This window comes from Thamnophis elegans, chromosome 8 (genome assembly GCF_009769535.1).
Source record: "Thamnophis elegans isolate rThaEle1 chromosome 8, rThaEle1.pri, whole genome shotgun sequence".
Classification (NCBI taxonomy): domain Eukaryota; kingdom Metazoa; phylum Chordata; class Lepidosauria; order Squamata; family Colubridae; genus Thamnophis; species Thamnophis elegans.
This window is the reverse complement of record NC_045548.1, coordinates 13518532-13640533: the sequence shown is the minus strand read 5'-3', so window position 1 is coordinate 13640533 and position 122002 is coordinate 13518532. Positions and strand designations below refer to the sequence as shown.

The following is a 122002-nucleotide window of genomic DNA, read 5'->3' as shown; positions in this document are numbered from 1 at the left end:
TCTGGTAGTATTAAAATTTTCTAACCGCCCACCAGTTCCACAGTAATGGTGATTTATAAAGTAGGGAAGCAACTTTACTTTATAAAATTGATAAAGCAGAGTTACAGCAAACCCCTACCGCCCACCATGAAAGCTGGAACGCCCACTAGTGGGCGGTAGCGACCAGGTTGACTACCACTGCTCTAGACTGACCATAATGGAACCTGCCCATCATGGTGGCATGGCATGACAGCCATTGAGTGTTTCACTTCATGAACTCAATTCCTGCTCTCCCCAATGCAATCATTAAATGAATGTGCAGGGCTTTAAGAGGAGCATGGGGTGCCTCAGGAATCTGGAAAGCACTTGGTGGCCTAACGTAGACCCAAGGCCACCTGCCACAGGCCTCCCAGGCATCCCCCATCCCTGAGGCACTTGGTGCTCTGCTCCCTTCGCCTCAATATTCCCATAGCCCATTACATGCTTCCAAGCTGGCTTATTCAGCCACGCAAGGGAACCTAACACTGGTCAGCAAAGGTGACTTGCACACCAGACTCTGGCAGACATGGGCATTTTACAACCCATCTGCCCCACTTTGGGGAAAAGGTGCCAATGTGGCGGTGGTGTTGGGGCAGTGGCAGGGTCGTGGTGGTGAGGGTTGCAGCAACACCCCTCCTCAAGAGTCCATTTCTCATGTTCTTTGGGAAAATTAATTGCCCACGTTCTTGCTCTAGGCTGAGGCCTACTTCCCATCCAGCCACCCAAGGGCCTGCCCCTTGGAATATTCTGCAGGCATTGGCCTGCTTCCAAGTGGCTATTCAGCTATGCAGAGGAGCCTGAAGATGGTCTGTAGAAGTGATAGGGCAATTGCAGCCTGTAAGCCAAGGCCTACTTCCCATTTGGCCACCCAAGGGACTTGCAGGACTCGGCCTGCTCCTCTTCCAGCTCCAGTGCTCAGCAAGCACCCAAATTACCTATCAGTTTTTGCAGAAGAGCCCAGCTGATGTGAGGCCCTCTGACAAAGGCTGCCTGCCTCACGGCGGTTCCACCACAAATCCGCGAAGCCCTTATCCGCGGAGACATAAGGGCGAAGACTAATTCGCGCCGTTCAAAGCGCTAAGGAAAAACGCGACCCTACCGCGATGACATAATCGCGGAGGGCAAATCCGCGCATTCCCAAGCACTCAGTACCCTAAACCTAACCCTAAACCTAACCCTAAACCTAACCCTAAAACAAACCCCTAAACCTAATCCTAACCCTTACCTTAATGGAAATCGGCTTTCTGCCGCGGCGCCGTTTTAAAGCGCCCTTCTGTTGCCGCGCTGTTGTCGCGGCGGTGATGACGTCGCGGCTTTAGCGACGCGCTTATGTCTCCGCGGATAAGGGCTTCGCGGTTTTGTCGTGCCACGCCTCACGGCAACCTTCTGCAAGCAAGTAAAACTTCTCTCATGAGCTCCACAAGCTTCAGAAACAAATGAAGCTTCCTTAAAAAGGGGGAGCTTTCTCCTAAAACAGTACTAGTAACTTTATTTTTGGTAATTATGACAGGAATATAAAATTGAATAAAATAAGCTTTTTACCTTTCAGAATCCAATAACTGAAGAGATAGCAATAAAACAGTATCTTTACAAAATACTTAATTTAAACAATACAACATGAAATTAACATTATGGTGTATTATTTTCAAAAGAGAATTTGTTATCAGAGATAACACTATTTTTACATAAATATATCTCACTCTTTAGAAATAATTCAGATAACACTTTTGCCTTCTATGAACTCTACCTATGAAGAATATGTGTGAAACTATTATTAGGGTAGACACGGTTTTCTTACATTGGCAAAAGTATCATAATTTTATCAGAATTCCCACAGAAAGCATTAGTTAGAGGAAAAAAGGGGATGGCTTTAACATGTACACGATTTAAATTTTCTATTGTGGTATTCAAAACTCTTCTCTCCATAACTGAAGATTTTTAACTTCGTATTTTCGGGATATAACACAGTCAAATGGTAGAGGCTGCTACATTTTTTTTTTGAAAAAGTAAATCCAGGATGAAAGTCTCGAGTTCAAGTTATCCTGGAGTATTCATGTCATTGGCTGGTCATTGTACTTCTGCTTGACTCAAAGGATTCGGTTTTGAAAACATTCTTAAACTCTACTTTTCCATTGGCTGACTGTGTTTTTTTCAATAAACCCGGCATCTGAAGAAAGAAAAGATAACAGAATGAAGATTGTGAAAACTGGTGGGGAAATTAGTGGTGTGCTTAAGTAAGCAAAAGGAAGGTTGCTTGCACTAGTTAACTTGCACAGCCACACTTACTCTTTCAACCTCATATGTAGAATAGACTGATTCATTATGTATACCAGGCAGAGGTGGGTTCCTACCAGTTCGCACCTATTCGGTAGAACCGGTTCGTCAACTCTACCGAACTGGTTAGAAGAGGTTCCACCAGTGGACCCGGAAAGCAGGCCACACCTACAGAAGAGGTTCCAAAAATTTTTGAAACCCACCACTGATACCAGGGGTGTCCAACCTTGGCAAGAATATAGAACAACACATTTGGAAGGGACCTTGGAGGTCTTCTAATCCAATCCCCTGCTTAGGCAGGAAACCCTACACCACGTCAGACAAATGGTTATCCAACATCTTCTTAAAAACTTCCAGCTTTTACAACTTCTGGAGGCAAGTTGTCCCTCTGATTAATTGTTCTAACTGTCAGGAAATTTCTCCTTAGTTCTAAGTTGCTTCTCTCCTTGATTAGTTTCTATCCATTACTCTTGTCCTACCCTCAGGTGCTTAGGAGAATAGCTTGACTCCCTCTTCTTTGTGACAGCCCCTGAGATATTGGGAAACTGCTATCATGTCATCCCTAGTCCCTCTTTTCATTAAATTAGACATACCCAGTTCCTGCAACTGATCTTTATGTGTTTTAGCCTCCAAGTCCCCTTATCAGTGTTGCTCTTTTTGTGGCAATTTTAAGACTTAATGGATTTCAACTCCCAGAATTTTCCATTCTGGGAGTTGAAGTCCAGAGATCTTAAAGTTGTCAAGGTGGACACTCCTGATCTATACTGTACTTCTGCTTATGAACATTGGCAGCATATAACTATTTTATTAAAATATGTCAAGCATTAAATATAGTATCCTTGGAAAGAGTGAAGTCCTATCCAATTAAGGTGCAAAGGGAAAATCTGGCTTGTTCCTTAGTCAACAACTAGGTTCCCCTCGCATATATGTGCTAGTCGTTCCTGATTCTAGGGAGTGGTGCTCATCTCCGTTTCAAAGCCAAAGAGCCAGTGCTATCCGAAGATGTCTCCATGGTCATATGGCCAGCATGACTAAACGCCGAAGGTGCATGGAATGCTGTTCCCTTCCCACCAAAGGTGGTCCCTATTTTTCTACTTGCATTTTTTACATGCTTTCGCACTGCTAGGTTGGCAGAAGCTGGGACAAGTAATGGGAGCTCACTCTGATACGCGACACTAGGGATTCGAACCGCCAACTTTTCCGATCAACAAGTTCAGCGTCTTAGCCACTGAGCCACCACATCCCTTTGCAGTCAACAACTATGTATACCTAAAATATGCTCTCAGAATCAAATGGAGGTTTGTCAATTGTGTGCATCTCTGCTAAGCTGTGTATAACCATTGTTAAGCAAAATAAGCTCTTAAAGGACTATATCTGACTCTTTAAAATTGGAGCCGCTCTTCAAAAGTCTGCCAGAAAGCATATGTTTATTCTGGCTGTTATTAAGAATTCTGCCTGAAATTGGGATGCGTTGTCTCATGAGAGTATATGGTGCTGTAATCGCAGCTGGAAGACACAATTAAGGTAGACACAGTAGGAAAGCCATACTGTAAAGAATACTCATATACAAAATAATTTTAAATCATCAATATGTTTGCAAGCATTACCAAGAACAAAAAGCTAAGCAATAGAAATAAGGATCTGAATAAAGCTTATAGATTACATCATTTGGACTAAATACAGAGGAGAGAACTAGACATAAACAATAATTCATTCTTCTGTTTGTTTTATTGATATCCCATCTTTTATTCAGTAACTCAGATAGTGTATTCCCTCCTCTCATTCCCCCTCCCCCCCATAACAACCCTGTGAGACAGGTGAAGCTGTGGCAGAGAGTGACCAGGCCAAAATCACCCAAAGGGCTTTCATGCTAAGGGTGGATTTGAATCTGGGTCTCCTTGGTACTAGTCCAAAATCTTAGCCATTACAGAACATTGGATCTCATGTACTTAAAAATCAAATACTCCAGCAAGATACATGGCAAAGTAAGCCTCTACATAGGGCAGCCCTTGAAGAGCATTCGGAGACTTCAGCTTATCCAGAATGCAGCCGCGCGAGCGATCGTGGGTGCACCTCGGTTCACCCACGTTACACCTATCCTCCGCGAGCTGCACTGGCTGCCTATTGGTCTTCGGATACGCTTCAAGGCGCTAGTCGTCACTTATAAAGCCCTTCATGGTATTGGACCTGGGTACTTGAGAGACCGCCTGCTGCCAATTACCTCCAATAGACCGATTAGATCCCACAGATTAGGCCTCCTCCAAATTCCATCCACTGGCCAATGCCGACTGGCGACCACCTGGAGGAGGGCCTTCTCTGTGGCTGCTCCGGCCCTCTGGAACGAGCTCCCCGTGGAGATTTGAACCCTCACCACCCTCCAGGCCTTCCGCAAAGCCCTTAAAACCTGGCTATTCCGACAGGCCTGGGGCTAAAGAGCTTTTGCCCCCTCCCTCGAATGGTATGGTTGTTGTGTGCTTTTAAATTGTGTATTGTTTTGTTCGTCTTTTTTATTCTCTATTTGTACCCCTTCCCTTGACTTGGATTGTGAGCCGCCCTGAGTCCCCTTCGGGGAAAAGGGCGGCATATAAATGAAATAAATTCAATTCAATTCCATACAACAGATACAGAAAAATGGTTCTCTTTCCAGGTCAACACAAAAAAACCAGATCACGGCTGTCCTCTGAAATCCCAGAATGCAGAACAAGGAATAACACCCTGAAGTTACAGGAAGACAAGAATCTGATCAAATATTAGAAAAATATTATACGATACTCATGATTCAAGCTGAGTTTTGTTGATGGTTTTATTCCCGATATACCTGCATATGAGAATTAAGCTAAAATGTTGGGGAGAAATGAGGTAGCTTAATGTCGTAATAGTGAAAGCATACTTACTGGTGGAAGCATTGATGGTTCTAGATGCCTCCCAAGAAATGTCAGCAGGCGCCGCCAAATTAAGCCACTGCCTAGGAACATAATTCCTGTCACCAGCCAGAACATTCCATGGTTCTAATATGGTAAGAGTACACAATGAATGATTCCCACCTCAAACCCTTCGTTAGTTTTTAAATCTTACTGCATTTTTTAAAATGACTCTTAACTGAGGATATCAGATTTATTTATCCAGGAATAGCATTTAATACATCAGTCCCATGGGAATGACATGGAAAGTGAAGAGATCCCCGGCATATACACTGGATCCTTTCCTTCCCATTGGAGTTCATTAAACAAAGACAATGGCTTTAAGCTTCTTCTCCCCCCGCTCCATTTACTCCATTGCAGAAACTTTTTCTGCCCTTTAAAGAGGGCTGGCTAAAGAAGAAAGCTTTTATTCAGATATGGTTATGATCATTAGTGCAGCTTTCACCAAGTTGAATTGCCAGACTTTTGATGTAACCTGACCAGTGGTGGGTTTCAATTTATTTTACTACCGGTTTGCTCGTGCGCGCTGGCGTACTCACGTGACGCTTCTGCGTCCGGGCGAGCTGGCAGAGCCTCCCGCCACCATCACTACCTGTTCGCCCAATCCGGGGCGATCCAGCAGAAACCCACCTCTGAGTCTGACATGAAACCAAGTTCGGCTGCTATTCAACCCATAAAAACCCCTAAATAGCTTGAGCATAAATAGTCCGAAACAATGCTCTCATGATATTTATTAAACAACAAATATTCTATTGTCAAGTTCTAATAGCCAGTTAATGCAACAATGCAATTAAAAGCAGCCTTTGTGGTTTTACTGGAATATTTTACAAACGTATCTAGAAATGTTGTTTTCAGTATTGTTCCTCACCTCTTCAAATGATGATTCCAAATTCATACCAAATGCTACTCCTATCAATCCGAAAAGCGAGATTGAAAAAGTACCCATGGTCAGCTGCAAGTTCAACCTCATCATAACATTACGGTGGCTTAAAAAGATAAAATATAACTCTGTTAAATTGAAGGATTAAATTGACCGTTAACATTTGCTGCAGAGATGTAAACAACTTTAGTGATGCTCTTTTGTACTTGCTTCTAGGAGTAACAGCTCAGTTTACAACTGGTTTTTTTCCTTCAAATATACCACTAGCTACTACCAGTTACACAGTTTAGCTCAACCTATGGTACCGTCCATTTAATTCTGCTGTTGCTGTAGAACAGAGTTTTTCAGGCTTAGCACCTTTAAGACTTCAACTCCCAGAAGTCATCAGTCCACATATCTTAAAACTACCAAGTTTGAAAAACACTATCCAAGAAGGCCTTTTTGGCAACCCTGCATTCTGCTGTCCCTGTTATCTTCAGCTGACCTTCTTCCCACTGCTGAAGAGGTGAGCCTACCAAAGAAGCTGCTGTTCCTCCCCGAGACCTCACAGAGGGCAATAAAGGTTCAGCAGCTTCCACAGCAGGCACACCTCCTCTGTGGCAGGAGAAATTTAAATTAAATTGTAAATTTAATGAATTTATATGCCGCCCAATCCCGAAGGACTCCGGGTGGCTTACAAAATACAAGACTAAAAAGATAAAAAGTTAAAAAAGGAAAGAGAAAAACAGATTAAAAAGCAACACATCATACACTCAATCTAGGTGGGGCTGGACCTCATTTATGAGGTCAACAGTCCCAGGCCTGCCGGAATAGCCAGGTTTTTGTGGCCTTTCGGAAGGCTGAGAGAGTGGGAAGGGTCCGGGAAAGAAGATGGAGAAGTTCTGCTCTGTGTTTGTGTGTCAGAGGTGGCCAGAGTGCACTGAATTAATGGAACGGCTGTGCAACCTGTTTAAGATATGTGTGAAGACCTGATTAACACAAGCTTCATTTGTGGAAATTTGGGTGCTGACTTTTTAAAACATGTACAAAAATGGCAGATGGGTACAATGCTAATGGCAAACTGACATACATGCTCGTTAACTTGCCTACGATGTTTTCTACGTTTCAAAGGTTTATGTAGCCAGAAAAGCTTACAGTTAGGTTGATTTCATTATTGACAGAAATCTACTAGTCCATCTTTAGAACCATTAGCTTAATTCAAAAAAACAATTCATCAAAACCAAAAGCAGGCTTTGTCAAGTTAAGCACTGATAATGGAATGTTCATAGCAATATAATTTATTAAAATAATGAAATAATTTATAGGAACACAAAACAAATTTATTCATTTCATTCTGAGAAAAAGCTTTATAAACAAAACCCTTTTTAATCTAAATGTCAATTTTAAAACATGTTAAATTTTAACAATATGTTCCACACAGCTAACCTGTCTAAGTTGATAAAGATGATACTTTCAGAATCATCAATCAGTATTTTAAGTTCCCGGGTTTCATTCATTAGATCTTCTGCCTGCCTGTAGTAATTTTCCAACAGGAGTTCCATCTCCTCCACATGGTCAATTCCAGAAAGACTTGCCTCACTGTGAACAATAAACATAAGACACATTGCAAACAGAAGCTATAGTGATAGTATATGGCAATAAAACAGTAAATGAAAATTCACTTTTTATCCAGTTCTTTCTAGCAGTATTAAAAATCTGAAGATCACTATCACTTGAATGACATCTACTATGAATGTAGTGTTCAGAGTATATAGCAATTAAGAAGAATCTTTAGACTTATATTGGATCAGCAACACTGTCATCTCATGTCATGCATATCCCAATTGGGGCTTTCATTTACGGCAGAAAAAATGTTTTTCTATCCAGATGATGAAACACTATGTACTTATTGTACAGATATCTAGAACTTATGATTAACTCCTGATTAACTTGTTTACCGAACAGATCATATTCTGTTCTTATTCTGTGGATTTTATATTTCAAAATATTTTTAAAGTGAGATCTTCAAACTAGAATGGCCTTATTAATAATTCATGTGGAATACAAGCTTGTAACCAAACTTACCTTGGGCCTTTTTAATGATTATAAATTACCCTTACCCAGAAAACAAAGAAGATAAATGGATAAACATATATTTAATAAGAAGCATAATGGTACAATAATGTGGTAAATGTTGTGGATATGCAGTACTATATTGAATAAATTTAATGTCCTGTGTAGTGGTGATAAGGTAGCTACAATGAGGCAAAACAATACTTTGACCTTGAGAAAATCCTGTTATGTACAAGTGATTATTTCACATTATACAGCTCAAATAAAAGAGGGTATTAAGAGAAAGATGAAAATGACTTTGTGGAGAAGAATGTATGAAATGAATATAACTTCATAGTTTAAACACTTTTTGCTAGTATTTGTTGTGTTAATTCCATTTATATGTTTTAAACAAATTGATAAGTTAATGATATTTTTTAATGGATGGTAAAACACCCAAGATTTTTCTGTAAAATTATAGTTTTTATATGAGAATGATGGTTTTAATGGCTATGGAAGCATTATGTTTCGTTACAATGACTCATATCCTTATCAACCCAATTTAAGACTACTACATCATATTCTGCATGGGATTGCCTTTGAAGATTGTTTGAAGTCTGCAGCTGATCCAGATCACAACAATTCATGTGCTCACTGATATTCTGAGGACCCAGATTGTTGGGGGCAATATGCTGACTCTCTGTAAACCGCTTAGAGAGGCCTGAAAGGCCTATGAAGCGGTATATAAGTCTACTGCTATATTCATTGGTGGGAGCTCATTACACCAGTACTGTGGGCTCTGAACTGGTTTCTAACCGGCTTCCTGGTGCAGTGTTTAAAGTCCTGGAATTAATCTTTAAGCCCTAGAAGTTTTCTCCATTGCAAGTTATCTGCTGGATCTCATTTTTTTCCAATGGAATTGGCCTGGCCATTTTGATTTCAGTGGAAGAATTTATTAGCAGTGATCTTACTTTAGCAAACTGAGGGAGCCAAAACTCAACAGAACTGCTTTTCTAGTCCTGTGTGAATTATCTGAACGGTATTCAGGATTCTGCTTTTTATTTATATTCCATTTGTACTCAAGAAAATCAGTTAAATATGCAAATAATGCAATCAACCCTAATTTTGACTGAAATACAGCATGTGACAGAATTCTATTGTTAAGTGGATAATCAAACAGATTTTGAAAAGAGCCCAATGAAATGCATTTGTCAGCCTTTCTATTTTACAGAAACTACGTATTTTTTAAGGTCACAAGTCATTAACTAGTAGCAAAGTAATTGTCAGGCAATGGTCAAATGGTTTCTGATAAAATAGCATTTGATGTGCAGTGGAAAATTAAGACATTTGGAAACCTGACCAGTTTAAAAAAATAAGGAACTTATGCTTCCTCCATCTCAAAATCTTTGAAGTGAAACACTCTTTTACAACTTATACTTACAATACTTCTGGATCTGTCCATTTAGTCAAACACAGTTCTTCCATGACTTCTTTGTCATCTAGGATTTCCAATATCGTCTCTTTGAAAACTTTAAGGTCAGTTTCTAATTCAGACAAACTGAAAAATAAAAGCATACAAAACTTATCACAAAACATACCATGTTTCTCCAATTAACCCAATATTTCTTTGAAGATCTGTTTGTACACATGAGCTTACTGTTAAGACTTCTTTCTGGGTCAAGTCAAAATCCAAAGTGCAAGTCATTCTTGAAATCTCTTCACAGCTGAGCAATAATGTGGATCGTTTATGCTTAAAGGAATGCTCACTATTCATAAATATTTACAGCAGCTTCGTGTTATATGAAGCCACTGAAATAAGAATATGTCATCTGGTTTAACAAATACAAAAATATCTTTCATTTAATATGTAATGAAGTTGCTACCCAAAAGACCATCTTTGCCTTCACAGGTCAGCTGGGACTTGTAAGAATCTGGTTACCACTCTAATGTAGCAGAAAAGATTAAGCGATAATAGCTATACAACTATTAGATTAATATTTTTATATTACATTAATGCAGCATTTTAAAATTGCTCTATTTAAGATGACTATTATCTGATTTTCTGCTATTGTTAATTTTTAGTTTTCAGAGGCAGCAAAACATTTCTCTTTGTCATGCTAATAGATTTGTAATATAAAAATTAAAGCAGAAATTTAAGTAGTTTATTTTTATATCAGGCTCAAACAATTCATCTGTTTCAGTAATAATTTATATTGTCTTATTTCCACAACCATGTGATGTTAAACTGTTAAATCAAAAAAGATATTAACTGCATCAAGTACAACTGAACAAATCAATTCGGCATTCAAGATAACAATCTACAGTGCTTTTACCCCCTGCCTAATATTTGATTTAAGCAATTTGTTGTAATAAGTAGTGTAACTGTTATATAATTCAAGAAAATGGCTTACTGGAACTTACATGAACAAGGTAATTGAACAGAGTGAAGATAGACTTGCTTACCTCTTTCCATTTTGCAGTAAGATGTGGACTTTACTCCTATCCAGGGACAAAAGCTTAGGATCCACTAAAGCATTCAGAGTTTCAAGAATCTGAGGCTGCAGATGGCTAAGTTTGCCACTCAGGTAGCTGATCTAGATAACAACATGATCCTTCATAAGAATTAAAATAATTCTTTTAGAATGCCTTCTAAAAAGTCATTTTGTCCAGCAAAACAGACATATAATCTCGAACTTATAGCAAAGTTGGTAATGCAGGCTGAAATATATGCAGAACACCCTTCCACTGGAAATAAACCTATACCAACCTTATCATTATATGGTGATGGATGGTGAGTCTTTTATTATTTCTCATTGCTACTGATTTAAATAGGGAATTTAATATTATTATGATATTATATTGGATATGTATGCAATAACTGCGGTATGTGTGTGTGAATAAATGTATATTTGTGTATATATATTTCAAAGTAAATATTTGCATTCAAAACTGCTTCTGATACCTGCCAGTTATTACACTGCATAAAATAAGCGATTAAAAATAAAATAAAACCCAGAGTATCTTCACTTGTGGTCAGGTCAGCCCTTTTCACTTTCCTTGCAGGGATCTCAATTTCCCTTGATTATCTTTTTTTTTTTTGCTTTACATTACCATATTTTTCAGAGTATAAGATGCACCTTTTTTTTCCTCAAAAAAGAGGCTGAAAATCTGGGTGCGTTTTATACATCAAATACAGCATTTTTTTGCCTCCTGAAGCCCCGCCTCCTTCACCAAAATGACCATGCATACCCTTATGGAGGCTTTCAGAAAGCTCCTGGGGGCTGGGGAGGGTAGAAATGAGCATCAAATGGGCTGTTTGTTGCCCCCCCCCCGCCGCCAGCCGCACTGTATAAGCCGCCATAAGGCTTTGCATGCAATTTTTTGGACAAAAAGCGGGCCCATTTTTGCGAAAATGGCCTTTAAAAAAAATGGACCCGTTTTGGGGAGGTTTGCAGAGTGCAAAAAGTCCCCACCCTTTTGGAAAGCACTTTAAATGATTGATGAGAATTACATTGATCAAGTGCTGTGCCAGCAGAAACAAAGTCTTAGGTGCTGCAGATTGTCAGCGATTTCCTTCTCCAGCACATGGATAAATAGACCTGGAAACATCTACCTACCTACCGTCTCTCCCTACCTACTGTATTTCCTCTCTCTCTCTCCATCTACCTACTTACCTACCTACTCTCTCTCTTTCCCTACCTATCTACTGTATTTCTCTCCCTCTCTCTCTCTATCCCTCCACCTACCAATCTCCCTCCCTCCCTCCCTCCTGTATTTCTCTCTCCCCCACTCTCTTTATCTACCTACCTACCTAACTACTCTCTCTCTCTTTCTCCCTATCTACCTCCTGTATTTATCTCTCTTTCCCTCTCTATCCCTCTACCTACTTACTTTTTAAAAAAAATTGTCTCTTCAAAACCTTGGTGCGTCTTATACTCTGGTGCGTCTTATGCTCTGAAAAATACGGTAATTACAGAAGTTGGCAGGAAACTAGCTTGGAAAAACATTTTTTAAGTACAGAATAAATTAATAAGGATGGCCATTTAAAGTAACCTAAAGGAAATGACTGCCTTTTAGTCATCTCATACAAGTAGTCCTCAAGTTATAACTATTCATTTAGTGACCATTTGAAGTTGTAAGTGTTGAAAAAATTGACTTATGACTGTTTTTCACATTTACGACCATTGCAGCATCCCTGTGGTCACGAATTCAAAATTTGGATGCTTGGCAACTGACTCATATTTATGATGGTTGTCTTGGGGTTATGTGATCACCTTTTATAACTTTCTGAGAAGCAAAATCAATGGGGAAGCCAGATTTATTTAACAACCAACTTAACAACTGCACTTAACAACTATCTTGCTTAGCAATTGAAACTGGGTTCAACTGTGGTCGTAAGTCGAGGAATATCTATGTTTATCTATCTCCTTCAACAAATGATTATAATGTTGTCGACCCAATGTACTCCCTATATGTTGGACTTAAAATTCTCAGATCTCTTGGGAATTTGGAGTTCACCATGTCTAGAGGGTTCCAGTTGGGAAAGATCCAGTGGTGGGATTCAAATAATTTACCAACCAGTTCTCTGCCCTAATGACCAGCTGGGTAGGCGGGGCTCGGTGGGCATGTGATCATGTGGGCGTGGCCAAGTCAATGTCATTCAGGTCAATGGGCACTTTGCCTTAGCTGTTACAATGTAATAAGGGTTAACCAGAAAGGCAGTTTCTGTAAGCAAGGGAATAAAGACTAGGCTGGAAACAACACCAGAATGTTTCCTTCCTGCCTTCCTTACAGGATTAGCCCTGTAAAGTGGAAAAAAACAAAATGAGTTTTCTTCCAACAACCGGTTCTCCGAACTGCTTAGAAAGTTACCAACCGGTTCTCCCGAATAGGTGCAAACTGGCTGAATCCCACCACTGGAAAGATCACAACAATTACTCTCCACACAGCATGAGTATGCTTACCCAATATTGCAGCATTGCTTCTATAGCTCTGAATTCAAAAGGCAAAGAATATGTAACTAGTTGACCTTCCCCAGCTAGCTGAGATGCCAGGTCTTGGAACAGCCACTTTTCCAGATTTGTATTGCGATAGTCTAGGATTAGAAGATACTCTGGTGTTATCACAGCCTTCAAAAACTAAAAGAAGCAGAGAAGAAAATTAGCCAACACTTAATACTTGTTATGCTTTCTTCAGTTGTTACACTAATACCGTCTAACTACATCCCCAAACAGACCTTCCTAACATATCCTTTGGGTCGTTAGTTATAAGATGAAAAATACTTTTTAAAAAATCAATTAGGATTTCTTGACTATGTGCGATTTCTCAAACTCGCGGATTTCAAGGGGATTCCACCAAAGCAAATAGGTGTAAAATTCTGGGCTGTTTCATTGGTGGTGCATTATATGACTTGTGTTTTTTCTTTATTGCCACAGTCCTGAACTTCAAACTATTTTTATTTTTTTGCCTCTACTTTTTGTGAGTTTTGCTCGTTCAATCTTAGTTGCTCTTTTTTATTGTACTGATTCCATCTCTCCCCCCCCCCCCCGAGTTTTCCTATCACATGCAATGTGCATGCAACACCGCCCCGCAGTTTTGGGCCTGGAAGGTTTCCTGCACCAACCTGGACACCAAAACACAAGGGTCTAAAATGCAATGCGACTGCCCCTCCACGTGTCCTCCCCCCCCCCCCGGCGCATGAGCAGCAGAGACCCGAAGACCAGCTGGCTGGCGGGAGGGCACGGTGTGCCTGCAGAGAGGGCTCTGTGTACAACGTGTGGTCCACATACTATAGGTTCATCATCCTGGTCCTATCATATACTCTCTGAAGTAGATTAGGCGATAAAAGACTTCTCAAAATTTTCTACCAGGCTCCTTGATAAAATAAAAATACGAGGCTACGTCTTTTTGATACAATCTGGAGCTTTTGTATCGGCTCATCTCTATTGTGCTCTTTCTCTCCCATTTCCATCATGTTTTGCCATTTTAAGTGGTACAATTCAACTTTAAGAAGTTTCACCTCACCTCATCTCCCATGCCAATCTTTTCTGAAACTCTGATACTGCACAAACCAAAAGGCAGAAACTCCTTTTACTGATTATATGCAAGGTCTTTTGGAAAACTTTGGGGAGAAGGAGGAGGTGAACGATATTTTACTTATCAGAAAATAAAGGAAAATAAATATTACTTCAATTTGCCTTGTGTAAAAATTTCAGAAGTTTTCTAAATAGCTAAAAGCTGTTTTCATATATTTTTCTTACCTCCATTCTCATAATGATTTTGTTGTTCCTGGGTGTTATATTTACTTGATGTTGAAACCGTAGATCTCGTGCTTGAAGACTTAGTTCTTGAAACAATTCTGTTTTCTTTCTTTCTGCCCCAAAAAGAAAGTATGGAAATATGAAATGAAAACGTAGACCACTTGAGGCAAGCAAATTATTTCTCAAAGTTATCACTTCAACAAATACAATAATTATCTGAAGTTTAACAGAAAGTATTAACAATTGATAATAAACTGCCCAAAACTATTAATGTTGCAATTATCTATTTAAAAATTCTAACATGACTGTAAAATATTATTCTTGAATTCGTAAATAAAAGAATTCTACATACCATAGGAGGTAACATTGCCTTCTTTATCAAATTTCATCTAAAAAGAAGGAAACAGAAAAATTTTAAACAACAGCACTTTCTGAAATTAAATAAGATTTGTCCTATTTAATATGGGTAGTATTTCCACTATTCATAAGTATCACGTATAATTAAGATAGATTTCTACTGAATTTTATATATTTAAAAATAGGGCAATATTTGTAAAATGAATAAATAAAATGAATTTTACAATTCACATAATGAAGAGTGCTTTGAAAAACACTGTTTTCTGCTATGGGTTAGAATGGTAGATGTGGACATTATTTTATAAACTAAGACGTTCAAACAGAAACTAGCATAATGGTTAACAGTATGAGAATAAGTCAATTGTGTGAAAGTTTTATCGCAGTTTAATTCTAAAATGATGAGACCTCAAAATGTCTCTGGAAGGATTGGACTTCAGCTCCCATAATCCTAGAGATTACCTAGAATGTCATGACTAGGAAAAAAAAGTGTGTTTAGATCTGTCTCTCAATTCATTTATTGACAATTGATTCAAACATACTTTCTCCTATCTGGCCCAATGCCAGATGAATTATTTTTAGCTCTTCCAATTTTTACAATATTTTATTTCTTATTTCTTTTCTACCCTGCCTGCAACCCGTGGCACGACAAAACCGCGCTCGTCAAAATAGCGGTGATAAAACCACGTCGCTAAAGCCGCGATGTCATCACCGCGTGTCATCACCGCCGCGACAACAGCACGGCGACAGAAGGGCGCTTTAAAACAGCGCGGAGGCAGAAAGCCGATTTAAATTAAGGTAAGGGTTAGGATTAGGTTTAGGGGTTTGCTTTAGGGTTTGCTTTAGGGTTAGGTTTAGGCTTCGGAAGGCGCGGATTTGCCCTCCGCGGTTATGTCATCGCGGTAGGGTCGTGTTTTTCTTAGCGCTTCGGACGGCACGGATTTGCCTCCGCACTTATGTCGGCACGGATAAGGGCTTCGCCGTTTTTTGGTGGAACCCCTGCAACCCAATGTTGTAAATGAACCCTGCATTTCATCTGTCACTTTCCATCTCTATTCTTGCAGTCGATTCCCCCCACCCCTTCTGTGTAGCATGAGTCATCCTTCATCTATGCTTTCTACATCATAGCCTTGCAGAGGAATACTTACCACTGAAAACACTGGTGCCACACTAGCTAAAGTAGCTTGAGTCACCTCTGTGTTGTAGTGCTGAGAAAGAGCATCTAAAGTGAATAGAGAGAAGCAGAGGAGAAACGCTATTAATATAGAACAGTTAATGTGAAGAATCAGCAGGAAAGTTGTTCAGTAATAAATACTATCCACCTTGAGAAAAGATGTTATAGAATAAAAGGTAATCCCCCCCCCCAGCTCAATTCCTGGTTACATTACAGACACAAAGCATAGTTTTATTGGCAACAAGATAGAAGTGATGGGCATGGTCTTATAATTTCAAATTCTAAGTTTAGGCTACATCCCTGAATAGCTCCCATCCAAGCACTAACCAGGCCCACCCTACATAGCTCCTAAACCCAGGCAAGATTGGCCAGGTTATGTCACAGAATACAGATAATATATTTTTGGCACAATCAGCAATTGTATAATATTAGCACCCTTAGCTTACAAATCTGTTACTGATCAAAACTTTTAACAGATCTTGATGACAAATTAGATTAGGGTGCTCTCAGAAAGTAAAAGAGTTTGGTGATTTGTAATGAATTACTCAAGGAGACAGCAGAGAGCAAGAAATAATTGTGTGTGGAAAGGTCTCCTTCTCTTCAAGGTATGTATCTTCAAAATTGCCCTCGAACTATCCGGTGATTGAGGCAAGGTAAGAAAATGAGCTCCTTATATTACAGCGAATTTGTAATGCTTTAAGCCAAAGGAATGATTTGAGAAATCATCATAATTTATACACAGACACATAATTTCTACTGAACATGGATGATAAGCCTTTCTGCATTAAAAGCCGAAGAGCTCACTCATCTTTAACTTGGCATTAAAATGAACTGGCATGAGGTCCCTGGTCAATCCGAATCTTGACTCTACTGTCCTGTTCTAATTGCTGTAAAGCCTTACTTCCCTCCAAGGTAATGTTCTGATAAACTCTAGATTTTACATATCTTAGTTTTTCCTAAGATAATGCCAAAACATGGTATTTGGGTGGGGGACATTATTTTAAGTCCATGACACAAGCTTGTTTCGTTCTTTGGTTGGCAATGAGATGATGGAGACAGAGCCCCTTCCTTCCCAAAAGACATGCTTCTGCTGGGCCTAGCTACAATTGGGGCAAAGCCCTTTTTGATTTGCATTTTCTGTACGTGTGTAATTTTGATGATAAAGCATGCTGAAAAAAGGTGAATAATGCAGTACTCAGCCTGTGATGGCAACTTTAATTCAAAATTTCATCTCAGAAAGGGGGGGAGAGAAATGGTATTTTGCCTGCCACTCTTTATCCTGATCTTGATCATTTGTTTTAAGGTCAAAATAGAGCCTCCACTTGGTTGCATGTAAACTTCTGGACTTAACTGGAATTCTTGAAAGTTAAGAAGTAAAGAAACAGTGGGAGTTATATAATATCCCACTGTTTTTGTACAGCTAATTTGATCTGGTAGGATTGGGGCACTCCACATTCCATTGATTAAACAATGCCATCTGTCTAGACGCTGGAAACATTTCTGTAGTAGCACTTGCCCTCTGGAATGAAGTTCCACCCGAAATGGCTCTCTACTAATCTTTCAAAGACCACCAAAGACCTGGCTCTTTGCCCAGGTCTTTGGCTATGCTGACTAATGTCTCTGTCATCTTTTTTTTTGTGTGCCTCTTGATTTGTTTTCTTTGTCATTGTTCTTTTCCTTTGTGTTGTTTTTGTGTGTTGCTCTTTGTTCTTAAATGTTTTTAACTGTAAACTATCTAGAATTGCTGGAAAGTGGGTGGCATATAAATATTATTATTATTAAATAAATATTATTATTACAGCAATAATTATATGCTAAAGGTTTCAACCTGACTTTTAATTAACACTAGAACAGTACATGACTCTCTGAGCTTAGCTGTTTGCAAATGATTCATTACCCAACATTACAGATCCCATCACCTGTACATTACCAAGCTCAGAGAGCAGAAATGGAGACCACAGTTCATGCCTGAGTAAGATGCTTTTTCAGGAGGCGATTGAGGTCTGAAGTGCAAAAACATCTTTGAGACAACCACAACCTGTATGACTGAGAATCTTCATAGATCCCAAGTGACATCTAATCTCTTCTATTGGAACATTTAACTATTTACTTTGAACAGTGGTAGTCAACCTGGTCCCTACCGCCCACTACTGGGCGTTCCAGCTTTCATGGTGGGCGGTAGGGGTTTGCTGTAACTCTGCTTTATAAATTTTATAAAGTTACTTCCCTACTTTATAAATCACCATTACTGTGGAACTGGTGGGCGGTTAGAAAATTTTACTACTAACAGAGATACAAAAGTGGGCGGTAGGTATAAAAAGGTTGACTACCCCTGACTTTGAATGTTGTTGGTAACCATCCGTTCTTGCTTAATTTATTTGGTTTTGTAAAGCAATTGGTCGTATTTTTATTACAGGAGTATCATAAATTCCTAAAATTTGCACAATTTGTTCTGAATGCTCAAAATATGAGTGCTACTAATAGTAAATTATGATTACAATATATCTCTTGGAAAATATTTAGGCAGGATGAGAAAGGCATTCCAAAGAAGTACTTTTATGCAATGCATACAAGACACAAAAAATCTGAAACTTCTCAGTTTGAAACAGTCGGACACACATACAACATGCATTTTCTTGTTAAATTCTGAGTAGAGCAGCAGCATTAGGTAGAAATTATCTTGTTGGTTCTTCTGTATCCAGGCTGTTATGAACTCTGCAATGGAAAAACACATGTTTCTCTATCTTCCATGCTTCCTGCAGGGCCAATAACAACGTTGGGGAAAAAAGGCACTGGACATATCTTGAAAATGATGCATACTCAATGGAATGTCCTTAGGTAGTTAAAAAAAAAAGGAAGAGCCTGCACTATGAGACCTGATGGCCACTTCATATGTCAAGGTAAAACAAGCTGTTTGGGTGCTTTCTGCTCTGTTCATTAATGAAGTTCATCCAGATACTAGCCGCAGACGTAGTTGGGATTAGCTTCACCATATCAGCCAACATTTTGCAACCAGTAGAATGTTTATCATTAAATTACAAATTAAGCCAAATACGGGTAGTCCTTGACTTTTGACCACAATTGAGCCCAACATTTCTGTTCTTAAATGAATTTTGCCCCATTAAACAGTTCACTAAAGGAACTGTTGTACACTTTCAACATACTTATCTTAACAATGGCTGAAACCCCATCACTTAAGTTTCATTCATCACATTATGCCACACACCATCACTCAAGGATTGGAAGGGCTGGATTCAAACCCCATTGATCCAAACTCCAAACAAATCTGAAAGGACTGGAAAATCCATTCAGCTGCTCAAAATACAGGGAGTGTTTGACTTACAATAGTTCATTTAGTAACCATTCAAAGTTATAACGGAACTGAAAAAAGTGACTTATGATCATTTTTTCAGTTACACTCTTTGTAGCAGCCCCATGATTACATGGTCAAAATTCAGATGCTTGACAACTGGTTCACATTTATGATTGTTGCTATGTCCCAAGGTTTGCAACCTTTTGACAAGCGAAGTCAATGGGGAAGCCAGATTCACTTAACAACCGGTTTACTAACTTAGCGACTTCAGTGATTCACTTAACAACTTAGGCAAGAAAGGTTGTAAAATGGAGCAAAACTCACTGAACAAATGTCCCACTGAACAACAGAAATGTAGGGCTTAGTTGGGTTTGTAAGTTGAAGACTACCTGTACAATACTCAGTATTGAGTATTAACCTGAGTACAGGTTAAGTTTAGGTCAGTTGGTCTGTGTGGAAAAGTCCAACGCCTCAAGATGCAAAATTGTAGACCTTTTCCTGGGAACTTCGTAGCACTTTGCGGATCTCCGACCAGGATGCCCAATGGTTCAATTATTATTCATACCCGGGTGCAGAGATTTCTGCTGGAGTTCACAGGACATGGGCAGCAACCCTCTGTGCCTCTTCTCCAGAGAATAAACCCGTGTGATTTATTTCCCACAAAGGCAGTGCAGACGCCTGCGGACACGACTTACATGCGCAAAGTAAGGTCTCTCCGCCACTTCTGCGCCACCGGCATTTTTCGGATCCGCACCCCAGCGGCGCCCCACTTGGAAAGCGCCACGGACTCCCTCCCAGGAGCGGACCGCAGCGGCGACTGCAGCTGCAGCAAAGCCGCCTGCCAAAGAAACAGTGCACGCCAGGCCGCAGCCGCTGCCTCAAAAGCCGGACGCACTCCATGTCGGCCACTGCTCCGAGGGCTTTGCGCCTTCAAAACGCGCAGCTTCCGCTAACCGACCGACGTCGAAGGGGTGGAGTTGCAGCCGAGTTCGCTCCGGAGGAGGAGCCCGTTCGCTTCGACTTGCGGCGGCGGCGGAGCGGCGGGAGTGGGAAGTGGGGGCGTGCGAATTAGGAGCATACCGGGAATACCGCAAACGCAAGATAAACGCAGTGCTTTGTGCATGTAATAAAAGTTGAGGCAGGGCCCGATGTTGGATATTGAATACATTGAGGCCTTAAGGCTAAGCGGAATTTCATGGGGGGGGGGGGGGCGGCGTTCAAAATAAACGAAAGAAAAACAAAAGTTTTTTTTCCCCCACGTGGACTTGGCGATTGCTAATTATTAACCTACCCAAACAGGGTATCTTTCGAAATTTCTTTTTGCACTGGAAATAAGAGATACCTGAGAATGCATAATGAAATCTTAACAAGAAAAGAGAGAGTCAAACTATTCTCCAAAGCACCTGAGGGCAGGACAAGAAGCAATGGATGGAGGCTAATCAAGGAGAAAAGCAACCTAGAACTAAGGAGAAATTTCCTGAAGTTAGAACAAATAATCAGAAGTTGTGAAGGCTCCAACACGGGAAGTTTTTAAGAAGGTGTTGGATAACCATTTGTCTGAAGTGGGGTAGGGTTTCCTGCCTAAGTAGTGGGTTGGATTAGAACAGTGGTTCCCAAACTTGGCAACTTTAAGACTTGTGGACTTCAACTCCCAGAGTTCTCCAGCTAGAAGAGAGAATTCTGGGAGTTGAAGTCCACAAGTCTTAAAAGTTGCCAAGTTTGGGAACCACTGGATTAGAAGACCTCCAAGGTCCCTTCCAACTCTGTTATTCTATTCTATTCAAATTTCAAAGATGCTCATTTCCAAATCGTAAAGAGTCACACAACACTAAGTTGGAAAAGAAAACCGGTCTGCTGTGTCGTTTGCATGCCATGTATATCTTACTTTTTTGTAATATTTGGAAAACGAAGTCGATAACTTAAAAGAGATGAAGAAATTTATAATGTTCTACAATAATACTCAGTGTAGAACTCTTGTACACATATTTAGTATAGTAAGCTTTTGTGACACTGTGGTTCAGTGAAGTTTCAGCTTTAGAGGTTCCTGTTCCCTTGAGCAGTGCATTACCATTAGACTCAAAAAAGCCAACATTGTTCCTATATTTGGGAAAGCCAATTAATGATAACTCAATAGAGCTCCTGACAGCACGAGTATTTAATTATTTGGATAATTTTGTGACTGGAATGGGGTGCATGTTTCTAGGACCATGAGGTCAAGTTATTGGTATAGTAATAAATTCATGAGCAATGCAATGCGCTCTTCATTTTTTCCACTTTTATTTCTTATTCTTTCTATTTTATGTGTGTGTTTGAATAGATGTAAGATGAAAGCACAAGTGTGTTCTAGGTGAACAATCTGCTTAGATCTCAAAAACCTTGTAAATTATTTTGTGTAAAAGAACTGTCATTTTGTGTGCCTGCAGCAGGTGGCAGTATGTTAAATAAATTTTTTGATGTTAGATGTCAGGATATGATTCTCCCCCCCAAAAAAAGGATGTGAATAGTCTCTGGACATTGATATGGGCAGAATATAAATTTAATAAATACGTAAAAAAACTATTGCATGGAAAAGAAAGCAGCAATGTTTCTGTATTATCCTGAGTCTGTAAATCATTCCAGCCTATTACTGTTGAGCGCATTCTCAATTACTATTGAGGACTCAATAGAGTTGCACAAATTAAATATTTTCACCATCTATTTTTTTCTTGCCAGAACATATCTAAAAAAAGAATTAGATTAATACCAGACTATTAAAAGAGCATAGTTTCATTTAATTTCTTTGTACTCAGAGATCATTTAAAATAATCATGTGATATGAATACTTTCCTGTGATTTGATATAGGTTTATTGGACATGTTTTACTGGTCACCCTCTATATCACTTTTAGGAAGTAGACAAATTACTTTTTAACACACATAAAATTTAGTTTCAACAACAATCCTACATTCTTTCATAAACAACATTGTGCATTGGTACACTGTATGTTTGGTGTTCTTGTTTCACCCACTGTCCCACAGATGAATAAAAAAGGAGTAGGAAACCATTTTGGAGCCACTCCTGCCCCTCATTTCTTTGTCCACTGGCTGGGATTTAAACCTGTGTTAGGTTACTGTGGGAAGTTATCATCCAGCCCTCTCCCAGAAAAATGAAATATCCTAGGAAATATTGAAAAGGCAGAATATTTCTCTGGATGTGAAAAGAAAGAAACATGCTTTAAAAGGCAGAATAGTTGCCTGTAGCTTCCTGCCCATCCACACTTTGTCCGTTGAGAAGGCCAGGCTAGCCCACTTTACATAATAAAGACTTCTCCATTGCAGCTGTAGGGGGAAGGGATATTACTCAACTCTCCACATGGCATCTGAGAACTCATCTATGGATTCAAAACAGCCTAGAGAGTAGCCCCCTGCATGGCACCATGGGAGTCTGACAACCAATCAGAATACATTTCTTACACAGGAACAGGAAACAGAGAGGTGGGACTAAACGGTATAAAAAGCCTAGCAAGCCCCTTCCTCAGCCTTCTCTTCTTCTCCACCTACACTGAAGCATGTGACCACCTTTTCTGGTCAGGGCTCAAGCCACGTGGTCCTGTCCAACAATAAACCATCTTTCCAAGCAGCCTCCATGTCTCCAGTGTCGTCTTCCCCACTTGGAGCTGAACCCAGAAGGACATTTCTTTCAACATTACAATAATTCTATATTATTCGAGGAAGAATAGTTATTTCTTTTCGTAGTCTAAGATACTGGTTTTGTGATCTGGGATATTTTTCAAAATATTGATCTTCTTAAATATACCCTTAGAAAAGTGAAAATATTTAAAAATAAAACAGCACAATTATTTTGCTAAAGCTTGCTTTTTGAAGCTGTTTCTTAGGGAGCACTGGGGCAACTACTTGCAAAGTCGACAACAAACATATTCAGAACAAGTTTGCAGCATAGCAGTTTAAACATTACTTCTCAACCTACAAGTCACTGAGAAGCTACTGTTAGTGGCACTACATTCTGAAGTAATAATATTCAAATGAAACTTACCGTGGCTGTACATAGGTATACCTATCAATGCAATATATTCATAGCAATGATATGTGGTTTGTGTTTATGTACCGATATCTGTGTAAAATCTCGAAATGGTTGCATTTGTCAGGCAAAATTGATTTTACTCTAGGTAACTTAAAATTGATTTGGTTTTAATAGATTAACTATTCTTAACCATTTATTGCCTTCCAGGTTTTACATTATAAGCTATTTTCAAACTTGAGGTAAAGATCATGAAGGACTATAATTGACATAACCTTTATATATTTAAGAAATGTATATAAACATTATAACATTTATATAAATGGAAAGTGGCTTTATTTATACAACTATAAGGGAATAACAACTGTATGGAAACTGTATGAAAGTGTATGAAAACAACTCGTTTTCAACTGTATTAGGTACTACTGGTATTTTATATATACAATTACAAAGCTAAAACTGAAAACTGATTAGCGCTATCAAAACCAAATAACTTTTTTCCCTATGTGGCAAAACTTTTCCTCCACACAGCTTATAGGTTGATTGGAAATGAAGCATGGATCAAACTGGGCCATGTTCCTTAGCAGTATTTTTATGCATATTAATCATGGAATAATGTGAACAGATGGTATCTTTGTCTAATACTTCCCAGAGCTAGCTCAGAGCCATTGAGTTCCACAGCACAAATCTTTAAACGTTGCTGTTTGTCCCACTGACTAAAAAAACCCCAATAAATCATATAAAATTAAAAAGCACACACGTAAGGAATTTGTAGATGAAATGATAATGCTCCAGCTTCATATGTATTAATTTAGGACTAAATTGAAAAAAAAAACAACTAGTGTTAACCAATAACTGCAGTACATCAAAAGCTGCTTTACACAAAATTACTTTTTTGGTAATGGTTAACTATCTTCTTTGTAGCTCACAGCAGGGGAGAGTTTATTTTCTTTCCTGAATGCTGAGATAAAAAGAAAGGAAAAATTCCTGAGTGCTTTTATTATCACCTGCTTTGAAATCAGGACTGTTTTTTTTTTTTTAAAAAAGATAGGTATGCAACCAAAGTTTTCAGACTTTATAAAAACCTATCAGGCAGCAAGCTTCTCCTGAGTTGAGCTCATATCTTGTGGCTTAATCAACATCCAAACTGGGGGATTTCTTTGGGCAACAAAACGGAATTGGCTTGCCAGTTTTCTTGAGGATGTGTTTTAAACTTCCCAATCTAACCTAGAACCCTGGTGGGCCATGGTGGTCTTCCGTCATCATAGTACCCAGGCCTGATGTTTCTTAGCTTTAGAGCCCAGATCATCTCGGCTGATTTGATATTAATTTTGAAACTTGGTTAATGATGTATTTCTTGAAAACCAACTTAAGAGTATGAGAAAGGTCCATTGAAGTCAAAATCTTAAGTTCATTTTGAACTGTCCATTATATTGCAATCTTTATTCATCTTTCCTTTCAGGAGGAAGAATGTTCATTTATAATATTGAGCGTTTGAATGCATAAAGCAATGTTTTTTTTAAAGCATGAATAATCCAAAATATTTTTTCTTTTAATTTTAGTAGCATAGTGTAATAGTTAGTGTTGCTAAGTGTGGAGTTACAATATGAAGATTTATGAAATATACATAAGCTGCAAAAAAGGTTAAAAGTGTAATTCATCCATGAGGACCCAAATTGTTGGGGGCAATATGCTGACTCTGTAAAACTGCTTAGAGAGGGAAGCGGTATATAAGTCTAAATACTATTACTATTATATACACATAAATAGAATTGTAAAAATCTAATAGATACCTTTCACCCTGGCTTCGCTGATAACGGATAAGAGCCTGTGGCCTAATGGCTAAGAAGTCTGCCTAGTATGTAAAAATGCCCAGGTTCAAATCCCAGTAAGGGTATGGCTAGCTGATGAGAGCTAAATAGCTTGAAATAGATCTATACTAGTCTCCCTTTATTTATTTATCAGCACAAATAAAAAAACACAAATATAACAAAGGCAACAGTAAAAAACATTGGGTTTCTGTTGTGATGGACTCTTGTGACGAGCCGATTGACAGATGATGGAAGCAGTTAGGTTCCTCCCATAATTGGGGCTTACCAGGGGTTGTAAAAATCTAATAGATACCTTTCACCCTGGCTTCGCTGATAACGGATAAGAGCCTGTGGCCTAATGGCTAAGAAGTCTGCCTAGTATGTAAAAATGCCCAGGTTCAAATCCCAGTAAGGGTATGGCTAGCTGATGAGAGCTAAATAGCTTGAAATAGATCTATACTAGTCTCCCTATTTATTTATCAGCACAAATAAAAAAACATAAATAGAATTGTAACTACTTTTAAAATGATATTTTTCCTCTTTTTCTTTGTTGTAATTTTCAGGTTTTTTAAAAGCATATTGTATGCATTTTGTTTCTTTTCTTTGACAATGTATGTACTCTTATCATAATTATCTTTGTATTTTTTCCTTTTTTGTCTTTTAAAAAGCAATAAAAATACATTAACAATGTATTAATTTGCTAGATCACCCAACTACTCTGACAATCTGACCTTCAAACCACTAAAATGAATTCCCTTGTCATCTTTTTGCTGAAAAAAGGAACTCAACTTTATTTATCTTAAGATCAGAAGCCACTTCTTTGTTAACTTTTTCCTTCGTCATATAGAAAAAATGTTTTCTATTTATTTCTTTTTTAATTTCTTTTTTCTTGAGCCTCCTTACATTAACTTAAACTTTGTACTGTTTATATTTGGTTGAAAACCTCTTTAACAAAAAGGAGTGGAATTCACCAGCAGCAAAGATAACAACAAACAGTCCACCCCAACTCCCACTAGTCCCATGGATGATCCATGTTTTAATAGTCTCTTAAAGTCTGGAGTTTGCTGCTGCAGAAGGCAGAAAAGTACTATGCTTGCCTTTCTTCCCGGAACATCTTAATGAGTTAGAAGTGCTAATTTCTTAGGTTCTACTGAGTCTCTATGGAAATTCTCAGTCATCCAGATCATGGTTGTCCCAAAGGTGCTTTTCCAAAAGGTAATTGGACCTTGCTTTACCTTGAAGATGTTTTGCTTCTTATCCAAGGAGCTTCTTCAATTGTTTCATTGAGTCATGTTTTACATAAAAGTGTTTTTACATATGATGATTTTATACACACATGCTATTCTGACCTGTTTTAATTAGGAATTCATATATTTCCTATTTGAGCCAATCTATTTGCTAGCCATTGCCATTTTACAGTGCTTCTCTCAGTCTTGCCAAGTACAATTATTTTTTTCCTAATCTTGTGTTCTGCTCATATCTTTCTCAAAGTACAATATGTGAGATTCTTTTTGTTGATAGCTGTTAATGAAGGAGCAATGATCCAGGGTTGATTGATTGGTTGTCTTGTAGTCCATGGACTACCTCCAAATCCTTAATTTGAAAAATGTCTATTTTTTACTCTCTTTCTCAGAGTCCACTTCCACAGCTGGACATGCTATCGCTTTAGCAGTCACAATGTTATGAAAGGTTGCCTACGGTAACTATATTTGACCTCTTCTCAGCTAAAATTTAACTATGAAATCACATTCGGTTCACTAATAACTTCTCATAGATAACATTCCACAACACTGTCTCACACGTATTTGAATCATCTTGTTTGTGTATCATTTCTTTTTTGTGTTAGTTATGTTGCATGTCGGCAAAATGACTTTAACCTCCTCCTCCCCTACTTCCTAATTCTGCAACCCAGCCATTTCTCATAATATGAAAGGAAAACACATTATTGATCCACAAGAAAAATACGTCTGGACCAGGATGCTATCTTTATTGCAAAGAACAAAAACATTGGAAAATTGCCAATAACCCTTTGATTTCTTATTAAAATTCAGTAAAATTTCTATTAGCAAAGATTTAAGACTGAGCATGGGAAAAAAACTCTGATCTTTCAAGATGAAAATTCCTACCATAGCTATTTGAAGATATTGTACGATGTTCCATATTATTTTTCCTGTCGAGCACAGAGTTGTTATGCAGAATTCATCTAACTGACTCTGATTTTCTGAGTGGGTGATGCCACTCAAACAAATGGAGAAGTCCTAGGTAATGACAGAGCTTGAATCTCTCTACAAAAATCTCAGCTATTAATGGTTAAAGCAAATAGGCAGTAGATAAGAGTCAATGGAATTCAAGGTGGGCTGGACTTATGATAGATCTCTTGTGGGCATGAAGGGACTCGAGACTGATGATGTGTTTGACCCCTCCCTCAGGCACAGCCTAGTCATATCCTATAAAGTCCTTGATAAAAGTCCTCAGTGAAAGGAGGGTATAGGCTGGCATTCCATTTTATACTACTTTTAAGAAAGTTATTGTCCCCCAAAGTATCCCAAATCTGTTAAAAACTAAAAATAGGCCCTTCCATCAGACTAAACAATCAAAAACAAAAGGATAATGGAGAGGGTGGTTCTTCATATTGGCATTCTTATCAAATGGTTTTGGCTTGCTACGCTTGACTGAAAAGGAAGAGGTTGTTCTGGACCTGTTGCCAATGAAAGGAGCAATCGCCTAGCAGCTGATATATCAGTGGCTGATGTAAGAGTCTTCTTTGTTTACTCCTTTCCGTAATGTTCTTCCTGAGAAGAACACAGAGTCCATAGCTGAGAGAGGAGAGCAGAGTGTGCCTCTCTTCAGTTCTCTGCCTCTAGAGCAACATAGAAGAATGCAAATTGATTGGTTGGTGAGCGTCAAAGCCATGTCCCGGAAGAAACCAAGAGCATCCAAGAATACATGGCATCCAAAGATCAACTACTGAAAGAATGCATGAGGCAGCAACAGACATGGGATGAAGCAAAGAAAGATCCGTGGCAAGACATGACTTTGCGTGGGACAGGCACCACTGACAGGCAGCTAAGTTGGCAGACATTGGGAAATCCTAGCAGTAGTTGGAAAGGTCTGACCTAAAAGACAGCACTGACTGAATCACTGATCATTGCAGCACAAAACAGTCCCTAAACACCAGATCCATAGAAACAAGAGTCTACCACAAACTAGACAGGACCTGAGGTACCGACTATGCAGAGAGGCCCCAGAGACAGTCCAACATACAACAATGAAGTGTAAGATGTAGGCAGGACCAGCATATACTGGATGGCACAAGCAAGAGCTGGCATTGTGTAAAGGAACATCCGTACAAGCTAGATTCTCCCAAGACCAAATAGGAGAAGGTTGTGGAGACTAAGAGAGCTAAAATTCTGTCGAACTTTCAAATTCAGACAGACAGGCAGGTATTGGCCAATCAAGCAGACATCATGTTAGTAGACAAGGACCACTCAGAGAACATTAAAAAAAAAGTGCCAAATATATTTTTCATCCAATCTTGAGGTGTTTTTCTAATGACTTACCCCTTTGGCTTTGCTGTCTTATAAAAGTTTTTTTTTAAATGGGCACAGCTAATTGACTATGAACTTCAGTTATAAATATACAACCATCATAAAGATTTTAAGTGTTCTGTAATAAGAAATCCTTTATCATTCTTAAAATATTAAAAACTTATTTTCTTTCTTTTTAAAAAAGGGCTATCTTGGTATTCATTTGGAAGTTGGGCTGACAATGACTTGACTCAAATCACTCCGCAGGGTGGACTTGAACCCACCAAATTACTAAATTTAGTAATCACTAAATCACACCATCTCTCAGCCAGAAGAACACTGTTGCCCGTGCCAAACTACAATTTCCTTTAATTCCTTTTTTTGGGGGGGTGGGGGGGGGTGGGGGAGAAAGTATGCAAAATGCCTCTCCACTGAAGACACTTAGAACATCTTGGGTGGGGAAGGAGTAGCTGTTGGTTTGCAAAGACAATACATGTTTCAAGGACATAATGGAGAAACGAAGAATGGCTGACAAAAGCAGTGTCAAGGCTGCTTCACTTAATAACCAAGAAAGAAACCACTCAACTCCATTTTGCAGAATTAAGAGTACTTTTTACTGATTGTAAGTAAATAGAAGCTAAGCAAAGCTGGATCTGAGCAAAAGCGCACGCAAGCAGTAGATATCAATACATAACCCATTCCCCTCCTCTTGGTAACCCCAGTCCATAGTCCAATCCAATATCTCCACAGCTGTCAGGTGGGAGACATCTTCAAAAATCATCATCAGGTTGGTATGCGGGGAAACTCCCTCCTTGCCACATGCGCAGTAGATGGTGAGAACGACCCCCAATTAACAGTCCTCCTGAACCCTAACCCTCCCACACCTATCCTCCGCGAGCTGCACTGGCTACCGATCGGTCTCCGGATACGCTTCAAAGTGCTAGTCGTAACTTATAAAGCCCTTCATGGTATTGGACCTGGGTACTTGAGAGACCGCCTGCTGCCAATTACCTCCCAAAGACCCGTCAGATCTCACAGGGTCGGCCTCCTCCGGGTTCCGTCCACCAGCCAATGCCATCTGGCTACTACCCGGGGGAGGGCCTTCTCTGTAGCAGCTCCGGCCCTTTGGAATGAACTCCCCGCGGAGATCCGGACCCTCACCTCTCTCCAGGCCTTCCGGAAAGCCGTCAAAACCTGGCTGTGCCGGCAGGCCTGGGGTTGATGAGTTCTCTCCCCTCTCGACTGGTATGGCTGTGTGATTTTCATGTATTTTAATTATGTGTACTGTTGTTTATGTTCCCTTTGTTGTTCACCGCCCTGAATCCCTCCTGGAGAAGGGCGGCATACAAATAAACCAAATACAATACAAATACCATGTCCTCCCTCCCCATTTCAATGGCAGCCGAAAAGCAAGCAGCAAAACAGACAAGCAGTTTGGAACCCCATTCACTCAGGGAGTCCCAACTGCCATTTTTTGCTTACAAGAATCTCCCCCACTGAATCTCCCCAGGCTGCAGGCGACTCCCACGGGTACTTGGGAGCTCCCCCTGCTTAGGCCAGGATATCAATGGTGCCCTTTGGCCCTCTTGTCCTGCAGCCCCCTGCAGGTGCCATCATTCTCTTTTCTCTCCCTTGCTCGGGGATCAGCCCCGACCCCGCGCAATCTTCTCTCCCGGGAGGTCCCTGGCAGGGCCTCCAGGTTGCAACCCGCCCTCCCCACACATACACCTTGCCCCCGAGCCAGGTACGTTGCCTTGGCAACGGCGGACAGAGCGGGGCGGGGGGGGGGGAGTCCAGCATTCCGGGAGCAGAAACCCGCGGCCGGGAACCGCCACGCCTTCCCTGTCGCCCTTCGCTTCAAGTTTGGGAACCATGAGGGCGCTTGGCTGGGGCAGCCACGGCTCCGGCACCACCCCGAAACCTCGGTCGCCCCTGGGGAGGAGAGCACATGGTGCCCACAGTTTGAACCCGTGGTAGGCGGCGAGGAAGAAAGAAGGGCGGCCGAGCTCTCCCGAGGTAAAAGAGGCTTCGGGGACTTGGCTGCGCTCAGGTGCCTCTCTTCGCTTTCTCCTCTCCGCTCTTTGCTCGACGTCGGTCTTGTCTTGGCGCGGTTCCTTTCCCTCTTTGCCTCCCGGATTTGTGGCTTTCGAAGCATTCTCATACAGGGAAGTAAGTGCCCGGCTCTGCAAGTCGACGGCGTGGATGGAAAGCCGCCTGTTTTCTCCTACATTGACAGTTACGGTAGCTCGTGGGTGGAAACGCCAGAGCTGCTTTCGATCCCCTGGCAAAAAGTTCTCTCTTTTGGGATCAAGTTTCAACTGACCACAATTGGTGGTGGTGAAATGCAAAAAGCCTCTTGGAAGATATAACGGGGGGAAAGTGTGTTTCTGTGTGTGCATGTGATTTTGTGTGTGTGTGGGGGGAGGAAGGAAGGAAGGAAGGAAGGAAAGAAGGAAGGAAGGAAGGAAGGAAAGAAAGAAAGAAAGAAGAAAGAAAGAAAGAAAGAGGAAAGAAAGAAAGAAAAAGAAAGAAAGAAGGAGCTCAATATCTTGGTGGTTGGATTATGCTGAAAATATAATAATATTGCACTTAAACCAAAGCAACCTTAGTCCTGGTGTACCCTTAGGGGTGTGTGCCTGTGTAATGTATGTAGGACACATCTTTGCAACAACTAGACAGACGTTTGGACTAGCAGGTTGGACACTTACCTTACTCAGGTGGCAGAGGACAAAATCTGAATGAATGAAATGGGCCAAAATGGAGTGAAACTATAGCCACATACAGGTACCTTGAAACCAAAGGACAGAGGAATGAAATGTAGTGATCTTGAGGTGATTCAGTGTATGATAAATTTGGAGGGTTATATGTAGGGGACTCACAATTTTTAATGCTTCTCTTTGTAAAAAAAAAAAAAGCACCCCTTTCTGCTAATATAATTTGATAACAAAAAACTTTTCTTCTCAATATAATAATCAATTTTCGGAGTGGCATTTTAACATGCTGGGAACCGTGGTAGCCTTTAATTTCAGTATAGGTGTATTGCATAATTGAAATCACTTTTAAGATTGTCCCTCTCTGCTTATTGTTTAATCTTTTCAGTAGAAGCTGTAAAGAATGCTAATGTCTCATTCAACTTTTTATTCCATTGAAAAATTTCATGTGAACATTTTCTAAATAACATTTGGCACCTCCCAAATATTGACCTTATATGGTTTTTCTATATTCTGACATTTCTTTTTGTGCTTCTGCCAGCTGCTTTTAAAATTACTGTAACTTACGCATGCCTTTTAACATTTGATAATAAAATTTCCTTTATCCTCTGAATTTCATGGTAGGCTCATTTAGACAGACACTTCATGGCTATTTATTTTTTAAGTGAAGAAAATGAGGAAAACAGAACAGAATGAACAAAAAAAAAGGAGTGAACATGTGCTACTTAAGTGAAATATTTTTAAAAGTGGGTTTTCTGGGGCTTCCATAACAGCAGAGTTGAGGAGGAATGTGGTTTATTCACTAGGCAATAACCATTTCTGCTTTGCATCTTTAGATTGTATGAATATGTAGGAGAAAGAAATCGTGATGACTTTACTATTCTTAAGAGACTGGCAAGAATTGGTTGCCTAGCAGAAGGACTCTTTGAACTGCTATGGAACTAAAACCTTTGGGAGACTTTAAGAGCCTCCCTGTTTTTTTTAGAAATAGAAATACTATTGGCAGTTGCTGTGGCGTGCCAGTCGTGCTGTGGGTGTGTATGTAGTGGCTATACTGCAAAACTGGAATTCAAAGAGAAAAACAGTGAAAGAAAATCAATTATATTCTTCTTAAATCTACAGGTTGACAAACCACTGTGTTCATTACCAACAGGACCCAGGACAGGAGAGTGCAAAGGCGGCTATGAGTAGTCCCAGTGCCAAGCCAACATGTCTGTCACAACCTGTGGTGAAGAGTGTGATGGTGTATCGCAATGGAGACCCTTTCTTCCCTGGCCGACGTGTTGTTATCCACGAGAAGAAAGTGTCCAGTTTTGATGTCTTTCTAAAGGAAGTGACAGGTGGCGTGAATGCTCCTTTTGGAGCTGTGCGGAATATTTATACACCCCGTGGTGGACATCGCATTCGTCAGCTAGATGAGATTCAAAGTGGAGAGCACTACGTTGCAGGTGGTAGAGAAGCTTTCAAAAAACTAAAGTAAGTAGTCATACGTTTATCCAACCAACATGATAGAGCAACTGAAATGTGCTATCTTTTATATACAAGCCCTCCAAGGAGAGGGTAAAAACATTTTTTTATTAGATTTAACTAAAAATCTGTGAACCATTGTTTTAACTAAAACAATGGTTCGTAGGCTCAGTTTCCCAGGCTTTCTCTGTGTTTCTTTATCTCCCTATACATTTTTTTCTTTCTTTCAGAAATGATGGAAAATTTAAGTGAAAAGTCCCATTCCAATATCATTAACAATTTTGATTAATTGAATTTTGATTTAAAGCTACCATTCAGAAGCAAGCCCTTTGGAATTCTTAACGTCAGTGGTCCTCACTTACAGTTACCATGACCATTTAAAAAAAAGAGTTTGTAGATCTAGTCCTAAATATCTGAAAGGTGTCACATTATCTACTTCAATATACATACTAGAGTGACTAAAAGACAAAGGAGGACTGGTAACAGTAGTGTGGAATACACTGATATGACAGACTCAGCTTGCCATGCAAGCTACTCCTGATTAAAGTTCATGGATCATTAACAGAACATTTACAGCATTGAAGCCAAACTATAATTCCCATAATTCATTATGGGTAGTAGAAGTGAGGCTTATTGTAAAATAATGTAAATCAATATGAGTTTAGAAAACAGGTATGCTTTAGTATAAGTTTATTCTTCGTTGTCTGCTTTTAGAAGTAAAATTTGCTGATGTTCTTGTGTTCTTCTAATATGTGTTAATAAAGTAATGTCAGAGGTAATATATATGTACCATATATACACACACATACGCACATGCACACACACCTTTTGTTAGTTCCATCCCAGCGGTTTGCATTCTCTATGGTTTAAACACTATTGCCTATAAACTTCTCCCATGGCTAATCAATTATTAACAAAAAAAATCTAAATTCTGCAGAAAATTGTACTTTTTAAATTAAGCAAGTATAGTACATCACACCAATTTAGAAGTATACATTTATATATAATCATTGCTTATATGATTGTGTTTTTACTTTTGATATATTTTATTGTTTTAGAATTTACTGAAATGAATGTTTAAAAATTTAATCTCATAAGGTTAGAAAAGAACCAAAGTTGTATAAATATTTAAAAATGTAGAATATAGACTTTCATATATGTAGAATTTGTAGAATGTGTAATGTTTATTAAAGTGACAAGAAAATATCCTAAAATGTAGCATAACCCTGTTATTATATAATATTAATTCATTGTCACTGTTATTTGCTGGAATCATAAATCATATTGAACTTATAATCACTATAATGTGGTTTATTGGTTAAGCACTTGTCTGGTGAATGCACTGCAGAGCCACCCAAATGTGTCAAACTTTTGTAATAACTAAAAAACATAAAGAAATATTCCTAACAGCCTACTCTAAGAAATGTGTTTGTCACATGGGTATAATGTTTTAACTGGCTATTAGGAAAAAACATGAAAATAAGAAAGTATAAGTCAAGAAAAAATATATTCTTGTAAATATAGGGTTTTTTTTGCATTTTGTATTAGTAAATAACCTATTTTGTTTTCTTGTTTTTCAGTTATTTGGATATTGGAGAGCCAAAGAAAAGACCTGCAGAAATTAATAATGAGGTAATGTATATTACATATTAATATGAATCTATTACACTTGAAGTACAAACAAAAGAAACTTTTATCGATTTAGATTTCAGTCTGTTCTGATTTTGTTTGCTCATGCAGCAAAAGTTAAGTAATGCGCTGTCTGAGCCCAACAATATGCTCTAATTTTTAAAGAGAGATTTTAAAAACAAAAATCTAGAAAACTGAATTTCAAACCAGTCTGATTAATAGATGCTATTTTTACAGCTGTTGCATCCTGTGCTCCTGCTATCTGCTCTATATCAAGCTAGGTTTTCCATCTCTGAGATGCAAACTTCCAGATCACCACTAGAGGGAAGCAAATATACGGCTTTCTGTTCATCTTTGCTACCTCTAATGATCTTGTGAAGTGTTATAGCTTGGATACTTGAGGGACTTGAAAGTTTACAAATAAGACAGAGAGACAAACCAACATGGTAACTCTGCTCAGTTTCTCATGCAGGTATAAAAATTGTTTCCCATACTGTAATTTATATGAGACTTCTATCTACTGCTTTATATTGCTGAAGTGGGCTCCTGGAAATTGGGACTAGAGGTCATGGATATTCCTCCAAAGCCAGGGAATTTGCCCTAAATTGTAAATTTATTGAACTGACTATGACTAGCACACCCAGACTATTACATGCTATATTAATCTGCATCAAGAAATAAAACAGCTTTGCAAAGTGGTTTGTGTTGACAGGGTGTTGACAGACCATGATAGTGGCTGTTGAAGGCTCTTATCATCTATTGTAAAATGACAGAAGTTGAAACAGGCAACTTCTGAGTCCTATATAATTATATTTTATATATTGTGAGGCATTGACTTAACTGTTGACGTTTGGCTGCACAATCAGGGGAAACAGAGGTGTAAACCAGAGGTGGTATTCAGCAGGTTCTGACCAGTTCTGGAGAACCAGTAGTGGAAATTTTGAGTAGTTCGGAGAACTGATAAATGCCACCTCTGACTGGCCCCGCCCCATCTATTCTCTGCCTCCCGAGTCCCAGCTGATCCGGAGGAAATAGGGGTTTTGCAGTAACCTTCCCCTGGAGTGGGGAGGGAATGGAGATTTTACAGGATCCTTTCCCTGCCATGTCCACCAAGCCATGCCCACAGAACCAGTAATAAAACATTTTGAATCCCACTACTGGTATAAACCATTTGTCTACCCCTGATTTATGGTAGAATTATTTTAATATTCAAATATATTCTGCTCTAGTTTTATACTTACTCTGTCTTTTTTTCACTAAAGAAAAGATTTTAAAGAATAAAATATTGAGAACACTAAGCAAATACAGTATAATGTCTACTCTATTTGGTACAAAGTGCGATAGAATGAAATGTATCTTAAAAATAAAGAGAAGTATTGTAATTTAAATGACTATTTTGTGTGTATCTAACTATATAATGTACTCATTTACATAATATGGAAAGGTAGCCTGAAATTTAGATGAAACTAAAAAAGTAATGCAATTCTGTTGGATTATTTAGATACTTTTTTCTTAGAATTCTTTCCATGGTTATTGCTTCAGTTGTAGCATTGAAAATTTTTTAAGATGAGCACTTAAATATTTATCACTTATATTTATGTCTACTACCAGTTATCATACTTGGGATTAAAAAATCATTTTGATTGAGTCTAAGTGATTTGTGATAATTGAGAATTGTTTTTAATTTTTTAAAGAAAATTTTAAATAGGATTTAAAGTGGTTTCCCTATAAAATTTTATTCATCATTGGCTCAGCTAAATTCCATTAGTATTTAGAAATATATGCTTTGCAAGCTTTTAAAGGAATGGTATGATGTCTGATTTTCTTCTAACTCAATTAGAAGATAATTTATCCTCTTTCTAATAGATTACATATGCAATTTAGCACCAAATTAGATAATTTGTAAGACTAAGAAATAAAAACTGCTGTCCTCGATAAAACAAATTGGCATTGGATCTTGTTCATTACCTGGATTAAAAATTTAAATAGGATTCATTGAAAGGTCTTGGAGTATACTGCAGAGATACCATCAAGTCCTGGAGATTAATTCAATTTCAATTTCTGAATTGCTTCTTTGGTTTCATCTTCTGTTATTAATGAAATAAGATTTTCCTCTTATTGCTCTGTGAATTTTATGTTTAGCATTGAATCTAAATACTCATCAGTAATTAGATGTCTATTTACTATATAATCTAAGGCAATAATTAACAAATTGCCCCAACATCTCTTTCAGCTTGTCCTCAAATTGTGTCTTTTTCACATTTCACTTCTTAAATGAATACCAAGTTCTGCAACTATTTACCACATTCATCAATAGCCAATAATTGTTGTCAATAAGCAGTACTTTCATTAACTTGAAAACTGGAAATTCTATATAGCCTTCATGATTACTAATGTCTAATTAGCTGTCTAATTTGTGACAAGTGTTAAAAAGTTGTTTTCTATTATTTTGAATATTGGTAGGTTTTGGTAGGTTTTGGATAATATAGGTTACATAATTAATTATTTCCAAAGCTATATCATATTAGCTGCCTTTTTCTCAGCTAAGATGTCCCAAAGGATATATCTTTCCTAGGGAAACTAAAGTGACTGCTCCATGTTTATCATAATTGCTATTTTTGTGTATCTTTTCTCTAATGGAACAACTTTCTGACACTGAAATATTCAAAACATTTAACAGTATGATGCATGTAATTTTTTTTAAAAAATAATTTAAATTGGAACTTTTAACTTATTATAAACAGTTCTATCCCTTGAATATATCCTGAAATAGTATTTTTTTTCAAAGTCTGGGGTTATCAATACACTTAATATTACTTAATGTAGATTTAGTCCAAAACCTTGAAGCACCACTTCAAGAAAATACATTTCTGGGAACCTACACTGATCTTTTTCATTTAGCAATAGTGTTTATTTGCAACATACTGAGAGAGGGGATGATTTTGGAAGTTCTTGAGCTTCAAATTATTACTTTTATAGATGTGTAACTGGTATCCATCATGATTATTGAGAATTGTTTTTAATTTTTAAATGGAAATTTTAAATAGGATTTAAAGTTTAGCAACTATTTGAAATTAGAATAGTGCTGAATGAATGGTATTTATGACTGAACGAATGGTATTTATGACTGGTTCTCAAAAGTTATGCTCCTTCATGGTCACATGATCAGGATTTTAACCCTTGGCAGTCTGCCCACATTTAAAACTTCAGAGGTGCTGCAAGTCCTCCCATCTGCCCATCTTCTCCCCATCTCTGCCCTTTTGGCTGCCTTACATTCTGCCCTGCAAACACCCTCCTCACTATGCCCTCTGCTGCCCCTCATCATCCACACTTTGAATTGTATTTCTATCTTCCAGTATGTTAGCTATCTCAACCAATAATATATTAGCTGCAAATGACTGAAAAGCAAGCCCTCTTTCTCCTCTCCTAATCACAGGGCAAAGCTTGTCCTAGTCAATATGTCATTCTAGTTTGATGAGGAATCAAAGATTAATATTCTTTGAGTGTAATTTTTCAGCAATTTATGCATGTATTTATCATGCCATCCAACCTGGGCATATTTAGTTGCTAATCAGACTAAATGTCATGGGCGCTAAATGCTTTGCTGAAATCAAATTATAACTACAGATAGTTTACCTGTAAAGTTACAGCAGATCTTCCAGTGCTACTGATGACCCAGATTTAAAGTTCTGATGGCTGGTCCCCCTCTTCCCCCATAGTCACGAGATCATATTTTGGGTGCTCAGCATTTACTTCCAGTTTCTGGCAAAAAATGTCCATTATGGACAATGGATTCAATTAATGACCACTGCAGAAAACGTTGTAAAATCAGATGCAGTTATGTGGTGACCTATTTAATGACTGGCACAACTTACAATTGTCATTTCGAGCTCAATTACTGTTGAAAGCCAAGGACCACCTGTATAGCATTCTCTATAATCTTTCAGGGAAGTAACCCAATGAAAATATAAATTAAGCTTCCAAGTTTTATTCTTGATAACATTCTGACTATTGATATTTACTGCATGGTACTCAGCATCTATATAGATCAATATGAACTTCAGAATTTTCTCAGGGACTAATGTCTGAGTGATTAGTTTGTAGTTTTATCTTTTGTTTCTTATTGTTCTTTTGAGCATAGGGATATTTTCCTTCCCAGTGTTCTTCAAGTTTGCTCAGAGAAGATATAAAGGTTATATCTAAACTATTAGCTATTTCTTTAATGCTAATAAGGGAGTTCATTTTGTCCTGAAGATTTAAAATTCATTTGCAGTAAGTAGGTATTCTTTGACTGGGTTTCTATCATCTTTCTGCCTCTTCTTCTGTTTCTTTACAATTGCCTCATGGAACACATGCCCTCTTCTTAGAGAAGACTGAATTAAAAAAAAGTTGAATAGTTCCTTCTTTTTTACTTGTTAGTAGTTTTTCATTTTTCCTGAGCAGCTATGTACTGATTTTTTTTTAACTTCCTTTTGTTTTGAAGATATCTAAAGAAATCCTTTTGGTTTTTTTTTATTCTTTATGAATCTCAGCTGATTTGAAGCTGTAACTCTTCTGATATGTTTCTACAATCCTCAACACTCAGTACATAATATTCCTCTTTTCATCTCATATAGGTATCTTTAAAAAAATATTTCGGGGCTCCAGTAAATCTTTTGTGCAGTTACTTTGGCTGCCTCTACTGCCCTACATTCTTTTGCTCATTATGATATTTCCAGCTGTGTTTTTAATATCTCCTTAGAAACTCTCACCAATCTTGAGCTTTTCCAATTAGCTGCTCTTGCCATGGAATCCTTTATCATTGCTTGAATTTGTTGAAATGTGGTTTCTTAAAACTGGAGCCTGCATTCAATTACATTCAGCTTTGGTTTCCTTAAAATCAGGAATTATCCTGATATAATCCAGTCATTATATGACTGCTTTACTCTGAGCCTTCTGCTTCTGCTCTCTTGTTTAACAATGTAAGTATTCCCTGTTGGTTAGCGTCATGTCAGGAACATCTATTCTTCATCCTCTGAAAGGAAAGACATCTGTAAGAAAAGTGGGAATTCTGCAGAATGACCATATTTAGCAGAGCTTAGTTTCTAGTAGCTATCTTGAAGCTTTCCATCACTACTACTTCATGTCTCTTTGAAACATCTGCAATAATTGCTGTTGTACCAATTGTTCTGTTTTGTTTTGGATTATAATCTTCCCAGAGGATAGTTGTTAACAGCCTGACTATAAAGTCTGTAAATATAAGCTATGTACAAAAAAAGTTGCTGTCTGGGATCTTACAAGAACCTTTGTTTTATAAGATGTCAAAACAACAATCTTCTTTTTGTAAAAGACAAATGTTTATTTTAAAATGACATTCAAAATAAATACTTGTTTCATGAACCTTTTGCACTGTTTTAAAAAATTGCATCTTTTGGGCAACTGTAGAGGTGTAGAATAAACAAGAAAATATTGTAATCTGTACAGGAGAGGGAGAAAAACCACTTAATTTTTACATGGTTTGAATAATCCAGCTCTTAACTACTGCATGTTTTTAAAGATGTAGTTCTGTAAGTTGTTTGGTAGTTAGTATCTTGGTAACCTAATGAGCACTGCAAGACATACACTGTTATTCTTTTGAAGTGAATACCTTGAGGATTTAATGTACTGTAGTACTGACCAGAAAGCCTGTGGAAACAAAAATGTTATTTCTACTTTAAATGTGTAGTGATAATTATAATTGTGTCTGAAGAGATGATTCCAACTTTCAGCAAAACTGCATATGCTGATTTATTAATATACAGTACATTTAGAAAGTCATAGTAATTGCAACAGGTAAAGTACATATGATTACAATGCACAAGTCTGTATAGTTATTGATTTAGAAGATTTATATGGCTGCCCAACTCACAGTGACTTTATGTAGTTTGCAGAAATAAGACCCCAATACAAAACTCAAAAAACACCATCCCTTTGGTGAGAAAGAACCCAGCCAACCCCTTGATGAGCTCCATATCATCCTAGAATCTCCAGGCCCATTGGCAAAACCAGGTCTTTAGGTTGCCTTTTGAAAGAGTGTCAGAGTGGGAGCCAATCTTATTTATGCAACGATGATGTACCACAGGGAGGGAGCCACATGGAGAAGGCCTTTCTCCTTGGTCCCATCAGATGACCCTCCTTTAAGAGAAGGACCCAATATATCTCTACGTCTTCGTTCTGATGGGTTGAATCATTATAACTGAGAAAAGATGGTCCTTTGAATAACCAGGCTGCAGATCAGGGTTTTAAAGATGACAACCAACACCTTGAATTGAATCTGGAAGCAAACCACCAACGAGTGTAGCTCCGGCAAAAGAGGCGACACATATGCAAATCTAGCCTTGCAGAAAACCATGTGAGCCACCACATTTTGAACCAGATACTTTTCATCTTAATACAAACATGCCCACTCAATAGTCTTAATAGTGATGTGTAAATGGAATGGTATTCTATTTTCCTAGTGAGTGCTTTCTTGTAAGTGTTGAAAAATGAATGGATGATGGAGAAGCAGAGGAAATTTATAGAGAGGATGCCTGGTAAGTATAAAGGTTATGAGGGAGCAAAGCAATAGCCCTTGGACTTATATACTGCTTCATAGTGCTTTATAGCACTCTCTACACAGTTCACAAAGTCAACAATCTGGGTCCTCATTTTACTGATCTCAGAAAGATGGAAGGCTGAATCAGCCTTGGTCCAGTCAGGACAGAATTCTTGGCAATGATCTGAATTAGCTTTCAATACTGCATTCCAACCTCTGTGCCACCACAGCTATATGTTGCAGAGGTGTGCTATTTAGGATTCTGTATGTATAAGGCTACTTCTGTGGGAACACACAAATCTTTCTGGATTTGTAAGAGATAGGAGAGGAAAAAGGAAACTGTTTAATATTGAGTTTTGCAGCTCTCAATTAAAGATTCACCTACATGTGAGAATAGATTAGTGAGAATTCTGAAGCATAAAAATAAATATTTAATAATGAAGATAATGTTATATGAGTTTGAGAAGGAAACCAGGCTTTTTTCAGTATAGTAATTGTTTCATAATTTCAGTTTAAACTGAAAGATATACAGTATATACATTGCGTGATATGCACAAAATGCTATAAAGGTTTTTCAGCCTTTACATGTTTATGGAAATTAATATTTTATACATATGGTCTTAAATAAGTAGTTAGCATTTAAGAACCATGCAGTTCATATCATCTCTGATTGAGGGGTCTACTTAGAATCATTTTATTTAAATGGATGAAATTGACCTACTATGAGAAGTAATACTCAGCAAACTGCAATATTAAAAAAAAGTTTATATGCCCCTTTCACTCCTCCCTCTCCCTCTTCCCCTTTCTCTTTCTCTTTCTCTCTCCACCCATAGTAACTATAAGTCAAGAACATAAGTCAAGAACAAAACATACATGTAAAACAGCTTAAAAAACTCTAAAAAGCCAACATCTTTATGTGCACTATTTTATCATTTTACTTTATGTAAAAGGTGCCAGAATTTGAAAACTGATTAATGTGTTAATGCCATTGTGCATTTGTCAGGCTTCACCAGGTTTTGATCTTAACACCTAAAATGCTAATAATGAAAAAAACATTTTTTCTTGCATCAGCCAATGAAAATTGCTTTTGTTAGAATGACAGAATCAAAATAACAAATCTATATGACTGCATGTAAATAAGAGAAATATCCAACTCTTGAGGCAGGTCCAGAAGTGGGTTGCTGCCGGTTTGGCCCGGATCACAGGCAAACTGGTAGTAGTGGTGGCGGGAGGCTCCGCCCACCTACCCAGATGCTTCTGCGCATGGGCAGAAGATTCCCGTGCCCATGCCCGAACCAGTAGTAAAAAAATTAGCAACCCACCTCTGGGCAGGTTAAATATTATACTGCTTTCAGAATAAGTAAATGTTATATGTGGTGTATTGCAAAGTTATGAGCAAGGTACTAAATATAGCATTTTGTTTTTACCTTGAAAAATACACACCATAATTTACAGTCTTCGTTAATTAACATCACATTATGAGACCATAATCAAAACAGCTGAAAGATGTTATAATATTAATATTACTAATTTAATATTTAAAATTTAATATTTTCAGGTCATACTTTATATGAGTTTACTTTACACTTATGTTTGCACCCTATTGATTGGATAGTAATGGAAGATATTTATTACATATAGCAAAATCATTGAAGAAGTTACACTTTTTGTACCTTATTGATTGACTCAGAGCCTTAATGGAAGCCCTCTAATAGTAAAGACTGAGGCCTGAGAATGTAAGAGTAATAATTAACAAAATTTATTATTATTATTAATAATAATTAAAGCTTTAATTAATGATTATTTTTTAAATATTTTTTCCATTTCTGAACAACGTATATGTTGTTCATTAATACTGAAACAGTGGTATCAAGAAAAGATTGTTAATAAACATTATATTGGGTGAACTGCATAGCATTTTATATATGTGGTATAACGCAAAGTTATGACCTAGATGCTAAACGTCATTTTTTTCTTTTTGCCAACAGTTATCTCTGGAAGATGTAAGTGTCTATACTGTTTATTATTAGTGTTTATTACTAAACTATTGCCCAAATATTTGATACTCTATGGCTGCATGTAAAGTATCCAACTCTTGAAGCAGAGAGTAAAATGTAATTATCTATAAAAAAATCAAGATGAATTTCATCAAAGTATCGCTATGAATAATGTCTGACTATATGTGCTTAAGTTGAGAAGTGTTAATCTATGCAGGTAGTCCTCGACTTACAACAGTTCATTTAGTGACCATTCAATGTTACATCACTGAAAAATGTGACTTATGACCGTTTTTCACACAACCATTGTAGCATTTCCATGGTCACGTGATTTACATTTGGATGCTTGACAACTGACTCACATTAATGATGGTTGCAGTGTCCTGGAGTCATGTGATTTCCTTTTGTGACCTTTTGACAGGCAAAGTCAATGGGGAAACCAGATTCACTTAACAACTGTGTTACTAATTTAACAGCTGCAGTGATTCACTTAACAAATGTAGCAAGCAAAGTTGTAAAATGCGCTAAAACTCACTTAACAAGTGGTGTGCCTTTTGGTTTTATTGTAGTTTTTCAAGTCTGGTGGAAAATAATAATTCTCTTCCAACTGTATTATGCAAAATATTTAATATCCTGGCAGTATTTTTTTTACCCAATCACCACTGCTCATAGGAAATGAAGAAGAGTCCTGGTATAAAGTGATTGTTTAAACTACTGGTAGTCCATGTTTAGTGATCATTGTTGGAAGTGATAACTTAGCCATTAAGCAAAGTGCTCGCTAAGTGAACCCACATGACTGTGCTTAAGAGCTTACTTCAGCTTTCCTTTGCTTTACAGACCTGTGAAGGTTGTAAATGTAAGAATTGGTCACACAATTTCTCTTCTGTCACGATGACATGAGGATTACCTGTAACTTTATTTAATGTTCCGGCAAGCAAGTTCAAGTCAACATTTAAAATAAAATATTGAACCGAGCAAACTCTTTTTTAAACAAATATGTCATCTGAAGATACAATCCTCCCCATCACCATTTTAATTGCCTAAACAATTAGGGCAGATCCTTCCTAAGTTTCTCCCTCTCGCTCTTAATTGACCAAGTTTTCCCCAAAATAAGACCTAATAGGAAAATAAGCTTTAGCTTATGCATCATGGGCAGGCCACGCCCACCCCAGCTCTGTGAAGGGAAAAAACAGTGTGGAACATCACATGACGGAAACGTGACACCACGAGTCTGACATCCGTGCTCTATTACCATCTTCCCCAGAATCTGTTTATATCGTGACAACAAAAGCTGAATGAAATAGTATGTTCCAAGTATGGTCTTACATCACACTACATGCTATATTTTGAATGAAATACTTGAATTATAAAACATGTTTTGAGTTTTAGTACATTTTAATGTATTTCGTTTGTTATCTAAACGTTGAATAAATGGAATGAGACACAGGCCAGTGTAATGCACTTTACAAATCAGCATAATTTTGCAAATCTCAAGTGCCTTAATCGTGCCATATACTCCCATAGGATTGCCTTATTTTAGAACTTGTTTTCTAAAAAGGCCAAGGCAGCCTGAAGTGCTAATTATTTATTATTAGGGACTTGTCTATAAACAGGTTTCTGCAATATTTATATTTGGGATACAGAGTTTTCCAGAAGTATATAATGATACTACAGCATTAATAATAAATTCAGATTATTTATTTCCAATGAAGAGCAAGAGTGTTAGACTTTTTATTTTATGGACTATACTTGGACTTTGACTAGCAAGCCAGGGATTATACTCAAAAAAATTGATTTTTGTGTGTGTATGTGTGTGTGCGTGCGCACACGCTCACACACTTTTTTTGAAAATTTTTATTGTTTTAATTAAACAAAAACACACACAAAAAAAGAATCATCTTTCGTTACATCTTGTAGAAAGCATGTCGATTGGTTACAAATACATTTCACGCGTTTCTTCCACAATCATTACATATACTTCATTCAAATTGAGTTGTACATTTTGAAATGTATGTATTTTACTATCACTGTACTACAATTCTCATTTGGTTACAGTTATTTAAACATGCTTTTATTTAAAATCATTTGCATTTAAAGACACAACCACCTACTGGCATACATTCACAATGTCAATAAACTTCCCATGACTTTACACCTTTATAACATATTCTAAAACAAAGTCAGTTAGTAGAATATCTAAGCATTCCCTCCCCTTTCTCCCCCCCCCCCCAACTCACAAATTAAAGCTTACGCCCAATTTGCTTTTACTGGTACAACACAGATGTATATCATTAAATATTATCCATTAACATTTCCTTGTTATTATTGTAGCTAACTAAAAATTATTTACTATTTATATCACCTCTCCTCTCCTCAGGCCCAAAAGAGATTATACCTTTATAGCAAGCTCTAAACAAGAATTTATTAATAAAATTTATAGGTCTTTTCCCTAAGTCCCAAATTACAATTTATATCCAAGTTATTTTTACTAATTAAGGTTGTCATTTCATTATTATTCTCGTAGTTAATTATATGTTAACAAAATGAACATTTAATAAGAATCTAAAACAATCTACAAAATGCTAACATTCCTACTTATTAATCACCAAAAGTATCAATTAACATTTCCTTATTATTATTGCGGTTAACAAAAAAAATATTTATTATTTATATCACATCTCCTCTCTTCAGACCCAAATTAATTATATCTTCAAAACAAGATCTAAGCAAAAAAATATTAATAGGATTTATAGGTCTTTTCACCAAATCCCAATTTACAATTTATGGCCAGGTTACTTATCCTAATTAAGATTATCATTTATTATTATTGTCATAGTTGATTATATGTTAACAAATAAGCATTCAATGATAATCTAAAACAGTCTACAAAATACTAAAATCCCTACTTATTAATCATCAAGAATTAGCTAACTTTTTATCGTCAACTTTCATTATCAACCTGTATCTTTCCAGTAGCAAAACAGTCTTATCTCTCCTGCCAGTTGTTGTGTCAATTCTCTTTTTAGCTCTTTTCCAAAGTTTTTATGAACTTCTCTCCGCACTTTATTGTTAGAAGATCTCTCATGTAGTCTTGTTGCCCTTGAATTGTTATTAACATTAGCTTATCTTTGATTGTCAAACTTATTTCTGAATAGATTTGTCTTCTTAACTCCATCCTTTTCGCTCTTTTTTTCCCTCCTGTATCTTGAAATCTGGGATAAAGCGCCAAATTGTCAAACTCACTTTTTCATCTTCCTTTCTTTCCGTTTTCACCCATATTTGCTCCATTAATAAGTTCATCTATTGTCTTTATCTTCTGTATTTTCATTCTCTTCTTTAATTTTGGGGGCTCCAACCCCCTCATCTTTTGCTGTGGTAAACAATAGTCTATCCAATTTCTTCTCAAATCTCCCAAATCCTTCTAAAATATTTTGAATTCCAACCAGGATGTTTTGAAATTTTAAGGTTTCCTCATCTGAATATTGATCCATTTTTCCAAAAGAAAAGAAATAGAAAAAAAGAAAAAAAGGAGTCTAATAGTCATTGCCACTCTAGCCTTCCAAATTTCTTTTGTGAATATATCTATAACACAAGTCTTAAACACAAGTTCTTTTGTACTTTTCAAAGAAGGGTTCTTATCTTTTTCTTTCCTTTTCCTTCTCTTGCCAAAATATTTTCCAAGCGTACCTGCAAAGCGCAATTCGTGCCCTTGAGTCTTTATCAGGTTTTGTAAACAAGTTCCAAACCCTTCCGTTACGAAGTCAGCGAGATCAAATAGGAGTGAACAAAGGATACATTGTTTCAAAGAAAAAAAACTTCAGACTCAGGCTTCCGAATGGCAGATTCAACTTTTTTAAATACTTTTTCTCAATTTTATGGAAAACAAATTTTTTAAAGTGTCTTTGATATAATTTTATAACAAATAGAAGGGGGAATTTGTTAAAATAAAAAAGTTTTAATTTAAGCCAAAAAAATAAGGTGGTAAAAAATAGAGGGGAAAAAATCAGTCCATTCACTTCAAGCGGAGAAACAGGAAATGTTACAATCACTTCAATCCACAAAACATCATTGCAAGCAAGAACAAAAACTTTCTAGACAGTCCAATAAAGATTAAATTTGCTGCTTTATTCTTTACCTAGAGGACTAATTTATCTTTTTTTAAAAAAAAGGTTTCCTTGAGCAATCTTTCTCAAAGTAAAAAAACCCCTCACCCGATGGACTCACTTTAACTTTCTTCCGGAGCCGTTTCCGACTTCGTCAGCCTGGGGTCTGCCTGTTTGCCGCTGGTTTGAAGTGCTTCCCTTGGGTCAACCAGGGACTTTGCGATGTCCCTGAGACCAGCAAGGCTTTGTCTTCCTGGTCACCATCTCTCCGGGATGGTTTAAGTCCTGCTGGACTGTCCAGAGGCAAAAGTGTCAACGGCGGTCTCGGACAGTCAAGACTGCATGTTGTGTTGTTGCGACGTTGTCTCTTCCTTCACGCTCAGACACTTTTGAGTCAATGTTGGCTGGACAAATTTCTGCAGTTTCCTTGGTTAGGTTTTGGAAGTGCTTTGTCATTGCCTTCTTAGATCAGGAATAAGAATGTTGGTCAGGACAAAAGCTGAGCATGGTTTTATTCCAATTAATTTAAAAATGATTTACATTTATTAAAACCAGGAAATATGAGTATAACATTTCTTGTATATTTATTCTATTATCATAAGTTTATTCTGTTTTATTAAAATAATAAATTGAGAGCAATTTTTGAAAGAACTCTCGGGAGAATTTCACATTCAAGGCTCTTGTGGGTACTGTTTATGTATATGTAGCTTAGACAACTGTCTTCTATAATATGTTGACTTGTTGAGACACTTTGTTAGGTTTCATCAGCATGCAGAAAATATAATTGCACACTCCTGGGAATATTTTGAGTGGCTTGTTATAATATAGTTCTTCACTATATAGAACAAATGTTTTAAAGAGTCATAAAAATGCAGAATATATAGAAAAGTGTGATGGAATCTCCAGCTAGACTGAAGGGAGGTGTTAAAAGGGGACCCAGCTTAGAGTCCTTGCATTGCAGGAAGCGCCCCAGGCCTGACCTTCCCCAGAATCCATGAAGCCTTATCTAACCATTGCCAAGGGAATGCAGTCGGTCCAATGAGATTCTTGTAACATAGGTGATTAACAGTAAAGCTTCTGCTTGAGAATACTCATGATAGGTTCTAGTTGCTTTCGCCTGACAAAATGTGTGATTGACACCAAAACTTTAAATCACACTGTCCCAACCTTGTTAACTAAGTTTTAAAATGGTTTTTAGAGTAAGTGGGCAGTTTGATTATAATTGTAATATTGCATTTTGAATCAGAGGTGGGTTGCTGCTGGTTCGGCCCAATTCAGCTGAACCGGTAGTGGAATTCAGGCCTGGGTTGCAGAACCCACAGCGACCCATGCCTGCCACGCCCCCAAGCTGGTTCCCTCACTGTCGCTTTGCCACCACCATTTTGGATTTTAGTGACTCTGTGTGCACAGTTCACTGTAAATTGTTCTGCACATAGGATTAGGTTTTTTTTTTTTGAAAAACCAATCAATTTCAACCAGTTAACCTCAGCTACAAATTGGAAATTACTATGCTTCAAAGCAGAAGCAGCATGGAAGAAAAATCTGATTTATTTCAACAATAACAAAGATAAAAAACTATTACGTCAATATCATCAGAAATTTTTGTGTGGCTGGAACTGTTTTGTGGCAGTTTGCTGCTAATTATTACCATACAATAGAGGAAGAAAGGCATACACAGGTAGTTCTTGGTTAATGATAGAATTTGGGACACAAATTTCTGCCACTAAGTGACTTGGTCAAAAAGTGTGATGTCACTTGAATATACATATGATGTGAGATGCAGATCCTTGTTGCTGTTGGTAACTTAATCCCATTGGTTGTTAGGTAGCAGTCATCCTTAGCCAAGCCATTGTTGGCTTGATCTTGCCCAGCCCCGAGCTTTGGTAAGGTAAGGAACTGCCTGCTCTTGAACTCCCCTCGCCTTCCTATCTCCCCCACCATCTGTCCGTTTGGCCTTCCATCTACCTGCTGTCCCCAACACCCAGCTCTGCCCACCACACATTGTGCCACTACTGTGAACCAGCCAGGGGCCCTATTTACACATTCTTCAGGCCCCCTGTTTGTGTCCCACCCAGAGTCTTCTTTCACTCAAAAAAAAAAAAAAGCCTAGCGTGTAAAAGAAGGATTTAGGGATGCTGGAATGGAAAAAGGAGCTGGTGAGAACAGAGATAGTGAATACTGAAATGTCAAAGGACATCCTGGCCGGAGCACAGAATATGCCCTAGCTGCACCTTCATGAAAGAAGTCTCTGGCTAGTACTTACGTGTTATGTGGTGGGCATAAGTGGAGATGGGCAAGGTGGTAAGGGAAGTTGGCCACAGTGGGAGGCAGCCAGCCAAAGGGTGATCATAAATGCAGGTGGGCCTACGAGTAGGTTTGGATTTTGTTCATGTGACCATAGACCTCCTGCATCAGCCAGAACTTTGAATGGTTGATGAACAAATGGATGTTCAGGAGGACTACTTGTAATTCTGCTTTTTGTCAATTTGAATGCAATATGAAAACTCTGAGATTGCTACTTATCCTGTATAAGTGTAACATTATATTTAATTGTACTATATAAATATAAGATTATATTTAAAATGGGCCTGTGTGTGTATAATATATATATAAACTACACATGCACACACATACAAACAAATCTTGTGATTGTTCCTTTTCTTACTCCTTCTGGTTCTGTGTTCTGAATAAGTTCTAAAATAACATAGTTGTGCAATACCTTTTCCATTTCCTTATACTTTTGTCTGTTTGTCATGATTACAGTTTAAGAAAGTTAGTTAAGCATATTTTTTGTGCTTCAAATGTAAAACTGGTTTTTGGGTTCAAAATAAAACAGTCTGAAAGCACAAATAGGGGGTCCCCTCCCCCAATTCTGGTGTGTTTCTTATCTGGTAACTCCAATTTCCTGTTTTGGGCATAAAGGAAACTGTTACGAATTAATCTCAGGAATCCTGGTGTGTTGAAAGAGCACATTAGTAATTTAATACATATAACATCTAAACCAAGTTTAAGCAGCATTTACAACATATACCATATTTCAACATTTTTGAATGTAAGAAACTTCAAAGATAAACATAACCTTTTCCAGCTAGTGGCACTAGGTCATAGTGACAAATGAGAGAGATGTCTTTCCAAGCCACTAGGCATGAACTATGAAAACCAGCTAAGAAATTAGCAGAACTGAGACAACAATGGGAGGGCAACATTTATGTGATTGCTAATTCCACAACATCCTCTGGCATATTAATAATGGCACTAATTCACTTCTGAAGTGCAAGTCATTTACATAGCAACAAGAAAAACCAAAGGCTGGATGAGAAAAGCAAAAGAGAAATCTTGCAAATGTTTATCTAAAAGGCAACTATAATTTCACAGTGGCATGCAGTGGTATCATTGATAATGTATAAAATCTTTTAAAAGTACTGATGAAAAAGATTTTCTAAAATAGTTTTAAAACAAATTACCCATATTTTTGGAGTATAACATGCACCGGAGTATAAGACTCACCAAGGTTTTGAAGAGGCAAAATTTTTTAAAAAAGGTTTTGCACTCACTCTGCAAACCTCCCCAAAATAGCCCGTTTGTCACTTATTTCTGCCCTCCCCAGCCCCCAGGAGCTCTCTGAAAGCCTTCTACAGGCTCTGCATGGACATTTTGGTGAAGGGGGCGGGGTTTCGGAAGGCAAAAAATGCTGTATTCAGTATATAAGATGCATCCAGATTTTCAGCCTCTTTTTTGAGGGGAGAAAGGTCCGTATTATACTCCGAAATATACAGTAATGCAGTGTAAATACATGACTTTTTTTGGATGTGGTGTCTTTCAGGTGAAGCCAGTTACCCACAGCAGAATTAATGTGTCTGCACGCTTTCGAAAACCACTTCAGGAGCCATGCACTATATTGTAAGCATTTATTTAAATAATTTATACTCTTATATTAGTCAGAGAGTCTCTCAGTGTAATGTACAGATTAATGAAAAGAATTCCTACCCTACAGTTTACAGCCTTAAAAAACATAATAAAAAAGGAAAAGATATTAGAATATAAAAAGGAAATAAAGATTATTCACATGACCATTCTTAACATGTAAGTAGAATGCTTTTCTTCTTTCCTTCACCTGGTGAAATGACCATTAGATGATCAATGGTGTGACCAAGTCTGAAAAAATTGATGTATAAGTCAGCCTTGCTTGTTTTCTAATAAGCATACTTATTGCTGAATATTCAGCTAATCATTAATTTTCTATAAATTTTTTTTAGCCTAGTTGCTAATGGTGATCTTGTAAGCCCAGCAGTGCGTCTTTTCATCCCAAGGAAAGCACTAAATCAGTGGGATCGGGTTCTTGAAATGGTTACTGAGAAAGTTACACTCAGAAGTGGAGCTGTACACAGGTAAGATAAAATTGCCTAACAGATACTGTTGTGCTTTCAGATGACTTCCTCTGAACTGTTACTCAGCAGGAACAGTTTCTAATGTGAACGTGCTGTAGAATTTTATATTTCCAACTGATTCTTTGTCACCTTTGTTACTTGATGGTAGTAAGTTCATGAAGCTTCTGTAGGTGCATTTTCAGTATTCATTTGTTTGACAGTTGCTTGGATTTCTGCTAGCAAGAAGAGTCCTGTAAGTGATTTTCCTTCTTGAGAAAAGCCATAGGCTTTGTGGTCATAAAGTATTTTCTGATTACAAAGGAATGGTTGACGCTAAACATATTTCAGAAGAAAGTTTTGGTAGTGATAATATTATGAAGACAAGTCTTTGCTTCGGAATGGGACAACTCACTGTGGCCGATTCGTCCTGGCCAACTCACCACAGCCTACTGTTGTGGAACAATTCAACAGGGATGACTCAAGTAGAATTTCAGCTCACCCCAGCCTTGAGGGCGTCTAACTAGAGAAGGTTCAAATCTAAAGCAACACAAGACCTGCTGCAATTCTCTTGTGTCTCTCTTGAATTATCCCCCATTGAATTGCCTTGTGGCGAGTTCGTTGCTTGTGTATCATCCCATAGTGATCCCAAGCATTTCAAATACTAAAAATGTAGGAATGTATTAGCTACCGTTTCATCTGGAGCTGGTTTCCCTCATAGATAGTGGGAAACCCCATGAAATTGACACTTCTTGATCATATTTGGCATGAAAAGATGATTCGGACTGTTCAAAGAGTATGCAGTATAAGAACGTTGTTTGGGGTATAAAAGCAGTATATTACCATGATTGGCTTTTTATACTTTTTATGCTTATATGATCCTTTCATTCAAAGAAAAAAAATTCTTATGAGCAATTTGCAGGAATTGGACGAAATCAAATAGAATAGATTATATCCCTAGATTCAGTGTAGCTTTTCGTTTGAGAAAATGTTTATGAAATGGACACAAATTTTCCAAGTTTATAGCAGTACAATACCTCAATTCATTTGGCATTTCTTTAGTACCACATAGAACAGGAATCTTTAACATCCTCATCCGCTTTTCATATCGCGTTTGGGATGGAAATTGTTACCCAAATTATTCATTTGGATTTATTTTACTGTATTTCTGCTTTTGGGTTTGAAGTAGTTCAAATATTATAAAAATATGTCCTTTGAGGATTTGAACTCGCATTTTCCTCATGAATAGAATAAACTGAGGAACACATTTATCCAAACGTTTGTTAAGAACAGTGCAGCACTCTGTTGTCTCCCTCTTCTCCATTCTAGCCAAAAGAATTACATTAGACAAAGCTGAAAGTGATGTCATTTAATTAATAATTGACAATACTGATGACTGTTTTTCCTTGTGAATGCTTTCCATTATAGTGCAGTCTTTCTGCCTTTTCCTTTATATGTTGCAATTTTGAGAGCTAAATTACCTTATTTCCGCAAGATTTATGATCTGATTCTCAGTTACTCATTTTTAATCTTAGAAACTGCTTTGGAGTTGATATTAATTTTGGAAATATAGGATTATTGTATTTTAAGCAATTCTTAGGAAAGCTACTCTTAAGCAACAATTCAACACAAAGAATGAAAAACAAGTTTCAAATTGATACAGTAGTGCCTTCTATTGCTATTACAGTATTCTCTTTTAGTGATACTCTGAAGGATATTAATTTCGATATTACATTTTTTTTTTTTTTTAGAATTGCTAACTCAATTCAAATCACTCCCTTTGTTTGTGGGAAAATTGTCACAAATGGCAATCCCATGACTCTGGGATGCTGTGATGTTATAATTGAAAGCTGGTTGCCGAGCACCTGAATTCCAATCACATGAGTGCACAGGGATGCTGCAACAGCCACAGCTATGAAGATCTGTCATTAGCAGCCCTCATTCAGTGCCACTGCCTTGTGAGAAAGTGTCAGGGAACATTGTAAATGAGGATCACGTGACTATGGCAGTGGTGCTGAATGCAGTATGAAATGGCAAGAACTTTTCAAAATTTCATTTCCATGGGAGTAATGGATCCCAGCATTCTGCAAGTTAGCCCATTTGAGGTACCTTGGTTAAATTTTTGCCCTATGCTGCACTGTTTTGCCCAGTTAAAGGTTTCAGATGTAAGAGTTTTAGTAGTGTGCAGATATTTCAACAGTGCATTGTGCTTATTTATTTGGCTTTCCTAGTTTTCTCTAAATCAAGTTTTTGTAAGAGAGAGCACACTCAAGCTACTAAAATGTATTACCGTTTAATAATTAACAGGTTGGTTACTGTGATTTACGGTAACAAGACTCCATTAATCAAAATTCCAGTCAAGACTGTTAATTCTGATAAAGACAAAACTCTGTGGTAAATGAATGGGCAATTAATTTTTCAGCACAGCAACAATACTGGTTCTTTTCGCCCTCTCAGTTATGCCCATCATTTATAGGATTAGTGATATTATTCCTTGTGTATGAAAACAAACCACCAATTCACCTCATTTTTACAGCTCCTTAAGCTAAAGATAGGATCAGAAAATTAATTGCTGTTAATCCCCATCTCCAGTAGCACAAATAATTGAGTCTGTCTAATTGAAATATATTAGATTTGAAAATGAAGACGGAAATCCACTTATTTTATTTGCAAATAAAAACTACATGAGCTAGGGTGTTCAAAGGAGGTGGTGTAGGAAAACAGGAGCGTGGTGCTTTAAAAGGGATGGTTGATTTGCAGCCCTTAGTCTCTATGTTGCTTGTCAAACCCTCCAGATTCTGTTTGCTGAAATCCGCTAGAATTGCCAATTTTCGGCATAGGTGTTTTTCAGTTTTAAAAGGTAAATGCATTTTTTTTCTTAAACTAAGCGCTAAAATAATACAGAAACAATAAAAAGGGCAGACTTTTGTATTCTGACCTCTGAGTCAACATAATTGTATCATTATCATTGTGACCATAGAAGACTAAAACAAAACAAAACAGAATTTTTAAAAAGTGATTCCTGACTACAAAAATGTCATTTGCCTGTGATATAGGAATGACGCTGGCATAGTATCAGAGACATATACAGTAATGCCAAAATTCTTTTTTTTTTTTTTTAGATACAGAGCCCTAGAGCTATCTGTCAAAGGTATCTGTTACCTCTTCTGGCTTTCCTTAATGTTTTCTTTTCCTCATTTAAAAAAAGATGGAAACAATAGTAAAGAAATATACAATAAAGTTATATGTGGTCTTTCCTTCTCCAAATAATATTTTGTGAATAGCTTAGAGGCGTGATGCCGAACCTATGATACCTGCGCCGTCACCCCAGCTCAGTCAGCTGGTCATTGATTTCCGAGAGGCACATGTGCGCCAGCCAGCTGGTCGTCGGGTTTCCGGTGTTCTGGTGCATGCGCGCGCTTTCCAGCTTGGGCACTCTGTGCCTGAAAGGTTTGCCATTACTGGCATAGAGGAATTGGACAATAAAAGACTTATGTGGAAGCACATTAAGGCTCATATCATTACTTTTTTTTCCCCATGACTTTTGAGATCCAGTTGAAAAACCAATGATAATCCCCATCATAAATATTATTCTGCTGCACAGCTGTAGTTCATGGAAGAGTAATTCTACATCATTGGTGTGTTAAAATCACAGCACTGGAAAATTAGCTAAATCTGTTTTTAAAAAAAATAGGTACTGTATCAAGCCTGTTTGGTAAATTCTGTCCATGCTACATATATTTATTTTAGAATATCATGGTGAATTTCAGTCAGCTAGCACCATACAGGAAGCATTTCTGAGACCTTCTAAGATGAATATTAGTTTTGAATATCAAAATGTAGTTCTGCTAAGTATACAATAGCTGAATAAGCTAAATAAGGTTATTTATGAAAATTATGGAAAGCTCAAATATTTAATATTTGTGTCCCATTTAACAAATCTGCTACTAGGTATTCCATATAAATCTAGAAATGTATGTTGCTTTAGGGTTTTTGTTATGTTTTGTGTTTTTGAAAAGCTTAAACATTTTTGAAGCTGCAAAACGTGGGAAAATTTAAATATATCAAGGACCAGTATGGAGATCCGTGGAAGAACTCTTGTCTGTGTACTTACCCTGAAACTGTGCTTGATCCTTAAATACTACTTCATCCGCAGAAAAATTTGAGGGTTTGATTTGTAGCTTTATAGTTCATCTTTGAACTACCATAACTACCAATATTTTGAATAATTCTGTAAATAAGCTGGCCTGATATCCCATCTAGTGGCTATTGTTAGCGGTGCAGATATGAAACAATTCTCAAGATGTAGATGATGCAGGAATAACTTTTTGGGGTATAAGGCATGCTATTAAATATGTATTTTTGTTAGCTATAATTTAGGGTGTGTGTGTGTGTGTGTGTGTGTGTGTGTCTGGGTGTCTGGGTATCTTCAAGTAAGTGTTGACACCTGGTGACAAATTCCCACTGTTTTCCTGGCAGGGTTTCAGAAGTGGGTTTCCATTCTCTGCTTTCCAGGGCTGAGAAAGAATGACTGTCTGAAGGCCACCCTGTTGGCTTCATGCCTAGGATGGGACTAGAACTCAGTGTCTTCCAGTTTTCTAGTCTAATGCCTTAACCACAGCACCAAATTTGCTCTCAATTTGAGTAATAGTAAAGTGTTAAAATCAAGACTGCCTGTGTGCTAGTATTTTAGTACAATAAGAAATCATGTTTTCTGGTGCTTCAACTTGAAAAAAAAACAATGCTTATTACTAACTTCAAGACAGTTTCAGATCTGTTATCCTGGCCAACATACTTGAGAGAGTGGCCAGGAACAGTTTAAAATACTTCTGCATTGAACAGATTATTAATGTCTAGCTTTGGTCTGCATTATAGCACAGATGGGACACTGGTCACTCTTATGGATGACCTGCTAAAGAAGCATGATAGGAGTAACTTGTACCCAGTTGTGCTCCTAAAAATAGCAGTGGCCAGGGTATCCTCTTTAGTGCCCTCATGTTGGAGATATGAATTCAACAGGAATCTTTGTTAGAAGATATGTTCCTCTCATAACCAAATGCCGAATATATTTCACGTATTTATTTATTCGTCTTGTATGCCGCCCACTCCCGAAGGACTCCGGGCAAATTTATAGTAAAAGCTTTATCAAGAAATACACAAAGATAGAAACTTGCTTTTATTTAACCTATATCCAGAAGAGAGAGAAGACAACAATTAAATCTGAAGTGCAAAAGAATTCCCTTGCCTCTTAGAGATCCATTTAATTAACAATAAGGGTAGGTGGGAATAACTGGGACAGTTATGTGAAGAATTTTCTCCTTATCCCCATCTCCCTCCCCCATCTTATCCTTTGTAAGCTGGATGAATTATGATAAAGGGGCATGATAATGGATTGAAACTATTTAAAGTAGTCTGATGCTTGGGGTTGGGAGAGGTGTCAATCAAGCTGAAGGGACTTCTGTCAAACAAGGCTGTTTTTCTGAAGGTCAGATCTGCAGTTTAAGGAAGCTCCTTGGCCCTATTCTGATTCTGAATGTTTTGGTCAGCATAGTAGTTCCTAATTCTATCTGCAGATAATTACTAGCCGCATCCCTCTTTGTGAGATCTGACCTGGTTCCTTGATTATTGCAAAGGCTCCAGATAGAAATAGCCTTGAAAAAAGGTTTGTTAAACTTTTATTTGGTAGATCCCTGCAGGAGCATGCATTATTTGTTTTGGTTGAACTGCATAGGTTTCCTGTTTGTTCCCAAGTTAAATTCAATGTTTTTGTTACTACATTTAAACCTCTAGACCTCTTCAACATAATGGAACATCATCTCTGTATCCTGCTACTTGAGCATCACATTCTGCTGTTGTAGCTAAATGTCTATGGAGATTCTCAGTCATCCATTTCATGGTTGTGTCAAAAGTGCTTTTTCAAAAGGCAACTGGACTTCCTTGTTTTTCTTTGCAGATGTGTCACTTCTCATCAGTGGTGGGTTTCAAAAATTGTTCGAACCTACTCCGTGGGTGTGGCCTCCTTTGTGGGAGTGGCTTGCTGCCCATGTGACCAGATGGGAGTGGCTTGCCGCCCATGTGACCGGATATGAAGATGCCGACAACACTTGTCAGAACCACCTTAAATTACCTCACACATAGCACTGGCATGCATAAGAATATGATGTAAACTTGTTTTTTTAAAAGGCATCTTTGGTTTGCGTTAAAACAACTTCAACACATGCAATGTTCTGATTGCACCACAAACGCAGTAGTCATCCTTACCTTTCACAGAGGCACTGAGGTTTATAAATATGAGCATGATAGTGTAGAATAATCATATCCAAGGACCAGTGGTGGGTTTCAAAATTTTTTGGAACCTCTTCTGTAGGTGTAGCCTGTTTTCCGGGTCCACTGGTTCGGTAGATTTGACGAACCGGTTCTACCGAATAGGTGTGAACTGGTAGGAACCCACCTCTGCTTCTCATCCAAGAAGCTTCTTCTGCTATGATAGTTTCTTGCATATGGCACCCTGGGAAGAAGTCCTGCTAGTGTCAACTCTGGCTAGGACTTTGTTGGTGGCAGCTTCTACTCTTTCCAATTCCCTCCCTCCCAATTTATTTGCTCAGTTGCTACACTGACATGATTTAAGAAATTGTGAAAAAATATTTTTATTCTTTAATTTTTCCTCCATGGTATTTGTATCTTAATTACAGCGATAACTGATGATATTGTGTTTTCAATGTTCCTGGTCTACTGTTTTGTTGCAGCAATTTTATGATGTTTGCTTGATTTTAGATTGTTTTATGCTGCTACATTATTCTGAGTTGTTTATTCTTGAGATTGCTATTTATTGGCTCTGTGAGGCAAGCGAACTTTTCATATTGGCTGTGTGCAGAATACAAATTTACTTTTCCTTTTTGCTACGGAACAATAGCAGACAATTTTGATGGGTATTGCTGATGATCACAGCTTTGTAAAGTACAGCAAATTCATGAGATCTTTTCTTGTACAAATTTCTTTATGTATAGTTTATATTTTTTCCTGTGATGAGACTCAAGATTTGTTTTCTGAAATAAAATTCATAATCTATAATGAGATTTATTAGGTGTTGGTTGGTAGTCCAATCAATGTTAGAGAACATATTTACTAAAAGGTTAATATGGTACTATTATGTCTCTTTTATAGGCTTTACACTTTAGATGGAAAACCTGTGGAAAGTGGGATGGATTTGGAAAATGGACAGTTTTACGTAGCAGTTGGCAGAGATAAGTTTAAGAAATTGCCGTATAGTGAACTATTGTTCAGCAAATCCACAGTGAAGAGATCTTATGGGTATGTAAATGTGTTCTTGCTCTAGCTTTATTGATGAGCAGAAATGCTAGTATTGATACTTGATACTTGATATTAACATGGTTAATTACCATAGTATCAATAATTCTGAGTCCTTAACAACAAAGAGATATCACCAGAGTGGTCACAACTGAGATTCTGCTGGCTGTAGATTTCTATGGATATATGAAGGAACAACTACCGTAGGTATAATGGCTGATACTTGGTTCATTTGTTGATTGTCTAATTCATGTTATGTGGGCGGTAGGGAAGCATTTACACCTAGCAATGTTTGGGATTATATACAATTATATATTTTAGGCTGAACTGTTTCCCCTTTAAAGCCATGGTATAAAACAAAAAATATACAATATTCCTTTGTAAATTATGTAAGATTACACAAGGTGAATGATTATGTGTGACTGCTGTTTCCAGCCATTGTGTAGAGGTTGACTCAGGCTTACAGTATCTTTTCTAGTTCTCTCTCTCCCCCCCTCCTTACGTGCACACACACACACACACACACACACACGAGCAAGAGGGGTGGAGGGAGGGAGAACGGGGGGGGGATGGGAGGGAGGGAGCTAGAGACAGAGACATAGAGAGAGAAACAGGTAAAAATACTGTTAGCCCGAAAGAGAGGGAGGCAGGTACTAATAATACCTGTCTGTTTCTCATATTACCAGAGCAAAGTTACTATAACTGGTGAAATGGTTAAACTTTGTAATATTTAATAATATTTATTTATTTATTAAAAGAAATGTTGCCCCAACACATTACAACTCTGGATAGCTTTTAAATATATAGTAACAATAGATAAAAACATCAAAGAAAAAAACACCTTCAAAAGTCCAGAAAACAACAACAATAATTTAAAAAAAAACAGAACATCCTGCAGGTGGTCTATTACCCAGTTTAACCCAGAATCTGGGAACAGAGCCAGATTTTAAGGGCTCATTTAAATAGGACAGGGTAGAGGGAGCTGAACAAATCTCAGGGGGAATGGTGTTTCAGAGGACAAGCATAATGACAGAAAACTCTTGCTTCCAAGTGAAGTTGTTTGCTCAATCACCCAACTAAGCTAAATCTGGCAGATTGTGTGAGACAGATAGAAACTACAAGAGAGACAGGCAGTCCTCAGATAAACAGGTCTTTTTCTTTTAGGTTTTTTTTAAACCAGAATCTCAAATTATACACGGAAGCTTACTGGCAAACGATACAAGGAACAGATGTCTCATATGGGCAGGCCATGTTCAGTTCAGTTTACAGTTCAGTCATGAAATGATCAGTTCTGAGGGTCTAGGTATGAGCCCATTTGGCACACAAATTGATTTATGTTTTCAGCCATGGCAGTTGCATACAAATATTGAGGAAGGAAATGCCATTACATTCAGGAGCAAAGATGGAATTGTTCCAGGCTTAGGAGGTCAAAACATCCCCAGCCACTATATCTAATCAGAATTGAACCAAAGTCAATTGCTCCCCATCCAGACCTATCCAGCCTCCAAACATTAGGACAAGATTTTGACAGAATCAGCTGACTGACTCAGGACTGGGACTTATTAACATACTGATGATATCAGACCTTGATTAAGAGATGACCTCACCCTGTGATATAGATGTTAAATAGGAAGGGCAAGAGCATCAGCCTCTGAGACATCATCTATAGGAAGACTTTTTGGCTTCATCTCTCCATCTGGCCAACACCAAGTGGACCCCACCTCAGAGGAATTAGGAGAATTCTAGCAACTTTGTGCATCATTTTAGGATATGCTATAATTATTACAGAAACTACAGCAAAATGTATCACATCATAATTTTGTTTCTATACAAAATTTAGCTATAGTTGGGCTGTTTTAGTGTACAAATAAATAAACATGTATTTGTTTTTGCAGCTCAAAGACATCCTCACTACCACCTATTGGTGGATCTGGAAAATCAAAGGGGAGTGTAAGTATCAAATATAAAACAGATTTTGTGGTTTACTGTATTTAATCCCATCAGATAAAATTATATTTCCTTCGCAGATTCACTTATAGATATATTGTGAGACATGGCAAGGAAGCACATAGATAGGGCTTTCCCATGATCTTTTTGTCTCCTTGGAATTTATGTAGCTGTTGATAAGTTGCCTTTTTCATATCATGGTGGTGATATCATTTAATGGTGTTAAAATTGCAATTTAGGAATCTTTATATTAAGGAAGACTTTATATGCATACATTTGAAGTTTATATTTAATAACATTTTTTCAGGTTTCCACAAGTAAATATCTGCTTTCCCTCTATCCTACTAGTCAAAATCTACTGACACAGGAGACACATTGTCTTCTCCTCAACCTCCAAAGAGAAAGGAAAAGATTGGACACAATCAAGAATCTAGAAAACCTACTAAATCAAAAGAAGATGCACAAATTATAACCAAATCTTACATTTTTCCTGTTAATGGTAAGTATATAAAATTAGGGTACCATTTATTTTGTATTTGATTAATTTGTTTTATATGTGGTTTTTATTTTGTTCAATAAAGGCTCCTTTTTTCCAACTTCAAGAACAACTCAGTAAAATGAATGGGCTTGAGAGAGAGTAACTGGCCCCAAATCACCTAGCTGGTTTCTACACCTAAGGGAGGACTAGAAGACATAATCACCCTGTTTCAGCATCTTGTTGCCAGACACATTAGGGATATAATTAAATATGTAATAATGAACATTAAAAGCAGCTGTCACAAAATATTCCAATTTGCTGTTTCTGAATTTGTGTACTTTATTCTAGTCCATTCAGTTAATGAGATAAGAAATGCAAACAAAAAAGATTCATCGATATTAGCAAGACTACTAATTATTAGTGAGTTATGCTACTCAATTACATTACTACAGTGGAAAGGGTTTTGACCATCGTATTAATCACAATATAGTGGATTATACTGGATGATATCAATAAAGTAAGAAAACAGAGTTCATATATCAACTTTTATGCCAAAGGTTTACATAATTTAGGTTATATTTTCCCCATAATGTGAATATACAAGTGCACAACCTGGTTATGAGAACTTTGTGATACATGGCTTAAAGCAAACAACAAACTGGAAAGACTGGCTTGATAATATATTTTTTCAGAACTATTGTAGGTATTCTACTTGTAGACTCCAGAATCAAACACAAGGAACTTCCATTCTTTCCTACAATCAGGGAGACAAGGACAAAATAAAAGGTAAGCAAGGGAGCATTGTGATCTGGGGAATTAGGCTTTAAATCAGGTCTTCTAAATCATGGCCCCAAAACCATCTCTGAGATTTGTAGAACAAGGCAAGACAAAAGATTACAGTCTGTTTTTATCTGCTCCTTCGGGAATATGTGGATACTCTGTAGTGGCTCATTTTTAGAGAGTACAGTTGAAGAGACCTTGTTCTAACAAAAGCTCAGAGCTCTGCATGGGGTCAACAGTGGGGAACCCAGTTTCTTTTCTTATTGAAAAATAGATATGGAGCCAAACACTGCTAACTCATTATTTCTTACAGAGGCAAAGCCAAGGCACACAACTGCAGAACAAATTATAAACCACAAATCAAGTTTTGTTTGGCTCCCCGTGGATGGGTGAGTATTACTTTATTAGATTTATTATTTATTATTACATGACATGGGCTTATATCCCTGGGAAGGGTGAGGAAATTTGGTTGAGATAAAATAACAAAATGTTCAGATAAGTGTACCTTTTCAGTCACTTGTTCAATAATCACACATTTACAACTCCGTTATAACTACTATGCATTATGCAGCACTATTTCTCTTGTCTTTCCACAGACATCAATGCAGCCATCCAACACTCCCAGAAGCATAAGTATTTCCCACCAGGACAGCCACAGATTTAAAAAAAGGGGATAATAGCAGCTGTTCCATTCTGAAGTTGCTATTTTTGTCCTAGGACTCTTGGGCCTTTCACGGACGGAAATGTAACAGGTGCATTTGTAGCCAGGGGGAAAAAGTATGATGGAAATACCTGCATCTGTTCCTTGGCTATCTTTTCAGGACCTTCTATGAAAGAATGCATTGTATGTCATTAACATTTTTCAATAAAAGTTGTGACTCTTTCAGCTGTGGCTCTGTTCTTGCAATTGGTGGGAGATATGGGCCCCTCTCAGTTGTTGCTCATTTCAGATATTTCCAAATAGCATAAGAACTTATCTCTGTTTTGATTATCTGACTACAAATAATGTCACAAGAGAAATGTTTTTACATTTGTGTGGGTGTTTCAATGACACTGTTATGAAATTATGCTTAGTGTATTAAGTTCTGCCTGTCGGCAGAAAGCTAAAATATACATGTCATAAATTAATAGATTAATAAAAGTATTTTATTATTTTTTGTTTGTGGTGAAATGTGATTATAATCCTATCACCCTCATAGAGCTTTTCATGAAGGGGAAATAGGAAACAGTGCATGTTGGATACTGCGATGTCATTGTTTTATTCTTTCCACTAGTACTTTTAGCACTTTTTAAGCTTGGGTAGACTGGCATAATTACAAGCAAGATCACGATTGAAGAATTGGCATAGAACCCTTTGTCAGGACAGATATCCCTTGTAGAAGGACCACTTGTTCAGCCAACGGTTGAAGTTACGATGGTGCTGAACAATGGATCCTTGTAGTTACAGCTGTTGCAGCATCTCCACAGTCATCTGGTTGCAGTTTCCGTGCTTGGCAACTAGCTTGCAATTAGTATATTGCAGCATCCCACAATAACATGATCACCATATGTAACACTTGCTGCCAGCTTTCAACAAGCAAAGTCAATGGGGAAACTGGAAAGATGTTGTAAACAGCAATCACATGACCACAGGATGCTGCAACTATGCAAGATTCACCTAAAAAAGAGCCAAGGTGGCGCACTGGTTAGAGTGTGGTACTGCAGGCTACTTCAGTTGACTGCTAGCTGCAGTTCAGCAGTTCAAATCTCACTGGTTCAAGGTTGACTCAGCCTTCCATCCTTCTGAGGTGGATAAAATGAGGACCCAGATTGTTAGGGGCAATATGCTGACTCTGTAAACTACTTAGAGAGGGCTGTAACAGCACTATGAAGCGATATATAAGTCTAAGTGCTATTGTTATTGCTAATGTCTGCAACTGGGATTGCTGCAACTGCTGTCAGATGGCGCAGTCATGTGACATCACACTGTATGATTGTGTTGCTCAGTGATGGAGTTGCCGGTTCCAAAATACTATTGTTAAGCAAGGACTAACTGTATAGTTACATAGGTCCTAATAGTATTACCATATTTTTCTGTTATAACTACTATCATTGGGTTGTATTATGCCTTCATTTTCATCTCACATAGATTTTGTTGAGTAAATATCAACTTCTTTTGCAAGAAGTTTGTCCACCCAAGAAAAGTTGGCCAGGACTGTTTTTTGTTTAGAAAACTCTTCCATTTTCATGATAAATTTATAATTCTCATAGGATACATACATACATACATACATACATACATACATACATACATACATATATATCTATATTTATTTATCTATATTTATTTATCTATATTTATTTATCAGCACAAATAAAACACAAATATAACAAAGGCAACAGTAAAAATATTGGGTTTCTGTCATGATGGACTCTTGTGACGAGCTGATTGACAGATGATGGAAGCAGTTAGCTTCCTCCCATAATTGGGGCTTACCAGGGGTTGTGACACTATATATATATATATATATATATATATATATATATATATATATATATATATATATATATATATATATATATATATAGAGAGAGAGAGAGAGAGAGAGAGAGAGAGAGAGAGAGGGGGGGGAGGGAGGGAGGGAGGGAGGGGACAATTTCTCTACCTCTCTTTGTCTCTTTGTCTGCTATCCTAGAGCATAGGATAGAATCTCTTCTTTATTCTTTTACATGTCTGTTACAGCTAATGAAAAATATGTTCTGTATTTTTTTTAAAAAAAAGATAATATTGTGATAGCATAGATGTGGTAAATTACACTGTTGGTTTTTTTTTTAAGTTACATTAATTCTCCTGCTTACTTGCCAGATTTAAAGCTTTGTAAATGTCCCCAATTTACATAAAATATTCAGGGGAAACAAACTATTATTACCATGATTATTTTCTCCCTAAAGCTGAGCTTCAAATTTGAAATTCATTAAATGGTTGTACGTACTATTATCATTTGTGTGCAATGCATTTTTTATTGTTAGCCCTGGTTAAGAAATAAGCTTATGCAAGGAACATAAATTTCCTGAATGTAATTAAAGTATATTGATTACTTATTAACTGTTTGAAACTCTAATTCATGTGCTATTTGATATTCCATTTTACCACAATATATCAGTTTCTTTCAAACCGAATGTAGGAACTGAGTGTCATAAAAGAAGAAATATTTTTCAGTAGCTAGAAGAATTCAGGGTTTTCAGAAATTATCAGACTTCTGGGGGTGGGGTGGGGATGCTAGACTGTTTATTGTAGTGTAATGGCTATTCAATAATTCCTCTCCAGATAAGGAGAAAAATTGAGATTACCTATAAGCAGGGGTGGGCTGTTGGGGGTTTACACGGGTTTGGGCTATCTTCTAGCTAGGATTCTGGCCAGTTTAGCGCACCCCCAAATGCCACTCCTGGCTTGCCACGCCCACCCTTCCCACCCCTTCCAGGAGTCTCCATGTGGCCCATTCATCATGCCAGGTAAGTGCAGGGCCTGCATGGAGGCTTGGGGAGGGAGGGGGGAAACAGGCCTACTGGAAGTTCTGGAGGGCCTCCGGAGCCCAGGGGAAGCAGTTTTCATCCTCCCAGAGGCTCGAGAAAAGCCTCTGGAGCCTGGGGAGGGTGAAAAATGCCCCCACCCTCTAAGGTGCAGGAGGCCAACTAGGCCACGCCCACCATGGCCACGCCCAAACAGCAATGGGGCAGCGATCCCGTTCTGCAATTTTAGAAACCTACCTCTGCCTATAAGCACTCCAAACAGTTGCTCTTGGGAGTGTTGAGAGATCTGGGAGATGAGGGAATAACCCTCATGCTCAAACTGCAGTTGGCTGCTCTGAAAGGACACTACATTTGCATATTCTCTTTTCTAAACATTTTTTCCTAAATTGCTTGTTGACTTCTTTTCAACTGTTAGGAACCCAAGCTTTCATGGGTTTGCCTTCTATCTAGAACTATTTTGGCTCTGCAAGTGGAAACAATGACCTCTAAAACACTGAAATTATTGGGAATGGTCAATTAATGTAGACCGGTATTTCTCAGCCTTGACAACTTGAAAATATGTGGACTGTATGGCTAGTTGGGGGATTCTCAGAGCTGAAGTCCACACTTCAAGTTGCCATGGTTGAGAAACATTGCTGTAGACCAGTGTTTCTCAACCTTGGCAACTTGAAGGTGTCCGGACTTCAACTCCCAGAATTCCCCAGCCAGCATTCGCTGGCTGGGGAATTCTGGGAGTTGAAGTCCAGACATCTTCAAGTTGCTAAGGTTGAGAAACACTGCTGTAGACAGATACTTCATTTTCAAATGTCCTTCTCCACAAACTCAATGGCTATTCACACCCCAGATTTATTAATTAATATTATAAAAAGTAGCAGCAATTATAACTTTGTGTGTGAGATATGTAATGATTTGGTTCATTGCCCTTCATACTTAAAATTTAATATCCATCAATGTCATTCATAAGATAATGAACGTAACATACAGATTTAAAACTTTCAATCTTCCACAGCCAGGCTGGGAATTCAGGTGGCCCTTTCATTGACAGCATCTTATATGAACTGTATGAATTGATAATAGATGGCATGTATTGGTTAATTGCTTTACATTTAGTTTATGTTTAGCTATAATTATTTTCATCAAAGTTTTTTTTAGCCTTGCAATACTGTAACCCTCTAAAATGACAAAATGAATTGGTGCAACATCACCCTATAAATAAAAGTAACGATTTAATTGGGGCAAGAATTGATCAAGGAATATACTTTTAATAATTGCACTTTAATCTATACATAAAACTAAACAATGTTTGGCCTTTAAAAACTATAAAGAGAAAACTGCTATTGGAAATAAATAAAAAATGTTACAGGAGGAAAATGATATTAAATGTGACAGCTTCCAAAATACTAGTAGACAGTAACTTGGTTTTTGTGCTTTTTTTTCCCAGTGCAGCCACAATGAGATGCCAGTTGAAGCCTGGTTTCTTTGTTTCCCAGCCTCTTGCTTTCTTCTTGTAACATTCTCTACCCGTTCTTGCAATTTCCTCCTTGTTGCAATATGCCACTTCTGCTTTGTTCCCCTCTGTTGTAATTTCCTCTGTAGAATGAGCTTCAGATCAGCTTTTCAGGGCTTTAGACAGAAACCTCCATGTCTCACTCCTTTGAAAAATGGTATATGTTAAAAAACGTAAATGATATTTAAGTTCCGTGCTGGTCTTTGAAGCTGATAGGTCACTTTGCATTCAACCTTGCTGTTGTATGCAAAGCCACATGAAAGTTCATGCTCAGAAAGAACATGTGAAAAAAAAGGCTCTTTTGAGTGATCACCGATCTATTATCTGCACATGTTGAGAAATAATGGTTTAAATGTATACCTTGGTGCAAGGTAAACATTATCAAACATATGATATAATGCAATAAAATAAAATAAATAAACAGGAATATCAGAGCATGCTACTTAAATTAAACCCATCAGCACCACCAAAGAAGTCTTCCGCTGAATAGTCCAGAGGCTTAACTGAACAGATATTTTCCCCCCAGTAGCCAAATATTTTCCCAAAGAGAGCTATGCAGTCACTTTGTGCTAGAATCTCTACAAGTAGTCCTCAACTTACAACCATAATTGGGGCTGGATTTGTTACAATTTCATTGTAAGTAATTATGGTCATAAGTTGAGGCACCATGTGAGTGAAAGTAATATTCTAGCCTTATTTTTTTTTTGTGGACATTAAACACAACAGTTGTTAATCGAACCCATTCATTTGAATGACTTCTTTTTTGCCAGAAACTGGCAAAAAGCATGAACCACAGTCATGTGACTGCAGAACACTTACTGGTCATAAAGCTGACACACACCCCCGACTTGCAGCTGTATGACTGCATGGGGGCTGGTGTGACCATTTATGGCAGTTGGGATACTTTGAGAGTTGTATAGCACCCCTTCTGTGGTGGTTGTAACTTTGAATGATCATAAGTAGAGAACAGTCTACACACAACTATTGAAAAAAGCCCTCTCTTGTGCTCATGTTCAATTTCAAAAGCAAGAGGTGGACTTTATCCATTTTTAAGGTGCTCAAAATATATTTGCCTTTGTTTCTACTTTCTAAATGTATGTTAGATCAATTATTCTTCTCACTCAAGCATATCATTATAAAAATATGTTTTTAGCTTTTCTATTTTTCAGAGAAGATGTATTAATAATCCAATTAATAAAATACATAATGAAATATTTTTATTTCTAGTAAATCTGAACATTGTTTTCAAGTAGTTCAACTGTAGACTTGCTGGCAATTATTGTAGTTGGATGGTTATAGTGGGGTACTGTTGTTAGTTCATTTAGTCATTCTGAATGGACATCTTTTCCCTAGGATTATGGTACCTGATAATAGTGCTTCTTTGAGTTCCTCTAAATGTGTGTTTGTGTCATCAGTGATGTTATTCTATCCACTTTGCCTTCTTGAGGCTTCTGTGGGGCAAGCCTGAGGGAGAGAAAGGGAGAGGAGAGGATCAATGGGGCCAGCCTGAGGGAGAAAAGGGGGATAGGAGAGGAGAGGCTTCTGTGGGGCAAGCCTAAGAAGAGAAGGGGAGAGGAAAGACCGAACGTAACTACTCATTAATTTTCAAGCTGTAAATGTCGATTTATCAGGCCCGATCACATAGTTACATAGCAGAGCACGGGTATTCAGCTAGTTTTTAATATGTAGAAGTGTCACACATATGGAATATCTTCACAGGTAAATCTTTATATTGATAAACTGTTAATATGTGTGTTATTTTCGTGAGTTACCATGTTAGTATACTGTATCTGAAGTACAATTTTGAAGAAGAAACAGCTTCAAGTTACCTTTTCATTATTAATGCTGGTATGATTATAATGCAAAAGATAACCAATGAGATATCATTTAGATGCAATGCAATCATTTCACTACACAGTGTCACAAAATTGACACGGCTTCTTTCCACTTAGATGACGGTGTTTACAAAGCTGGAAAAAAGCGATCTGAAATGCGAGGGGCAGCAGAAGTCCAAGAAGATGAAGACACTCAAACTGAGGTCCCAGTAGACCAGGTAATCTCAAAAGTTTTGATAAACACCCAAATTTTAAACAAGTTTGTACTTTCACATTATCATATTGCATGCTTTGGATGTGTATTACTGTGAAGGCTGCTGAATTCTAGGAAAAAATAGGGAAGCTAGGCAGTAAGTCTTCTTTAATGCAAGGAATGCAGAAGAGAAAATATAGCTTCTAAAAGAACCACTTTTTGATGCAGCATTAGAAGAAAAGATTTGCCTGAATTTTTTATTTTGGCAGATTTATATAGAAGAAGAGAAAGCAGAGCTGAGAGGCAGAGTTAAGCATCATCTTAAAAGTTATTACATTCACACAAGTAGTTCCCCCTCGAATACTGTTGACCCTTAATCTGCCTCCAACTTAATGGATGGTTCTAATCCTTCGCACCTAAATAATGTTAAGTTGCAGCATAGCAGATTTATTTAAATTGATGACATGCTTAACTCTGTCCTCCAGCTCTGCCAGTTCTTCTCCTATAATTTATTAGGTAACATAGACCTTCTTCTGGATAACTTTGGACAGATTAAATTTGATAAAGTTTGAGTAAAAATTTTTAACAGAAAAAGTACAGCAAATTTGTAGAATTGAAAATTGATCTTTCCCTCTTAAATAAGTAATAAGGAGATATATATATATATATATATATATATATATATATATATATATATATATATATATATATATATATATATATATATATATATATATATACTTAAAGTCACAAGTTCGATTCCCAAACTTGGGTATGGCTATCTGATGAGAGCTAAATAGCTTGAAATAGATCTATACTAGTCTCCCTTTATTTATTTATCAGCATAAATATAACATATATATATATATATATATATATCCTTATTATATTTATATATATATATATAATTTGTGCTGATAAATAAATAAAGGGAGACTAGTATAGATCTATTTCAAGCTATTTAGCTCTCATCAGATAGCCATACCCTTACTGGGATTAGAACCTGTGCTGTATTACATCTTAGGCAGTTGTGTTAACCACTAAGCCACAAGGTTCTCCTCCTTTATCAGCTGAGCCAGGGATATAGGTATGTATTTAGTGTCACAACCCCTGGTATGCCCCAATATGGGAGGAAGCCTACTGCTTCCTTTCTCTGTCTATATATGTTGCACATATGTCCTAATCATTCTCGACTCTAGGGGGTAGTGCTCATCTCCGTTTCAAAGCCGAAGAGCCAGCATTGTCTGAAGACATCTTGGTGGTCATGTGGTCAAACGCTGAAGGCGCACGGAACTTCCCATCAAAGTGGCCCCTATTTTTCTATTTCCATTTTTACATGCTTTCAAACGGCTAGGTTGGCAGAAGCTGGGACAAGTAACAGGAGCTCACTCCATTACACGGCACTAGGGATTCGAACTGCCGAACTGCCTACCTTCCTGATCGACAGGTTCAATGTCTTAGCCATGAGCCACCACATCCCCATTAAGAATATATTACTCACTACTGAAGAAGTCAGCATGTTTTGTTAGAAGTGAAACTTTGAAAGATAGACCAGCAGATACCAATTTATTATAGTATCAGTTGGCAACTGGACATGAGATAGCAATAATGCTCACTGTTGTTTTGAAAGATGGTCATATTTGCTAAGGAAATCAATCCCCTGCTAAACATATACATTTTATTTCCTATTCGTTTATAATGAGTTTTCCTATATCTTTATTTTTCGCTGAAAATGTAACATTACCTGCATATCTCAAAATTTGTCCCTGCTTCCTGTTTTGATTCATCTAATATATCTGCCTGTTTTGCCATATCTGTAATACAATTGTTATATATTTTAAACAGATATACCTATTTCACTATCTCCCTTCCCTATTCTGAACCACTCAGCATTGAAAAAAACCTTTCATACTGTACATATTATATTGTTCTTTGTAAAAGTTCTTCAGAATAATAGTTATGTGTTCTAGCTGATGTATTATAGTCTATTCTGTATTCCAACATGATCTACACAATCAGAAAACTGGTGTAGCTGATAAAACAAAGATAACACATCATTTTATTTTGTTTCTTTCACCTTTGGTCCGAAGCTTTACTGTTTGGTATTTTATTTTTTATTTTTGTAAATTTTTAAGCAAATGTCTGTGATGTGAAGAATTAGTGCGGATTCAATAATTTGCTTTCCCCCCCCTTACATTTTTAAGTTTTCCAGTCTCCAGGCTGCAGAGTCTTGTTTCATATTTATTGACATAGAATTGTTAACACTTTAACTGGCCCTTTGCCACTTTAAACAATTCAGCGGGTGTTTTCTTTTACTTGATAATTGATCTGACCTATTGTCTGACATTTCACAGTTTCTGATGGAATTGACTTATGAATATATTCTTTCTCTGCAAATATTTATGTTATTTAACACCCTGTTGGTAAAGAATCTGTAAGGTCTTTCTGACATTTCTTAAGTTGGTTTTGATTCTTCTATGATTAGTGTTGCATATTTTTGTGCTAGTTGTAAGTTTTCCTGTGATTGCTTTAATCTTCTTAAAAACTCTCTCATTCCTCTTTTCTTGTTATATTCCACTATTTGTTGATATTTTTGACTGAATTTTTTTGCCTGAGGTTGGAAGTCCAGTTTCAATTTTGGCAATTTACTGCTAATATCCTGCGATGTGCATACTATAATATTTCTACTTTTTATTTTCATAATTCTCCCAGGATTGTCAATTAAAAGTTTTTTTTCCTGTATTCATTAGCGACCAGCAGAAACCGTGGATGAGGAAGAAAATGTATCACCAGAACATAAAGCTTTAAAAAAAAGAGAATATGCAACGATGAATGGAGAAAACGGAGAGGCTATTAATGGAATGGAGGAAGGCAAAGAGAAACAGAATGACCATTATCAAGATGAATTACAAGGGCAGAACCTTGACCAAGCAGGACAAGAGGCTAATGGCCACATGCATGGTAGCACAAATGAAGAAAATGGTGAGGAAATGGATCCCAATAGTCATCCAGAAGAAACAAAAGAAGGTATTGATGATCAAATCCAGGTAACATGTCTTTGTCTTTTGTGTACCTGTGTTAAAATTCTTCCATTTGTCTGCTATAGCAATAGGTTAGTCTGCAATCAATTTGCATCACCCTTGGTGTCGCAGTTTTAAGGAAACCGTTCTCTTTGTGATGATTCTACTGGAATTTTCATAGGGGATACTGAATCTTGTAATATAAAAATGTTGGATATTACCTGCAAAACACCTCTGTGCATTCTGATCACAGTTATACACTAGAATTGATAACACTATCTCTCAAACAATGCATTTGCTAAATTGAGTTTATTTGCTTTATATGAAATCAGCGGAAACATGCATCCACAAAAGTATTGAGGTCTGTGAAGCATCACATGTTTTATCCATCAGAACAACTGATACCAGTCAAAAGCAGATGCTGTTTAGTTGCCATGATGGATTTTCCCAGAATAATCTGTAGGAATTTAAGCAAGGATGGTTTTGTTTTTTTTAATCATATAGTTACCTTAATCCTCAGTTGCCCCATTTCCTTTTATTTCTGCAAGATAACTTATTCATTTTTACTAGCAAAAACATTTTTCTAATCACACACACACAGACACAGACACACAGACACACACACAGACACACAGAGTATTAGTAGCTTTATCACTAGAGATTGTGCTTGCTGTAATCTAATGAAGCTAATCCATACACATAGAGAAGGGTTATAAGTTTGATAAGGAAAAGCAATTGGCATGCTCAGTGATGACTTCCAACTTGCAGAATTCATAGCTTCTTTATCATTATGAATATGCATACACACTAAGAAACTAAATATGACTTTATGACACAAATATGTCAAATTCAAATGTGTTTCTTTCTTCTAGGTTGATTCCAATGGGGTTTATGAAAAAGTCCCAGCTCCAAGAGTCACCATCACCAGTCCACAAGAAAGTGAGAAGAATGAACAAACCAATGACTATGCAGCCGTGGCATAGGAATATTTTAGAGACATATATTCTCAGAAAATGAAGAATTTTATGTTTGGAACAAAGGGTGTCATTTTCCACATTTGATTAATTTATGGTATAATAATATGATGGAACTTTTTTTACCCATTATGCCTTGACATGAAAAGAATATTCAGACACAACTTCATTAAAGGGATGTCCATTAAAAGGAAGTTTAAATTATAAATGCCGACACAAGATACAAAATTTTAAGGGAGTATATTAATGAATAGGGTCATTATGGAAGATGAAATATTAAAACATTAGCCCTAGGTAAGTTTACAAGAAAGAGATTAAAAAAAAAACAGGTGAATGAGCTAAATGATATTTTTGTGTTTTTTTAAAAAAAGTCTTTAAACCTTTTTAAGATGAATACATATTTATATAAGCTGCAGTGTATTCAGAAAATTTACATTACTACTAGGGGTATGACTCTTGGTGATAAGGTGAATGTGGCTAGGACTACATTAGACTTGATCCTTAACCTTAACTGACTTCTACTATATTTAAGGGCTTTTTCTATTAGATTCATTTCATATTTACATGTGGATCTGCTCTCCCCACTGAAAGGAATGGTAAACCACTGCATGTATAAGATAGCAGCATATACTGATTGGAACCCTCATGCCTGGAATGAATTGCTGAATCAGTGGACAGAATGTGGTCACAAAACAAAGAAGGTTTATTAAATCAATTAACTATAGAAATCCTGCTGCATGCACATTAATTGATATATCCTGCATGCAGTTACATTATTGTGAATTTGATGATTGGCTGCTGATTGGATTTTGAAAGTAAGTACATTCATAAATTCATCCAACATTATTTTGTTCTGTGCAGCAGAGGTTGGTTGCACCCGGTTCGGCCCAGATCGGGTGAGCTGGTAGTGGTGGCAGCGGGAGGCTCCGCCCATCTGGATGTTTCTGCGCATGCACAGAAGCGTCGTGCACATGTGCAAGCGTGCATGCCAGCACGAGCGAACCAGTAGCACCAGGATTTGCAACCCACCTCTGCTGTGCAGATTATCCTAGTTTAAGTCAAATATTCCTTCAAGTCAAAAGATTCTTCTAATTGTTCCTATCAGGAACAATCTGAATAATCACGGCAAGTTGCTATATAAATTTACTGCTTATGTCCACTTTTTAAAACCCAGGACACATAACCAATCACAATATTATGGTTTGATAATTTTTTTTAAAAAAACCCATTATTTTCAAAATTAACTCCAACTGGCAAATCATGTTCCCTTTGTCTTAAAGTTCAGTTTATGAAGAACTGATATTTTCAAATACTGAAAAACTATTGATAGTTTGTATATATCTCCATTTATCCTGGACTCTCAGACTCCAGAAAGAGGCTTAGTTTTAAACTGTTATAGGAGTTAATGCTCACTAGGGTCATATGTTTGTTTTATGTGAGATCTGTAATTACTTCTAAATTTTGCTGATAGCCCTTGTTCAAGCCATTTGTATTATATAGGTTGAATCTTTATTCTAAGTTGATATGTTTAGCTTGTTTTTTTTCAAATAATTTGACCACCTTAAAATATCTTTGTTGTTATTATATATGAATAACTGAACATGTTTTAACATGTAATCCTGAGGCTGACCTACAGACAGCTAGTCCGAATTTTTGTCTACCCTATTCTAATAACAGTATCCATATTGATGCTATAGTTAGCAACTGACATTTGCTAACTATGCAGATAGCATAGATAGCTAATGCCATTTTAATCAGAAGGATTGTAACTCAATTCAAAAAGTGACCCTCCCAGTTCAATTAGTGTTCCTAGAAATTAATTTATCTCTAAGCTGATGTGACACTGAATAAATGCTGTCTGTAGATCCTCAACCCTCTGTTTTCAGTGATAGAAGTAATAGCGAGAGATTGATTTGTGGCCACCGAACACATTTTTACTCATTATATACTGATGTTTCAAATATGGTTAATTGGCCTTTGAAAATAATTCTTGTCCTATCGGATCCTGGATCCATTTATGTACTCGTTTTAAAACTGCTTTGGTTGTTTGTACTAAAGATGGATAAATGGATGCAGCTTATTAAAACATCAATATTTTTTAAAAGAATATATTTTAAAGAAAATATACTTTTGGAAGCAAATATATATAGTATATATTGATTTGTCAAACATGTTTAATGAAAGCATTATAAATAAAATTATATGCCCTGATTCTATTTGATGCCTTTTCCTAATATCTAGTAGTTTCCTTTTCCAAAGGAATTTCAGATGTGAGGATTAATTGAAAAGAAAGATTTAGTAAAAGTAATCAGTTAAATAATAAAGTAAAAATATTTGCTACAAGTAACAAGATGTACCTTCCACTATTATCTTATTATCTTATTAAATATTACTTTTTTGTGGAATAATAACCTTCTACCTAAAAGTCTGTAGAGACGACCAGCTGTCTGCAAGGAATATAAATCTTTCATCCCCCATCATCCAGTCAGAGCTGAAGAAACTTATTGGATGAGAAACGAAACGTCTTCAAAGAAAAACAAGGAAGTCCAGTTGCCTCCTGAAGAAGCATCTTTGGGACAATCATCTACCTACTTACTGCTGTATTCATTTTTGTTTCCTTGCTTTATTTATTTATAAATCCTTTCAACTATCTTAATATTAAAATTGGTGGTTTACAAAGAACAGCAACAAGCCCACTCAACAACAAATATAATATCAAAATTACATTAATATTCTAATAATTATGAATCAACACATCTTGTCACTAATTATTCCTGTCAGTCCCCTGGAACAATCATGTGTTTGAAAGGTTTCTAAAAGGCAAGCAATTCCACAGAACGGCAGCTCCCCCTGGAGTTCCTGTCTTTGGGTTACCTTATGCCATATTTCTCAGTAGGTGGGGTATTCAGTGGCCTCCGTTCACTCCAGCTGGGCAGACAGAAGGTAGCTTCATAGACACCTAGGCCTTGAGTCCTTTGGGGTTTTATATAACCAGTACATTGAACTACACTCAAGAAACAAACTTGTTAGCTTATGCAGGTATCAAAGCCATGGGGTTACCTAACAGGAAACTGGGCCATAAGCATGCAGATCACTGCATTTTGCATCATTTGAAGTTTCTGAATGCAGGTTAAAAATTGTAATACTAGCCCCTCATTGCTGTTACCCCAATAAGCAAAGGGTGAAACAGAGCTGGACCTTGGCTCCCCTTTGTTTAACAACTGCAGTGTCTAAACTCTATCATAGCAGCCCTAACTGAAAGAGAATTTCATCTGCAAACCCAAAAGATTGACATCTTAGCAATAGCAGTTAGACTTACATACCGCTTCATAGAGCTTTCAGCCCTCTCTAAGCGGTTTACAGAGTCAGCATATCGCCTCCACAGTCTGGGTCCTCATTTCACCCACCTCGGAAGGATGGAAGGCTGAGTCAACCTTGAGCCGGTGAGATTAGAACCTCTGAACTGCAGATAACAGTCAGCTGAAGTGGCCTGCAGTACTGCACCCTAACCACTGCGCCACCTCGGCTCTTCTTGCTCTGCTGCTTTATGCAGACAATGCCGCCATCCTTTCACTTACGCCAGGTTACCCTCAGAAGTCTCTGGGGCTTGGTGGACTTTTGTAGGGAGGAAAAGCTCACAATTAACTACCCTAAAACCCAAAATCAAGATATTCTTAAGTGGACTTAGATGCTAACAAGATAACTGGCACACTGATAATAGTCAGATTGAGTAAGTTCTTGCCATTCAGTATCTTGGTGTTGTATTCCAGACCTCTGGAGCCTGGCAGAAACAAAGTTGTATCTGACGAAGCTAATAACACCACTGAGGTAGTATTTGGCTGGGGTTTTTTTCCACTCTAGGGGCAGTAAGGATACCGTTTAAAGCTAAGCCTGATTTGCAGATGCTTTACAGTTTACAAGTCTGCATCTATATTTATTGTCCACTCTCCAGTTTTTGTGGACTACTTTCAGATTGCATGTTGTGCCTTAAATGTTCTGGATTCTGTGATACCAGGCGTTTATTTATTGATGGAATTTATATTGCTGCCTATTCGCACATGGCGACTCAAGGCGGCTTACAGGATATAAAACCTCATTTAAAACAATAAATCTAATTAAAAAAGAATCAAATAAATCAATATAATAAAATCACCCCCATCACGGAATTTCCTTGAGGAAAGAGTACTTGTTTGCCACCTGTTTTACTTGTTAAAAGTTTTCTTTACTAACTGTTCACTGACACACACCCCCCTTAATTCTGACAAATCTGCTCCATAACAGAAGGCAAACCTTTTAACAAGTTGTGTTTATGTGGTCTCTATCCTCCTAGCTTCTGTTGTCTTTAGATTTAGAAAAACTCAGAGCAGAAATTACCCAGTAAGTTTATGATAATGGTGGCAGATGGATTTAAGGATTATGGATCATTCTCACAGCACATGCTAGGCCAGACCCCACTTTCTCCTGTTAAGCACTTCTTTAGTCCTACACCTGTTTCACATCACAGAACATCTTGCCTAGTCCATTTCAACATTTCCCCTATAACGATATTGGAGAATAGATGCCAAAAAATCCTTGTAGAGAGACTCTGATCTTGTGATTTGACATAAACCTGAAAACCTTTCCCTTTTCCATGTCTTCTATGACAACATCCACTCTACCTTCTTAATATCCCTCATTAATAAAAACTATCTCATTGACAGGTAGAAGTTGTATACCACCTCTGTATCAAAACTCACAGGGGTTAAGTTCTTATCTATTCTATTTCTCTTTTTAGGTCTTCTGTTTTAGTCTACTTGTATTATATTTTCATTGCATTTTATTGTTTTTATTTTCCTTTTTTAACTTGATAGTCATTTATTGTATTTTATTTTATTACTAAATAATTCCTAATTAGTCCAAGACATTATTTGGTTTCCAGTTCAGATTGGTAACTGAATGATACATTAGCTCTGAGAATAGTACAACATCTTCAGTTAACAGGAAGGCAAAAAATAAAAAATAAAATAACCAAACCCACCCCATCCCTCATGTATAGGTGATGCACTTGAATAGTTCTCTTCTTGAACTGATAATGTTACTTAGTTTGCGTAATGAAAGGTCTGCAAGAAAACATCCAAGTTCAGAGGGCACCAAAGACCCCCTCATTTCAGCCCTGAGCTACAAATATTCTTCTTTTATTCTATTTATCTCTGTCCTTCATCACCCAACATAGGCTGTCTGAATAGTTTAACTTACTGTGGCTAATAGTAATATTAGTTGCATTACTTACATTTACCTCTTAATTAATGTGAGTTTTTAAATTTTTGAAAACATACTTCTCAGTTTTGCCCATGCTAAGACCTCCTGCTTAGAGCCAGCCAATATTATGTGATGCTGGGTGACTCTTTTCAGACTGTTAACCCAAGTGACACGAAGGCTTGCTCTTGTCCCTTCCATTTGCCCTCAACTAGAATGCTGATTTTAAGATACCTTCTGGTTAATGGGGTCACTATTCACATTCACATCTGTCTCCCACTGATGTGTAAGTCATGTGTTTGTAGACAAGAAGAGCTTTCTCTCTCCCTCACTTTTATCTCACTATGAGACATTACTGCAGGCTGTTTATTCTCAATAGGGTGTTGATAATTCATGTAAGTCAAGCTGGGAAGAAAAGCTTTGTAAAAGATGGACTTAGTGGGACTAAGAAATCACAGGGTGGAATTCTATCACCTTCCTGGTAATTCTATCAATTGTATCCATACTTCTTGAACTGGTTTTATCATAGTTAGTGTGCCATGAAGGAGAACAAATTATTAAAAACTTAATTAAAATTGTATTATTACTACTATACCAGGATTGATGAATATCCCTTGGACAAGGGATTCACATAATGCAATGAATTAACTGGCCTTGCTTACTATGTTCTTTAACTTGTGGGAAATACAACTTTAGGCAGCAAGATCTGTTGACAAACTGTCCTATTTCTGTTATCTAAGAATGAATTTTTCAAAAAGCAGCTTGTCAGACAGTTGAAGTCCTTCTTCCCTGTCCGCCAATTGCTGAGGTCAGTTTTTTCTATGACTCACTTATGACATTATGGGCCCAACTTCTTTCTTTTATTTTGGCCATACATTTGAATCTAGTATTTACTGCATCTGATATGAATGAGGTTTTAATCTATTTGCCTATTCTTATTGTATGTGTTTCTCTCAATGCACAAATAAATTCTCTTAATGCATATATCCCCAATGCCTTTTGGAAGACAGGATAGCAAATCTGTTGAATAACAAATGTAAAAGGATCCGAAAAATGGAACAATAAAACAATGCAACATTATCAATTCTGCTTAGTTCAGCCTAGTGACCAAAAACCAACCTTGCTCCTTAAGTATCCATAAAAGTGATTTATGCTTGCTCCCACAACTATGGATCTTGAAGAAGGGCAAAAGCTGATTGCCAAGTTTTAGAATTTGTATTGACCAAGTAGGCCAAGACTTTGAAATCCTAGATGGCTTTTCATTCTTAGCAACATTGCTGTTGAAAATGCATCTTTGCTTTTCGGAACAACACTGTTCTTGACAGCTTTAGAGTTTTTCCCTCTAAAAATTCATGTAAATTATTTTTTCAATCTAACTTCAAGACATTATGCTATCAAAATGCAACTGAGAAATATGGTGACTATCTCAGACATCACTGAGAATGTCCTTCATGGAACTTTACCGGGAGACTCAAAATGTCACATTTCTGTTCTTCCCAGTCTTTAATTAAAGTTCCCCTGGAAAGGTCACAGAGCCCAATTTTGCTATTTCCCTTATGTTGCCTTCTTGACAGAAGTGAGGAAAAACTACAGTGAGACATCCACGAAAAGAGCAAGGTCAGTCTTATGGTTAAGATTTCCTATAATGGCTCTAAAGTACATCCTAAGAAAAGACTGATAGAATCATTTATAGAATTACTTCTTGAGGAATTACTGAATTATTTATTGAAGCATTCAAGAATTACCAAAATTCTTATCATTTTATTTATTTATTTATTTATTTATTGACACATTTCAAATAAATAATAGCTGCAATCTGTCCCATAAGATTGACTGCTATGATTAACTTTTTAATGCAGAAAAGGATGCTGTAGGGGGGAGTGGGATGCTTAGCATTTTCCATGACATTTATAGCTGAGGGCATTTTTCCATGACACATTTCTATTTGTCAGTCCCTCTAGAATATTTTGAAGGCAGCTGTGTTATGGTCATCACTATTGAATTGAATTGAATTATTTATTATTTATAGGCCGCCCTTTTCCCTGAGGGGACTCAGGGCGGCTTACAATTCATGGGAAGGGGAGTGCAAGACAATATAACACAATACGTGAATAAACAAAATAATAACAATAAAACACAACAGTCATTCAACATTCGGGTGGGGCGGCGTAATCCTTATCCCCAGGCCTGACGGGATAGCCAGATCTTAAGGGCTGTGCGGAAGGTCTGGACGGTGGTGAGGGTATGAATCTCCATGGGGAGATCGTTCCAAAAGGTCGGAGCTGCTACAGAGAAGGCCCTCCTCCGCGTAGTCGCCAGTCGGCACTGACTGGCAGATAGAACTCGGAGGAGGCCTAATCTGTGCGATCTAATAGGTCGATTCCATCACTATTGCTGATGGAAACTAATCAAGGAGAGAACCAACTAGAACTAAGTAAAAATTTCCAGAACAATTAATCAGTGGACTGACTTGCCTCCAGATGTTGTAGATGCTCCAATTTTGGAGGTTTTAAAGAAGAGATTGGACAACCATTTGTCTGAAATGATATAGAGTTTCTTGCTTGAGCTGCGGGTAGGACTAGAAGACCTCCAAGGTCTCTTTCAGCTCTATTACTCTATTCCATTCCATTCCATTCTATTCTATCCTTGGAGTGAAACCGCCAAGATCCCTTCCAACTCTGTTATTCTGGTATGTGAGAATGGCCTTGGCAGAAAGGAGGAAGAGCCACAGAGTGAACAATTGTCATCAAACAGGGATCTCAGTCCACAGGGAGAAGGGGGTGGCATGGGAAGAATTTCAGAAGGACTCCTCCTTAGTTTTTTAGAGAGTAAAAGGAGGGGAAGGAAAAAATACATTTTTGCAAGATTCTGTTATTGTAACCCTACAATAAAGACATAATGATCATAACTGTGCATCTTGTGTGTCTGAGACTAATGAAGCTCCATGAAATGCTCAGCCCCTACTTCCAAAGGAAAAGGAAAAATAAATTGCTGTCTCTTCTGTCAGCCCTGTTTTCAGTATATGTTGTGTGCATTTGTCTAGCTTAGTGATAGCTAACGTCTAAAACCCTATGTTTCCTTTCCCCAACTTCCATAATATAAAGTTGCCAAATTGATCTAAATCATAGCATCATTTATTTAATTATTTAATGTATAGCTTAATGTGTTTTGTGAACCCAGCTATCTGTTGTTTAATAAACTAAGGCTAAACAATGTATGAGCCCAATCAGTAATTCCTAGGTGACACTGTGAACATTTAATATATATAACATAATTATAATTATAACTAACTAACTAACTAACTAACTAACTAACTAACTAACTAACTAACTAACTAACTAACTAACTATCTAAATAAATAAACAAATACCTTAATCAAGAAAGTTAGTTCTCAATAGTTTTATTAGTCCATTGAAAAAAATATACCGAATTGTAAGGGAACACATGTCAAATAATACAACGTTCACATTTTTACATAGGTTTTTTTTTTTTAGTTCCATTGATAAAAGGGTTGACAGTAACTGTCTCTTGAGACATGTATGATTTCTATTTTTTGTGAAAAGGGTAAAACAGTAAGTAAGCATTTTCACAGCTGTTCTCTGCTTAAGGATAAGTTTGCTATCTTAATCAGAAACATAATATCTGACATACTTCAACTCAAGATCAAACAGATTGAAGGAAAGATGGAGGAATATCTCAGACATCAAAATAAATGTGACATTTCCTGACATTTCTTCCTACAACAGTCCTGCTGAAATTAATAACAAGTCACGGACAGATATGTTGATGGTGGTTTTCACAAATGGAGTAGGCCAACCTTGATGTGGCTTTTTCTCACTGGGTATGCAGGTATGTATGTATGTATGTATGTATGTATGTATGTATGTATGCATGTATGCATGTAATGTGTATGTGTGTTTGTGTAGTGGGTGTACTTGTTCCCACCATGACATCATCATCATTCTTCTTCTTCTTCTTCTTCTTCTTCTTCTTCTTCTTCTTCTTCTTCTTCTTCTTCTTCTTCTTCTTCTTCTTCTTCTTCTCTCCCTCTTTACTGCTTCGGATATCAAAGTAGATACAAAGTTCTTGCTTTTGCTCTTCTGGTTATTTGATGCTGTTGCAGTGTGTCTTTGATAGCCATGACATTAAAAGGAAGAATTTCCATATGCCTATGTACACTATAAGAGCTCTATGTACACATCCAAATGTGGTGATATTTTTATTGCCCTTCCCTTCTAGTAAAATTGTGCACCCTCTCTAGCACAACCAGGCCGTGTTTTTCTTCTTCTTCTTGAAGGGCTCAAGGCCAGACCTGCAATGGCGTTAATTAATTCTGTATTCTTTTCCATGCTAAACCCTGGGCATCTTTCATAATAGCCTTGGTGAATCTTAATAGAAATGTAGCGTTAGAAAAATAAAGGTATATGTTGATTGAGGGATTGAGAAAGACCCTAGAAGAATCTGGTTCGGTGCAGCCTTTCTTTCAATGATTGCAAATGTTGTAATCTCTTTAAAAAGATGAACTTTTTGATAAATATGATAAATTGACTGGCCTTGAATACTCTATGTTTTGACTTAAAAGTGGCACCGTCATTTGCTACTCCCGTTATATATAATGGTTGGGAATGAATTTGCACAGTGAAGCAAAGCTGCATTGTGCAAGACGAGGACACTGTGGTTTTCTGGTTTTGAGAGTGAGGTTGTCTATGTTTTTAAAACAGTATCAAACCTCTCTGAGATACAGAACACAAGCAAATTGTGTTCCCCTCTCAAAAGACTAGCAAGCTGAAAAAAATCACAATTGTAGTAGGAAGAAGTTTTGGAGGCCAAAGATAAAGGGATTTAAATTTCTAAATTTAGAATGGATAGAAAGCTTTGGGTATATATATATATAAAATCACATGCCTGTGATGGATTTTTTTTAAAAAAAATATTTGAATAAGGTGTGGTTCTGCTTGTACTCCAGGGGAATAAACAGAAATTGCCTGCTTTCTGCTCTCTGATACATGCGCCCACAGTGTTTTTGTGGGACTCTGACCATTATTTTTGAACAGGACACTGTATTTAAATTGTTCACACTAAATAGACAGACAGATTCATTATTTAAATAAGAATAAAATATGTAACAAGGAAGAGATAAGTGGAGAAAAATGAACCTAAATGGTTCTGTGGAATTAAAAAAAAAAGAAAACCCTTCACAACATACATGATAACGCTTTATTGAAACCAATGATGGCTGAGCCTTCACTTCCTTGTCACTCATGTAGTCCTATCAAAATAGGGGTTTCCCCCCCCCCTGCCTGCTTCTTTTCCTGCTGAGTGCAGAACTGCCACACTGTAAACCCAGGTTCAAGTGCTATTCAAGACCACCTTTTCAAAATTCACTAGAAGGGTGTGTTAGGATAGAGAGAACAGGAATCAGGTCTCAGATAATGGCTGGATGTTTTGAACTTTGGACAATGTAACGGGTATTTTAGATTCTCCAGGTGCTGCTGGGGCTTTTGTGACTGGGTATGTCTGGACTTTCATATCTGCTATTCTCTCTTTAAATTTCTGTTGCAGGTACTTTTCTTCTTTGGAGTAGCTTTTTGCAAATGCAGACATAAGTAAACAGGCTGCCATTGTGGTCCCTCCAATGCAAAATAATATTGCTCCTGCCAACTTACACACATCAAGGGCTCGGTTAAATTGGACAGCATGGGTATCTACTACCACAAAATCTTCTACTCCAAGGGCTTCAATTTTGGGGGTTACCAGAAACCCTACTACAAGAACTATGATCCCTGTCAGCATAAACATTGTCCCCGAGATGAGTCCAACCTGAAAAACAGAGAGATTTCAAAAATCAACAAGGGTATTTTCTATTTTGATGGCTTTTGCTTTGCGGCTATAGTCTTAGACGTTAAACATATCTAATGTGTCACTAATATTTACAGTCACTTCTATGAAACTTAAGTTGCTTAAGGGCTTTCATCCTGTTGACAGATGAATCTGTTCTGTGGTGGAAAAGTTTGGGGTGGAAATTCTGGCAATTGCTGTCTTATCACATCTAGAGAGTTTTGAGATCAGGGATAACTGTCTATAAATAACATAGGTATCGATTCCCAAGTCCCATGAGAATCAATAGGGTCTTGATCACCCTACTGACTATAGACATATCTAATGAGCGAAATGAACAATAAATAAATCACTCTCTCTCTCTCTCTCTCTGTGTGTATTGAATTTGTGCTGATAAGTAAATAAAGGGAGACTAGTATAGATCTATTTCAAGCTATTTAGCTCTCATCAGCTAGCCATACCCTTACTGAGAATCAAACCTGGGCTGTATTCCATATCAGGCAGTTGTAGTAGCCACTAAGCCACAGGCTCTCCTCCTTTACCAGCTAAACCAGGGAAATAGGTATGTATTGTGTCACAACCCCTGGAATGTCCAAATATGGGAGGGAGCATACTGCTTCCCTTTTCTGTCTTTCAGCTCACCCTAGGAGCCATCCAGGCAGACAACCATTTTTTATGTTGCCTTTGTTACATTTGTATTGCATTTGTACTGATAAATAAATAAAGGGAGACTAGTATAGATCTACTTCAAGCTATTTAGCTCTCATCAGCTAGTGACTAATACAACTGCCTGATATGTAATACAGCCCAGGTTCGATTCCCAGTAAGAGTATGGCTAGCTGATGAGAGCCCTAACCCTAACCCTTTATTAATTTATTAATTTATTAATTGTCTTGGGCTGTTGTTTTCGGCTTCATGTTTGTGTGAGTAAAGCGTGGTTGGAGCTGCCGTCTTTCTATAAACCTTGGTGGGTGGGTGTGGAGTGCTGGCTTTGTTTCAGTAAGTGGATTGATTGGCTGTGTGGTTGCATCATAATTGGTAGATTGGTGCTGATTGGTGCTGGCTATGTGTCTGTTGCTGTTTTGTGTTGTAACGGCCTGGGTGGGGGATGGGGCTCGTTTGTTGACTAGGGCTGGTTTCCATATGTTTGATTGATTCAACTTTGCAAAGTCACCCATAAACGCATCCCCACTGAAAACATCATATGCGGAGTTGAAGCTACCCTCACCAAAATCAACCCAGATGAAGCCAATAATATCAGACTTGAAGTCACCAACGTCCTCTGCTCCAGCAATCCACCCAGAAGCAACTTACAGAAAGAAGAACAAAAAGCACTCACCAACCTGAGGAAAGACAACAACATAATCATTCTCCCAGCAGACAAAGTCAACGCCACTGTGGTGTTGAACACATCTGACTACCATGCCAAACTATCCAACCTACTCCAAGACTCCACTTACAAACCTCTAAACACAGACCCCCACCACCTACCTGGAAAAAACCACCAAATCCAAAATAAAAGCCTCTCCCATCAATGAAGAGATCCAGCAAAGAATCATCCCCAAAGAAAAATCTTCCAGATGCCCCAAACTCTACTGCCTCCCCAAGATACACAAAGAAGGAACACCACTCAGACCCATAGTCAGCTCCATAGGCTCACTCTACAGAATCTTGCCAAATTCCACACCAAACAACTTCAACCCTACACAGAATCCATCACCTCACATGTACAAAACTCACTCCACTTCATAGAAACAATAAAGAAACAAAACCTACAAACCAGCAACCTACTCGTGAGCTTCGATGTCATATCCCTCTTCACCCAAGTGCCTATAAAAGAAGCCTTGACAGCTGTCCAGAACAAACACTCACCCCTAAGCACATCCTGGACCTGACCAACCATTGCCTAACCAACACATACTTCATCCATAATGGACAAATATACAAACAGATAGAAGGAGCACCCATGGGATCACCCCTCTCACCTGTCATCGCAAACTTATGCATAGAAAATTTTGAAACTAACGCCTTAGATAAATCTGAACACAAACCCAAACCCAAACTGTGGCTTAGATATGTTGATGACACTTTCGTGATTTGGCCACATGGGAAATAAAAACTGGACAACTTCCTCACACATCTCAACAGCCTATACCCCAAAATACAATTCACTATGGAAATAGAAGCAAACAACCAACTTCCCTTTCTGGATGTCTTACTCTACAAAAAACCCAATGGCTCCCTAGGACACACCATCTACCGAAAAAAACACACACCAACTGCTACTTAAACACACAATCCCATCACCACCCCGCACAGATCAATTCTGTAGCCATGACCTTTATCTCCAGAACCAAATGCCTAGCTGACAAAGACCACCTGAAAACTGAATTACACACTCTCACAAATGTATTAATCTCCAACGGATTCCAAAGAAAAAAAATTACCAACCTAATCCAAAGGGAGACACCCCTCAAGAATCGAGACACAGAACAGGACAACGGCATTGCCCTCCTCCCTTACATCAGGGGCACCACAGATAAAATCAGCAAAATTCTCCACAAGCACAATATCAAGACAGCCTTCAGCACTGACTCAAAAATAGCCAACATCTTAAGAAACTCCAAAGACGAAATACCATGCAAAATCTGCCCTGCAACAAAAATAGGACAAATGAACAGGAGAATAAATGCACGCATCACAGAACACAAGAACGCATTCAGAAAAAAAGAAAAAACTTCCTCCCTTTTCCAGCACCTTAAAGCAACAGGACATGAAATTGATTTTGAAGGAACCAAATTAATCTCCAAAACAGAACACTTCAACAAGAGAATAATTATGGACGCTATCAAAATAGAGAAACACCCCACAGCATGAATAAATGTGATGATACCTCCTGCCTACCAGACATCTGGAAACCACCCCTAACGAACTCCATCCACCGTCCAGGTCGTTACAACACAAAAGAACAATGGACACACAACCAGCACTTCAGCCACACAGGATGATACAAAACAGCCGACCAATCTACAAACATCAACTCCATCCACCAATCAGGATGTAACTGCACATCCAATCAATCCACTTACAGCAACAAAGCCAGCACTCCACACCCCCACCAAAATTTATAGAAAGACAGCAGCTCCAACCATGCTTTACTTGCACAAGCACAAAGCCAAAAACACCAGCCTGAAGCTGGCAAGTGGGACCTCACTGAAACGTTGCCAAGACAATCTCAATCTTACACAGGAAAAGACCCGAATACAACAAGACCAGAAAACCTACACCCGTGAAAATCTACGAAAACACACGTGTGTGTGTGTGTGTGTATGTATGTGTGTATGTATATATATTTAGTGTCACAACCCCTGGTAAGCCCCAATTATGGGAGGAAGCTAACTGCTTCCATCATCTGTCAATTGGCTCGTCACAAGAGTCCATCACGACAGAAACCCAATATTTTTACTGTTGCCTTTGTTATATTTGTGTTTTATTTGTGCTGATAAATAAATAAAGGGAGACTAGTATAGATCTATTTCAAGCTATTTAGCTCTCATCCCAGTAAGGGTATGGCTAGCTGATGAGAGCTAAATAGCTTGAAATAGATCTATACTAGTCTCCCTTTATTTATTTATCAGCACAAATAAAACACACACACACACACACACACACACACACACACACACACACATATATAAGATTTTTTTTACACACACACACACACACACACACACACACACACACACACACACACACATACATATATATATATATATATATATATATATATATATGTGATATATTTTTTTACAACTCCGGTATGCCCAAATATGGGAGGAAGATCACTACTTCCATTCTCTGTCCTTCGGCTCGTCACAAGAGACCATCCAGGCAGAAACCCAATATTTTTTTACTGTTGCCTTTTTGTTACATTTTGTTGTATTTGTGTTGCCCTTTATTTATTTATCAGCACAAATACAACAATATATATATGTGTACGTGTATACACACACACACACACATACACACACACAAATATATATATGAGGGCTTTTGATTTAATAAAAGTATCATTTCTGTAAACATTTGCATTTCTAACTTGAATCTATCTTTTCCTTCTATTACTCTCCCAATGATGGAATTTGGGACAATTTATTCTGAAACAAAAAGGACTGCTTTTTGGTCCGATATTCATTTCAAATATCTGATCTTTCTTATGTTCTAAAATTATAGATTCCTTTACCTTGAAGGGAAATAGTTTAGAAGACAGTGAGTTTAATGAAGGTTTACATAGCTTGTATCTACCATTTGGTGCTATTATGCCATATCAAAGCCTTCCAGTTCTCCTGCTTTCAAAATAGTAGGAGATTGACAGCTGAGAATAAATATATTGTGTGTTTATTGATTTATTAAATAAACATCCCCCCTTTCCATCACACATAGTGCTTAGGGCAAAGTAATCATAAACTACATAGGAAACAATGAAGTTATAATGGGAATGCTAAAAACCCATCAGTCATTAGTGTTTATGGGTTGTGATGCCTTTGGAGTCAAACACTCCACAGATCTGCTGCAAGACAATTGTTAGGTAGTGGCTATACCTTCCAAAATATAGAGCTCCATTTGTTGGGTGACCTCTGGATCTGAAAATCATCATCATACTCCCAAATGGATCCTGTGCAGTCTTCATAAAACTGGTGCAGGTAAGATCGAACTCCATAGCGCTGGTAACCACCCTCTGAGGAACTCTGTTGTCCCTGCTTTGATGTATAAATGTCAGCATACGCACTCATCCTTCCCACCTGCAATGAGACAGAATGGACACTGGGATCCCAGAGCTATAATTGGGTTGTGCCAATTATCAGAATGATCTCAAAAATAATAATAATAATAATGAGAAACCTCATCAGAGAAATTTTCCAATGAAATATATTTCATCGTAGATATTTAGATTAGAATAGATGGTTTTTAAAACAACAAGCTTAAGTATTCTTTCAGATCTTAGGTTGGATTTCCCCTATAAAATATGTACATGATATGAATCAAAGTCTCAAATCAATCAATTTAATGGTGCAAGATTATAGCTCCTAAGGATTCTGAGTAGAGACATTCATCTTCTTTATTTTTTACTAGCTGATAACCCGGCATTGCCTGGATATTTATTTATAAGGGGGAAATGCTCAGACCAAACGTAATTTCTAATGTTGGATTTTCCCCTTTACCAGAGGGAGCCCCCCCTTATGGAGTAGGCAACTCCTTTGCGCTGTACAGTAGAAACCAGTATGGCAATATGGCACAATAGGCTGCATCTTAACAGAACACACACTCCAAGGGGTATTAGGGGTGTATTATCCCTACAGTATTTTTCTCCAGAGAGTAAGTTATCTGTGTACCAAGTTTGGTTGAAATTGCTCAAGGTGTTCCAGAGTTACTGCAGTACAGTAGAAGCCATTGAAAGGCACAACAAGCTGCATTTTAACAAAACACACAACCCGAGGTGTGTTAGGGGTGTCTTCCCCCCCCCCCAGTATTTTTCTTTAGAGAGTAAGCCATCTGTGTACCAAGTTTGGTTGAAATTGCTTGAGGTGTTCCAGAGTTATGCTGGAACATACATATAGAGCCTTTTTTATACTGTATATTAAAAGTTATCATTTATCATTAGTTTTATGATTATGCATTTTTATTGCATTTCTTTATACCACCCAGAGTCCTCTGGGATTAGGGCAGGTTATCAATATTAGCTCCACCATTTAGGCAAGCCAATACAAACATAGTTTCCCTGGAGTATTGTGCTAACCATAAGTTCTTTAAATATAGTTTGTTAAATAGGAAAGAATTGGCAGGGTTAATATAACATGACATAAACTATGGCTTAGACCAGTATAATTCATTTTTGTTCACACATTAAGCAAACTGAAACTATATCCTAGGATGATATATTAACACACCAGACATTCCTGACTTATATTTCACCAATATAAGACAGCTTTTCTTGTTTGCATAGTCACTGAAACAATGTCTATATCATTCATAGTTTTTCTTTACTAGGATATCAAACTGACTTGGAGGAAAAATGCTTGCAGACTTTTTTCATGGAAATATGTATGTCATATACTTGAGCCATAAGCTTCTTTCTTGTTCATAAATACATAACATCTAAGACTCTTAAATTTTATATACATTCATATTTACCAATAACTAAAATGTGATTTCCAGCGAAACCCGGAAGCAACATGGTTGATTTTATTGCAGGTCTACTGGAGCTGTGAATATAGTCAAGCACTGAACCATGAAAATGAGTTTTATCGGAAGAGTATAAAAAAAAGGGTGAAGTGTGAAGACCAACAGAATCTCAAGTGAATCACTTGTGGTTGCTATTTAAAACTGGATGTGATTTTCTTTCATAGATGTTCCCTGAAACATTTTGATTTAAGACAGATTAACTGCTCACTACTCTTGTTTTTAAATTTATTCTTATAGTGGGTTCAGATGTCACATCTCTTTTCAAGTAGGCAATTACAACAATTCCCTGCAAAACAGCCAGCCTTACTCAGATAAACTTTGATGGAGAAGAGCACCAGCCTTCATATTTAAATTATATGGAAATCAGAAGGCAATCACATTCAAATGACAGAACCTAGCATAGATCCCAATATTTTCATCACTATGACAACCATCCTCAAATTCTTCAGATTATATCAAGGTTCAGGGTAAATATGCATTCTATTTTTCCAACCTCATATGAGTTATATTTTTGACTAGCAATAGAACAGCAATTCTGGATAAAATTTTGTTTTTCTGCTACAACAGACTGATTCCTTTATTAATGTGCAATCACTTTTTCCAAAATGTTGAATTTAGAACATCTGGTCTAGAGAATTTTAAAGTCCATAATATTGATAGCTAATGTTATTCAATATTGACAAATATTTGCTCTGATGTTCCATTACTTTCTTCTATCAAGGACTGTCCTTTCAATGGACAATGTATGGCCCAAATATTGTATGTGGACTTATTATGAGGATGGCTTGTTGCATCAGGATAAGGAAAGACCTTGTATTATGTATCTGATGGACATGGTAACTTGCATCACTCTTGCATTGGGATCATCAATCCTTAGTCATATCTCAGAGACAACCTCTTGTAGTTTTGGAGGGAATAATATTTTTGGCATTTCTTTTTTTTCTTTTTTTTCTTTGGAGTAGCAATAGTCATGAACGCTGCATGAAGCAGTTACTATATTGAAATATATTGAATTCAAACCAGAAACGTGGACAGAGAGGTATCATTATTTGTCCATCTTTACTTTTACCCAATTGAATTATAGACAAGTTCTCTGGATTTGCATAAGCCCTCTGTCATTACAGCACTTGGTTCTTCACTAAAGGTAGGACTGAATGATGTTTTTGGGGGCAAGAGAGTTAACTGCCTGGCAATTACATTTTCCTTTTAAATGTTCCTACACCAGTTTCTCTAACTGGTTTTTCCCCCCAGCTGGTGTTAGTAACCACAACTATGTTTAATTTTTACTGTCTCTGTTATTGTTGTACTCTTAATTATTCAGTTATTTCCTGTTGTGAGACCCCCAGAGAATTCTGTATTAAGTCGGCCTCTAAATATGTTAATAATTGTACTGTTGGTCTATAAATACTGTTAGTACTGTTAGGTTAACAAGGCCAATAATAACAAAGAAGAAACTTAAAGATTAGCATATGACATAAGTTTTATTATTTGCACAATTATCTATTGCAGAAGACAATATCTCAGCGATGTTGCATTTAAAGTACTGTCATATGACTGAGCCTGTTTTTGTTGCAACAGATAACCTGCCTACCCTCTAGGAAATGATATTTGCAGTTAATTGAAAGTTGACTTAGCTATCATAGAATCATATTTGTCCATGTAAGTAGGGCATAGAATGATTATTTTTGCACTAGTTTGAAGCAGTGACATATCAAACCCTTTTCACCGGCAATTGGGCTTATTGCAATCTGCTCTGGGAAATATGATAAGGCAATTAATAACCCAAACAAATCTTGTCAACTTCATCAATAGACAGATGAAGCCCTTGCTGTGCATTTCACCCATTTGTGCACATTTTAGCAACTGGCTATTCAATCTGACAAAGTTCACACACTACTACAGCAGTGTCGATAACACATCTTTTATTATTGCTAATTTTGCTATCTGCAGGGCAGTTGGGATTTCTTTAGACTCTAGACTAATTGAAGAGAAAGCAATTAGTTCAAAAGATCACACAGTCGCTTTAATGTAGCATCTTACCTCATTCCTTTTCTCCTTCCACCAATGAGAGAGAGATATCAATGAGAACAACAATATACCTCTCTATAATACTGCACACATTCTCAATCTAATTCATTCTGAACAGCAGTCAATGATCATGGCCACTGAATAATGCCCCATATGTTCCTGGTGGACATTTCTTGGAGGCTGTGAAATTCATATAGCATTATTTACATGCACTACTAGTAATATAACCCATCCTTAACAATAGGATGTAATCCAGTCCATTCATCATGTAACTTTGGGAATGAAGCAATTCGTGGCTCATATAACAATGATAGACTCAGTTCTTATTGAACTTGCATATTAAAAAAAAATCACTTGATTTTGGCTAAGCAATAGCATTCATCTATTGCTGAATGTCACATAACATATATGGATCCCCAGCTTTTGAATGTATTCAATTTATGATATGAGCTATTGGTCTAATTGATATTTCATGTATACAAGCAAAGGTCAACTCAATGTACTTCATAATCCATTGGTGGAGCACTTTGGATGCCAGGATTGGGGTCATTACCTCACAGGATTATTGTTGTGGGAAATAGGAGGAGGAAGGAATATTAGGTTTGTATATTATAAAAATAATAAAGGATGGATTTAAAAAATCTAAATAAATAAATAAAATATTGACTAATTGTTTTGGGGAATTATACAATTTTAATTTTAGTTCATCTAATAACAGAAATTACATAAGACTAAAAATTAAATTAGGGACAATGAATGCAACAATTGCAATAATCATTGGTGGGAAAATGAATAAAAACAGTTCTTCACTATTATAAAATTATAAAAGGATAGGTTAAGATCTCCAAATTTGGCAACTTTTGTGGACTTCAGCTCTTAGAATTTCCAGCAAGAATGGCTAGTTGAGGAATTCTGTCATTTCAAGCCCACAAATCTTAAAGTTATCAAGTCTGGTATAGGCTATAAAATGCATGGGAAAAATACCTTTGTCTGGGGCAAAAAAAAATTGATAATATGGTAGGTGACAAACCCTCTTGGGATAATAATTCATTAGTAGAGTGCCATTATTGGGGAAAAATCCCTCTCCAAAAGTTTTAGGATGAGTACCCAGAAATATTTTCTGGAGGTATACTAAGGGTTCAGGCATGAATATACATCCATGAAATTGAACTAATGGTGGAACCTTTCTAAAAATTTGTTAGAATGTTTTAAAGTAAAGACTGCCAAACTCTGATTCATAGACGCAGGTTTTTCTGAGGATCATTTCTCTCTTGACATCAAGGACATCCCTGCTATCAAATTGGTTATGTAAGCAATCCTCTCAATTGAATGTTTGGAGCTGTGCAAAGTTCACTTGCTGATACAGCCATAGTGTCCTGTTCCGTGTGTGGACAGGCCAATCACAGACAATGGAAAGGCAAGCAAGAGAGTGATTGCATTCAGAATGGTATGTGAATTTTCTCTGAAAATGATAAACTATGGATTCAAAAAAACAAGATTTGCTAAAGGAATTTCTTAAGTAAGCTCCCAAATCAACTTATTTCATAAACTTAGCAATATTCATATACTCTTCATCTGTTAATCCATTTCATAACATCATTTTATAAAGGCATTACTTTGTCTTATGCGTGAGGAAATCTAATAGGAACAGCCAGCAACAAATTGCATTAGTAATTTTACAAGAAGGAAGAAAGTTAATTGATCCGCAAAGCAGAGGAAAAATAAGCTGCCATAACTACAGAGGAAGAAAGTATCAACAGATGCCTGTTTTCACAGATGAACAATATACAAATGGTAAAATATGACGAATCGTTTGCCTGCTAACAGAAAACCAATTTTCCAAAGGAAAAACATTTATTTAAATTTAATTGGTACAAACATTTATAATTATGGTTAAACAATAGTACCAGTAAGATCGAGAAATGACAAAAAATGCAATCAGTTTTTTAGGACATGTAGTTTCATATTAGGTAATCCCATAGCATCTTTAGTTACCATGGTAAAAGCTGTCTTGAATGATTTTTTCAGTATGATTTTATTACAGTGGTACATTGTAGGCATAATAAAATTTGTGAATAAATCAACTATATAGAGTATTCAGGACAGAGTTGGAAAAAGAAGAAATACTAAAATGAATTCTTATAATCCAATCTGGAACATTTTTATGAATAACCAGAAATAATTTCTTAATTTAAACACAAAACCAATAGGAAAATTAATGAAACTAGTCACAATCAGTGTATGGACAAATAAAGAAACTAGAGTTTTTAAAAAATGCTATGCATACTGCTCTTTCTGATCAATAATACTTTTATATTAAGATTTTTCCCCCCAAAAATGATGTTTTAATGCAAATACCATTAACAAGAATGAACAGTTCATTGAAATTTTTTTGAAGCAAAACAGTGCAAATGATCTCATTCTCTATTCAAACAAGCAAAATTATATATATAATTTTAATGAGTTTGGGGCAAGAGCTTATATGCATGGATCTATTTTCTAAAGTACCATTTTATTCCACAGAATAGAATAAGAAATTGATAATTGATAGTCAAGTTGATTTAAAACCATCCAGTTTTTATTTTTTCAAGTAAAACTAATCTATATTCATACATGCATGTTTGCTCAGATTATGATTAATATACCTTTTGAGAAAAAGTTACAGATAATATTTTTCATATATTGATATTGAATAATTAATTTTGCAGACTACTTCTGCTGACTGCTGGCTGCCTGCAATTTGGCAGTTCAAATCTCAACAGGATCAAGGTTGACCCATCCTTCCATCCTTCTGAGACTGGTAAAATGAAGACCCAGATTGTTGGGGGCAATATGCTGAACCTGTAAACTGCTCATAGAGGGCTGTAAAGCACTGTAAAGTGGTCTAAATTTACAGTCTTAGTGCTATTGACTGTATAAGTCTAATTGCTATTGCTATATACTGGTCTTTCACTCCATACTTCCATTTTTTCAAGTTAAGAAAAACTGAAACAAATTCCTTAAACTGACTGACTTTTTTGACAAAATTTGACCATAATACCAAACACAAATTTTAAATTTCTTTATCCAATGGTATTCTATGTCCAGTATGCTCATGGATTATGCATTTCTGCTCCTTTCCATACAAAGGATGTATATAGCCAGAGGAACTGCAAGAAATATATTTTTTAATATCTAAAAAATGTTTTCCTTTTAGCAATGGAGGTGAGATACACAGCATGAAAAAAGAAGCAAGGAGTTCCGAAGGACACTATTATTGTCAATGAGAAGGACAGAGTCTTAGTGATGGCCACAAATTTACCAACTTCTACAATTCAATAACATTTTACTAATATGGCAGTGGAAACACTTACCAATAATGCAAAACATACTTAAAAATGAACCTTGAAGTCCAATTGGGACAGGCTACAGACAACATTTTACTTATGATGCCAGTGGCTAGTTATGTGTCCATGTTCTACAGCAATCATCATCACAACAGAAATGCTTCTAAAACTATTATTTTTATAGCTTGAAAAAAAAGAAAATTTCTGTAACATTTCCCAAAAAGTTTGATCAAGAAAACATTTTCTTATTTTTAGTCAATGACACGTAAAGCACATATTCTCTGAATGATTATTTTTAAGCTTATAAACACAATTGCCTGTGAACAAATCACAAAGTCTGCTGGAAAATTGTGTTATCCAACAGTATGACATGAGATATTATACTACGTAGCACATTAGCCTAGCAAAATAATAATAATAATGTTTGCAATAGACTTGTAATACATGAATATAACTCAGAAAAAACCCTAACACAACAGTCAATACATTTTATGCAGAAGCCATTTTAAAAATAGGATGTGAATTTCCCTTTTGTAAATAATAACAAAAGTAGTTATTATCTGTATGATCAGATATTTGATGGGCAGTCTTCAAAAATGGCAGAATATATTCTCCTTGTAAGTCTCCTCCACTAAACTCAAGGGGTGGAGTAATCTTATAGTTTTTGAAGACATGGGGAGGGGGGGTGTCTACATGAATGTATAATAAATGAATTTAGACCCGGGAGATATAAATAAATGAAATATTGCCTTCCTGTAAGGAAGAAAAGAAGCAATTGTGATCGAAATCCACAACTGGTAGCTTTTGCTGTCTTTTTTAGAGTGTGAATTTTTCTGCCGTGTCCTTCACTCTGTCCTGCCGCCCCCCAAGCGGCAGCTGTCCAAGGTGCTGAAGACCAGCAACGAGTTCTACAAATTGTTTCGGTGACCTCCCAAGGCGCCTCGTGTTTATTTATTCTTCAACCGCAAACTTCTTTTCCTCTCTGATATTTTTTCCCCCAGAAAACCTTTGAAGAGTCTGGCTCTTCGAGAACGGTTCACCTTCTAAACCCTTCCTTTCTATTTTGCCCCTTCTCTTCCCCGCCTCGCTCGACCTGATTATACAGTATGTTTGAGAACCAGGAGGCCAGTCTGGAAAATAAAACACCACTCAAACAAAGCCAGCACAGCTCTTTCGAATCCCCCTAAATCCCAGCCGGGCTGCGAACAACTGTCTTTCTCTTTAAAATGGCCATGAATTCATTAGTACTGCTCTGTTCTTTTGCGTTTTGTCTCTTCCCCTCGTTACTTTTTTTTCCCTTCCCAAAACTGCAGGATGGAGTTGCTCGCCCAAACTCAACCCGCGCTTTGCATAGCAGAGATTATTTCTCCCTTCTCCCGGCTCTGCTCCCTGTGCAATGTAGCCCGGCTTGTTTCAGAGGCTGGGATCGGGCAATGGCACGACGCAAAACAAACCATCAATCCGAGCCCGGGTGTGAACGAACTGCGGCGTACAAAGCGGCTGGTTACCTGATCCGCCTCTTCTTCCTCCCTCTTTCCTACCGGGCGAGCAAATGCAGCCGGGTTAGCTGCAGATCTCTCGCTCGGTTGCCATCTCTCTTCTGAGCTACTCCAGCCTCAGATGCCACGTATTATTTACACCCCGGTGCCTGCGCATTGAGAGTCACGTCGCCGCTAGGGCTCTGCAGGAGGGGGAGGAGGAGGAGGAGGAGCCGCCGCCGTTTCCCAAGACCGCTCCGCCGGCCTCAGCGGCTGTCGCTCGTTCGGCAGGCCTCGCTTAATGGTCGCGGCGGCGGCGTCCCATCGTCTTAGCGCCCAGTCTTAGCTCTTTTTAGGGTACATAAGCGCACCAGCGGGCTTACCGTCCCTGTTCTACTGTTTCCATTGATATGTACTCATTTGTGTTTTCGTGGCCATGTTATACTTATTTATATTCATCTATTTGTACCAATCTCATGCCATAATGTCTATGTCTATACGAATACCTGTTACCTTGTACATATTAGCAAATAAATAAATGGCAGTTAGACTTATATACCGCTTCATAGGGCTTTCAGCCCTCTCTAAGCGGTTTACAGAGTCAGCATATTGCCCCCAACAATCCGGGTCCTCATTTTACCCACCTCGGAAGGATGGAAGGCTGAGTCAACCCTGAGCTGGTGAGATTTGAACAGCCGAACTGCAGTCAGCTGAAGTAGCCTGCAGTGCTGCATTTCACCACTGCGCCACCTCTACAAATAGATGAACTGTTCTCTCCAGAGTTTGGCTACATGCATCTTGGCCCCTCTGCCTCCATTGATCTCAGCACCATAGGTTCCCACAGCCAACAAAATTCTTCCCATCACCTAGAGGCCGTGACTCGACAAAAGCGCGAACGTCATAAGCGCGCCAACAACACCACGGCGCTAAAACCGCGATGTCAAAAGCGCGCCGACAACAGCGCGCCGACAACAGCGTGCCGACAACAGCGCACCGACAGAAGCGCAATTTACTTTAAGGTAAGATTTACATTTAGGTTTAGGGTTAGGTTTAGGGTTAGGTTTAGGGTTAGGTTTAGGGTTAGGTTTAAGGTTAGGTTTAGGTTTAGGGTTAGGTTTAGGGTTACTTTACAGCGCGCTTCTGTCGGCGCGCTTTTGTTGGCGGGCTTTAGGGCTAATTAGTCGCTCATTCGTCGCGTGGTTTTGTCACCGCGCTTTAGACACCGCGGTTTAGTCAGGCGCGCTTTTGTTGTGCGCGCATTTGTGGTGAAACCCCCAGAGGCAGCAAGGAGTAATGGGTCACACATGCTACTTACTTGAGGAGTGTAACAGAATAACAGAGTTGAAAGAGACCTTGGAGGTCTTCAAGTCCAGCCTCCTGCAAAAGCAGGAGACCATTCACCATTTCAGACAAGTGGTTGTCCAATCTCTTCTTAAAAACCTCCAGTGATGGAGCACATAATATGGAGGGCACGATGTGACACTTGTACGGTTGTTGTTCAGTTGCGTCTGACTCTTTGTGACCCCATGGACCATAGCACACACACACCTCCATCTTCCACTGTCTCCTGCAGTTTCCCCACATTCATTGTGTCAATGAGCAATTACAGGAAAAAAAGATGAATGTTTTGGAATGGCCTTTGCAATCACCAGACTATTATTCATAACAACATATATTGAAAATCTGTAGCTCTCAGACATGCAGTACAGGCAAAAAGACCCAGGAATATTTCTGAAATAGAATTCTGTAATGAAAAGTGGGGGGGAAACATTCAAAAGAAAAACCAGGAAAACTCTTAGCTGCCTGCAGAAATCAGTTGGGAACTGCGATTTCTGCCAGAGAAAGTGTTTCAAAGCTGTGGCTGGAAAGATATTCAAACTTTTGCATCCATCTTTATATGTTGTTGTTTGCAACTGTAAACAACTGCACACATATGATGAATATCTAGGCTGGAGTACTGCAATGTGCTCTACATGGGGCTGCCCTTGAAGAGCATTCGGCGACTTCAGCTAGTCCAGAATGCGGCCGCGCGAGTGATTGTGGGTGCACCTCGCTTCACCCACATAACACCTATCCTCCGCGAGCTGCACTGGCTACCTGTCGATCCCCGGGTGCGCTTCAAGGTGCTACTTGTCACCCATAAAGCCCTACATGGTAGTGGATCTGGGTACTTGAGAGACCGCCTACTGCCGATTACCTCCACGCGACCTATTAGATCTCATCGATTAGGCCTCCTCCAAGTTCCATCTGCCGGTCAATGCCGACTGGCAACTACGCGGAGGAGAGCCTTCTCGGTGGCAGCTCCGACCCTATGGAACGATCTCCCCGTGGAGATTCGTACCCTCACCACCCTCCAGACCTTCCGCACAGCCCTCAGAATCTGGCTATCCCGTCAGGCCTGGGACTAAGATTGTAACCCGCCCGAATGGTATGAATGTTGTGTTTTTTTAACTATGTATTGTCTTATATGTTAAAGTTTGTCTCCCCCCCCCTTTGGGTTGTGAGCCGCCCTGAGTCCCCCCAGGGAAAAGGGCGGCATATAAATAAACTTCTACAATCTACAATCTACAATATGCATCCAAATTTGCAGAAAGGCATCTTATCTAACTATTTACCTTTTAGAGGCTCGGTTAACTTATGTTTGCCTACAGATTCATTAAAATTTGACCAGAGGTGCCCAAATTTTAATATGCAACTGAATAATTACCTTAACCAGTGAGTAGACTTTAGTGAAATAGCAATATATATTTAATCCCTATTAGTACAAGGTTTGGCTCAATAATGATTTAATAAATAAGTCACTATTGGCTGGGTTTACATATTTTATTAAGCCAACTGCCCAGTAACATTGTAATGAGCGAACCCAGCCAATATCTGTTGGCTCCCTTTACCCATGTGCCGTCTTATGACTGTCAAACCATACTAATGCACTAGTGAGATAGATTTGGCTTTGTAGGAACCAAATTTGTTTAGAAGGAGAAGAATATTTGATTTGTTTAGCACTAAAATCTCCAGCACATACACTAATCAGATTAGACTGTAATTTCCTGCATTTGTCCCTAATCCATTTTTTTTTAAAGAGGCTATTACATTGGCCACTTTCCAATCCTTTGATACAGGGATCACTGTTAGGATCTTTGAAGATCATTCATTTCATATTTGAGTGAATTAATTTGCTTTTTAATGCAATCTGGAGTGCCTTCATTCAGCTTCTCTACATCTTTAGCCAGTTTTAGTTTGCTCTGTTTCTTTTTTCTCATCCAACAATCCAGTTGCCTCTCCAACTTCTAACACAATTAATAATTTATTATGGTGGTTTGTCACACAGTCATCCAGATGTTCAGACTAGATTTGGTATTTTTATATGCCTCTTGAGTTCTTGCTGGGGATCTGGGATAGGCAGACGATTGAGCTGCATGTTATTATGCTCCTCAAAAAATTGTGGTTTTTAAAAACATCTGTGCAGGCATTCCTTTCTGACCTGAAATTGGTCAAAACTTCAATTTTCTGAAATAGGTGTTCTTTAGAAGATACTAACTTGCTTATAAAATGGGATCATGATTTGAGATGGCCAATGCTTCATTTGTCAGTTCAAGCATGCAATATACCAGATTTCTTTGGGCAGAGAAGATGACTTGGTTGATGAAAAATGTATTAACTTCTGGATAAAATCTCATTCCAGTTTGCTTTTTAAATCTTCCATGAAATCCAATAATACAAATTAATTTCATTCTTTTAAGAGCTACAAAGATCTGATACTACCATGTTCAAGTTTCTGAACTGATTGGAATTTGTAACCCTGCTTCAGGTTTTTTTTTGGTAATATCACATAATTATTATTCCCATTTTGGATATCGGGTTGCTACTAGAGTCATTAGGAATACCGTATCAGGGCCAAACAGTATGGATGATCACAGTTTTCTCTATCTTCTTGTTGCCATATAAAGGTCACATGGGTTTTTGCACTCAGAATTGGGTTACACTGACATGTGGCATGATGGAAATTGCAGTCCAATAAATCTGGAGAAGGAACTGGTGGGAAAGCTGTTAGAAGTTGGAAGGTTTTGTGATGAGAGAAATTCAAACATGTACCTAAATGTAGATGTAAACATCTGATAAAATGAACATCATGCTGTTCCCTGGATAAAGGGCTGGGCTTCTGAGTATTCTTTATTCAAAGTCATTGTCAGGTACAAAGGATCAGGACCATACATTAAGTTGCATGACAAAATATTTATTCAAGCCTGTATGCAATAATCTAGCCAACTAAAATGGTGCTAGATAAAAGTCAATGGCTTCAAAATGGGTTGGGCTTGGATCGTTTGTGGTAATGAAAGTACTCTAAGCTGATGACATGTTTAACTCTACCTCCAAGCTCTTCCTGATCTTCTCCTACAATCATTCTGCATTTATAGGCTTACTTTGTCTATTTATTACTAGGATGTTTTTAAAAAAATAATCTCTTACCTATCATAGAAAAATACAAAATAATACTAGAAACCTTAACTTTTCTAAAAGAATAACATTATAGTGTCCTAAGTCAATATTACAAGACTTAAAAGGGCCAAGAAGAAGAACAAGAAGAAACATGCATTAGCAGAGATCAAATCTGCATCGTTAAGTTAAAAATAGAATACATATTGGGAGTAACATTAAATGGGATTGGGCTACTTCATGGGTAGAGGTTTGTCAATCTTCATTTATTTATTTATTTTACAAATAACCCAAGGCATATCCAATGTGTCTTCTTTGTTCTATTTTCCCAACAACAACAGCTACATGAAGTTGGGCTGACAGTGAGTGACTGGTCCAAAGTCACCGAGTTAGTTTTCATGGCTAAGGTAGGACTTAAATTCACAGTCTCCTGCTTTCTAACCTGGTGCCTTAACTACTAGAGAAAACTAGCTCTCACACTGGCAGTAATAGGTAAATAGAGCTAGAATCTCAGACTAATGGATTACTAAAACAATAAAAAGAGTAAAATCAGTTACTTTGCTTTATTTAAGCATTTGACCAATGATTCTTAGGTATAGGATCCTGGATCTGAGAGGGTTTTTCAATGTTCCAACTAGCTGATAACCCAGAGTTGCCCAGGTATTTATAGACGTCAAAGCTTTTGTCTGATAGGCAGTCATTGAGAGGGGCTTTTCTCCCCTCTACTGTCATGCCCACCATCCCTGGCCTCTCCCTTTCCCTTCCCATGTGCTCCTCTTTCCTGCCCTGTCTACGATCCTGGTACTTTGCCCCAAATTCTTCAGGCACTTCCCCATTGGTCCACTGGAGGGCAAACGTCATGGCTGGCTTTCCAGAGGCAGCTGCGAAGGAACTGACATCACAAATAATTGCCAGCCTAGAACTCCGCACTCGCTCTCCTTAATGGCCCAGGCTCTCCCTTCCCCCTCCCATGACATCAAAAACAATTGCCACTCTAGGACACCACACTCACTCTCCTTAAAGGTCCAGGCATTCCAGAGTTATGTTGGAACACACACACACACACAAACACACAGACAGACAAGACAGACAGACACACACACACAAACACACACACACACACACACACACCAGGGTTGTCCCCCGTCCCCCCCAGTATTTGTTTCCAGAGGGTAAGTCATCTTTGTGCCAAGTTTGATTGAAATTGCTCGAGGCGCTCCAGAGTTATGCTGGAACGAACGAACGAACGAACGAACATACATACATACATACATACATACATACATACATACATACATACATACATACATACATACTTTTTATATAGATAGAAGATAGATAAAAGCCCAGTAAAAGAACCCAGAACATCTCTAAATTTGTAGTAATTAGTAACCTTCAGGAATGTAGTCTTTTCTAACACATAAATCCCATACTTTTAAATGTCTATTTAAAAAAATGAATCATTTTGAGTTCACTGGTGCCATGTTAGCAACTGCCTGAACTAATCTGCACAGTTTTCTTGGCAAGATTTTTCAGAGTGGTTTACCATTGCCACTTTCCTAAGGCTGAGGGAGAGTGATTGGCCCAAGGTGATCATGTGGCTTTGTGACTAGGGTGGAACTATTTTTCTGGGAATAGGACTGATCCTTTAATTTCCATGGGATATTTTCTGTTCCTATAATTCTTTCTTATAACCCACAGCATACTTATCTTTAATATTCCATTCAATATTCCATTTCCGTTACCTTTGCTTTTAGTTACAGAGCAAAAACAAAACAAAATAAAACAAAAAACTCAGCAGAAACTTAACAGGTAAAATCTTTATTGGCAAAACCTCTTTGTTGAGAAAAACGTCAGGTGTTGAAGTCCTGGTGATCATGCAGCTTTAAAATTGGAGGAGTCCTCACAATTTTAGAGTGTTTTCTAGGCAAAAATGTTGATATTTTATACTTTAGCATCAAAATAGATCTGTAAAGAATCTATAAAACAATCTATTAAAATTTGTAAGGCGAATCTCTTCTATATTATTGTTCTGTTGTGGTAATTTATTCTGTATAGAAATCCTCATGTAGCAATTGCTTTGTACATCGACCATTAACCAATTAAAACATGGATGAAAAAGTAATTTTGCAACTAATCCTTGCATTTATGTTCTTTGCAAGTCTGTAAAACAAAAGCAAGCCGAAGTAAGATTGTTAAGCACAGCTGCCCTTTCACCTTTGACTGCTTTGGTTAACAACCAAGTTACTAGTCCCAGTTGTGGTTGCTAAATGAGAAGTGCCTGTATTCATTTTGCTCCGTTAGAGTGTCAAACTCACCGTGTCATGCTGCCATCACCTGACGTTTCATGATGTTTTCCCCATTTGCAGAGCTGGGGTGGGGGGGGCCTGTGTGTAACACATCCAGCCCGCGGGCTGCCAGTTTGACATCCCTGGGTTAGGGCAATGTCAATTGATTCAAAACTTGTATGGTTACTTAAAAATGGGGCTGTGCTGGAACTATCAAGATGCAACCTAAAATGTTGTGGGCTTCAACTTGTTCAGAGTTTTCAGGAAGGAACTTAATGGTTTCACAGCTTACTTTCTAACCTCCTACCTTTTAAAGCTTACTCATACTTGCAACATTACTTTGTACTTTTAGAGTGTGAAAGTATGACAAAGGAGGTGCTCTGTGAATTTTTATAGTATTGCTTCAGGCAGATTAAAGATCATGGGCTTTTGATGACCCATATTCAGGAACTCTCTAGGTCCCTGATCAAATGAGTAATGTTTTCTTTTCTGCTCCAGCATCTGTACATGAAGAAACCCCCACCAGATCTTTTTTTATTCTTGTTCCTCCTTCCGTCCCTCCATTGACAAAAGCAGAGCAATATTTATAATGTTAGTGGAGGAACTCTTGAATCCCACCCTCTGATTGTTATACAGGTGGACCTGGACGTATAAACACAATCGAACCCCAAATTTTTATTGCTAAGTGAGACAGAAGTGAAGTGAGCTTTGCCCCACTTCTTTATCCTTTCTTGCCACAGTTGTTAAGTGAATCGTTGCAGTTGTTAAGTTAGTAACACACTTGTAAAGTAAATCTGGCTTCCCCATTAACTTTGTGTCAGCGTTCCAAGTATCATGTAGAATTAAATCAGAGTCCAAGGCAAAACGATCCTTAAAGTTCCAATTTAATAAAGCAGACATCTTAGCACATCTGTGTAATCCCAATTCTGGAAATTACATCAGAATCCCACACAGTTAAAAGTTCATGATCTTGTCCCCACGCCCACAATCCATCACATGGTCCAATCTTCTTCTTCCACGCTGGCATCTACACCCAGCCGCTTCCGGTCAGGTGTAAAAGTGCGGAGACAAAAGATGACCTTGGTCTTCTAGAAAAGAATGAAAAACAACACATTCCACAATCCTACTCCTTTCTATTCCCCCCTCCCATCAACTATACTAATGAAACAGCATAATGAAATAAGAGAAAGTGTGGCAGGCCAAAATTCTAAAAGGCATATAATTGCAGGCCTGACACTTGGCTTGCCAGAAGAACGCAGAAGGCGATCACATGACTCCAGGACACTGCAACTGTTGTAAATAAGAACCAATTGCCAAGCGTTTGAATGTTGATCACATGATCACAGGAATGCTGTGACATGGTAAGTATGAAAACCGATCATAAATGGTTATCGATTTGTGTGGCAGATTTTAAGGAGGTGCAATGAAAGTATCATTTGCCAGAAAAAAATGCAGACTAGAAATAGTTTCAGTTAAATTACCTTTTGACATCTGGATATGAGTTTAGCAGCCACAAGTGTTTCAGAACCCCCTCTGTTATTATTTCATATGCTATTTACAAAATAACTACCCTGCAATAGCTATTTATAAACAGATGTTCAAATGTACAAAATGAGATATTCCTTAGTAATGGAAAAATGAAGTGGATGTCAAATCCATAAGCATCAGTGAAAGATGATTTGGGCATCATCATGTCATACAAACACAAATCTAAAACGGTAATTCAACAAAATATTATTTTAAATACTTTAAATGTTTTGGATACTCACATATTTTCTAAGAAAATAGGCTGAAAGTTTTGTAACTTCTAATGGTCACTAAAGTAATGGTTGTAAGTCAAGGACTACCTGTACATTCATCTGGGATGAACTGAATGAACTGCGTGCCAACACCAGCAAGTTTGATGTTTGTGAAAGTTAGCCAATATAATTTGATAATTTTGATAACTGCCATTGAATTAAAGAGCTACATCTTGAACGTAACAATATTCATTTATTTGCTGGTCCCATTCACTTAGATGACACCTTTTCTTTGAGATACTGTCAAAGAAATATGCAATCTCAGTATGCCATGTATACCAGTACATACTGAAAAAAATCTGATTTGTTCCTTAATACTGTAATTTATTCTTTGGTTATAGGATAGTAATATAGTAATATAATTGGTATCAACAAAGCATCATTGAAGCATCACCCTAAACAAATTATATGATAACAATTATGAAGTGCACACTATACACTATTTTCCCATCATTCTGAGCTTTATCTAGGCTTGTGAAACAAATCACAATAGCTCAGTTTAGACATTATACTAACTCCAAATTAGCAAACTACATTATGGATCAATGCAGTGCATAATTAATACAATTAGCCACTTTGCTTTTTAAACAGTGATGCATGGGTTAGCATTACGTTTGAATCAAATTACAAGAATGTCCTTCTGCCATTGTGAAACACACCAATCAACTCTCTATGAAAAAAATTAGGAATGTAGGGTGTTATCCAAGTGTCAGATGACTTGGACAATCCAAATTCAAATTTAGGCTTTTTGCAATCACTTATTTTGACAAAGCTAACAATGCTATTATGAAAATAAACTGCAGGGAAGTGCTACCACATATATTGCTAACAGGGAGTTCTTGGAAGATTCCTTAAACCTGTCCTAGGTTGTTAACTGGGCATACCTTTAAACTATTGTGATTAATACACCAAAGGAACAAAAATTCCCTCTATTTTCCACAACTAAGCCATGTGTTTTGTCTTAAAGGTGCCTGGTAGGAGTTAAGGGACACCCAGAGAAAATGCAAATGAAAAGAACAAGGGCAACTCATTCTCGGTGATATGTCAGGAATTACTTCTAGGAAAGGGCATACAGAAAGATCCAGCAAAAAGGACAAAGAAGAATACAAACCATAGTGCAAGCTGTTGCAGTTGGTATAGTTAGAACATAGCTAGCAGGTTGCAGAACTGTTTGTTCTTGTAGATAGGAAATCCTGAAATAACCCTCAATTAGTGATTGTTTTAGTAAGCTCTTGGTAGGAGGCCAGGGTTTAATGAGGTTTTATGGATCTGGTAAATGCCAGTTCTAGAAAGGACAAATATTCAACATAATGTATGTTTCCAAGCACTGAACTCTCGACAACTCAAACTCAACTCGACAAGTCAAAACCTGGCTTTGCCGGCAGGCCTGGGGGTGATGAGTTCCCTCCCCTCTCGACATGTATGGTTGTGCGACTGTTGTCTACTTTTATTATTTGTATTTTGTCTTTTATGTTCCCCCTTTTCCCCCCTTGAATTGTTCGCCGCCCTGAGTCCTCCCGGAGAAGGGCGGCATACAAATAATAAAATACAATACAATACAACTCTTGCAAAATCAGATGGTGTGCAAAATCCAGAGAATTGTTTAGTAATCACTCTGAATTCAAAAACTTCAGTATGGACTAGCATGGTACCTTTGAAAAAAAGTTTTCTTCTAACCATGCAGTTTATATGCTAGTTTACACAGTGCTTTACATTTCAGTTAAGGGACACGGTGGCTAAGACACTGAGCTTGTCAATCAGAAAGGTCAGCAGTTCGGCGGTTCTAATCCCTAGCGCAGCATAACGGAGTGAGCTCCCGTTACTTGTCCCAGCTTCTGCCAACCTAGAAGTTCGAAAGCATGTAAAAATGCAAGTAGAAAAATAAGAGCCAGAAGGTAACAGTGTTCCATGCACCTTCGGCATTTAGTCATGCCAGCCACATGACCTTGGAGACGTCTTCGGACAGCGCTGGTTCTTTGGCTTTGAAATGGAGATGAGCACCACCCCATAGAGTCGGGAACAAGAAGCACATATGTGCAAGGGGAACCTTTACCTTTATCTTTGCCTTACATTTCCATTACCGTACTTTAAAGGAAGTAAGCAAGAATTCTGATTACGAACTCCAAATGATGACGGTAAAAGAGAAATGGAAATAATATTTTATTTGGAAATTAATTGATAGCCATTATCTAATTTAAAATTAAATGTGTTTTCTTTCCATCCTTGCCAATTCTGTCACACCAAGTATTTTAATACAATTTCAGCTGTAGCTGTAGTTAAAATTGAGCCTCTCCAGCAGAAAATGCAACTGTGATATATATATATATATATAATTTTGCCACAGACATATATCTCCTCTTCATTAGTTCTATCAGGTTGCCGCAAAATATTGACTGCCATTTCTCTTTACAGGATTTCCTATGCAGGATGTGATTCTGAGGAATGATTCATGATGTTTTTACAGAAGCCGAATCAATCTTGGATTTTCTTCTTATTTAAATTGCAAAAGTTGATCAAGTCCAATAATCAAATACAATTTTGGAAGAGCTGCCCTTGTGAGAACTTTAACTGCTTCCATAGCTCTCTGGTGTATGAATTTTTCTCACCATGTGGGCCACTGTAATAGACAACCAACTTCCCATAATGTATTACAAGCTTGTACCCTGTCAAGGATAGCTTATTTTTACTCATTAGCCCAATTCACATATTACACTCAGACATATCTTGTTGAACAAGTCTTGACATACTAAATTCATATCACACACCCGGCTAAAATACAGCTGGCAAGTTGTGTCTCAGTGAATTGTGTAATTGGATTAGCCCAGGAAACTAAGGTCCAGTGAATTTTAGGTAACAGTGCTATTTAAATCCAACTTAGCTCTAGATACCATTGTCGGTTGACTTCCATTCACAATACTAACATTGAAATCATTTTCCCCACGCTTGACGCAACTTCTAGAAATGAATATATAACTGCTCCATATAATTAGGGTTCTTCTGTTGTTGGATGCTGGTTATACCTCTAATTTTAAGGCATTGCTCTTACAAAGTTTTTTTTAGATGCATGCTGGGAGGAAGGGTGATCATGGCACATAACAAGGTGTATCTGTAGTGTGTGTAAAAATGCAACATATATAAAAGGAGTGTGGGTTTAAATCACCCTGACGTGGGCTAAACTGCCTCATACACTTTGGAGATGCACTTGCTCATAACACAGAACAGTGCATCAAATGCTGTACATAGAAGCTATCTTTAAAAGGTCGGCATACTGTGAATGCTTATGGTTTCAATCTGATCAAAATTAACCCCAAATGCCAATGCAATTAAATTAATCACCTACTTAAGACTTTCTTAAGACTTTAGCCGAGATGGCTAAAATATCGGCATATCTTAAAGATCACTCAAATGAGAGATACAAACGAGAGTGGAAAAAATGGATTGACTATATACAAAATAAATGCGGGACCAAGAAACTCCAGTTAGCCTATGCTTAAGATCAGAAATGATTTAAATTGTTTAAAGTTAGTTCAGCAAGAAGAAGCTAAGGTCAATGTAGAATGTCATTAATTTCTTTATTTCTTTTTTCTCAATAGATTTTAGACTGTGTTTGTTAAAAATCCATACCGTGTACGGGTTCTTGGAAGTCGGGGGGGGGGAAGGAGGAGGGGGTAGGGGGTGGAGGGAGGGAGAGGCATACAAAAAAATTGTACTTCGATGTTTTAATGATTGACGAATGATGAAATATTTGTGTTTTGAAAGAAATAAAACCTTTGAAATTAAGACTTTCTGGAAAAAAATATGGGGGGGGGGTTGTTGGAGTTTGTTAGAGAGACACTTGATCCTATAAGTTACTTGTTTTTGATGTGGGTGGAAACTATAACTCAGCATAAATCTGTAATAGTGGATAGGGAGCTCTTACAGGTAGCCCTGGACATATGACCACAACTGACTCCAAAATTCCTGTTGTTAAGTGAGACATTAGTTAAGTGAATTTTGCCTTTCTTGCCTCAGTTGTTTAGGCGAATCCTTATAGTTCAGCGGTGAAATGCATTTTTTTTTACTTCCAGTTCTGTGAGCGTGGCTTGGTGGGTGTGGGTGGGGAAGGATACTGCAAAATCTCCATTCCCACCCACTGGGGTCAACCAGAGATGGTATTTGTCGGTTCTCCGAACTACTCAAAATTTCCGCTATCTGCTGAACTTCACCCCTGCTACAGTTGATCGTGACCCGACAAATGCGCGGACGACAAAAGCATGCCGACAAAACTGCGGCGCTAAAACCGTGATGTCAAAAGCGCACCGACAACAGCGCGCCGACAAAAGCGCGCCGACAGAAGCGCGATTTAAGTTAAAATAAGGTTTAGGTTTAGGTTTAGGTTTAGGTTTAGGTTTAGGGTTAGGGTTAGGTTTAGGGTTAGGTTTAGGGTTAGGTTTAGGGTTAGGTTTAGGGTTAGGTTTAGGGTTAGGTTTAGGGTTAAGGTTACAGCGCGCTTCTGTTGGTGCGCTGTTGTCGGCGCGCTTCAGCGCTCATTCGTCGGCGCGCTTTTGTCGGCGCACTTTTGTCACCGCGGTTTAGTCAGGTGCGCTTTTGTTGTTCGCGCATTTGTGGTAGCACCACAGTTGATAACTTAATAACCTGGTCGTTAAATGAATCTGGCTTCCCCATTTACTTTGCTTGTCAGAAGGTCGCAAAAGGTGATCGCATGACCTTGGGACAGAGCAAGGGTCCTAAGTATGAACTAGTTGAATTTTGATCACATGATCCTGGGGATGCTGCAAAGGTCGTAACAGTGAAAAACGGCCAGAAGTCCCTTTTTTCAGTGCCGTTGTAACTTTGAACTTAGTCTTGAGCACCGACTCACATTTAGGACAGTTGCAGTGTCCTCAGGTCATGTGATCACCTTTTGAGACTTTTTGACAAGCAAAGTCAATGGGAAAGTCAGATTCACTGAACAACCATGTTACTAATTTAACAAGTGCAGTGATTCACTTGTTGGCAAGAAAGATCTTAAAATGGGGCAAAATTCACTTAACAAATGTCTCATTTAGCAACAAAATTGTTGAGTTCAATTGTGGTCATAAGTCAAGGACAACTTATATATATATTTTTAAATACAGTAATGCAATAAAATGTCCTGCAAAGCTGCTTTCAGCTTGTTGGTCATTTCTTAAGAGAAATTATTTTTTTCCTTCTTTAGCCTGCTAGTCCTTCAACTTTGCTTCGTGATGTATGTTTCTGCCTGCATCCCAGCAGTTGTAACTAGGACCTATTTTCTAGTTGCTGACTCATCCAGACCCAAAATAAAATGAGCATTGCTTAGGCCAAGACGTCTAAGGCATTTATTTTCATCCTTCAATTTCTTAGCTAGAGAATCAAAATGTATGCAGTACTTTTCACCCAGTCTTCAAATAACATCATCTCAGAAACCGCATATTGATCTAGGCAGCAAAAGTTCAAAACCAATTTTTTTTTGAAAGATTGGCAATTGCAGTTCAAAATTTCATAGTCCAGGATTTAGACATTAACTCAGACATTAGTAGTGCTACACTAAGTAGCGTTTGCAGCAAAGTATTTTTTTGTATTTGTATTTATTAGGATTTATAGGCCGCCCTTTTCCCTGAGGGGACTCAGGGCGGCTGAGGAAGTAAGTAAATATTCTTCCTTGTGCTGCTTTAACATTTGTGCCTTTGAGAAACAAAATGGGTTCAGATACCATGGTAAACCTTAAAGATTGTGCAAAGTTAGCCAATTCTAGCTTTTTCAACAAAGCATGGCTTATAACATGTCCCTGAAATAATTCTTAATGTTTATTCTTAATGTGTGTGTATGTGTGTGTGTGTATGTATATGTTGGAATCCATTGCTGTGTGTATGTGCAGGGCAGTTATGGCTGCCTGAAAACACAGGCACAGGGATGGATGGTACCATGATGTGCATAACATTCCTTTTAGCAATATGTATAGCATTCCTTTTAATTAACGTGCTGATCTCTACCAGCCTTTAGCATCTGGCATGTATCAATTAGCAAGCATCTCAAACGGACACAGGAATGCGAGCTGCTTACCTCTTTCCCCCACCTTTTTCCCCCACGTCCCCCCACCTCTCACCTACCCCTCTCCCCACCCAGAGATGAAATTTTTGCGACGCTGTAACATTATTATTGGACTTAGTTAATCATGTGCCTTTTGATGTAATCGTATACACCTTCTCTTTGTTTTTAACTAATAAAAGAGGTCCCCCGAGCCTCGCTCAGGGCCAAGCCTCATCCCGAGAAAGCATTTGTCCGGTGTCTTTCTTCTCAATCGGCTAAAAGCATGAGCGGCCCATCAGGAGCGTAAAAGCCGCATGTATATGTATATATTCATGTATATAACATTATTTTGTCATTCTACAACTAGACATATTATATTGGGATGGAAGAGAGAGGAGAGAGGCCTGAAAATAAGAAATCTTTTACGTAAGAAAATGTTTTGCAGACACTGTTCAATTCTAAGCCCTATGAATGACACACACACACAGAGAAATAGCTTGCATGCCAAGTTAAAAATAAAGTTAAATCCTAGGCCTGTTTATGTAAGAGTAAATACTCTTATATTCAATTCACATTGTCATCACTTTGTTGCAATTAAAAAAAATATCCACAATCAAAGCAGCTTAGCTAGACCTGAATGAGACTTATTTCTGATATGCATAGAGTTATTCTGTAAATAAACTGAATTTCAATCTTATTGAATATTGAAGAGCCGAGGTGGCACAGTGCTTAGAGTTCAATACTGCGGGCTTAAACCCTTCCAAGGTGGGTAAAATGTGGATGCAGAATGTTGGGGGAAATAGGCTGACTCTGTAAACTGCTTAGAGAGGGCTGTAAAGCACTATGAAGCAGTATATAAGTCTAAGTGCTATTGCTATTGCTATTTAAAGAACCCCCTACTTGCTGTCAGGGGGAATAGAGTTTCTTGAGCTAGTAGTATCCCTTGTTCTGGCTGATGCCAAAGCCAGGAACCAATCCATCCAGGTAGATCTCAACTTATGATCCACAAATAGGACCAGAATTTCCATTGCTAAGCAAGGCAGTTTTAATAAGTTGCACCCAATTTTATGACCTTTCTTTGCCATAGTTGTTAAGTGAGTCCCTGCAGTTGTTATGCAAATCATACCTTAAGCAAATCCGGCTTCCCCCATTGACTTTGCTTGTGGGAAGTCAGCTGGGGTTTTCCCAAATGTTGATCATGTGACCTCGCGACAATGCAACTTTCATAAATACATGCTGATTTTGAAGTACTCAAATTTTGATCCCTTGACTCTGGGGATGCTGCAATGGTCATAAGCATGAGAACTTTTTTCAGTACAGTTGTAACTTTGAACAGTTGCTAAAGGTACCGGTATGATTGTAAATTGAGGACTATCTGTATTAGATAAAAGAGAAGATTTGTACTTACATAAGGTTTGAAATCCTTCTTCTTTTTTTTTATTGAAAATTTTAAAAAAACTTTTACAAATATTTACAAACCTCCCCCCCCCCCGGCTTCCCAGAGCAAATACGGGGTATAAATCTTTAACAAGCATATTCTAAAATAAACTAAAAGAAAGTTAGTATCATCTTTCATTTGTGCTTTAACTCCTATCCTTCTTCTTTTTTAAAAGTACTAAGATACACACACATATATGCACACATAAAGTATGTGTATGTGTAATATATATATATAGGCACATAGATGCTATGTGTTTCATGTTACATAACAAGCCCCTTTTGTGCTTAAAATTATACTCTGTCAAAATGATAGTGATAATCATATGGAAGAAGCATTTCGCGAAACAGAATAGAATAGAAATTATAAACCGAGAGCCAGTTTGCTGTAGTGGATAAGGAAGGCATCGAGCTACAGAAATTGTCAGACCATGAGTTCTAGTCCTGCCAGTCTAGATATCTTTGGGCCATTCATTCACTCTCAGCCCAAGGAAGAAGACAATGGCAAGCCACTCCTGAAAAACCTTGCCAAGAAAACTGTAGGGTCTTGTCTAGCTTGCTGACAGGAATCACTACTGACTTAAGGGCGCACACACCAGAGGTGGGTTCCTACCAGTTCGCACCTATTCGGTAGAACCGGTTCATCAAATCTACTGAACTGGTTAGAAGAGGTTCCACCAGTGGACCCGGAAAGCAGGCCACACCTACAGAAGAGGTTCCAAAATTTTTTGAAACCCACCACTGGTCCTTGGATATGATTATTCTACACTATCATGCTCATATTTATAAAACTCAGTGCCTCTGTAAAGGGTAAGGATGACTACTGTGTTTGTGATGCAATCAGAACTTTTTGTGTGTTGAAGTTGTTTTAATGCAAACCAAAGATGCCTGTTAAAAAACAAGTTTACGTCATATTCTTATGCATGCCAGTGCTGTGTGTGAGGTAATTTAAGGTGGTTCTGACAAGTGTCGTCGGCATCTTCATATCCGGTCACATGGGCGGCAAGCCACTCCCATCAGGTCACATGGGTGGCAAGCCACTCCCACAAAGGAGGCCACACCCACAGAGTAGGTTCGAACAATTTTTGAAACCCACCACTGGCACACACACACACTATACATAATCATGTGGCATCTCAGTTCAGTAATACATCAAAACAGAAGTTTGCAACAAATTTAGTACAGGTTTAATCATAGAACAATGTTGGCTGACTTTTGTGTTAACAGCCAACCTTTTCCTGTTTCCTGTTATGAGGTCATCCTGTTATCCACTGACAGACATTAGCTCCATTTGGAAAAAAAAAACAGTTAAGAGATTAACAGAGTTGGAAGGGACCTTGAAGGTCACCTAGCCCACCCCCTGCCCAAGCAGGAGACCTGAGTACATCTACCTCTACCTAGGACTGAACCCACAACCTCCTGATTGTGAGGTGAGAGCCCCACCTCTAGGCCACAGTAGCAGGTACTATAGTTCTATATAAAGTTCTATAGCTGCAGGAAGAAAACTTCCAAGAAGCCTTGGATTCCTTTAATGATCTAATTTGTACACTGCTGGGAACCGATAATTACATTTTTCAAGATAATTGGATTAGGAGAGCTAATTATATATCAGGCTTTTAATACCTGGGGTCAAAGGGGGGTGTTCTAGGATCATTGCTCATGAACTCATGGAGTTTTCTTGAAGGAGCAACAAAATGGAATGTCTTTAAAATCTCACCTAAAATTAACAGTACTCTGCATGCTGAGGACAAATAACAAGAATGACAAGAATAAAATTCCAGATATTTCTAAGGAGACATGCCCAAAATGATGGTGATTTGTATAATCAAAATCAGGGACCACAGTGCAGTTCTTCATGAATATCTTAATGGTTAATTAACTTGGAGTTCCCTGTTGTCTAACTTTTTAGATAAGCAAATTGCATTCAAATTGTATAATTGTCCCAATTATCTGATCCTTAAATTCTTTTTATCTCAGAATAATGCTTGTCAGTTCCAAAAATATGAATTTTGGTTTTTCATGGCAACATCAATGAAATCATATACAGGATGGTTGCCAGCAAGTATTAGATAGTTATTTCAGGATATTCTGAATGTTAGAACGTATGATGCAACAGAAGAATGCATTTTGTGAAATATATCCTGCACTCTATTCAACTCGTTATCAAATGTGTAGTAAGCCTGCCTCTTGGTGGTAAAATGGTTCCTTGTGGTTTCTGAAAATGATCTTCTTGGTTCAATTAATATACATTTTTCTCTTGACTTGATAGAAAATAGAAATTGTTTATTTGAGGCCCACTATTTCATATAATGTTCTTCGACATGATTGTTCATAGCGGCAAGATTTTGCATTCAGGAGTATTAGTTATGTTGCTTTTTTCCAGGTGGCAATATGAGCATTGTTTGAGTCAAGTAAACTCCACCATCAGGCCACTGAAAAGATGAAGTAGAATAAGCAGTTTCTACAGTCCAAAAACTGAAGAATAATTGAGGTAAAATGCTTAGTAGAAGCTTATACAATCATCTATAAAACTCGAAGCTCAAACTGTTATCAGGAACAGGTGCATTAGCAGAGGCAGTGAATATTGTCAAAAATGACAGGTTCAATTGGGCAACTGATACAGAATTTCCTTCTGACAAGCGTATGACTCAAGTTTTTCTTTTAAAAAAGCAAGGCGTTAATTGCCTGGTTTTGCCTGCCATTTTGACATCCTCAGAGGCTTCTGACACATTTTCTTCAAATGCATAACCAACCAACCAGAATGTATCTCACAACTGGAAGTCCTTTGCCTCTGAAGGCCTTGCTAATGATATGGGTCCCACAAGATCCATCGTGCATGAAATCAAACTGCCACATACATGGTTTTTAGCAGAACTTGTCTTATGATACATTCATGCTATGTCTGTTCTGTAGATGCCCACCTCTCACTTCTATTAATTGCTTCTAGAAAGGAAGGATTTACCTAGCCATTGTTATGATTATCACCAATATAATTATTGGTGAATGCATTGTCGCCAAATGTTTCTATTCCCATAAAAATCTATTTAAGTGATACATCTCATGGCACCAAACACTATATTTGTATGATCTGGGATGATAGATCATATCTCAGATCTGCTAAGATGTCTGATGTTGCCTCTGCAGGCTTCTCTTTGGAACTGAACCTGGAGAATGTTGTATCAAAGCAAGTGGAGCGTCCTTGAGTTGTGCTCATTCCATTGTGTAAGTGCATCGTATAAATAGTGATCTTTTTCTAGGGTTAAAAAAATCTATCTTTTGTAACCAATTTTACTTCTCATAGATTTCCTGGAGAGTTTTTTGATTTCACTAAAACCAGGTCCTGAATGCCAAGACCCAACAATTACGATACAACCTGGCACAAAAAGATTCTTTACTTTTCATCCTAAGATAAAACGCTTCTGTTTTACAAAAGGGATCTAACAAAGATATATTCAAAGCTTTGTTAGTTGGTTCCTTTCTGGAACTATTTAGAATTTATCTTACTTTTCTCTCTCCTCCTAAAAAAGGGCAAGCATCTTTAATCATCGAGACATGAAAAATGAAGTTATTATTCTGAGTTTTTGTCTAATAGCATAGTCACAGCTAAACTCCAGTGTGGCCAATTGGGAAAGATCAAATATTGTTTAATCACTGAGAGCTTTTTCATATAAATATTTGAGGGAAAAGAGTCCAAAGGCTTCATCATCTCTCTTCCCGACCTCCTTGAATAAGGATTGCCAAAGTAAACATAAACTGTTATCCTAGTGATAAAAAACAGTTAATTGGAAAGATTTATAGTCTTGTTAATGGAAATGTTCTTAATTTAAAATGTCAACGTATTCTCTGAAGGAAAATTATGTCATTGCTTGTTCTAATTGAACAAGGAGATTTGGCTTAATAGCAAGACTACAGTGAGTTTTATGAGTGATAAAATGTCACATCAACGGGCATGGGTTTCTGTTTAGAGCATCTTGGTCATAGTGTTCTTTAGACATCTTGGGCCACAACTTCCATGATGGCTATTAGCTGTAGTGGTTAGTGAGTTGGTACTTGTAGTCCAGGTCATCTGGATATAGATGTGGAAGGCTGTTCTTGTCTACTACAGAGAGTTTTAGAGAACTTTCAAGGCAAATGATTTACTTTGAATTAACAAATTGGGGATAGAGTGGGTGAAGGGTTGACTATTGAACTGAAGAAAGATGAAGTGGATAGAATGGAAATGATGCAATTCAGTTCATTCTATCATGTTGTTGCAATTCAAATGATGCCGATCATAATGAAATTTTGTCTGGTGCATGAGAAGCCTGGAAAATCAAGTTTTCACTGTAATGATGTCTTTTGTCAAAAGAATTAAAGTGAGCAATGAATTGGTGCTTTTTATTTATTTTAATGCCTAGATCTAATCTTTTTATGTAATTATGTGCATGAATCTAAAAGTATTTAAAAAGCAATGCTCATGAAGTTCACAAAGAGAACAAAACTGCAATTATTTCAGGAGAACAATAGGAATACACTGGGAGTATTTCTAACTGTTCCTGCTTGGTCATCCAGTACTGTGGTCTCCAACCTTGGCAACTTTAAGACCTGTGGACTTCAACTCCCAGAGTTCCTCAGCCAGCAAAGCTGGCTGAGGAACTCTGGGAGTTGAGGTCCACAGGTCTTAAAGTTGCCAAGGTTGGAGACCACTGATCCAGTAAGCATGACCTGTATAAGGAAGCATTCTCTGGATCTGGAACAACTGATACAAATCAGATAGACATCTCCTTCCAGTGCTTTTGACAGATCCATTTGTCACCATTATTTTAGACAATTATGCTTATATTGAATTGAATTGAATTTTATTATTTGTATGCCGCCCTTCTCCGGGAGGACTCAGGGCGGCGAACAATTCAAAAGGGGAAAAAGGGGAACATAAAACAAAATACAGATAATTAAAATAAGCAAGTCACACAACCATACAAGTCGAGAGGGGAGGGAACTCATCAACCCCAGGCCTGCTGGTAAAGCCAGGTTTTGACGGCTTTTCGGAAGGCCTGGAGAGAGGTGAGGGTCCGAATCCCTGCGGGGAGTTCGTTCCAGAGGGCCGGAGCTGCCACAGAGAAGGCCCTCCCCCGGGTAGTAGCCAGATGGCATTGGCTAGTAGATGGAACCCGGAGGAGGTCAACCCTGTGTGATCTAATGGGTCTGTGGGAGGTAATTGGCAGCAGGCGGTCTCTCAAATACCCAGATCCAATACCATGAAGGGCTTTATAAGTTACGACTAGCACCTTGAAGCGTATCCGGAGACTGATCGGTAACCAGTATATGAGCATTCATGGTTAGAGTTTACTGCAGTAGAACATGTTTTTCAATAGTATATTAGGAAACATTGGCGTAAAGACAGTAAAGGCTACAATCCTTGAAATTACATTGAACTAAAATGGACAGAAGATTAATCTATTGGTCATCTAATCCAGAGGATAAATGACCAGTTAGTCCATTATTATAACTCTGGGTAGATTTATCATAGTTATTAAGCCAGTTTTATTGTGTTCAGTATATGACATAAGGTCATTCAGATTTGCAGACTATTGGTACACACCGTAAATCAAAGGTTTGATAATGAAGCTTGTTTCTACCTCTCTGGAACTTCAAGCCTCAAATCAAAACTTGGATACTCCCTCTAGCCATTTGTTCACCTGTTCCTGTACAACTGACAAGCCTGAGCTACAGCTTTAATCAAGTTTGCTTGGGAATAATTGCTAGGAAAAGGTGATATTTATACACTTTCAAAACATTTCATCAATTTTACATATTCATGACTCCATGTCTCATCCCCTGCATGATGCTGAGTAATCAAGTGAGGCATGAAGTCATGCATATGAAAAAGCTACAGAGGAGCTGTTCTTTCTCTTCTCGTCTTCCAGCATATTCTGCTCCATGCACAGAATGGCAGAGATTTGACCTGAAGCAATGGATACTGCAAGCAAACAAATATGCACTGTTCCTTGCCAGATATTTGACCATTACATAAGAGGATTAGAGTGTTGAATCTCTGTTATCTATTTAGGCATGCATGCAGTGGTGGGATTCAAATAATTTAACAACTGGTTTGCCCAGGGTCAGGTTGGCTGTCGTGGGAGGCATCGTGGCCTCCCACGATGGCCAATTTCACCCTGGGCAAACTGGTTGTTAAATTACACCCTGCCCTGCTATCAAAGTGGATCCTGGGCACTGCCTTGCAATGGAGAAATGAGAAACGGAGCAGCTGGCACGAGGAAAGGAGGAGGAGCAGGGAGAAGAAAGAGAGAAAGCGGCCTTCTCCTTCCCTCACGCAAGCCTACCCATTACCCGTTTTCCTATTGCAGCGCAGCGCAGCACCCAGGATCCACTTGGATTTTGTGTATGTGTGTGTGTGTGTGTGTGTGTAAAATTTAACAACTGGTTCACCTGAACCGGTGCGAACCAGCTGAATCTCACCACTGCATATATGTTCACATTTCAATTTTCAGCTAAGCATGAAATAAATCTAAATAACTGACTAAAACTAGGTATGTCATAATTTCTGATTTCTCATCTGTAAAACAGGAACAATAATTAATATTGGCACAGGAACCCTGAACATCATTTCTTAGATTAGTCCCCTTCAGGGAAAAGGGCGGCATACAAATGTAATCAATCAATCAATCAATTATTTCAATGATGAAACAGGACAAAAAAAAGAGGATTGATTGCTTTTGAGAATATTGGCAAACTAGGACTGACCAAATTTTTTTAGACCACAATTCCCATTAGCCCCAATCAGCATGATTATTGATTAGTAATTTGGAGAACTGAAGTCCAAAACATCAGCAGGACATCATCCTTGATATAAAGACTCAAGAAGTTACACAGTACAGGACTTCTTGCTTACAAATGCTTCTGGCATAGCACAAAGGTTAACATTTTTTCTTGGAGAGCAGAAGACAAGGAAATAATTTTAAAAATAGTGGACAGGGGCTGAAATCATGAACCTGGCATACACCAGGACTAACAAATGCCGTGCATAAGAATTGTCAGGGGCAAGATGAAAGGATTTTTCCCCCCCAGCTAAGCCCCCCCCCCCCCCAAGACCAAAATTCAGGGTAACCTGTTCAACAACTTTCTGTGATGGATTTAATGCTTACTGATTTTCTACAGCTTTTCACAATGTATCTCAAGAAGCATCCATTAGAATTGTTTCCATAGCAACTACAGCTCTGCTGGTTCAATTGCCAGTTTTGGAGAGTGAAAATGCACTAGCAGCCTGGCTGGGTCTATTTGGATCGGTGTGAAGTTGCATCTGCTCTCTTTATTTTTGCAGTGAAGTGGTTTTTACAGCTTATCTTTTCCATTTTATTCAAATGACAAAAAAAGAATGTTTCAGCTAAATCCTCCTCCTATAATGGTCATTCTATGCAGCTTTTCTCTAGCTAGATTTATTTAAAAAGATTGTTTGCTTGTTTCCCCCCCCCCCAACTCCAGTTTTGTTATTGTAATATGATAACAAGAGTAAAATTGGAATCTGGGCTGGCCTTGCTTTTAAGTAGAGGGAGATGGGACACTGAGGGAACCATAGTAAAGGAAAGTAAGGAGGAATGGTGAGCTGTTGGAGGACCGAGCTATGTCTGATGAGAACTTGCTCTCCATCTTCATTTAACATTCACCTACTGGACAATTCAGCTTCTAATTGTAGCATTGGAAGGCCACCATTTTCTCTTTGCTTCAAAAAGCAAAATATCTGGGAAAAATGAAACCAGACATGGAATCCACACAGTGGAGCATTATTTAAGGAACTCCATCAGAAAGTAAGTGAAGATATATTTATTGTATTTCTATCTAGGTACAATGGGGACGCGGTGGCTCAGTGGCTAAGACGCTGAGCTTGTTGATCAGAAAGGTAAGCTGTTTGGCAATTCGAATCCCTAGTGACGCTTGACGGAGTGAGCTCCCGTTATTTGTCCCTAGCAGTTCAAAAGCATGTAAAAAATGCAAGTAGAAAAGTAGGAACCGCCTTTGGTGTTAAGGTTACAGTGTTCCATGCACCTTCGGCATTTAGTCATGCTGGCCACATGACCACGGAGATGTCTTTGGACAGCACTGGCTCTTCGGCTTTGAAACAGAGATGAGCACCGCCCCCTAGAGCCAGGAACGACTAGCACGTATGTGCGAGGGGAACCTTTACCTTTTTATCTGGGTACAATGGATAATCAAAATCCAGCCTTCACATCCATGACGAAGTATGTGTTGGCTTTCAAGTCACTTGGTCTACTTAGAGCGATTGTGCAAAGGTTAACACCGCTCCTTAGATCAGTGTTTTTCAACCTTTTTTGTGCAAAGGTACACTTTTTTCATGAAAAAAATCACGAGGCACACCACCATTAGAAAATGTTAAAAAAATTTAACTCTGTGCCTATATTGACTATATATAAAGTGTTTTTCCCACGGCACACCTTACACTATGTCACGGCACACTAGTGTGCCGCGGCACAGTGGTTGAAAAACACTGCCTTAGATGTACCTATATGACACATGCTTTATGTGCGATCTCAAGGAAACCATCCGGGGAAATGTCATTGAAGGCCTTACTATGAATGAGTTCAAATATGATTTAGGATGATTTAGACTGGAGCTATGTGCCTCCACAAGGCTGTTCTCTGTTAAAAACAGCAGTTTGATAACTATCCTGTCACAAACCTGGTTTATTACCATCAATCTGAATATCTTACAAAAACCAATAAGAAAGGCTGAGCTAGAGGCAATCAGATAGATGCTTATACTGGACTATTAACCATTTATAAATGCTTGATGGAACAGATGGCTTATCAGCAACATAGATACCTGCCACAATTCCTCGGGAAAAGGATCCCATGTTTATGGTAAGGGAAATACAGAAGCAGATGTCTTTCTACT

The 122002-nt window shown here is 37.8% G+C and overlaps 3 protein-coding genes across 8 annotated transcripts; 1 reads left to right on the top strand and 2 right to left on the bottom strand.

The window, feature by feature from the left end:
* Positions 1-1317: 1317 nt before the first annotated feature.
* Positions 1318-20169, bottom strand: MRS2 (magnesium transporter MRS2). 2 transcript variants are annotated; one of them, XM_032223400.1, is made up of 11 exons: positions 19921-20169; positions 15887-15960; positions 14737-14773; positions 14385-14497; positions 13089-13262; positions 10588-10718; positions 9566-9682; positions 7519-7671; positions 6082-6199; positions 5187-5300; positions 1318-2185 (listed from the first exon to the last, which is right to left on the bottom strand). In XM_032223400.1, the coding sequence occupies exons 1-11, from the start codon at positions 20123-20125 to the stop codon at positions 2075-2077; spliced, it is 1347 nt and encodes a 448-aa protein (XP_032079291.1). In that variant the 5' UTR covers positions 20126-20169; the 3' UTR covers positions 1318-2074. The 2 variants fall into 2 exon arrangements, 1 of the variants encoding a protein (XP_032079291.1); XR_004255918.1 differs by having other exon boundaries at positions 2097-2185; positions 5187-5257.
* Positions 20170-30369: 10200 nt separating this feature from the next.
* On the top strand, positions 30370-75172 carry DCDC2 (doublecortin domain containing 2). Of its 5 annotated transcripts, none has more exons than XM_032223087.1 (12): positions 30370-30596; positions 32445-32767; positions 34339-34390; positions 42929-42943; positions 50864-50940; positions 51297-51428; positions 58569-58715; positions 60608-60662; positions 61008-61158; positions 68887-68987; positions 71713-72009; positions 72855-75172. In XM_032223087.1, the coding sequence occupies exons 2-12, from the start codon at positions 32475-32477 to the stop codon at positions 72963-72965; spliced, it is 1431 nt and encodes a 476-aa protein (XP_032078978.1). In that variant the 5' UTR covers positions 30370-30596; positions 32445-32474; the 3' UTR covers positions 72966-75172. The 5 variants fall into 5 exon arrangements, with proteins under 5 accessions (XP_032078978.1, XP_032078977.1, XP_032078983.1 ...); XM_032223086.1 differs by having other exon boundaries at positions 32414-32767; XM_032223092.1 differs by having other exon boundaries at positions 32414-32767; positions 71713-71989; positions 72855-72938.
* A 7638-nt stretch (positions 75173-82810) lies between these two features.
* NRSN1 (neurensin 1) lies at positions 82811-97268 on the bottom strand. Its single transcript, XM_032223290.1, has 3 exons — positions 97135-97268; positions 88631-88831; positions 82811-84011 (listed from the first exon to the last, which is right to left on the bottom strand). Exons 2-3 carry the CDS (start codon positions 88820-88822, stop codon positions 83610-83612), a joined length of 594 nt encoding a protein of 197 aa, XP_032079181.1. The 5' UTR covers positions 88823-88831; positions 97135-97268; the 3' UTR covers positions 82811-83609.
* Positions 97269-122002: the final 24734 nt, after the last annotated feature.

Excerpts from the sequence above, each read along its gene's own strand:
- MRS2 (XM_032223400.1), bottom strand. The coding sequence starts at position 20,125 with ATGGAGTGCGTCCGGCTTTTGAGGCAGCGGCTGCGGCCTGGCGTGCAC. Across the intron at positions 14,498-14,736 it reads AGGCAATGTTACCTCCTATG|AAAGAAAGAAAACAGAATTG; the intron begins GTATGTAGAATT and ends TTTTTGGGGCAG. Across the intron at positions 9,683-10,587 it reads TTACTGCAAAATGGAAAGAG|TTTGTCTGAATTAGAAACTG; the intron begins GTAAGCAAGTCT and ends TTTATTTTTCAG.
- DCDC2 (XM_032223087.1), top strand. The coding sequence starts at position 32,475 with ATGAGTAGTCCCAGTGCCAAGCCAACATGTCTGTCACAACCTGTGGTG. Across the intron at positions 32,768-34,338 it reads GAAGCTTTCAAAAAACTAAA|TTATTTGGATATTGGAGAGC; the intron begins GTAAGTAGTCAT and ends CTTGTTTTTCAG. Across the intron at positions 60,663-61,007 it reads CTGGAAAATCAAAGGGGAGT|TCAAAATCTACTGACACAGG; the intron begins GTAAGTATCAAA and ends CTATCCTACTAG.
- NRSN1 (XM_032223290.1), bottom strand. The coding sequence starts at position 88,822 with ATGAGTGCGTATGCTGACATTTATACATCAAAGCAGGGACAACAGAGT. Across the intron at positions 84,012-88,630 it reads GGAGCTCTATATTTTGGAAG|GTTGGACTCATCTCGGGGAC; the intron begins GTATAGCCACTA and ends TCTGTTTTTCAG.